Source organism: Haemorhous mexicanus, chromosome 5, assembly GCF_027477595.1.
Source record: "Haemorhous mexicanus isolate bHaeMex1 chromosome 5, bHaeMex1.pri, whole genome shotgun sequence".
Classification (NCBI taxonomy): Eukaryota; Metazoa; Chordata; class Aves; order Passeriformes; family Fringillidae; genus Haemorhous; species Haemorhous mexicanus.
In genome coordinates, this window is record NC_082345.1 from 6,384,219 (window position 1) to 6,505,517 (window position 121,299).

At 43.9% G+C, this 121,299-nt stretch overlaps 3 protein-coding genes across 5 annotated transcripts; 2 read left to right on the plus strand and 1 right to left on the minus strand.

Moving 5' to 3' along the window:
• Window positions 1-1,401: 1,401 nt before the first annotated feature.
• On the minus strand, window positions 1,402-18,412 carry CCDC77 (coiled-coil domain containing 77). Of its 2 annotated transcripts, none has more exons than XM_059845708.1 (11): window positions 18,278-18,412; window positions 12,618-12,834; window positions 11,291-11,433; window positions 8,648-8,744; window positions 7,294-7,351; window positions 6,454-6,545; window positions 5,382-5,530; window positions 4,790-5,030; window positions 3,809-3,934; window positions 3,571-3,723; window positions 1,402-1,788 (listed from the first exon to the last, which is right to left on the minus strand). In XM_059845708.1, exons 1-11 carry the CDS (start codon window positions 18,307-18,309, stop codon window positions 1,642-1,644), a joined length of 1,455 nt encoding a protein of 484 aa, XP_059701691.1. In that variant the 5' UTR covers window positions 18,310-18,412; the 3' UTR covers window positions 1,402-1,641. The 2 variants fall into 2 exon arrangements, with proteins under 2 accessions (XP_059701691.1, XP_059701690.1); XM_059845707.1 differs by lacking the exon at window positions 18,278-18,412 and adding an exon at window positions 14,208-14,456.
• An 881-nt stretch (window positions 18,413-19,293) lies between these two features.
• KDM5A (lysine demethylase 5A) lies at window positions 19,294-70,538 on the plus strand. 2 transcript variants are annotated; one of them, XM_059845711.1, is made up of 28 exons: window positions 19,294-19,673; window positions 21,506-21,583; window positions 23,162-23,284; window positions 25,481-25,651; window positions 26,125-26,259; window positions 31,313-31,418; window positions 31,978-32,066; window positions 35,441-35,599; window positions 37,951-38,070; window positions 39,169-39,327; window positions 40,896-41,077; window positions 42,771-42,933; window positions 43,748-43,867; window positions 45,450-45,644; window positions 45,738-45,919; window positions 46,890-47,014; window positions 47,195-47,345; window positions 50,152-50,266; window positions 53,036-53,391; window positions 53,938-54,076; window positions 54,966-55,145; window positions 56,968-57,129; window positions 58,128-58,679; window positions 59,560-59,703; window positions 62,548-62,707; window positions 63,216-63,436; window positions 65,519-65,929; window positions 67,455-70,538. In XM_059845711.1, the coding sequence occupies exons 1-28, from the start codon at window positions 19,509-19,511 to the stop codon at window positions 67,665-67,667; spliced, it is 5,076 nt and encodes a 1,691-aa protein (XP_059701694.1). In that variant the 5' UTR covers window positions 19,294-19,508; the 3' UTR covers window positions 67,668-70,538. The 2 variants fall into 2 exon arrangements, with proteins under 2 accessions (XP_059701694.1, XP_059701692.1); XM_059845709.1 differs by having other exon boundaries at window positions 19,295-19,673; window positions 50,149-50,266.
• A 10,859-nt stretch (window positions 70,539-81,397) lies between these two features.
• Window positions 81,398-114,003, plus strand: SLC6A13 (solute carrier family 6 member 13). Its single transcript, XM_059845712.1, has 16 exons — window positions 81,398-81,578; window positions 81,686-81,746; window positions 83,124-83,345; window positions 88,095-88,229; window positions 89,235-89,375; window positions 89,926-90,010; window positions 92,137-92,269; window positions 96,578-96,712; window positions 105,513-105,616; window positions 108,296-108,420; window positions 108,961-109,073; window positions 109,220-109,357; window positions 110,425-110,527; window positions 111,158-111,258; window positions 112,214-112,384; window positions 113,522-114,003. Exons 3-16 carry the CDS (start codon window positions 83,129-83,131, stop codon window positions 113,639-113,641), a joined length of 1,821 nt encoding a protein of 606 aa, XP_059701695.1. The 5' UTR covers window positions 81,398-81,578; window positions 81,686-81,746; window positions 83,124-83,128; the 3' UTR covers window positions 113,642-114,003.
• The last annotated feature ends 7,296 nt before the right edge of the window (window positions 114,004-121,299 follow it).

The following is a 121,299-nucleotide window of genomic DNA, read 5'->3' on the forward strand; positions in this document are numbered from 1 at the left end:
TTAAATGTCCACATCACATCAGCACCCAAGTTGTTCATGAATCAGTTTCTGAACATTTCAGCATTTTCAGCTCAGCTGATCAGTGCAACATCCTTTAAAACAGCCCCTTGCAAGCTGCAGAGTAGTTGAGCACTCAAGGACTGTCAGAACACTCAGGTCTGATCAATTGCCCTCAAGAACACATAGAGAATAAAGCCACAGTACAGGACCATAAGGGACAGCAAGCTTGTCACAAAAAGGTTAAGACAACTGATGTGGATATGGGTGTCTTAAGGGCATTTCCCCTCCTGCATTGCTTTAGCTGATGCTATAAAAACAACTCTTCCTTCTCCAAACCTTCACATCCATCTCTTCCATATCTACCTACGAAACACTAAATGAGGATCTGCATGGACACTTCCACACCTAAAAGAAACTGCCTGCTTTCACACACTAAGTTCTGCTCAAAGGGGAAGTAGTGCTGGTAGCCTTTATGATGTATACTTCAGAACCAAGGTGAAAAAAGGTAAAGTAGGAAACAGAGGTGTTGAAATCCCTTCTCTGCTACAGATCTGCTCTCAGGCTGCAAGGTGGACAAGATTTGCAGATGCTACAGTAAAAGCATGAGTACCTGGGCTGGAGCCACATGGTAACCCTTGTCATGATTTCATCTGTTTTCTAGAATCCTCATGTCTTGTATGAAGAAAATCACCATATACAGCTACAGTTACAGATCTCATCTAGCAACTGTGCACCTGCTCTTCCACCCCAGTTTGTTGCAGTTCAGTAGCAACAACTGCTGTAGCAAAAGCTGGCCAGATTTCTCTGCACATAACCGTGATCTTGTTTAGAGCTACAAAGATAATATGGTGGTTAAGAAAGATACTAGGTCCCCTTTATTATGGGCTTCCTTTGCATGTTAAAAAAACATGTGAGGAAGGGGAAGATGACTTCCAGTTGTGTAGTACCTCCCTCCCCACACCAAGCATTCAGAACTCATGTGAATGCTGCTCATCCTTGCAGAAGAGTTCTATAATGGGTTATCTTTCCCCACCATATTAAATCAGTTAGGTTTATTCCAATTAGGTTAAAACCAAGCAAATGGGAGCCATTTAAAAATAGTTATCCTGTCCAGGAGTCAAATATAAGACAAGTTAGTACAGACTTTCTATATGAGAATTTACAGTTACATCCTGAGGTGTTAAGCACCAAAACAGGAATCATGTGAACTATTTTAAAAGCTGCTTCTCACATAGGAAAATGTCAGCCAAAATTCAGATCTTCAACTAGATCCTTCTATGATTAATAATTTCATTATAACCATGTATGTGATTTACAAAATGCTCCAAATAAAGGCAAAGGACAGTATACACTGATCCCTACCACAGATATGAAGATATAGTCACACACACACTCCTGATATATCAGTCATCATGTACTTTTAAAGTCAGTTTTATCAGGTGACATCTCTCAGCTCAAACAGCAATATAATCTGGTACATTAGGAATGGCTCATGTACACTTATGACATTAACAGCAGATTTCTTCAACTTCTGTTGATGGATGCCAGGAAACAAACAAGCAGGAGCTGTTCCTTCATATGACTATTCAAGTCTAGCAATGTCCTATTCCTAAAATTAGGATGCCAGCTAATAATTCAGCTTCAGCAGTGCCGTAGCTCATCCTCTAAGATGTAGATTTTTGTTTTTAAGTCTTTTAGTTCTCCTTGAATTTTACGTGTTAGTTTGTTTCCTTGGCGGATTTCACGGAGAATTGCAAGATCCTGGTCTGGTCCCAGATTCAAAGCCACCTAAAAACAAAAACAGATTAAGAAAAACAAAGCTGCACAGAATACAATTTATGAAGTATTATGGTAAGTATATGAGGGAGAGAATTCTAAAGGAGACCCTTTGTAGCCAGCAAAGAGGATGTGTAAGTTAATAGCACTAGGATAATGCACATCACCAATAGGATGGTGCTTCAGAACCAAAAATAAAGAACAAAGCTTTCATAACATGATATTGTTGTATTATAGTACTAGCAAGGAAGAAATCTTAATAGAACATAACCATGTTGACTCAGCCTGTTGACTCCTTCCTAGTTCCTGTATTATTTAGAGAGACACAAAAAGGGGCAAGTTAAAGTATTTATCAAGGAACTCATATCTAGTTCTAAGTACCTCAGAAGATAAAATGTCATCTTATCTCTTGCTATTTCAGCTAGAGGTGTTCTAACTGCTGTGGCTGACCTGCTGCCCTCTGAACTGCACAGCATTCCAGAGCAGTTCAAGTCCAAAGCCTTGACTCAGGCAGTGCCTCTACTGAGCTGAATAAAGGCTGCTGGATAATCAGAACTCCTGATGGCAAGCTGGCCAGGGCTGACATTTCCTGTCACCCTGCAACTGAATAGAGCATGCCAGCCCAGCCACTTTCAAGGACACAGCATTGGAAGCTGCTAAAAAATCCTTCTCTCTTGACCCACTATGGTTTCTTATTGTGTCATCATGTAGTTCTCAGTCAAAAATGTTAATATGCAAATCAGGAAATTTAGTCACCTCTAGTCATTTTGACCTCAAGCAACGAGAAGGATTGAATGATGACTCTGGAGACTTCTTGCAAGTGTTTTGTTACCCTGCCCTCTTGTGGTTAACAGTGTTAAGAAATTGAGAATACAATGAAGAGCACACCCACAGATATAAAACATACAAGTCTCCAGTAAAGGCATCATACACACTTCTCCCCTTGTTCATATAATGCTGTTAGTCCTTAAAGAATAAAGTTGAAAAATTCACAGGCCATTAAAAAAAAAAAACCCACAGCCAAAAAGCCCCAAACAAATTGAAGCCTTTAATCAAAATAGATGTATTTAGTCTGCATAAACTGAACCGTGCATCAAAAGTACAGGAAAAGAATGAATCAGTAGCACTGCCAGACTCCTGCAGTTGAGCCTAAGCCATACCAAGATCATCCTCTCAAGCATATTATAGATAAATGTCTCATCCTTAACTCCAAGCAACATCAAGGCTGTGCCTTTCCCTCTAAGCTGTTCTGATGTTCATCTACACACCTGGAAGTTACTACAGAAAACAACTTCCAGCCACTGCTTCTGCACTGATTTTTGCAAAGCCACAAATGACATACTAAAGTAATAAACAGAGTATTCAAAATACTTAAGACAATGATCAACCTCTTACTGGAACATAACCAAACACTATGGCTCTCACAAAGAAAATAAACAATAATTTTCTTAGTTCCTTTGCAGGATAAATTTGTGAATCAAACCACTGCCTTGCAATTTTGAGATAGCTAAGTAAGCTACAGGTATCACACAAGAACTTTTGAGAGGGGAAACAAAAATACACAGCTAATGTATAGCAGGGACAGTTCTTGGTAAGCTTGATGCCTAATTGATAAACAACGAAATCTTTTTTGCTTTGTAAAATACAGAGGCAAATTTTGTCAGATACTGATATTTAAAGGCACACTTAGAAAATGAATTATTTCCTTTACCCTAGGGGAATACTACATTAAATACTGAGAATACATCTCTATAGGATAAGCAGACAACAGTCTGCCTCAGGCTTAGCTGTTACCTTATAAATCTTCTTCTCTACATCTTTCAGTTTCTGCTGAAGCTGTTTGATGTCATTCTTGAAGCCCTCTACTTCCAGGTTACGACGTTTTTCCAAGGCTTCACATCGCTGAGTCATCAGTTTCAGGCGCTTCCCCATCTTCTCTGAGCGTTCCTGTGGAGATGAAAACTCAGTAGGTCATACAAAATAAATGTTGGAAGGTCATCACCCAGCCAGCAGATGATTACAGACTAATTACCTGAAAGAGTTCTTTGCCAGCATCTCTCTCCTCACGGATCCTAGCCACCTCCCCTTCCAGGGAGACACACTGCTCTCTGTACATGTGTGACAGGTGTTTCTCCTGCACTAGCTTGTCTTGCAGTAACTAGGACATAGGAAAAACAGAAAAAATTAACTCAAGACTATGCTTACAAAACTTCCCCTGCCCTGGACAAGCAAGTGTGATATCACTGCCAATATGACAGGAAAATAAAAATTATCTGGAACTAGAGCTCATAAGTATGTGAAGAGAATATTCTAACTTCAGTCCCATTACCAAAACCTTCGAATTGTCTGCTGATCATTAAAATGTCTGCTCATCATTAAAAATAACATTCAACTAATGCTCAAACTCCCCTTTCACAGCTGATTGCCCCATACTGCATTTCAGAGGCATCTACATTTAGGGCTAGATGGAAACAATTCCCTATTGCCTGTTTACTTTCCAATTCCTTATTTGATCTCCCAGCTTCCCACTGGAATTGTAGTGGAAGAACAAGAAAAATTCAGACTGCTAGAGAAGAGCTGGAAGACATCAATTGAGAGGGCTTATTCTCCCCCTGACAGCATCAAGGAAGATCCAGACACTGCATTCTAAGACCATTAGGTCAGAGCCCTTACAGGAACAGAGAGCCACGTGCAGTCAGTTAAAAACTGTTGGCCCCACTTAATCACACAGTTTACAGAATTTGGGATTTTTTCTGAGAATGAAAGAAATTGACAGTGACATGCTACCATAAATCCTAACAAATTTCAGATAAATGTATAGAAGGTGATGCTGATTTTGAAGCAGGAGGGGTTTTTTACTTAGATTACTGCAAACAACAGTGTAACTTAAGGCAACCCAGCACAATTTTGAAACTGCTGCTCGTGACTGTGTATTGTGCAAAGCCAAGGTGCTTGCAATTTTCTAATCAAAAACTGTTCAAGAGTGCTCTATCAAAGGAAAAAAAAAAATTACCTTTATTTCTTTGCTGTGGAGTTTTGAAGCTCCATCACTTCCTTGAAGCATCTTCTTCAGCTCCGTCTGCTTCTTTTGTCCTGACTCTGTGCTGAAAGCAAGTTGATCCAGATCTTTGCTAAGTTTCCTCAACAGACTGTCCTTCTCTGCCATCCATGCTTTCTCATTGGCTCTGGCATCAAACTTGAGCTGGAGAAAGTCCCGGGTACTCTCATATAACAGATTTTGGGTCTTATGGAGCCTGCAAAAACGGATCCCAGTGGAGTTAACTTCTTTCCTAGAAGTTCATCTTGCAGTGATGACTTAATGTCATCAGTCATCACTGCAAGTTGGAAGAAGCATGGGAGAAGACACGTGGTCTAAATGTGAGTTTAACTCTTCACATCTAATGAAAGAAGTGCTCTTCTTCCAATGTGAGAGGGGATTTTTAATAAGCAGATTATTCCACTCATCTTCCACACACACTACCAGATGGCTGCGCAATTTGCTTTTCTGCCTGCTGCAGAAAGCAACACACTGAAAGTCATAACATTTCTATTGCTCCCTCTCTTCTCATCTCATGACTACATCATGGTTATGCTCCCACACTCACTTTTCTGTTATAGCTTTGATCTTGTCCTGGTCCTTCTGATGCCGGACCTCAGCTTCCTCCATCTGAATCCGCCTGTCCTCGAGCAGAGCCTCAACCTGTTCCTTGGTTAATCGTGTCTGTTCTTCTATCTGAGCTTGTAGGGCCTTCACCTGCACAGGCAAACAAAGACATTACAGAACAAGACCTCACACCAGCTCTGTTCCTGTTAAATTCCAAGATTTAAATCAAAAACTGTACCTGGTAACACCTTTGGCAGTTCTAATTTCTCAATCTTTTGTTTTGTTTAAATGCTGAGTATTTCAAACAACTAAAGCATTTAAAAGAAAATCATACTGTAGGCAAGAGAGGCATACTATAAGGAGCAACAGTAGATGGTCAATATTTTTGCATTGTTAAGATTTAAATTGCACACATCTAACAAATCCTGTGGAATATGCAGAAACACTTCTGTACCTTTGCTTGAACAAATAATAATAAAACCAACCACCATCACTGTCTGCTGTACAAGTTCAACCATTATTTGCTTGATTCATCCTTCCTCATACTTTGCATACAGCTTCTGGCATCTTCCCCAGTTCGTGCTTCTGCACATTATATCTTTCATTCTGTCATGCTACCTATACCTAAACTTTTATGGAAGTCTAGAAAAGGAAACAGTTCATTGTATCAGTGCACCTTATGGGGCTGCCTAATACTGTCACAAACACATTGCTTTTGTCAAGCTTGCACAAAACACTCAACCCTGCACATCTTCAGTGAGTTTAATGTAAATTCATATCTGCTATCAAATTATGGGAGATAACATCAATTACACATTCTATACTTAAGGACAACATATTTCAGTTGACATTACTGGAACATCTGCTTACATAAAGCTTCCAGAATCAGTTCTTAAATTTACATTCACAGCAAAGAAACAGCTAAGTAAACTGACAAAGTGTGAATCCGTAGTAAGATGCAGGGATTTACACAACTGGTACATCTACATCTTATCTTAAGCAGACAGAATATTTTTTAATCATAATTTTCTGCAAGCCAGCAAGTATGTCCATCAGATAGCAGATGTTTTTACCTGTAGTAGAAGTGTGTCATCTTTTTGATCTCTCTCACAACTTCTTAATTTGTCTCCTTTTGCTGTTGGTTTTGAAGCACTCTTGTCTGTACCTATCGAAGAAATTTAACTGAAGTAGGAAAGGGTTTTCCAATGTACTTGCAGTACCTTTCCAAGCATGACATATTTGTGTTGTGGTGGGCCTACAGGAACAGCAGAAAGATTTCCACTGCTACAGTCACAAGGACTTCTAGGAGGGTCAGCTGAAAGAAAAAAATTCTAGAACTTGGGTGATCACTCTCCTTTATCCCTTCTATCATACTGCAGTATTTAGGCACCCTCCTAATTTTGCTGGCATATATAGAAAGAAAATTTGACATGTTTTCTTAAAATAAGTGATGAATAGACAGATGCCACAGCTGCACAAACATCATTCAATGTTTGAATGAGTTCTGAGCTTGATGGCTAATTTCAGTCAATTTGATGAAACAATTATTTCAAAAGAGAAAATTAGTATGTAGGCATGGGGAGCCACACTACTGTCTGCATGAAAGGCAAGCAGAACCTGACAGCTTGGAGTGGCTGTGGTAAAGGTGCCTGCACAGTTCCAGAACAGCCACATGAGGGTCACACAGCCTCCTCCTTAGCTGAGCACATCAGGGACATGAGAGCCAGCTAAGGCTGTTTTAAAGGATGTTGAAGGGAAGCCAGGAGTACTGCATGGATATGTACAGCCACATTTAGGGAACTTAATGGAGATTTACCAAAGCATTCACAGACAGATTTTTTTTTTGGCATACAGGAGAAAGACACACAAAAAAAGCAATAGGTGAGTTGCTGGTACTCAGCTTGGTGTGGTACCTGTGCTGGATACATCATCCTGTTCTTGGGTCTCTGGTGGCCTTTGCAGAACAGTAACCTACAGAAAAAAGACAAATGCACTGAGCACCTACTTCCCCAAAGGTGCAATGGTCAAGAACAAACCTTAAAACAAGATATCGAAAAGAACAGGATTACCTTACTTCTACCACAAGACAAGGAAGACATTACATTTCACAAGTGTAATGCCCATGTTGAAAGGTTTCCTTTATCATGGATAAGTTTTGCCATTACTGCCTCTATATTTTCCGTCAGAAAAAGTGGAAAGTAATTCTGCCTCTGATGGCTTCATTAGGATGAAAATCAGCACCCTCAGCAGGAAAAAGAGCATTTTGGAGACAGAGAGAAGAGGAAGGTAAAGATGATGTTATTTCCTTTTTTTTATACTCCTTCTTGTCTCAGCAAGACAGAGAAACATGAAGCTTCATTTATCAGCACATTCATTCATGATACTGAACAAGCCTGAGAAAGAAGCTAAGTGATAAAAATACTGAAACTCAACTATTGAACTGAAACCCACCTAAAAAAAGGAGGCCATGAAAGAGCAGGTTATAACCCCAATGCTTATCTTTAGGTTGATATTACATAATAGGCTTAATTTTAGAGCTACCCTAAACCAGGAATTTTAAAGCTTTTGCAAGAGTTTTGAAGAGCTTGAGCACTGCAGAGCAACCATGAACAATGCAGCATATTTCAGCCTTTTTCTGCACTTTATTCCAGAAGAAATCCTATATTCCTGTCATAGTCTCTGTAAATCCAAATCACTCATTACTTTCCTGATTAGGTTCAGCTACATTGCACATCATACGTGCTGCCATTTAAACAATTCAACATCACTTCTGAAATATGCAACACAATGTTGTCTAGAGTAGATGGTTCTTCAGCAACCTTGAGCCCAGGAAACTGCTGCAGCAACCTTGACACATTCTTCCTGACTGAAGCTCTAAGAGACAGGCATTCTGAGACAGCTGAGATTCAAACACTGTGCCTGGCCATTTTCTGCACTTTTTCCCCCCCTTTTGTTGTGTTCTTGATATCTTCTTGACAACCATTTGCCAGATGACTTCAGACTCCCAACTGACATTTCAGAGGCCAAGCTGGAGGTTTGTTTTGAAGGCAGGAGGAGGCTGATGCTAAGAGGATCTACTTGCAGTGTGCTTGTTCCTTTATACTACAGCATTTTTACTAAAACCTGATGTTGCTACAGACCCCTCTTGCTTTGGGCTCATTTAGCAGCCTTTGACTTGTGGGACAGATCTGGCCTGTGATCAGACTCTGGCATACAGATACTCACATTAAAATTCAAAGAGGAGATCTACAGAAAAATGGAACTTGCCTTATGTGGAGGCTCCTTATGAAAATATGTAATTTCTCCTTCATCTGCTCCCAGTATAGCCAGGAGTTGTTGGATTTTTTTCCTGTCCTCCAATTCCCTGGAATACAAAAGGAAGTGAAAATAAAAAAATAGACAATAGAAAATATACAAATAGAAGCAGATTTTTTTTTAAAAACACATCATGACATTGTGACACACTGTCCTTTTACTCTACCTGTTGATGCTTGTAAGTTTTCCAACCTGAGAATACTGCTTTAAAAACAAGGTCCCAAAGACATTGCTGATGTTGCCAATACAAGAACAGCACTAATTTTGCTGAGATTGGAGAGCATTTCTCTTTTCAAATATGACAATTCTATGTAGGCTGATACAATAGCACATGGTGAGAAGAATTTGCATTAAGAGTTATGAACTACCTAAAATTCTCTCCGATTGTAAGTGTCCATTGTTTTTAAAGCAAACTACATTAAGGGCTGTATCAGACTTTTTATCACGCTCCTGAGAAGTGTCAAAGCATACCAACACAGGTTTTGACTTAAATTCTTAAATCTTGAATGGAAAAACTCATGCTGGAGCACAGAAAGAGTGAGGAGGAAGAAGTGGCAGAGACAATATGTAATGAATGGACCACAATCCCCATTCCCTCCCCCTCTGTGCTCCTCAGGAGGAGGAAGAGGTAGGAAATTCATGAGTCAAGTTGAGCTGGGAGAAGGGGGAAAGGTGTTTTAAGACCTGGGTTTATTTCTCATTATCCTACTCTGATTTCATAGAATGGTTTGGGTTGGAAGGGACCTTAGAGATCATCTAGCTTCAAGCCCCTTGCCACAGGCTGGGAACCTTCCACTAAACCAGGTTTCTCAGAGATCATCCAACCTGGCCTTGAACACTGGAGGGGATGGAGCATCCACAGCTCCTCTTGGCAGCCTGTTCCAGTGGCTCACCATCCTCATAGTGAAGAATTTCCTGCCAACAACTAATCTAAACCTGCCCTCTTTCAGTTAAAGCCATCCCTCTCATCCTGTCACTACATGCTCCTGTAGTAGTCCCTCTCCAGCTCTCTTGCAGGCCCTCTGTGTGCTAGAAGGGCTCCCTGGAGTCTTCTCTTCTCAAGGCTGAACAGCCTCTACTCTCTCAGCCTGTCTTTGTAAGACAGAGGCTCCAGCCCTCTGGTCATTTAATTGTTAATTCCTCCAGTCAAGTTTGTTTTGCCTGTGATGGTAACTGGTGAATGATCTCTCTGTCCTTATGTTGACCCATGAGTCTTTTCTTGTATTTTCCTTCCCCTGTCCAGCAGAGGAGGTGAGTGACAAAAGATGCCTTGGTCTTGGTGGACACTTGGCATCCAGCCAAGGTCAACCCACCAGAGACAGCTTCAATCAAAACTTCACGTTCAAACTGGTAACACACAATTCAAATCTGAACCAGTGTTCAACTTCTGCTCTTCCTTCTACTACCAGAATAGGAGGAATAATAAGTGGAAACATTTAGCAGCCTAACAGATTGCACTGCACCTTCACTGGTATGGTTTCATAGGAAGTGTGGAATAATTGCTGCTCTGAGGACTCCAGGTCTGGCTGACAATGAATTGCTGCTGGCAGTGCCTCAGCCCCCCACACAAGACAGCCCACTGTCGTGGTGTAGTGGGTCCCAGGATGAGGTGAGAGATGAGAATCTGACTCCAAGTTCTCAGAAGGCTGATGTATTATTTTATGATATTATATTAAAAGAGATGATAAACTAAAACTATATTAAAGAAAGGATACATCAGAAGGCTAGACAAGAATGAATAATAAAAACCCGTGACTGACCAGAGTGTCTGACACCGCTGGACTGGGATTGGTCATTAAGTAAAAACAATTCACATGGAACCAATCAAAGATGCACCTGTTGGTAAGCAACCTCCAGACCATGTGGGAATAAAATCAGAGGGTTTTGGGAAAGCTAAAAAAGGCAGGTCTTAGAGACAGGAGAACTGTGATTAGAGCTAAGCAGTACCTATGAGATAGGTTAGCAGAAAAATTATGTAAAATGTAGAAAAGTAAGGACAAATAGAACAATGGTCTGTGTATTAATGCTTATTTAGAGTAATTCTTCAAGCTACAGAAAAGTTTATCTAACAAGATATTAGGAAGTTTTAAGCTTAATAATAGAGCTTTGTAAGTCTTAAAACACAATGCACAAACAAGTATTGTATTTGAAATAAGTAAGCATTGTTTTAACTAAAGGTACATGTGCTTGTAGTACTTGGATAGAACTACTGTCAATATGCTCTTGCTTTGTGTTAGTAGTCAAAAAACCTATAAAGTAAGTTGTAGCATCAAGTTCTTAGTCTTCTGCCTGAGATGTGAGCTGATGGCACCTTCCCACTGTCATAACCATGCCATGAGACTGATGCTGAAAAATAAAACAGCTCAAAGCACGTTCCTAGCAGCCCTGCCCTGTTCATAACTTGTACACAGACCCCCGACCAGCGATAAGCGGTGCTCCTCTGTGAGGAACTTTGTCAGACTAGAAGACTAAAAAATGCAATAAACCACATTCCAAGCAATCAGATAATTATTGTTTACATTTCTTTTCTGAGGCTTCTCAGGAGAAAAATCCCAGTGAAAGGATTTCTCAGAAAATACCATGGTGACAGCCCACCTGAGTTTCAGACGGTCATTCTCCGAGTAGAGGCGAAGGACCTGCTCCTTCTCCTGGAACAGGTACACCTGCATGTCACTCAAAGCCTTCTGCAGCTCTGCAATCTCCTCCTCCAAGTGCCTGACTTCCCACTGCAGCTGGTGCTGAGTGGAGACAATAAGGGACTTGAAATGGAACAGAGCCTGGACAACACTTACAAACTTCAAACTGCTTGTGCTCTGAGTCTGGAACTGGGATAGAACAGCCAGCTCATGAATTATTTTATTCTCCTATAATATTTGACCAGATGAGGGCAGTATTAGAAAAATTGGAGAAAATATTTTAAAATGTTTCAGCTGGGAGTTCAGAACCCTGAGAATCACTGTCACTACACAACAGTGAAATAAGGCCTCAGCTTGGGTCTCCAGTGGAAACTGGAGTGGTTGCATTTCCACACTGGTGGTCGGAGCAGGTATGGGAAGTCTGACATCAACAAAAACCTAGCAAAGCCTCTAACAGGATTTACTTTTGAAATAAACCAAGAACAAACACTAAAATATCTGTATGGTTTAGCAGTGAGAAATCCAGCTAGTTACAATGTTTCATTGTGTCCACCTAGTATAAGAAGCTGCCAACTACTCCTGTATGAAAAAAAAGCATTATTTTGCACCCTGCCCCTCTTTTTTCTACATGATAGTGAGATGTCCAGTACACACTTCCCCAAGGACTTTCAAGCTGCTTCAAGCATGGCCAGTGCTTGAGGAGGCACCTCAATCACCTTAGAAGTGACAGTTTTATTCCCAAAGAACCATCCACAAAATTACAAAGATGATTGCTAGGCAGATACGTGCTATAGCCTGTATCAGAGCACTGCATATGTTGCAGATATTCTTTAAGATTTCTTCCTCTTAAAAGGCAAATGTTTAGATTTCTACTTAACAGCTTACGGCCAAGCTTATGAAGTCCACTGCATATATATATATTATACCCATAAGTCAAAGCCTATTAAATTTGGACAAAAGAGCATTCCTTCAGTACAAGAAGCAAGGGAAAGAAGCTGGACAACATGGGAAATGAGCATCTAAACTAAGGCCTTAATATTAAAAAGAAAATAAAAAGACAAAATTCTCACTGTGAAGATATAACCAAGCCATAATGACTTTTGAAGAACATCCTACAGGCATATTTCTGTTTGATTTGACAGAGGACAGACAGCTAGATCCTAAAATCAACCACCAAAATCCAAGTTGCTGATAAATCCCAAGACTTCTGTGCTGAGTTTTCAACTGAATAAAAATACTAAGCTTGTGCATGTAGTCCATCATCGGTGAAAAACTCATTTCCTAACCTGTTCATCATAGGTTTGCTTGTATCTCTCCAGCCTTTTTACTAATTCCTCGTGTTCCTCATCGAAGTCAGCGATCTTCTTGCGGTAATAGTCCAGGAGCTCGTGGGAGGGGTTCAGATGGGCCAAGCGCTCCCCGATGGATGGGAGGGGAGGGAAATCCTCCTGACTGGGACACCGGGACTCAGCAGATCTGGAAGAGGCACGGGGCGTTGGCACCCTGGATAGAAACAAGTCTCTGATGACATGTAAGCTTCAGACAGGAAAATTAAAACACTTTCTAAATTAGCTAAAAAGATTTTAAGTTTTTACAGATTAGCTTGACTGTTCTCTGGGTATTAACAGGAGATCACAGCACTTAGGAGAAGCAAGAACTTCGATAAAGAGCAGCTTGCAGGTGTACTGTACTGTGGAGGAGGGCCCAACCCATGGAAAAAGATTAAACAAGATGCTATGGAAGTAAAGCCTCACACATTATTTGTGGAAGATAAGTATGAAGAGGAGAAAAAGAATAGAAGGACAGCACTCAGGGGATAAAAAGTCCATTGCTGTTCAATTAGAAGCAGCAGCCACTGTGAAATAAACAGGAAAACAATCTGTGACAGTCCCTACTGGACACCCAGACAGAAAAACACTTTCTTAAGACAGACCACTGAATGAAGATGATAATTCAGGCTAGCTAATGCACCAGCCCTTATAATTTAAGATGTAGGTCTAGGAATCTATGTGCTTTCCTTTCTGCTGTACTTGATGTTCTCATCCACACAGTCTATCCAACCTCAACACTGAAACAGAAGCTGCCAAGTTCTTGAATCTTATGTTGAAGTGCTACATGGAAAGCAAGTCAATGTTATCAAATCAAGAATATGTCTAATTACATACTGCATTTTCCCTCACCTGTCAAAACAATATTTAGTATGTTTAAACGAGGAGCAAATTCTCAAATACAGATGCAGAATTAAAAAAAAACTTTGGAAAGGGCTCTTTTTATTATTTATATTGATACAACAAGCTTTTTTTCCCCCAAATGATACTATGAATAATAGAAGCTAAGACGCCTCTTGACTAAAGAGCTACTTAACCAGAATCTGGTCCTGGAGAATCAGGAATTTTGATGAAGAACTGATTTGGCAGGTGACACTGAGGCAATGGTGACCTTTGTGGGGCCACTCACCAAAGCTGCTTGGATCAGAACCCCAGTGCACAACCATGAAAACTCTGGGCACTGTAGGAAAGCATTAAATACGCCAAAGTGTAAATACTGTGTGCAAGAACTTGATGTAGGACCAGAAACTCCTTAAAAAACACATTTAGAGAAATAACCCTAGAAAGAAAGAAGTAACCCAGGCACAAGGCGAAGTTTCACGGCCGAAGAGCAGCAGAAACTGAAAGACGGAAGAACGAGGAAGCACAGCAGGCACAGGAGCAGCCCCAGAGGCGCCCTAGGGCAAACCAATCTACCAGAAAGTAAGGAGAGGGCTCCGGGAGCCAGGCTGCCAGGGAGGAAGGAGAGGGCTCCGGGAGCCAGGCTGCCAGGGAGGAAGGAGAGGGCTCCGGGGGTCCAGGCAGCAGCAGCAGCCCCACACTCACTACCTTGGGCAGCGCGGGCTCCCCGCAGCGCGTTCCGCCGCGCTCATCACGGCCCTGCGGAGAGCCTGGCTGTCCATGGGTGGGGGAAGGCGGCTTCGGGCACCCCGGTGGACTGGTGAAGAGGAGGGTGCCCGGCGGGAGCCCCGCTGGAAAAGGCCCGGGAGAAAAGGCCCGGGATAGAGGTCCCGGGATAGGGGTCCCGCCTCCGCCTCCTCACAGCCCCAACGGCCGAGCAACGGCTGTACCGGCCCCGCCGCGACTTAAACGGCGCGACGCCCCGCCCCCTCAGCCTCCTCCAATCACAGACAGGCTTTCATGCGGAGCCAGGAGCTTGCGCCAATCAGCGCTCGCGACAAAGGCAGCAGCGGTTCTGCACCGGCGCGTCTGGGAGTTGTAGTTCATGGGTGGCCGGAGGGCCCATGGTGGAGTATTGGGCCTGTGCTTATCGGCCTGTGTTTGTGAGGGTAGTGATTCGCTACGGGCGAAATAAAAGCAACCTTTATTCACACCAGCAAAACATGCCGTGCAAGGAGCCCCTTCTCCTTTGAAAATGACCTGGCATTCGGAAGCAGCCACAAGAAGTTACTGGCACAAATTCTGGCTGAACTGAATGTGCTCTTTAGGTCATCCAGGTATCTTTTAGTCTCCTCATCCTCCTCATGTATTCCCAGTAGTACCTAAGTGTTGCCATTTATGTACCAAACTATTTCCTAATTTATTAAGTGTGCTGGAGAAAAAAACAATTTGCTCAGTGTGAAAAATGCCAACCACTTGTTTTTAAAATTTTAAAAGTATAATAGTAATAAAATGGTTATAAAAATAGTAATATAATTAGAGTAATAACAATTTGGACAATTAAGACTTAGGACAATACGAGGCAATAAAAACAGAGTTACGGATGGTCCGGGTACCTTTTTCTGGGCAAAATAAGCCCAAAAAAGGAGACATGTTAACAGAGGATTAACCCTTAAAAACAACAGCCTGTTGCATATTCAAACATCTCATACATGATGCATAAATTCCATTCAAACACAGGATTCTGTCTGGTCAGTGTCAGCTTCTTCCTCTTAATCCTGACAGTGTCTTCAGGCTGAGTGAGGTGGGAAGAAGTTCATTTCTTCTGACAAGGGAGCAATAAATTCTTTTTCCCTGAAAGATTTAGGTGTCCTGTGGCTGCTATCTCAGTGGGAGTACCTCATTCCTCTCTTTGAAAAAAGTATCTTACATTGCATAGTTTCTATTTTAACATTATGTTATAACCTAAAACTATATTTAACCCACTACTTAAGAAAATTAATACAGCAAAACTTTCTAACATAACACATAAAATATTCATTTTAATATTTGTGAAAAGCCAATCATAAAATACACATTTTTCACACTCAGCAATAAGCCAGGGTTCTTTATGCCTTAAGATTTTTTTTAAAAGACATGGACTTTCTGTATGACAAGGAAAAAAAAAAAAAAGGCTCATTTATGAAACCACGAGGTTCTTCCTTATCACAATTTGCAGCTTCTTTGTGAGGGGAAGAGGAGGGGCAGGCATTTATCTCTTTTTGGTGACCAGCGACAGGACCTGAAAGAATGGCCTTTTGAAAAACGCCAACCACTTGTGTTAACATTTTAAAAGTTTAATAGTAATAAAATAGTTATAAAAATAATCATAAAAATCAGAGCAATAAGAATTTGGACAATCACAGTTAGGACAATAAAGGACAATAAAAGTAAAGAATTATGGACATCTGGGTGTCTGGCACTCTGCCATGGAAACACACCTTGCTAACAAAGGATTAACTCTTAAAAGCAATAGCCTGTTGCATATTCATGTATCTCATATATGATGCAAATATTCTTTTCAAACAAAGGTGTTTTCTGGTTATTGCCAACTTCCTCCCTCATCTTGTAAATCAATTGTCTTGGTCCCTCGAAGTCTGGCTCTTCCTGATAAGGAGGCAATAATTCTTCTCTTGGGTTTTTTTGTGTGTTGTGTCTGTTATCTCTCCTTGAACTAGTTAGAAAAAGTATCTTACACTCCATACTTTCTGTAGCCTAAAACTATATTCACCACACTACTTAAAAAGATGAGTACAGCACTACAAAAAAGGGATTAATACAGCACAACTTTCCAACATAACATATATAGTATTCATTTTATTATTTGCAAAAAGCCAATAATATAATTTGCATTTTTCACAGCCTGTAGCTGTGCCAGGGCAAGTTTAGGTTGAGTATCAGGAAAAGGTTTTTCCCCCAGAGGGTGGTTGGGCACTGGAACAGCTCCCCAGGGCAGTGGGCACAGCACAGCCTGCCAGAGCCCAAGGAGCATTCGGACAATTCTCTCGGGCACACGGTGTGACTCTTGGGGTGTCCTGTGCAGGGCCAGGAGCTGGACTCTGTGATACCTGAGGGTCCCTTCCAACTCAGAACAATCTGTGACTCTGTGATTCTCCTTCAAATCAATTTCCTCACGAAACAGAGAAAATAGCAGGGTAGATAATTTCTCTTGGCAAAGTCCAGAAGAAAGGCTGCTGTCAGGGACTGGCCCTGATGACACTTGTTGGTTGGTTCCTTCCAGCTCAGGATATTTATGATTCCCTGGGGTTGGACAGGGGGCTGTCCCTATTCCCATAGAGCAGCTGCAGACATTGTATGAGGGGCTGAAGTCTTCTCTCAGGGAAATGATAAATAACCCCAGATAACCAAGGAGAATAAAAACTGACATGGAGTACAAGGTAACTGTCACATTCTCTGGAAAAATCCCTTCGCCCAGGAGTTTTCTCCTGGGAAACTGAGAAGCCACAGAGAAAAGGGAAACAATTATTATTTAATTTGCTTCTCCTGTGTTTTGCTCATGTGGAATGTGTTTGGAGATTGTTTTTTCACAGGTGACTGTTGCATTGGATTCTGGTGTGAATGTTTCCACTCCTTGGCCAATCAGTGCCAAGCTGTGTCAGGACTCTGGAGAGAGTCACAAGTTTTCATTATTATCTTTTTAGCATTCTGTAAATAACCTGTAGGGGGATACAGTATGGGTAAATGAAGGTGGTATAGAAGGTAATCTTATTCCCCAGTGAGTTGCAGCTGGACCAATTACCAAAGATTAGAAGCAGGCCTGATCTTAACAGGCCACACCTGTAGCCAACAAGAACAAGTGGTGTAAAAGAGTGGATTGGTGGGATCTGGAGTTAGATGGCTGCTGCAAGGACTAGGAACAGTTTGTGCTTAGTAGAGCTTGTGGGAAACATTGAGGAGGTATGAAGCTCTGGTGATATGAAATCCTTGCACTATGATGGTGTTAGAACTCATGCTATCTAAGACCACACTACCCTTTCTCTATTCTTTAGTATAATATAGTATCATAAAATAATAAATTAGCCTTCTGAGAACATGGAGTCAGATCATCATTCCATTCTCCCTGCCACAGGGGTCCCTGCAGATACAATATGTGGACAGGTTTTTTTAAAGGCTAACAGCCCCAAAACCAGGGCACGTAATAAAGAAAAGCTTAAATAGTCTTTCGAAAAGGATCTCTTGCAGAACAGATAAGAAAAACGCCCCCTTGGGTTATATAGGATATTTAGGTTTTGCTGCTGCAACATTCCCAGCATTGCCTCCCAGAGACCTCCACTAGTCTAAATATCTTAAGATGAAACCAAAACAATCTTGAAGAGTCTACAGGGAAACCAGCAAAAGACTGAATCTCAAAAAAAAGCTTTTGAGCAGGGAGATTTTTCCTTCTGATATTCCTGGCTAAATCACTGCTTATCTTAGAAATTGGGTAGGTGGTGATTCTGTTGTGGGGAATACAAGACACATGTATTTTCTAAAAAGAATCTGGTACAGCTCATCAGAAGAGAGACACAACTAAATAATAAAAAAAAAGGTGGAAGGAGCTTGTAGAAATATATTTCTAGATACTAGTAAGGAAACATCTGCATCCCACATGCTTATATAGTCCTACATAAAATTATCAAGCATCCATGTCAGAATCCCCCTATGAAATGCAAGAATACTTAGCAACAACACAATAACCTCCATTTTCTCAATGTTTTATAAGATCAGTTTGGTCTTACCTGTAACTTCTGTTAAAATTAGCCATTTGCATTGGACGTGTGTTGGCCACACGTAAAATGTGGGTGGCACCACTTTAATCTGGCTGGGAAGTGACGCAGAGAAACATTTTAATCTTTGTGCAGCAGATCTTGTAAAGCCTCTTGGTAACAGGAGGAGGGAATTAACTTTTTCTGAGGCTGAAATAGAACAGCAGGACGGAGGTTTGAATAACCAGTAAGAATAAAGTGAAATGTGGCATTTGGTAGACAGTGAAGGCACAGTTCTGGTTAAACACGACATACATTTTATTTGGTTAAAAACACCTGCAATTTACTTTGGAAGACTGGGTTGCAATGGATAGGTAAAAGATACAGATCTCTCTGTGACCAGTGACAGGACTCAGGGAATGGCCTGAAGCTGTGCCAGGACAGGTTTAGGTTGGGTATCAGGAAAAGGTTTTTCCCCGAGAGGGTGATTGGGCACTGAACAGCTCCCCAGGGCACTGGGCACAGCACAGCCTGCCAGAGCCCAAGGAGCATTCGGACAACGCTCTCGGGCACACGGTGTGACTCTTGGGGTGCCTGTGCAGGGCCAGGAGCCGGACTCTGTGATATTTGTGGAGCCCTTCCCCATCCCGACTCTTTTCCTTCGGTACCGACCGCTCCTGAGGGGAGGGTAAGGGGCGGGGCCCAGAAGGGGGCGTGGCCTCTAGCAGCGCTCCTGACGTCCGGCACAGACAATGGGCGACGCGGCCCCGCGGAACCGGAAGTGAATGGCTTGGATACCGTCGCACATTCCTCCGCGGCGGAAGTGGCCGTGACCCCGCCCTCCCCGGTCCCCGGTTCCTCCTGCCCCGGCGCAGTGGCTGGAGGGGCGGCGGGCGGGGCGGATTTCTGCTGGAATCTGTCGCGGAAGCGTTCCCGGGAGCGGCAGGAGCGGAAGCTACCTCTCCAGAAGAAGAGCGGCGGAGGGACTACTTTTTAGATCGGAAGGCAATGTGAAAAACTTCCGGGGAGGGATTAGAAAAGGGCGTCACTTCCGGCGGGCCGGGACGCGAGGAGCGGGGCTCGGGCGGGGGCAGCGGTCCCGGCCGGGACGGCGACAGCGGCACTTGGCAGCAGATCCCGCCGCCCGGCCCGGCAGCGCCGCCGGGGGATGCGCCTCGGTCCCTGGCCCAGCCCGTGAGCCCCCCGGCCGTCCCTCTCCGCCCTGCGCTCCCGGCGGCGGCGGCGCCCCCCTCCCCCAGCGGCCATGGCGGGGGGCGGCGGGTCGCGCTATGCGGCCGAGTTCGTGCCGCCGCCCGAGTGCCCCGTGTTCGAACCCAGCTGGGAGGAGTTCAGCGACCCGCTCGGCTTCATCGGCCGCATCCGCGGCCTGGCCGAGAAAACCGGCATCTGCAAGATCCGGCCCCCCAAGGTACCGCTCGCCTCGGCGGCTGCGCCCGAGGGGTCCCCGGGCTGCGCCGGCAGGTCTGAGAGCGGCCGGGCCCTCGGTGGCCGGGCGGAGGACGTGCGGAGCTGGGCAGGCCGTTCCCCCGAGCTCGCTCGGGGTTTCGTGTGTCGCTTTCCATAGGCCGCGGTGTCCGTGCCAGGGACGCCGAGGAACCTGTAGAATCTTTGACCTCCGAGCGGGGCTTTGTAGAGGCTGCTTTGAGCAGCTGAGAAGTGAATAGTGAGTGCATGGCCGTGCCCGGGACTTCGTGTTATTTTTACTTCCAAAACGCCAGCAGTCGACTTGTGAACGCTGGGAAGGCTTTGTAGTTGAAATCGGGCGTTTGTTCCGGGCGGGGAAGAAGGGGAATGAAGGATATTTGTTCGTTATGGATCATTGTTCATAAACACAATTTTTAGACTGGTAAGAGGAGGACCTGTTCGTGTACGGGCATTGTGTTTGTGCACAGCTCCTCAGGAGGCAGCAGCTCAATCTCTCCGACGGCTTGGTCGTTACTTAGGGTCGCCTGCCCAGTGGCCTGGCAGGGCAGGTCATCGCAGGGAGAGCATCAGGCAGCTTGGCAAAAGGCCCTTACTCCACTGAGTTATTAAAGTACAAATAAACTTCAAATGCAGCTGTTAATAAGAGACTTGAAAGCAGTGAGAGAGGTAAAAACCTGGAAAGACAGCGTGTAACTGAGAACAGTGTGGGAATGGGGGTTGCTGATTGGATTTCATGGCTCTCTCCTGACCTGTTTTGGTTCCTGGAATGTGTTCGGTTAGTTTAATGACATGGTGAAAGCTTGACCTCCAAGGGGCTGCCCTTTCTAAAATAAGCTGCATAGCTCAGGTTGAGAGGCCACAAGGAACAGATCCAGATCCTGTTCATTGAGGATAACTGGAACTTTCCTGGCTGTTGGATGCATTGGTGTTCCTCTGAGGCTGCTGAGCTGCTTGCTTTGCAGGGTTTCACAGGTCACACGTGTCGGGTTGATTTGCAACCTGCAATAATTGCTAAGTCACACATTTCATACTGCCCTGACTGATTAATTGCTGTTTCCTAATAATAGAAGTTGTAAATATTTAAGGTTGTGCTCGAGGCCTTTATATGCTGCAGCAGATTGTGTGGCTTGTCCACCTGTAATGGCGTGTCCTTCTTGTGGTGTAGTCACTGCAGGTAGATGATCTGCTGTAACTGAAGCTTTGGTAAAAAGTGCTAAAAAGCTGAATTACTTGTTTTGGTGTTGTAACATGGTTTTGAGAGATGGAGCTGGGAGGCACTGGTTGTTGCACTGACCCCTGACAGTGCTGAGAAAGTCATTATTTAAGGCTCAATTCCTGTTAAAGAGTTGGGCTCCCGACTGGTGGCCTTGTCTTTATTGAAAGGACAAGCAGAAAACCATTAGATGTGTTATGATGTGCCTGATTTAGTCTTTGTTGCTGTTGATACTGGGGATTTTTCAGTGTGCAGGATATATGGATTCTTTATTTAAAGTAAATAAATAACCAACCAGCTACAGAGTGTATCTCGTGTTTAAGCTTAGCATGAGGTAATGCATACTGAAATGCTTTGAATCTTATTTTCTTTGACATTTTTGAATCTGTGAGGATCTTTCTTCAGACTAAAATATGGTGGGAGGAACATTGTTGTATAAGCACAAAAATGTCTTAAAATTGGAAAATGATATCACCAGTTGTTCTTAGAAACTAATTTACTATTGGAAGCTTGTTTACTCAGGCATTATTAGGGTGTTTGGTTTTGTGCATTTTTCAGAGAAGTTTCTGGAAGCAGTAAAATGTGTTTCTGTCTCTGTTTAGGACTGGCAGCCTCCATTTGCATGTGAAGTACAAAGTTTTCGTTTCACTCCACGAATTCAGCGCCTGAATGAACTGGAGGTGAGCTTTTCCACTGTTGATATAATTTTGTGTTTGCACTGAAAGAAAGTGGTCTCCCTACTTGAGATTTGCATCTTGGTAGATTTCTGGATGGGGGACACTTTAGAAGCCCATAGACCATATCATTGTTTTTACTTGGCAGTGGTAGAGTTTGTATAAAATAACTGTCCCTCGCTTTGAGAAAAATCTGGTTTTTATTTTATTACCCAGAATAACCACAGGAGTTTTTCACATTCACCTGGTAGTGTCTAGAATAAATTCCAAATATCATGTGTGTAGTAAGAGCAGCCAGTGTCTTGCCATCAGAGCTCCACAGGCAATGATTTTTTCCTCTTAAAATATTTCCTGCTGCTCTGGTGCCTCTGGTTACATCATACTGTCGTGATAATGTGTTTTAAGCCTTAAAGTTATTTTTTATTGGCTTATTATAGCTGGTTAATTTTATGAATTAAAAACTTATGGGATCTGTCTTGAAAGCAGTATGACCTCCATTCTGTCCTGGTTTTTCCTTTTCTCTGCAACATTTCTCAAAGCCTTGCTTTGTTCACATACCAAAATGTCATTTGGCTTGTAAATGGGTCTCCTTATGGAAAGTGATTTGGGTACTCCAGAGAAGAGGCCCTTTGTGTGGATAAGGCAAATATAAAAACTGGTCATATATAAAAACTGGCATATATAAAAACTTGGTAGTTCTCTCCTCCCCATAAGTAATTGTCCTGTTCGCACCACTGTGTTGAATCTTAACTTCTTTTTGCCAGGGTTGGGATTAAATAAATGCATGGGATGGTATTTCTGTTTGGACTGAGATGTTTATTACTTCTTATCTATGTTACAGTCTCACAAGCCGTCAGTTCTACAGCACTTCTCTCTAACAAACTAAAAAAAATGAAGCCATAGCTCTCTCTCTACAAGGCCTTTTAATCTCTAATTAAGAAATGACACTTAAAATTTTTTACTTTTAACCTAATAACCAACCACCCGTGGCCCGCAATGCGGACTTTATCTGATTACACAAAACCACCCAAGCCCGTGAAGAAGAAGGTAAAGAAGAAGGCCTAGCCTCCACCCTAAAACCTCTGCTTTATGTATATGTATTACTATATTCTTAAACTTTAAGTTTTCTACCATTTGATATTACACACTTCTATTCAAACTGCACATCCATAATCTGTTTTGTCATTCTATTTTGAAAGCCTTCTCCATGGCCTCAGGTCAAATGCAGTGTTCTCTTGGGGGTCACAATTAATAATTGTTCTTTTGTTTCTCCCTGGAATGCTGATTATTTCGTAAGCCTGCATTTTGCTTTCAGACCAAGAAGTTATTTGGTAGGAATTTAATTTATAGTGTCTTAAATGCAGAGAGAAAAGCAAATATAATTTTCTTTTTGTAAAATCTTTCTTTTTAACAATGTTTCTATTTTTAGTTTTTTTTTAACCTGACAAAGAAATACCTCCCGTGCCAAGTTTCATGTTGAAAATGGAAACACTCTAAAAACTTAGCTTGTTTTCTCTCAGGACTGTAGGATTTTGTTACATTTGGTTTTGAACATACATGATTGTCTACCTTTACTGATTCCAGGCAATGACAAGAGTGAAACTGGACTTCTTGGATCAGTTAGCAAAATTTTGGGAACTCCAAGGATCCAATTTAAAAATCCCTGTGGTCGAGAGAAAAATACTGGATCTGTATGGTCTGAGCAAGGTAAGTATTTGTAGGCCTTAGGCAGACAGGGATTCAGTTTTCAGTCAAGCTCAAGAAGCCAAGCAAGAGGAAGGGCTTGTGTTACAGTGCTAGTCTCATTAATCCAGGGATTAAATAAGTGGGAAAAATGCAGTGAAAAAAAACATTTCTAATTTGAATGTTTATGGCAAACATATCACAGTGTAATTAAATTAGTTACCTTTGTTTGGATTGGTTGGATTCCATACAGCAGGTATTTATTACCTTGTATAGCTTGAATGCCCTGATGTCAGCTGGCCTCTTGATTTTTAGTTCTCCATTTTCACATGTGGTGGAGCTGCAGGAGTTTGAGGTGTTCTTTGAGAAGGCAACAGTATGCCTGTGTGCATTTCAGCTCTGATCAACAATTCTGTAATGAATTGTTGCAGTTTCTCCTTCCTCTCTTCCAGCAGAGGTTTATATGAACACATTTCTTTGAAAATATATAATGTCATCTCCAGGAATACTTACTTTAATTTCCAAAACAGACTTGGCTTAAGGCTGGCTAGAAATGAATATTTCCATAGTTATGTATGGTCAACACACCAAACTTCTTTCAAAGTTTATGCACAAGTCTCTGTTGGAATTTGGTTTTGCACTGGCAAAATAAATGTACCATTATAGACTTAGCTGCTAATAAATATAAATAGGTAGATTTCTTCTTGCAGGGAAGAGACCGAAGTTCTGGTAGTTCTAGTGCTTCTAGGTTAGAGCATCAGTTTCCATTCCCCATCAAGATTTGTTTCTCTTAGGTAAGTAAAAATGTAAATGGGTATATTTTCATTTTAAAGAAAGTCAAGTATTTTGCAAAGTCTGGAAGGGCTGATAAAATGCAGAAAAAAGCTGATAAAGTGTCTTCCTGTATTTTTTTTCTTTTTGTGTCTATGGTGGCTTACTGGGATATGCAGAATATCAGAGAGGTACTGAAGAATATCTGAGTCACTGTAGTGAGCTGGAACATTTCAATTGGCTGTAGATTTGCAGCTCTGAGTTGATTTGGTTCATTACTGGCTTCTTTAGCTGTTGTTCATGTATAGATAATTTTAGAAAACAAGTTTTCTTGGAAATTTTAAAGATAAGTTGACATTTAGGATGGGTTTCATTTCAAAAGGTTTTTCTAGAGCTTTTCTGTAAATATGAGGAAAAATAATGATCAATATTATTATTGTTTTATTTAAGTGTAACTCTGTGTGATTATAGGAGAAACCAGAATTCACAAATTTACTTGTCACTGTCACAGTTAGACTTTTCATTTTACCTCAGCCTCACAAGCAAACCATAAATTTCACTCCAGTAATAAAATGTTTTTGCCTTGAGGTTTCTAACAGTATGTGGAACATTAGGCTTAAACTTTAGTCCTCATGTGTGGAGAAATGCAATGCAAAACTACACTGCTGTAAAAATGATACTAGTTTGATATAAATATAAATAATATAAATGGATTTGTAATCCATTTGTGTTTTATGTTGTTTGGCAGTGAAATTAGAAGGAATGGAGGCAGTGGAAATGTGGCCTGTGTGTCAGAGGAAGCAACTCATAAGCTGCTATATTGCTTGCAGGCAAATGGTCTTGTTTTTAATTGTATATACATAGAATTGTAAGCAGTGATAGTTCTGTATGTGAATTACTGGTCTCAAACCAGTTGAAGTCATGTCTAATAACTGGGCTGAGCTGGAAGGTAAATTTACTTTTCCCTCTTTTTATAGTAGTCTCTCTTCCCTTCAGGGTTTTGGGAGAGTTCTGAGCTCCAACACTCCCTTCTGCCTGGGGACTGTTAAAATGGGTTTTATTGCTGGCCAGACTCTGTTTTACTGCAGAGTACAAGTCTGGTGAGGGTTAACTTTTCAGTTTGTTCTTATGGTAGGTTTTGTATCTTTTCCAGCACATGATAAACCTTAACTGTTGGACTCCTCCTGTCACGGACAGTATGCAGTTTACATTTGCTAGTAAATTAAAAATCACATTAAATATATGAAGCAATAAGAATAAGTAAGTTATTACTTATAATAATAACTTAAAATTTGTTATTAAAGAACTAGTCTTTCAGGAAATGAAAGCTAATTTCAGGATTCTGTCACTTTTTGTGGAACCTTTTAACATTTGATTGGTTTAATTGATTCTTGCTTTATGCAAGCTGGTGAGAGCAGCTCAAAACCCTTAACTTTTTATTTATTTCAGATTGTTGCCAACAAAGGAGGCTTTGAAGTAGTGACCAAAGAGAAGAAATGGTCTAAAGTGGCGAGTCGGCTTGGCTACCTGCCAGGGAAGGGCACGGGCTCGTTGCTCAAGTCTCACTATGAACGGATCCTGTATCCCTACGAGCTCTTCCAGTCCGGGGTCAGCCTCATGGTGAGATGCTCGTCTTTCATGTTATGAAGAGGGTACCCAAAAGGCACACAGAGTGCTGTGTTACTGCTCCATGTGAAACTGGGACATGGGGTCAGTGCTGTTAGAAGCTCCAGCTGTGCCAGCAAAGCTAGAACCACCCTCGTAGTTATCTGTGGCAGAATAGTGCTAGAAGTTGGAACGTGACCTTGTGTAGTTATTTTCTGGTATGTCTTTATAGGACTGAAATCAGCCATGTTGGGAAGGAAAACAAGGCAAAAGATTATATGCTTAATTGGAAATGTTTATTTTTCTCTTGATAACCTGCAAGCTGGGATTCAGTTTTCTTATTTGAAGGGTGCATGAATTAATTGGCCTCTTTCCCAAGTGGTCTGTGTGACTTCACTCGTCCTGTTTCTTAGCAAACAGAATGATTCATAGGCTCTGGAATGATTAGCACTGCCTGACCAACAGTGTCCTGTGCTCTGCTCCTCTAGGGCATCCAAAAGCCTAACTTGGATCTTAAGGAAAAAATGGAGGCTGAGGACCTCAGTTCAGATGCCCAAGCTTCCCCAAAGCAGGCTTCAAGAATGAATGTTATGCTGAAGAGAACCAGGCGTGTCAAATCCCAGGTATTTCTGTTGATCAGCTTTTGCAGACTGGGAACTCTTATTTCTCCCACCACTACAGTAGCCTTTGCCTGTGGGAACCTGCTCAGGAGCACCACTGGGAAACAGTCTTCATTTAACTGAAATCCTGAGAAATAACTCTCAGTTTGTAACTCTGAGATCTGGTTTGATACAGCATATGCACTATTTGTGTCAGAACTTCTAAAAGTTGCTTTTTGTTTACTGATAAGTGACCTAAGTACCTTAGTAAGGCATGTATCTGTGAAAACAAGACAGCTGTTTGTGAGTTGATGTTAAAGCTTCTGCTTGTACAAAGTTCTGGAACTTTTAAAAACCTTTTTAAAATATGCCTCTTAATGACATAAATGCAAATACATGTAAGTAATGGTTAATTGTGGAATTGCATGTGGGACTAACTATCTCAAGCTGAGCAGGCAGTTCTTCTGAAGAGCTGAAACAGATGTGTGAGGAGATGATCAATGATGGCTGAAACTACATAGGAGTCCTACAGTTTTTCTGCTGAAAAGCAGTTTCCTTCCTTCTGAATTATAGGTGTTGTAGGAATTTCTGGTATTCTCATAGGTGATATTAACTCCTGGGTGATACCTCTGAGGAAATCTGAGTTCAGACTGAATCACCACCATTTAAAATTGCTGTCTTACTGAAAATAATTGTGGGGTATTGCCCTGATGGCTCTATTGCACTAAATCAGGCCTTCTCCTTCTGACAGAGATACTCCTTGCAGGCAGCATCTGAGGCTTTTCACATGAAGTCTGGTGGCTCCCTGCTGGCTCATCAGCAGAGCGTGGGGGAAAGCTGGATTTAAATGCAACCAGCTTCCTACTTGCTTCACTATTCTAGACTTAGCTCCAGCACCACAAGGTTTTTTCAAATGCTCTTTAACTGCCTTTTTTTTACAATGCACCTTTCTTGTCAAAGAGGTATTTGAGTATCCTTTATAATTTTTTGCCTTCTTCTCTGATGGTTTAGACTGAATTGTCTTTTTTAGTGTGTTTTCTCAGCTTGCTAAAGATGACCTGAAGTTATTTATCATAGCCATATAGCAGTGCGTCACACAAGCAGTCCCAGGCTTGTTGATTTTCCCAGATCTCTCAAACAAAGCAGTTTTGGTGAGCTATCCAGAAAATCTGAGAGTGCTGCAGGAGCTTTAGCAGTCATTTGCTGTGTGAAATTCTACTTTAGATTTGAATGAATCTTATGGTGAAATGTCAGTATGTCCTTTTTCTCACACATGGTGTAAAAGTGTCACTGTTTTATCAAGATCCTGGGGGATCTTTTTTCCTGCTAATTTCAGTAGAATAATAACACTTATAATTTCTCCATTTTGGAAAGATGCTTCTTTGGTGATCCTGGCACTGTAAAGCTGTTTCACTTTGTTTGCAATTCAGAGATAAGAGATAATTTTATTTAGATAATCTGCAAAAAATATATATGTTTAAATGCCTTTTATTAGGCTTGTAGCCATGTTATCTTTTAAGCATTACACTTATTAAAATGGCTGAAGTAAGTTCTTGAATACAGGAAAAACTCATCCTACTTGCATGGACAGGAGAAGTAGGTTTTGGCTCTCTCGGAAGCTGTGTATAACTATCCTAAGTCATCCCTGGAGCAGCATTTAGAGACACATTTTTCCTCAGTATCCAGAAATGGTAGCAGTGTAAATAAATACCTGAGAACATGGAGACATTGTTCCAGATTTCAGTGCACCTTTTTATTGTGGACAGGACTCTGTTTATTGTCTGAAAGGCATACCTGGAATTGGACCAGAGGTTATCTAAACAATCTTTAGAGAGCCAGTAATATGCAAGTAATGTAAAAACCTACTAAATAAATGTCATTCTGCTCTAGCTGAAACATCTGAATGATTTGTGTGTAGTGTGCCAAGTAGTCCAGTGCCTGGTAAGTCAGCAGGGATAATTCCACTGACCTCTGCCGATCCTTGGATCTTTTCCAAGTGCTGGAAGTAGTTTCCAAAGATCCTCTGCATCTTCTGTAGATAACTTACCTTAGAATGGGCAATTAATAATTATGAATATAGTATTCAGAAATTACTGAAATAGAGAAACATCTTCAGCAGTGGAAGGGGGTGAGAGACTTTGAAAAAGCAAATTTCAGGATTTTTCGAGAACATGAAAAATGAAAGAAAATAGGGAATGGGTGTCCTCCTCTGTGAAGCATGGCTTGAGAATATTTGGATACTATAATCAAATGTCAGTTGAAAACATTGTCTCTGAATAGGAAGGGAATAATTAGATGGTGAGTGGTTATGTTCAGAAAATAAACTTCATGCTCTATTCTCTCTTTTCTCTGACGAAAGCTTTCACAAATAAAAGCTGGAGAAAATCAGCTGAGTTCCTAAAGGCTTGTAAAGAAAATTACAATAAAAAGTAAATTAATTCAGATTAGGAAAAGAGAATATCCTTAAGGAAGTCTTAAATTTGGGAGAATACTTTCTTAGGAAAGGGTAGTGGTGTCTTCATAGATGATCTCTTCGGATGTATTTTAGCTGACAAGGGATTTGTCTAATGAGGCTATGTCATGGTGATTTGTGGTAAAGAATTGCAGTACTGGAACAAAAAGTGCTATTTTCTCAAAGGATATTAACTTAATGTCCAGAGAATTTTCTTTAAAACAATGCTAAGTAATATATCTGCTTTCAGCTTTCTTTTTGATTGCAGAATAACGCAGTAAAATAAGCGTCAGGGTTTTTTTGCTTGAAAGATTTCTTTCCATGTCAATAACTGTGAAACACAATAACTCTGGGAGATGCTGACAAATGTCCCAAACATGTAAATATTTTGGTTACTGGTTGTAACCATTGTAGTCTTGTGCGTTGGGGGTGGAGGAGTGGGGTTGCAAATCTTTCAGAATTGTTGAGGGGTGAGACAAGAGAATAGTGAGTGAATCCAGTGTAACTGGATTGTGTTATTAGGCTTGGCCCATATACCAGAAAAGCCCTTGGCTTGTACTTTCAGTTGAGGAGGTAAAAGACACAGTCTGTATCCTTCAGGACAACAAGATAAGAGCAGAATCACTATTTAATTAACTTCATTTCACTTACATAGAGAAAATATAATGCAAAAGTGAGCTGGAGTTTTGTGTTGTTAGCAGTGAGAGAATTGCAAGGAATGCACAATTGCTGCTGCTTCCATGCACTCACAGTTGTGAGTTTGGCTTTTTTTACAGTCTTAAAGGACACAGCAGAAAAATGCTTAGTGGGGCTTCTGAATACTTCTGATACTTTAAGTATCCATACCTGGTCAGTGTTTGTGAGGTTATATAGGAATCTGATTTTCTAAAAACATTCATCTTTCAGTATGCAAACTATTCTTTTTTAAAACTCTGTAGCTCTTTCCACCTGAGCATGAATGGATTTCATCCACTAAGGTTTAGTGGTACCCAAGTAAATCTGAGCCAAGGAGTTATGAAAATATATTTAGGTAATGTATTTTTAAACCAAGACGTAAAACTTTCTTGCTGCATGTTAATGATTTTGCTTTTATGAAATATGATAATAAAATTATTTTTCATATCTCTCTGAGAAAACTATCTTTGGTCACAATAGCAGGAGAAATTGTGGAGATTGTTGTTGAAATGATGTCAGGTGCTATTAGTTGAGGGAATGGTTGAGTTGTTAATGAATTTCAGATGGAAAATGAGGAACTAGAAGTCTCTGGTGTGTTTCCTTATGGTTTGTTAGCCAAAAATTTGCGTGGTTGCACAGTGGACTTACAAAGTTGGTTGCACATATAAAGTGCAAATGATTTAATAGCAACATATAAATGTTCAAAATAAGAATATGAGCAGTAATTAGGTTGGAAAGATGCCTGTTAGCATAATGCATACCCAGTTCAGTGGGAACAGGGACTGTAAATATCACTAAAAATTCCTTAGAGTAATAATGCATAGGGAACTATATCTTCAAATGTCTTCTGGAAGCAAGAAAAACAACTGATTAAGGCAGAAGAGTCATCTTTTTAAGTGTTTATTAGCAGTGTATTAGAACTTACGTTAAACACCATTTTAGAAGTTTTTTTTTTGGTGTTTTTAAATAATTGAATAAAGACTTGAAAGGCATGTCACCCCAAGGGACAGGCATGAGATATCAGGCCCTAACTTTGAAAACTAACAGATGAAGTATTATCAGGAAGCTAACTGAAGAATAACTTCTTTAAAATTACATGCCCACCTTCAAAATTGATAGTCTTGCTGAGATCTTTTAAGATCAGTGAATTTCAGAAGGAAGTTTTTGAACAGTGAGAACTTAGTGGCCTTCTGTACCACATCAGAGAGATTTTTCGAAGAGTAAGGAGGCAGCATAAAGAAAAATGCCAAGGTAATTGTTGCTGATAAAAGCAGAATAATTTCTTCTTTTTGTTGTTAGGTTAGTGGTAGTGGTGTGAGAAAATGAGGTAGGTCAGTAATGGGAAACAGATGTTCATTAGAGCTGAACACTTCAGGAAACATCGCTGGGAGGGCCATGGAGCTGTCACCAAATGGGTATTTTTATTCTGATTTTGAGCTTGCAACATGAGTAGCTGTGATCTAAATTGTACTCACAACATTTCATCACAAATAAGCCCAGAAGCAGCCAAGCTTAAGGAAGTTGGTTGGAACTCATTAGTGTCCTGTGGATGTATCTACTCAGGGAAGCAGATAAGGAAATCCTGTTGAAACTACATTAAAATCCAGGCACTTGACTGAATCATAGTGATTCTGGAAAAAGTTGCTCTGGCAGTCCTATTACCTTTTGCAAAATGTCAAACCTAGTTCTTTTATTTTGTGTAGAGGTCACTTCTTGTAGTTGATTTGGAATATTAGATGGGAAATAATTTGGAAATTTGGGACAAAAATTCTATCTCTTACTCTATTTGCATATGTTCATTGCCTTTAGGAACAGAAAATCATATCTTTTCAGGCCTGCTTCTTCTGATGAGCACGTATTCTGGGAGAGTGGAATAGAAAGAAATTGTGAAGAAACCTGGAGGGGAAGTATTGGTGGTTTATGCTGATGTGGTCTTGTGTTTATTTTTAGGCAGAGGCTGGAGAAATGAGTAGAAACACCGAACTAAAGAAGCTGCAGATCTTTGGAGCTGGACCCAAGATGATGGGACTGGCATTGGGAGCAAAGGATAAAGAGGGTAATTAAATCTTGGGCTCTTAGCTTTCTGTGAGTTCTTTGCTTTCAGTGAGACTGTTAAATCTTCCTGAATGTCTCTAGAGACAGTATTAAAAAGAAGGCAAATGAAAACTGGAAAAAGAAAGCTAAGTATTCTAGGGTTTCATTCACTAGAGATTTACAGAGTGCTTCATATAACTTGGCAGAGTTTCAGCTCTTTATGTATTATATAGTAACAATAACACTTAAGCAGCTGTTCCATGAACTGAGTGACTGAAAGGGGAAGCAGGATTTAAAAGTACTGAAACTGATCCTGCCAGCAAAGTGCACAACTTAGGTGTTTAATTCACTGTTTTTCATGAGGCCATTGGGATCACCTGTGAGGATAAGCAGAAGATGTTTTTCCTAAGCCCTGTTGATTTTAGATTGTCCAGATATAACATGACATTTTGGTTTTCTTTGGACTGTTAAGTAGTTTCTGATCTGAAAGGCAGGGTGCAGGCTGGGTGTCTGTGGTGTTTTTACAAGTGAAGTCTGTCTTGATGTCACGTTAACAGCATTTAACTTCATTTTCCCTCAAGATGAGGTGACGCGAAGGCGCAAGGGAACCCGATCAGAGGCGTTTGGGATGCAGATGAGGCAGCGCAAAGGAACTCTCTCTGTCAACTTCGTAAGTCTGATGCCTTTGCTGTGGTTTCTGATAGAAAGGACTTGGTTGATTTAATAAGATCTTTCTTTTTCCTCTTAAAGAACCCCTATCCCTCCAAACAGATGAATGAATGTGTGCTGCAGCAGATGATACTGTTAGGGGAAGAAAGAACAGTATTTTGAAAAACAATCTGTGCTCAAGGCTTTTGTTTTCATCTTTTGGACAGGAAAGCTGTTGCAGTGTGAAGCTTTTTGCTGATCATACTTGCTACATGCTTGAATGTCTTCAGTGGTTCAGTTTGTTAGAACTCCCCTTACTAGAACAACTATAGTAATGCTGCTTTTCCTTAGAAGAGATTCTGAGGTGCTCCACTACTTCAGGAGTTTGTTTTTAGCAATTCCACATCTTGTCTTATTTTTCCTATTCAAATTCGAAACAGAAAAGACATTTAGTTCTCTGATGTTTGTCCATGGAAAAGCAATGTACAGTGCCTTTCATAGAATGTGACTTCCTACTTTTAAAGTGTCATAACTTAATGTGTGTGTGCAGCCATGAATGAAGAGCTGTGCTTTTATTGTCTAAAGAATTAGAGTCTTCACTTAGAATTCAGCTGTTCCTTTTTTTTCCTCTTAGCCTGAGAACACTTACAAAAGCTTATCTTAAATTTCAGCCATGGAAGGCCAAGGCAACCTAAAGCCTCTAGGAATCACATTTTTCTATGAGGGGGAAAAGTGGAAGAATTTGGATATTTAGAAACCAGATCACTGTGCAATTGCAGATCAGTTAGGATTTGTGCGACTTGAATTTTTTCAGTTGTGCTACTACTTCTGAGTATATGGCTTTCCTAGGCCATGTAAACTTGATAATTTTCACTGTGATTTAATTTTAAAATATTTTGTGTAGTCTTGTGGGGGGTTTTTATGGAGCACTATTGTTTGCTTACTCTTTTGATTTAACCTGTATTTATAAGAGAAAACGAGAACGCTCTGACAACAGAACTATTTTGAAACTGTATTGCTGTAACTCTAATATCTTGGAATTCTTTTGCTTAGTACTATTTGATTCCACACTTTTTTTTTTGATACTTGGACAAGGAAAGCAGTCCTAAACACCCTGGTGATGCGTTTATCTCATATAACATTGGACTGAAAAATATTGTGGTGCACTTTTGTGTATATTTCTCCATCATTTATTTATCTTTTTTTTAAGATGCTAACTATGAAATTGATTTCGTTTGGTGAATTGTTGCAGTAAAGTAGAAAAATCATAAATAAAAGCTTCATAAAATCAAGCCTGCTCTCGTGGAAATCAGTGTCTGGCCTTGTCAGAGCTAGCATTTTGCAAGTTCCCATGTGAAAGCAATCCTGTTGTGAGCCCTTTTTTTTACCCAGGAATAGATTACTATGTTAACAATACGCTGCACCTGCACAAACTGTTTTTGCATTGTTAGATAGAAAAATGAAAATTATCTTTCACAAACAACTGTCCTTGCACATAGACACTGAGAGTTTGAGTGATCAATCAATACAGAGTAACAATTTGTTACTAACCAATTAAAGTAATTGTCAAGAAAACTACAAACCAATTGGAGTCTCACAAGAGGTTTATAGAACTGTGTAAAAAGGAGTTACAACTGTGAATAAAGAATGGCCTTTTTCCTCCATGAAGTAAATGGAGTCCAGTGTAATTCACTCCCATTGTGAATTACTAACTGGGAGATAAAATACACCTTTTAATCTCCTCCTCTCCCCCTGATACATATAATTATATGTCATCTTAATCTTGTGCTGTTTTACTACATGGCTAGCAGGACTTTTTGTGGGTATTGCATAATCACAGGTCTGCTTGTTGTGAATATCCATTTCAATGCAGTTTTTGTATTTGCCACATCATCACTTATGCTAACATAGAGGTTGATATGTTAATAGGAATTTAGAGAGGAGTTACTACCAGTGAGAGGTAGCTAGTGAGGACCACAAAAAAACTTAGGGTTGTCATTTTCATGCATTGCTAAGTTTAGGGAAGGGAATATGAAAGTGCTTGCTGAGGTACCCTCCCTCCCTTCTATGTAGTTGCAACAAAAGCAGCTGTTTTGGTGCTTTGGACAGACATAATGTTCCATGAGGGTGAGTGCATGGATTTCTGTTTTTTAAGGGGAAATGGATATGCCTCTGAGTAGAGCTGCATTATTTTTTAAAATAGTTTCTTAAGAAACCTGAGCAGTCTCCTTAAGAAGTACATTACTGCATAGCTGGGAGGTTGCATACTTAACTAGGCCACTGTAACTGGAGATGAGTTTCTCATTAACTATTTAATCCACCTGAGCCTAATCAGCTGAAGTGCACATGTTTTTGTGACATGTTGATTAAATTAACAGACCCCACCAAACACAGCCCCACCTCTTCTGGTGTTATTTTGAGCTGTGTGAAGGAAATATACACAGCCTGAATTGCCAGGGGCTGGTGGAAGTAGTAGCAGAATTTGGAGTAGGTGTCATTCATGTAGTTCATGCTCTTTGTAAAAATTTTTACTAAAGGTAATTTTTTTTCAAAGATAATGTAATACCCATTCAGAGTTTTAATACCCAGGTTTTTACAATTTAGATTGTTACACTTCTTCAGTATTATATTAAATGCTTCTATTAATTAAAGTTCTTTGCACTCGACAGGATGCTAGAGCAAAGAAAATTTGAAATATCTTCATATGGTTTTCTGTGGCCCCAGGGAATGTCTCACAGTCATTGTTGTTCTTCTTGAGAGACTCTCTTGAGCAACTTTCAAAAACTGTTTGCTGTTGTATATTAATACTTCTCTCTTATCATTCAGAGTTTTTATTCTTTGCTTTGGAAAAAATGGGAAAGAAGTAGGTACTTTTACATGTTGCTTCCTTCATGAATTTATGGATTGAAATCTGTAGGTTTGTGGATTTTATGATCTCTTTTTCATTGCAACGATACCACTGTACTGTTGCAAGTGATGATGTGAGTATTTCTGAAATACCTTTTTGAGATTTTCCTTAGCCATGCAGTCTTTGTAGAGATTGAGTTTAAATTGTTTTCCATGATAGGAGGGCTGAAGAGAGGGAGTTCTGAAAACTGTAACTTACTCTTTTGCCTTAGAATAGAGTGCCTTAGAGCGAGATGCTACCTGAGTTAGATAGCAAAAGATAGTCCAACTGAACTGGATAATTATTTTGCAGCACCCAAAGTCCTCCTGCCCCCTGCACAAAGTGCTGCTTTGGGAATGAAGCAGAAGCTATCCTTATCAATACTTCTCAAAAACCAGGGTTGATGCTCATGTATTGGACTTGAGAATATCATCCTTTGTTCCTTAGCTTGAGTAAGGCAGGATTAAAAACTTCTTGTAACCTTTTTCTTTTTTTTCCCCCCTTCACAGGTTGATCTCTATGTTTGCTTATTTTGTGGTAGAGGAAACAACGAGGATAAACTGCTACTGTGTGATGGATGTGATGACAGCTATCACACTTTCTGCTTGATTCCTCCTCTTCCTGATGTACCCAAGGGTGACTGGAGGTGTCCAAAGTGTGTTGCTGAGGTACAATTCAAGAACTACTGAAGCTTTGTAGTGTACTTGTGTACCTGGAAAGATCAGAAGAAGAGCAGTTCCATCCATGTAGAATGCATAGTTTGTTTTGGAATATTGCCAAGATGAGCCTTGCATTTTGGTTGATGAGCCATAAGGAGAGAGAGCTCCTTCTAGAGCTTGGGCATAAGCTTTGTTTATGATGTGGCTGTGACAGGTAAAAATTTGACATTGGTATATTAAAAGCTGAAACTCAGTTTGGTAATCTGGAAGTGTGAAATTAGTGGTGAAAACTGGGGTTATAATGGATGTTTCCACATAATGATGACACAATTTGTAAACTATGAAGTAAATAAACTATGAAATTTAGGCATAACAGGGAGCTTTGATTATGAAAGACATTATGGCATTGTTCAGAATGGCCTGTAGCAGAAAGTGAAAAAACTAACTTCAAGTTCTATTGTAGCTATATTAGATCTGGTTTAGTCTAAAAAAGGAACTGCTCAGGCTCTGGAAGTGGAAGCTAATTGAATTTCATTACTCAGAAAAGAAGAACTACCCATTTCTAAGAGATGATTGATCAACAGACAGCAAAGGTCACTTGATTGCTTTGGTGTTTGTCTTAAGGAAACAAATTTTGCAAGCTCAGAAAGTTGGTAGATGGAGGATTCAGAGGAAGAAGCTTACTGTTTGTAACTCTGTGATTACAAGAGTGGCTTTCACTCTTGGGGCTGTGTTGTTTCCAAAACCAGCAGCTGTGCACACACGTTTCTAGGCCCACTTCCCCCCTGTGCCCTTCCACAGTGCTGGCTGCTGATGGTTCCTTTCTGGTGGTGTTTTCAGAGTTGTGCAGCCACAGGAGCTGGAGCAGCTCGCTCCTCTAACCCTTCACTGGGAGATGAGGTTGTCAGATAAACTCAGGCAAATGCTGCTTAAAGAAAGGTGGAAATTCATAGCTACAGGCAAGGGGAGAAATGAAATGTTTCATTTGAGCTGCTGCTCAGAGAGTGGATTAACCTACTTCTTTATTTTCTCTAAAGATGGAGCAATAAAGAAGAATTAGGAAACTGCAGCAATCTAATATGGAGTTAATTTAGAGACTATAGTAGTATATAGAGTGGCTACAACAGTTCAAGAATGTGGAAACTCAAGAAATTTCAGTATTGCTAGTAAAAACAGGAATAGCTGTTACTCAAGAGAAAAAATGCAGGCAGAGACAAACCCAGGGAAGATAAGGTGTCGTAATTTTTTACTAGCAAATGATACAGAAAATCTTTGAAAAGTTTTGGAAAGGCATTGGAAGTAAGAGGTAGGAGAAAACACATTGCTATAATGTGTACTGGAAAGAAACAAGTAACATCAAAAAGATGTTTGAAGTATTCACTAGTACTTTTAGCCTCAGTTTTTACTTTAGATGTTAATTGTGCACAGATCCTTAATGTAATTTTACAGCAGGGTACTGGAACCGAAGCTGGGAAGAATTGGGTAAGGGCTCTTTATATGTATTTAGGTCAACACTGCTGGACAGTGTTCACAGATGTTGTAGATTCTCTGTCACAGGCTCCATTTAACAACCACTTTGATTCATGTTGGGAATAGTCTAAGGATAGTTCCTGTTGAAAAAAACCCTAATTACTGGTGAATTCATTTCCAGTACAGTTTCTTTGACTGAAAAGCTGACTATTAGATATATTGAACACAAAGATGATGTAAAACTGTCTTGTCTATATAAACGTGGTGTCAGTTCCAAAGGAGCTGAGAAGACACATTAAAAATGAGTGGGGAGAGGAGCTGAAATGTGCACCTGTATTTTTTCATTTTCAGGATGAATGGGGATAGAACCGGGAAGGACTTGGAGATTTTCTGTCAGATGGGCCATGTCTGTTGTTGGCTGTGTTGCCCTGTTCTAATTTCCTTTTTCCTCTTCCCTATTATATATTTTCATGGTGTCAAATCTATTGATGATTTGCTGACTTGATAAGACTGAAACACTTGGGGGGTTTGTTCCTGTGCAGTTATTCTGCAGGTGCTTGAATCCAGTGTGTCTACAGAAATGTCCTGTGGCTGTCTAAGCATCTTGTGCACAGTCTTGCTTTGTGGCTGGCAGCAGTAGGTGATGAAATGTAGCTTTGGGGAGGAAAGCAGAAGTGTGGAGCCCTGGGGTTACAGTGTTAGATTAGCTTCTGTGCCGTTAATTCTGGCCTGTTTCCGTTGTGGTGTGACTGCCTGGGCTGGAAAAGTCTCAAAACTGGTAGCTCATTGTGCTGCTTAAGAACTCAGATGGACGCTAGGGCTTCTTACTAAAAATGTAACTGTGTCAGAGTCTCCTGCAGGGAACAATATTTCTGTGTTCTGTCTCCTAGGAATGCAACAAACCCCGAGAGGCCTTTGGATTTGAACAAGCTGTCAGGGAATATACTCTCCAGAGCTTTGGTGAAATGGCTGATAACTTCAAGTCTGATTATTTCAACATGCCGGTCCATGTGAGTTTCAGCTTTTGGTGGGATTCCTTGTAAGGGAAAAAGAGAAGAAGTTTCAGCTGGTCTTGGATTTTTGCTAAGACATCTTAGCCTCGTTTCAAGAGGCACCATAAGCTTCAAACATGTAAACAAATTATTTAGCTTGCTGACATCTGGTCTCATTTCAACTTCATTTCACCCTTTCTCTGCAGTGGGCAGACATTTTTGTTGCTTGTGTTAGAGTATACTGTACTGGGCACACTCTAGTTAATGTTCTTGCCCTTTTTGATAAACTGGACTAAGTATCTTGCTCATTTGGCATAGGGGTCCTTTTTCTGCCCTCCCTATGCCTTTTGTCTTGGTTTAGTTTGTCCAGAGGATAAATCTTTGTTTTTCTTTGTCTTACAGTATTTTCTTGTAGACAAGTCAATAGACTGAATCTGTCTGATTATCACAGGTTTTGGGGTTTTTTTGGGCTTTTTGGTTTTTTTTGTTATGCATCACAGCAGCATTTTTCAAACGAGAATTTCTTCTTTGGCACAGTTCCACTGTCCTGTGGACTGTATGCAGCACCGAGGTCTTCCTCCCCTCATGGTTCTTTGGCAATTTATGGACATTCTTGCTAAAACCTCTACCTTTTAAGGATTCCAGTTTGAGACAACTTTGGGACATGGAGCAAAGCTTATTTTAAGAATAAGCTTCATAAATGAATACATGTAAGAGTAATTATGAGTTATATGAAGATCAAAACCAGATCCTGAACACAGTTTTATATCTGAATTTCCTTTCTGTTGTTCAGAAATCCTGGTCATTATCCTCTGAAATAGTTTGGAATTTGCATGCTGGTTTCTTCTTTGCTGTTTGATTTCTGCTGGCTGTCTCCTCTTCCCCCTGTGTTTTGCTGGATGTCTGGTGATTCCATCTTCTTTTGTTTATTCCTTCTCTCTGAAACATTCCAGCCACTATGGAGGAATACAGACTCTAACTATGACTTTGAAGAGATGGAGGGGAGAGGGGGAGTGACCTTGGTGTATGAAAATTCACGGGGAGTTAATAGTGATTTATTGCTTGAATGGTAATTTTTGTTATCTGCACATACCATAACCTCTCTTCTGCTTTCAGATGGTTCCCACTGAGCTGGTAGAAAAAGAATTCTGGAGATTAGTGAGCAGCATAGAAGAAGATGTTATTGTGGAATATGGGGCTGATATCTCATCCAAGGACTTTGGAAGTGGCTTCCCCGTGAAGGATGGCCGACGAAAGCTGATGCCAGAGGAGGAGGTGAGGAGCAGGATGTGCAAACTGACCCCATTCTTTGCTCTGTGTAAGATTTCACATAAGGACTTTAGGTCAGAAATCAGTGTGGATTTTTTAATGAAGAAATTGTTCAGGCTTTTACATTCCTTTTGAGCAGGGCATTAATCTGATACTTGAGGTTGTTTTACAGATCTGGTTGCTGATAACCAAGGTCTGTTTCATGATTTAAGTCACACCTGTTTTCTGTCACTTAATCTTAGCAGGCAAAGATGTGCAAGCTGTTGCAGTTTGAGTATGAGAAGACTGTTTAATATTTTTTCTTTGTTGTTCCAAACCTTTTCATTACAGAGTTAGTTACAGAAACGTAATTCTGTCCTCCTTAGGATGTTCTTAATGGGTGAAACAAACTAATTGTATTTAGCTTGTTTCTCTGTGTGTACTGTAATAATGTAGATACAGCATTCAGTTATAAAAAATTCTATCAAGATCATCTGGTAAGTGTATTACCTATTTTCCCTCAGACCTTACTGTAGCAAAGCAATTTTCTTGCTGCTTGTATGCTGAAATTCAGACATAGTGAAGGTGTGGTTTCCTGATTTCACAGGCCCAAATCAATTTATACTCCTCACTGGAAGATGTAATCCTGTTCACTATCATTTTCCACCTCTTCCTGCACCTTCCTTTGTGTTCCTTTGTTGGCTATGCTATGACTGTGTAGCTGCTTAGTGAGTCAGCACTGATACTTCTATTTGCATGAAGGTAGTCACTTAAAAAATTTCTTAACGAGATCACTTAAATCTGACTCACTGCAATGTCTTTGTAGTGTCAGAGCAGAGGAAACAGCAGCAACGTTTGGCTGAGCTGAGGGTCTGACCAGTCCTTTCAGCAGCTATGGGATATATATGTAAAATTGTAATCAATCTGTGCTTACAGCTTTTTAAAAGTGGAAAGTAGATGAATGCTAAAGCACAGTAGTGGGCTTTTAAGGCTGTCTCGATTATAGTTTTTTTGAACAAATTGTGTGTATTTGAAAGTAAAGGTGAGAGTGCTTAACAGGTAATGCTGTCCTCTCAGAAATGAGTGTGTAGGAATTTCTTCCCTAGAGAAAACTTGCTACAGTAATCTGTACAGTAGATAACATAAAGTGCAGCATGGTAAAATGGATGTTAAAAAAAGCTGAAATAGTAACATGAGATGCACTGCATTGTTTACAATTTTAAGTTGTCCTGTATTACTGAAAACTTTTACTTTTAGTCCTTCTGCTGGCATTGCTGGTATTTTGTTCCACCAGAAAAGCTCAAAACCTGCAGTCTTATGATGGGGAAGAGACCAAAACCTAAGTGTATAAGCCTTGATCCAAAGAAGATGGGCTATGTTGAAATACTAGGACTGTTACTAAAATCTTAGTGTGATTATTTGATGACTAGGGTATTTAAGGAATTATATCTGGGTTTGATGTTCCATTGTTGCAGGAAATAGCCCATTATCTACTATAGAAATTGATAGGTTGATGTTTTCATTTGTACTTTCTTTTTCTGGTCTTGGTGTCCTTAATGTTCTTCTGATTTGTTGAAATTTTATTCCTTTGGCAGGATTATGCTCTCTCTGGTTGGAACTTGAACAACATGCCCATTCTTGAACAGTCAGTCCTTGCTCACATCAATGCAGACATCTCTGGCATGAAGGTGCCCTGGCTGTATGTAGGGATGTGCTTCTCCTCCTTCTGCTGGCATATTGAAGACCACTGGAGCTATTCCATCAACTATCTGCACTGGTATGGGGTGTCCTTTGTGCATCTACCTTACACTGCCCTGTTGGCTTTAGGAAGTTTGTAGTTCTACTTCAAAGTGCCTCTGCACACTGAGGACATTTGTAAATGAAAAGCTGAATGTGCAGAGTGGTCCCTGTTCTTAGCTGTGGCTGGTTGAAGGTGAATACAAATGCTTTTCAAAGCATTGTAGTAGGTTCAAGGCAAGGCATTCAATTAAGGCAAACCCAGGACTAGCATATTAGTGCTTTTCATTAACTGACGAAATATTCTTGTGTGGCCAACACAGTGTTACCATAAAATTGTGCTTTACAGGATCTTATCTTTTTTACGGAAGTTTTTTCATTCAGAACTGAGTTAAGAGTTCACTGGTTGCCTCCTTTATGATTTAAAGTTGGGATGTCTGTGTGCTAGAAGTGGAGTCTGTTGTCTCATGGCTTCTAGAGGCATCAGAGTTGACTGTTCAGCAGCAGATCCATGTATAGATGGAAATACTCCTTATAAAGAGAAATCAGGAAGTAATTCTGCCTTTTGGAACAGTCCTGGAAGTGTTGTGCTGTTCAACTTTTGTGTCTGAATAGAAGACTCGTGACAGATTAACTTTGGGAATTGCAGTGTTCCCAGTTCATCAGACATTGTCACAGTGAGTGGAGCAGGGGGGAAGATGGGGAGGGAGCTGTGGGAAGCTTTCATAAGGTTGCAGGACATCTGGGAGAGACGAGCTGATGGCCTTCAAATCATCAGCTCAGAAAAGCTGCACATCTTTGAAGAAGCACTTTTGCTAGCCAGCTCTGATCAGCACTCTCGGGAAGGGCATTACTGTTGCTCACGGTCTGTTGAGCGGCTCCGTGTGTCGGTCCGTGTGTCCGTCCGTCCGTCTGTGCCTGCTGCAGGAGCGGGCATTGCCGGCTGCTGCCAGCAGGGGGCACCGCAGCCCGCCGGGAGTGCTGCTCCCGCCTCTGGGATAATACACATCCATAGGGCTGTGTAAGCAGATTCCTGCTTGTACTTGCTAAAATCGATTAAAGCAGATTTTAAAAAGAAATCTCAGCACTGTAGATGCTAGAGGTGGCAGTTAGTTTTGGTTAAGAAAGGACTGGAGTAGTGCTTGATTGATTGTTTGGTTAGTTTTGGTCCTGTTAATCTTTTTGTTCCCTCGTACTTTGATAATCCAGGTTATTTGGCATTTTTCATCTTAATGGTCCAGTGGATCCCAGGTTTTAGTAATTAGTTAGGAATTAGAGAGATTGCATGTATTTTACTCCACTGGCTGTTGTGTTGGTTGTAGGAATATGACTTCAAGCTTAATTGAGTGGAGGAGTACCATGATCTTTCTTAGACTGTAGGTGTGACAGCCAAGGTTTTGTTTATTAAACCTAATTCCTTCTTCCTGAAGGAAAATAATTGCCCGTTTTACCCCTTTGGGGAGCATGGTACATGACAGTTATCTTCCATGTTAAGCTTGTCAAGGCAAATCTACTGCCACCTATGTTGAGAATTGTGTTGGAGTGTAACTGATTTTTCAGATTAGAGTCATACATCCTGAAGAAGATGCTTGTTGATTAAAGACATTTTTTTTAATCTAGGTGTAAAATGGCTCACGAGGACAGTGCTGCTGGCTGTGAGGTGTGCTTTACAGCTGGGTGGCACCATCAGGTCCCTCCCACTTGTGTTCATTCCTGTGCTTGTGTTTTGGCAGGGGAGAGCCGAAGACATGGTATGGTGTGCCCTCTCATGCAGCAGAGCAGCTGGAAGATGTGATGAAGGAACTGGCTCCTGAGCTGTTTGAATCCCAGCCTGATCTCCTGCATCAGCTGGTCACTATTATGAACCCCAACGTGCTGATGGAACATGGTGTACCAGTGAGTAACACACGAGCATTTTTTACATAAGTACTTCTATGGGCTCTCTTTTTTTCATTCTCTGCCAGATTTGTATAACAATGGTTTGGCATAACTGAAGAATTTTTATGGTAGGCATTTGCATATTCATTACTTATAGAGTGTTTTTTAAAGCTGTATTTTGGACTCTTCCCTAGACTAACCAGGCAATTTAAATTTTCTTGTAACAGAAGTGAGTGTGCCAAGCTTCCTACATAAAATACCTTCCAGAACAAGCATGTGCTGTGTATTACAGTTAATTTTTACTAAAAAAATCCCCTCCCTTGTGTAACAGCAAGTTTGTTTGAAATGCCTTTAAAAGCTTTTCACAGTAAAATACTTGTCTTATGTTCAGTAGAAATCTCAGCATTACAAAATGCTTTTCTGACCAAACACAATTGACTGCAGACCTCTAAGCAGCAGTCACTATCATTTGCTTTTGCCTTAGAATAAATTGCTTCCCTGGCAAATACCCCAAAAAAGCAAACCATAAACTTTTTTGCAGAAGCTTTTGCACTTTGTGGTACAATGGATTAAATGATGATAGGGAAACATCCCTTTTGGGATTCATAAAGAGAGTTTTCAACTGTTGCTTATATATTCAGCTCTTTTTGAAAAAGGCTGTAAATTGAGTATTCGTGTTCAGAAGGCAAAAACAATCCTTACCACCACTGGGATAGCTGTTGCCTGGGTGATCTATGGGTACAGAAAGTGGTGTTCAAACATCTTGTACTTTTGTGTCTTAAGCTGTTGCATGTTACGTATTTTTCTCTTTCCTTTGTCCTCCCTTTTTTAGGTTTTCAGGACGAATCAGTGTGCTGGCGAGTTTGTTGTGACCTTTCCTCGTGCCTATCACTCTGGATTTAACCAGGGATATAACTTTGCTGAAGCTGTGAACTTCTGCACTGCTGACTGGGTCTGTTCTTTTGTATATATTTGCTGTGTGACTTCTGCAAGTGGTGTGTTAGTACCTTAACTACCTGAACTCTCTTTTCAGTTAAATAGTGTGTTTTATGTTTATAGTTCTTGGGACAGCAGTTAGAAATGGAGGGAAGTTTCATTATTTAAACTAATTCTAATTTTAGGCCACTTCAGACTGAAACTTTGGGCACATGTTCTTCCTTTTTAATTACTGGTTAACCAAAAAGTGGCATCTCACAGTACCTTTAGCTAGTATTTCTGTGATGCCACTTTCTGAATTTGATACAGGTCTGGGTCCTGTCTTGAAGTACTGTTGTCATTTGAATGTTGGAGATAGGCTTATAACAGTCTTTGTTCCTCCTTTGTGCCAGCTCCTTGTGCCTTTTAATCACATCAGTGCATAGCTCTTGTGGATTGTTCAGGAAATTGTCAAAGGAGTGTTCTGTTACTATCCAGGGTTTACACTTGGAAGTTAGGATCTCATCTCTAGTTTATCTATCTCTAGCTTTGTTTTTTAAACTACAAATGGAAATTGTAGCCCTTTTTCAGGGACTTTTATTCTTTTATCAGAAAAATTGTCTGCAGGCCTGGCAGTGTGTCAGGGCTCTTTTCTTTCCTTCAGCACTCAGGATGGAATATGAGTGTGGCCTCTGTGAAAAACTGCTTAACTTGCACCAGCCATATGGAATTTCTTTTGCTTATGTAAAATGTAGCCAGAAATATGTGCAGCAAATTCATTTAGCATCTTTTTGCTTTAAAAGGCACAAAATGAGTGATTACAATTTTGGTTAACTGTAGGAATCTTAAGGTTAAATGGCTATATGATATCCAGAGGGCAATGTGTTCACCTTAGTGTAGACCAGATGACTTCTCTTTGGTGCCAGTTTCTTGCCACTGGAAGTAAAAAGAGCGCAGGACAACTCTTAAACTTTTGTCTCTACACCAGGTGCATAAGGTGTGGAAGATGCCCCTGCCCCTCCCCAGCACTGGTACCCTCTTTGTCCTTGTCTGTGACATGATTTAGGGTTGTTAGAATCTTCTTGAATACAGGGAAATGACTGGCATCTGACTGCATTGATTCAGAATGCTGAACAATTGCTTTATTAAACTGTATTATATTACATTATACTATATTATATTAAAGAATACTGAAAGGATACTATATTATACTATACAAAGATACATACTAAAGAAAAGCCTGTGACTGTCTTCAGACAGCCAGGACACAGCTTTGACCCAATTAGCCAATTAATATAAACAACCATCACCAGAATCCAATTAAGAACTCCCTTCAAATAGACAATCTTCCTAACACATTCCACATGTGCAAAAACAACAGGAGTAGCAAGTAGAGATAAGAGTTGTTTTCTCTTCTCTCTGTGCTTCTCCAGGAAAAACCTGAGAGAGAAGAATTCTCTCTCTCTGTTCAGAGAATGTGAATGCCACAGCATTTTCTCTGTCCCATCAAAGACAACTCTTGGTTTGTCTTTTCCTGGTTTTTGACCAAGGAAGGAGAATGGGAGCTGAGAGATGATTTTTTTTTGCCCTGAATGATGATGATGATGTGATTTCTGTAGCTCCCCATTGGACGCCAGTGTGTGAGTCACTACCGGAGGCTGGGACGTCACTGTGTTTTCTCCCACGAAGAGCTGATCTTCAAGATGGCTGCAGATCCAGAGTGCCTGGATGTTGGGCTGGCTGCCATGGTCTGCAAGGAGATGACTCTATTGATAGAGGAGGAGACACGCCTGAGGGAGTCTGTTGTACAGATGGTGAGTAATAAGTGCTTGCAAAAGAACTTTATGCTTCCCTCTCCCCCTGCTTGCATTAGAATTTTTGAGCAAGTGGCTAATTCTTCTCATCAGGGAGTGTTGATGTCTGAGGAAGAGGTGTTTGAGCTGGTTCCAGATGATGAACGTCAGTGCACAGCTTGCAGAACCACGTGCTTCTTGTCAGCTCTGACGTGCTCCTGCAATCCCGAGCGCCTGGTGTGCTTATACCATCCTTCTGACTTGTGTCCCTGTCCCATGCAGAAGAAGTGTCTAAGGTACACAGGATTTTTTTGTCCCTGCTTTTCTTCCATGTCTAATAGTTTGCTGTAGCCCAGTGGCCAAATGCATTTGGTCACACTTTTTTTCTCCTTCATTTAAGGAGTATTTTTATCCTCCTTGTTTCTTGGTTCCTAGGTGAACAGGTGTTGTACATGTGTGGTATTTTTGGTGTTCCCCGTTGTGGGGAGTAAAGATCAATCTGACTCTATGTTCTTAGAAGGCTAATTTATTATTTTATGATATTATATTATATTGAAGAATACTATACTAAAGAATAGAGAAAGGATACTTACAGAAGGCTAGAAGATAATAATTAAAAACTTGTGACTCTCTCCTCAGAGTCTGACACAGCCTGACCTTGATTGGTCATTAAGTCAAAACAATCCACATGTTGGATAAACAATGTCCTACCACATTCCAAAGCAGCAAAACACAGGAAAAGCAAATGAGATAATATTGTTTTCCTTTTTCCCTGAGGCTTCTCAGCTTCCCAGGAGAAGAATCTGTAGGAGAACAGAATATAAGAACATACAGATGTGTAGAAAGGAATCTTACCCCTAAGGAGTCACAGCTGGGCCAATTAACAAAGATTAGGAGCAGGCCTGATTTTAAGGCTACAGGTGTAACCAATGAGAAGAAGAGTGCTATAAAAGAGTGGGGTGCCTGGTTAGGAAGGGAACTGGAGTCAGTTGGCTGCTGTGTGGGAAGAAAGAGTCAGTGCTCTGAGGAGCTGCCCATAAGAAACACCAAGAAGGTATGAGACTTTTGTGATAAGGAGACAGCAGTATGGAACCCCTGGAATAAGATCACAACAAGACTCCTGGGCAAAGGATTTTTCAGAAAATATGATAGTGACATACATGTTCTGTTTTTCTGGCCTTGCTGTAGCTGGAAAAACTCAATATTATCAATATCCTGGCTTTCATGTGGGCATTAATACTTTGTCTGTTTTTTCCTTACCTTCAGGTACCGGTACCCACTGGAAGACCTTCCTTCTTTGTTGTATGGAGTGAAGGTTAGAGCACAGTCTTACGACACTTGGGTCAGTAGAGTTACAGAGGCTCTGTCTGCCAATCTCAACCACAAGAAAGGTCAGACTTCTGTCATTCTTAATAGGATGTCCTGAAACTCCTACATGTGTTCTGTCCTCTCATTAGCATTGTGCATTTCAAATTGAACTGTGCTGTTGGAACCTTGATTGAAGGCCATTGAAGCCATCTAAAATCTCTCTATTTTTTTGCATACAAACTATTTATGTGCTCTTATTACAGATGTGATTGAGCTGAGAGTAATGTTGGAAGATGCTGAAGACAGGAAATACCCGGAGAATGATCTTTTCCGCCGGCTCCGGGATGCTGTGAAAGAAGCAGAGACTTGTGCTTCAGTAGCACAGCTGCTTCTGAGTAAAAAGCAAAAGCACAGGTAGGACAGACAGTTTTTCAGTACTTTCCATCTGCCTCTCTGTTACTTCATTGGACTTGGAAGAGTTAAAAACCCTGAGGTCTTAGTGTGTGCAAGCTTCTTTCAGTGTTTCCTTTCCTTAGTGCTGTGACTCACTGGGAGGTAGAGAGGGGTGGAAGTAGATACAGTGGCACAAAGGGCCCAGAGGTGGGCTTAGTTGGAATGTTATAAACATTCTGCTTTCAGCTGACTTATGTACTGAAATGTCACATCCTTTGGAGAAGTTGTATTTGATTGCTGATGAAGTATTTTGCTGAATGTGTGGGAGAGTTGTATGGAGAGACAGCTGGAGGTAACAATGCATTGAAAGTAAGTTTTGACTTCGGGTGTTTGTGACAAAAGGATCTGGGGGAGCAAAACCAGTACAGAGAACAAAACCAGTCCCTAGTTCGAGCCAATCTGGTACTTTTTGGGAAGGACCATGGGGGGCAGTGATGTGTGGCTGAAAAGCAGTGCCTTTCAGTGACTTGGGGCAATGTAGCTCCCTTGGTTCTCTGTGTTGCCTGCCTTGCCTGTGGCTGCCTCAGCATTACTCTGTCTGCTGGCCCTGCCTCAGCAATCTGCTGGATGTGTTCCTTGTTCTGCTCTCATGAACTTTCAGGAGCATGTTCTTCCTTCTCTCCTGTATGTTATGTGCACTGAATAATAAGTCCCATAGAAAATAGCTCAGTGAGGTGACTGTAATTCTTGTTGCAGCAGTTGTACAGTAAATTTATGTAGCTTGTAGTTTCTCTGTGGAGGATAAGATTTGGTTTTGTAGTTGGTTGTATTTTTTGCCTGTGTGATTTTTGTGTATTACTTAAGACATTTTGAGAGAGTAAAAAGCAAATACCTTGTTAATTATAATGCCCATCTTTGCTACACAGAACACAATCCATATATCATAATGGCTTGAATCTGAACACTAAAATCTTAGCTGCCCCACAGATCCAAGTGTAACAATCTGTTCTAACTGGTAAACTGTTACACAATAGATAAGCCTTTTTTCCTGTACTTGGAGGCTAAAGAAGGCTCTCCTGATTGTTTTTTATTGCTTGTAGAACCTCACTGCCACAGAAGTATTACTCACTTAGAACTCTGATCCAGGTGAGGGAAACAGCATGACAGGGGTTGCATTGACCTGTTCTTGTGAAGTAGAATTATTTTGATAGCTGCCAGGTGTTCCTGGTCTGGTGCTGCTTCCTCCTCTTCCTCCTGCTGTTGGAGTATGACAGCCCTCTCTCAACAGTCCTTCAGTTGCTGAGATACTTCTTCTTACATATATATAGTTATGTATATATATTCATGTCTGATCCAAAGATAAAAGAATTTTATGAGGCCAAAAAAGGACTTGTATATACATTTGAGGGCTGTTGTATGCTAACTAAAAATATTTTACAAAATTGAGGTTTGAGGAAGATCTTGAAACGTCTTTGAACAGTGCTAGGCAGTGTAATTATAAAGGTCACATTCAGCTGCTTCTGTAACATTTATGTTCATATTTAACACCTGGAGAAAGGATCACATTTACAGAAAGGATAAGGTTATTAAGAAAGCAAGTTAAGAACAAGTGCTCAAACAGAGCAATTTGGCAGGGGTTAATGCAGCAATAAACTCATGGTCAAATATAGCAGAAGAAAATCTATGCCTTATCCATCTCTTTTTGAATAAACCTCAAAAATGGATAATGTGTAGCTGTGAAGTTCTGTCCAGTATTCTAATCCTAGATCTTTACCTTCTCCTGGAAGTTGAAAGTTTCCACAGGCAGGAATAATTGTACCATTTTGTGCAGCATCTTGTGCTGTGGCAGTCTGTGGTTGGACTAAGGCCAGAATGCCAGTGTGACACTGCTGAGTGTCCCCTCCCTCAGTTTTGTCCCTTGGAGCCCTCTACCCTTTTGTCCTCACTCAGGGATTTTGGGGGCACAGCAGGTCTGCTGCAGCCACTGCTCCTCATCACTGTCTGTTGGAGCAAATCAAAACCTGCAGGATTCTTTATTCCCCTCTGAGGTTTAGCTGGTGTGTAATTATATTTGATCATTAATCTAAATTTTACATTTACAACATTATGTAAGTCCATAGTATAAGATAGAATTTCTTTTCTTTACTATTTCTGTAGTATTCAAATGTAGATTCATTTACCAGGGAACAGCTCTTCAGTGTTTGAAATCTGCTGTACTTGGGAAGTTGTGCCTGCCAGTGATCTGTACACCAAGTATTTAATTCATGCAGTGTGCCACTTTTAAGTCTCTTTCTCCATTCACTGGGCTTGTTACACTTGCTTTGAGGGATATTTAATGGAAATGTCTTTGCAGAGCCTGTCCCACTGAATATCAGTCCTCTGTTGCAAGGTCGTTTTCAGGAGTTCTCTGGCTACAAGAGAGAAAGCACTGGATAATAAGACTTGTGTTCAGGGCTTGATGCTGTTACAGATTTCAGTCTTCTTGTCAGTGCCTGGCACATGAGACAACTTGCTGAGCTGCCTAAAGCAGACTTTATGGGGCTATATTCTTCTGTTTGTAACAAACTCAGTTTGAAACTCACCTAGACTATTGTACCTCTGGAGGGCAGGGTGAATGATCCTGAGGGGGCTTAGGGGAATTGTATTAAATTTTGTTCTCAGGATTTTGGAATTCTTGCTTAGTTTGAGTTACATTTCTTTTTGAGTTCTTGGGTGATGAAATGCTTTTGGTAACTTCTCAGTAACCCTGATAGATAATTTCTGTCACTGAATAGGATCATCATCTTATCTCTCACCTGATATTTAATTATGCCCATTTGTACAGCAGAGTGAGCCAAGACAGTGGAAGGACACGGACCAAGCTGACAATGGAGGAGCTTAAGGCATTTGTGCAGCAGCTGTTCAGCTTGCCCTGTGTCATCAGCCAGGCCCGACAAGTGAAGGTAAGATTGCATCTGCTCCTCTGATCATGTTGTGCCTTTTGCTTTGTTCTGGTTTTGTTGGTAGTATGTTTTTTTTAAACAGATAATTTTGCCTGGTGCAGAGGATGAAAAGCTTCTGATGTAAAACATATGTGCACTTTTCCCAGGTGTCTGGTACAACAGGCGTTGTCAGATGTGGTGGTGCAGCTAAACAAAGATAGAAGATCCCCTTCCCCTGTCACTGTCCAGACAGCCCAGTTCTAAATCTCTGAATCAGTGACTCTTATTTCATCATCATTAATGCTCTCTTTAGAGCTTAAGTTTCTGGCTAAATCCTACCCTTTATGTGTTTTTTTTTTAGTAGAAATCTCTGAGTGTTACCCTGGTGTGCTTTTTCAGGGCAGCAGGAAAGCAGTGCTACATTGTCAGTTATTCCATAAATTCATCTCAGCCTTGCTTTCCAGGCTACAGCCTTCTTCATCTGTATGCATGGCCTGCATTTCTTGCCCTTCGTATCTATCTTTGCACCTGTCTCTGGATGAATCTAGACTAATAAATAATCCAGATCATACTGATTCCCCTGGCTGCTATTACCATTTATCATTCTGGCACTCTGCATCATAGCAAGTGTTTTCAGCAGCAGTCTTAATTTGTTTCTCTGTCACTGGTGATAAAATACTAAGCAGCATTTCACCTACTAACCAACTTGTAGAAAACTCCTTAAGAAAAATATCCTTAATGAAGATTTTTTTGCCTAGAGAAATGCTTCCTGAGATCTATGTTAATAATTTATTAATCTGCATGCTCTGCTTGTACAGTTTTACATGTGTTGTATAGTACTGGATAGAGGGCCTAAAATCCTGTACATTACCCTAGGTGCACCTGCTGCTATGTAGCCAAACATACAGTTTAAAAATAAGTTGTTTTTTTTAGAAGGCCCCTTTTCCATAAGTGTTTGTTAGTGTTTAGGTCCTTCATTCATGAATTTTATATAAAGTGTTTCATGATAGTTCAGTGTTGATAAGAGAGACTTTATATTGGAATTTGTTACATAATATTGGCATTTTGTTTCTGAAAACAATTTCCTTCAGAAAACCGTAGGGCTCTAGTGTGCAGGTTTGCCAGGCTTGTTGATGCTGTCTTTGTCTTTCAGAGGTGTTCTTTAACCAGTTTGCTGGCATCTAATAAAGTGGAAAGTGCTTTTTCATCCTCATATGATAGGATGGTTTTATTTCACTTCTTTACACACACATTAGTATGTAATTACACATACTATTAGTAAAAATATTTACTAATATTTATTAATGAAATGTTATCATCATCTATTAGGTAGACATGTAAGATTGTTCTCAGAAGGGCTTTTTTTTAAATGTATTTAAAACTTGATTCTAATTAAAACATGATTCATAGATGACAGGGCTGCAGGCATATAATTAACTCCGAACAGTTTTAGCTTATATTTTTGTCTAATGCCTTCTCCCAGCTAGTCCATCTTCCCCCACCCCTCAGCATTAGGAAGGAATCTGGCTCTAGTTCAAATACTCTGTCTGTGCATGTGCATGCTCTTGAAGCCTCAGCATAATCACTAGTCAATAAATAAATAATTATCATTTTTCAGATTACAAACTGTAGTCTTTTCATTTCTGAATGAAGTCAGATAATGATCATTTATGCCTAAGCACTCACTAGCTTTTAGCATGGCATTTGAATGCAATTATCCATCATGATGAATAGCAAAATAATTGTCATGTTGGATGATGAATATTTTGTAACACAAAAGGCATTGTAATTATTAAACTGTAATAATTTACTCTTGCCACCACGAAGCATTCCCAGTATGTTCCCTAAATCAAAATCTTTTTAATGTCGATCTTGTTCTTTCTTATAAATGCCTTCTGATTTTCAGACAGTCATAAAAAGCAGCATCAGCCAAAAAGGCAGTAAGCTAAGAGTTAGGAAATGCAGGGTTTGCTCCTCGTTGTGCCATTGGCTTGCTGTCAGAAATTCCTGTCTTGTAAGAGACTTGGGGGTGAATCCATGGAGTATGCTGGTTGAATGTCCCTGAATGAGTCTCCTGCAGAGGTTCTTTCTTGTCTGTTTGCTGTCTTTGATTTTTTTTTCATTGCAGTGCCAAAACTTGAGGATGAGGGCAACTGCAGCAGTGCAGTTGGATTTTTATGAAATTGTCTCCTTTAATAAGAAGGTTTTGCATTTTCGTTTCTTTCGTTAGTGCAACAAATCCCCGATGCTTATAAGTGGTAGTCCTGCTTTAGGGAATATTACTTTTAGACTTCACTGTTGTTATTTTTAGGACCTGTGGTATTCATCTTCTCACCCATTTCTGCCTTGTTATTTCTCTTCAGCATTTTTCTGCTTTGTGTTGCTGTCATTACTGTAATGCCCCTGACACTATTGAAATGATGACCTGTTTGCAGAAGTCCCTCTTCTCACCACTATTTTAAAACTAACATTGACTGGGCAATGCTGAATATTCTGTTTTGTTGGGAGCTGTTGTCATTTGCAGTTACAGTATTTTAGGTGCAGAGTTTGATGTAACTAATATACTTAGGGTACGAAACATTAGGCCATCAAATAAGTTTAGATGGTGTGTTATTTAATTTCTGTCAGACTTGATGGCTTGTGACAGCTAGCTGGCATTGTGTGTAGAAGCTCAGACTGATGATGTGATGATCACATACAGATTTACAGCTGGCTGATCCCTCAGCTGCATTTTCTTTTGGATTCTCTGGGTGTTTTTTCCTAATTGATTTGTGCTGTATGTTACTTCAGAATCTGCTTGATGATGTGGAAGAGTTTCATGAGCGTGCTCAGGAAGCCATGGTTGATGAGATCCCAGACTCTTCCAAGCTGCAGGAGTTGATAGACATGGGCTCTGGCCTTTATGTTGAACTTCCTGAACTGCCAAGGTTGAAGCAAGAACTGCAGCAGGCACGGTGGCTCGATGAGGTGAGGTCCACCCTCTTGGATCCCCAGAGAGTCACCCTGGATGTGATGAAGAAGCTGATTGACTCTGGTGTGGGCTTGGCACCACATCACACTGTAGAAAAAGCCATGGCTGAGCTGCAGGAGCTGCTCACAGTCTCAGAGAGGTGGGAGGAGAAGGCCAAGGTCTGCCTGCAGGCCAGGTGAGTGTTCCTTTACAGACTGTTCTTAGAGTCCACACACTTCTGTGTTTCTCTTCCTCTTTTGAGATGTGAGGTGAAAAGTTGTGCCCTTGAAGCTGTAGTTGCCTTTCTTATTTTGTTGATGTTTTTTTTTTAACCTTCCAGCAGTTAGATTGTTCTAGAGTTGGATTTGAGATTGAATTGCAGAAGTGCTGATTCCCCATCCTGTTGCACAGTGGCAGGTGGTTGAGGCTGTGCTTGTTGCTGCTGTCTTTGCTATTCATCCCTCTCCACAAAGAGCTCTGACTAAGCTACCAACAAGAGACAGCTTTCTTGGTGTTTAGGGGTTGTGATGTTGTGCCATTCTGAGCTTGATTGTGCCAAGCCCATCAGCTTTCTCACCTCCTGTTATTTGGTAGCCAGTAGCATCCTCCAAGCATAGAGCCATGGTGTCCTACCCTGCAGTGTAGTGGTGAAGTTGCATCACCAGCCTGTCAATTGTATGGCTTTAGATGACTGGTATTTTGAGAGAAGGCTGGAATTTAATAAGGGTTTTTCTTACTCTAGACCACGCCAAAGTATGATGGCTCTGGAGGGCATCGTGAATGAGGCCAAGAACATCCCTGCTTACCTGCCCAATGTGCTGGCTCTGAAGGAAGCCCTGCAGCGAGCTAGAGACTGGACAGCCAAAGTGGAGGCCATTCAGGTAGGGCTTACAACAGGGTCTAGAATCTTCTGCTTGCACTCTTTTTTATTAGGATGTGACCTTTATTCCTAGCACCTCTCCTCACAAAGGTGGCCTGAAGAGAAGCCTTGTTATGGCTCTTTGGCTCTTAAATACGCTCACCGGCAATCGTGTTGAACTTGATGTTCTTTTTGTGCATTTGTTTCACCACAAGCTATGCAGTTTCTATTTCCCTTCCTTTTATCTATTTCAGAGCAGATATAAAAGCTAGCAAATTCATTATGCTGTGGTATTTGGTTTTGGAACTGTTCAGCATGCTGTCACTGAAAATATTTGGCTGCAGCAGAGGGTGCTCTCAGGTTTTCAGTTTTGGATCTGCCTGTGGAAATTTTGTTTTTTATGGAAATTTTTTTGATTTTTTCCCTAAAATGTTACAAGGTTAATGGCAATAGTGGCCAGAATTTTCTGAAAGAGATTAATTAGTTCAGTAACCTCCCCTTCTACTGGTCTACCCACATAACTTGGTCCCAAGTTCTGTGATATTTGTGGGTGCTGATTGCTGAACTGCTTATCCCAGTATTCCAGGTATTGTTGGGAGTTGAAATGAGAATCCCAATAGATTTCACATCAGCCCTTATATAGCTCTTGCTGTTAAACAGACAGCATTTAGACAACTGGAAATGGAATGTTGTCTTACTCCCTAAGCCAGCTGGCCATATCAAAATGACTGTTAAAATAAAAGCTGTATGAGAGGATTGTCTGAAATAACAGTAGATTGAAACACTGCCCTCCTTTCCTTTCCTATGGAACTCTGTTTTAGGCAGCAACAAAGTAGTGTATGGCTTGAAATTAGGCTGGCAGCTGATATAATGATGGAATTGTTGGCTTAGAAAAATTTGTTTCACTCCAGAATGGGAGCAACTATGCATACCTGGAGCAGCTGGAGAGCTTGTCTGCCAAGGGCCGCCCCATCCCGGTGCGCCTGGATGCCCTGCCCCAGCTGGAGTCCCAGGTGGCTGCAGCTCGTGCCTGGAGGGAGCGCACAGGAAGGACCTTCCTCAAGAAGAATTCCAGCTACAACCTGCTACAGGTGAGCAGCACGTACTTCCCTGTCAGAAGAACACATTTCTGTGTCAGAAATTGGTCATGATGGCCCTCAGTTGTCTGGAGGGAAGAGCTGATTCATTTATACTGGGTTACAGTTCCTTTTCAGAATAGAATATCATTTCAGCTGTTCTTGGGTGAAGAGAAAGAAAAAGGCAGAAAGTCTGTTTGGTTAGTCCTGTTTTATGTATAGACATCCTCGTCTCTTACTTGTGAAAGAAGAGGGAAAGTAAAGAATTTTTTTTTGTCATTGAAGAAATGTAGGCCTCAAATGGACAAAGACCTGACTCAAATTGATAATGTTTTCACTTGCCTCACTGTTGACATGCTAAGAAAATAGATTAGATATTTTATAAACCGTTTAAGAAAAAATTAGACAGATACTGTTTATTTCACTTCAGTGGATGTAGTGACTTCCTTGTTTTAGTAAAAATCAATCATGTGTTTGAAGATCTGTCATATCTACTTGACAGACTTCCCTTTTGTGAGGAAAACAGTTCCAGTTCAACTGCCTTCTCAGAGGCTGTATTTTTCATTCTCTTATGTTGTTGTTAATTCTCTGAGCTTTGTCTTCACTTTTAGTGAGATGTCCAAATCCAGACAGGATCCCCACTCTAACCTTCCCTGGTGCTGTGTGAAGTGCAGTAGTTACATTTGTGTCTCAGAGGGGGTACTGATGTTTAATGTTTTCCAGTGGGATTTTCCCTATTGCAACCACATCACACTCATTTTTGTTCACTTTGTGATACATTCTAGATACAGCTGTTTCTCTATATTCTTCGGCTTAACTAGTTATTTAATATGTTCTGGTTTTTCATTTTCCTAAATGTAGCAATTTGAGCTTTCCTATATTGAATATAATTTGCTAGATTTTATATTTAAGTGTGCATTCCAGCTAGTCATGATGACTTAAAGCTTTATTCTTGTCCTTAAAAGTACTTTTTAGCTTCTCATATTGATATTGAAAGGCTTATAGTGTACTTTTAGGAGTTTTTCAGGCGCCAAATTGCTGATGTAAATATGGAATAATTTTTAAGAGTTGATTTATGGAGGCCCCTTATTATATTTGTGTGGATGCCCCAATGAAGGAAGGAAGGAAAGATGAATCTGACTCCATGTTCTCAGAAGGCTAATTTATTACTTTATGATATTATATTAAAGAATGCTATACTAAACTATACTATACTAAAGAATGCAGAAAAGGGTACTTACACAATGCTAAAAAGATAGTAAAGAAAACTTGTGACTCCTTCCAGAATCCTCACACAGCTTGGCCCTGATTGGCCATTGAGTCAAAACAATTCACACCAGAAACCAATGAAAGAGTCACCTGTTGGTAAACAACTCCAAACACATTCCACATGTCAGCATGACACAGGAGAAGCAAATGAGATAATATTTGTTTTCCTTTTGCTCTGAGGCTTCTCAGCCTCCCAGGAGAAAAATCTTGGGCAAAGGGATTTTTCAGGAAGTGTGAATGCCACAGCCCCTGAAGGGAATGTTGAAGTATGGATGTCTAACTGCATGTTGGTGTGTTGGTATATGCATGATAGTGTAATCTGAATAAATTCTGTAATTAATCAGAGAACACAGTGGCTTTCAGTTTGACCTGCCATGTCACTGGTTGCTGATCACATTCCAGTTCCATAACTGTAAGATACTTCTCTCCTTATCTGATTATTCTCTTTTTCCTGTCATTAGTTGATAGGTATCAAAGGGGTTAGATTCTGAGTAGTTCTTGTTCCCTGGTGCCACTGTTGCCATTCCTTGATGAGCTGGTCTGACAGGATCAGTTTCCTTGGTTCCAGGTTCTGAGCCCACGGACTGATATCGGTGTTTATGGGAGCAGTAAGAACAGGCGGAAGAGGGCGAAGGAGTTGATGGAGAAGGAAAAGGAGAAAGATCTTGACTTGGAATCCCTGAGTGAACTGGAGGATGGGCTGGAGGAGGCCAGGGATGCTGCAGCTGTGGTAAGGAGCAGTGAAAGGTGGTGTCTCCTGCTTTTGTGGGCTTAAGTCATCTCTAATCTGTAAAAATTCCTGGGAAGAACTGATAAATGAATTTCACTGAAAGAGATACCTCATAATCTGGTGACTGACACAAGAATGTAGTTCAACCTTAATTGCAGTGAAAGTAGAGTTCAGAGTGTAACTGCTGGTATTTAATACCATTGGGTATGTGTAAGACTTAAATGCTCTTGTGTTAGTATCTGTTGCTGCTCTTCTAATATTAACATTTATTGAAATCATGTGGAAATAATGAGGGGCAGCTTTGCCTTAACCAGGACCAACACATATTTGGTTAGGTCAATTTTGTTATCAGCCTGCAAATGCTTGGTGATGGACACTGGGCCGGAGGGAATGTTTTATTTGGTTCCTCTTTTTTGGAGGATACTCATGCTGCTTATCAGAATAATTTGCTGACATCTGGCTGCCCTTCCCTGGTAACAAAGAAAATATATGCAGAGTCATTAATATGGCTTATACACAATCTATTTTACTGTAGTTTGTTTGATTATAGTTACCTGAATGGAAACATTAAGGAACAGGAAGTTGCTTCAGGAGATATATGGTCACTCAGATGCTTCTGCAACAATGCTCAGCTCCATTCTCATTAACAGTTGAATGGAACAGATCCTGACTTCTTCTCTGGAGTCAAAACCTCTTCTTCTGTTGGCCTTAGGACAGATTTAATTACAAACTTCAGAAACTTTGTAGATATTGAGAAGGTTATCTAAAGTTTACATAGCATCTCTACCAGAAGGACTCTAGGGAGTAATAAGCAACTGAGGAGGAGGTATCTGAGATCAAGTTTTAATTAGATCATGTAGTTCCTAAATTTTGGGCTAGGTTTAGATCGCTTGATCTGTTTGAGTTGGCTGGATTTTTTTCCTTTTCTTGTGTTGTTAATAAAATTAAATCTTTCTTAGCTGTGAAGATCATGACACGTTTTTGTCCTTGCTGGGCAGGTGGCTGTATTCAAGGAGCGGGAACAGAAGGAAATTGAAGCCATGCATGCTCTCAGGGCAGCCAACTTGGCCAAGATGACCATGGTGGACCGAATCGAAGAAGTCAAGTTCTGCATCTGCCGCAAGACAGCCAGTGGCTTCATGCTGCAGTGTGAGCTGTGCAAGGACTGGTTTCACAGTGGCTGCGTGCCCCTGCCCAAAACCAGCTCTCAGAAGAAGGGCTCCAGCTGGCAGGCCAAGGAGGTGAAGTTCCTGTGTCCCCTGTGCATGCGCTCGCGCCGGCCGCGCCTGGAGACCATCCTGTCGCTGCTGGTGTCCCTGCAGAAGCTGCCGGTGCGGCTGCCCGAGGGGGAGGCCCTGCAGTGCCTGACAGAGCGAGCCATGAGCTGGCAGGACCGAGCACGGCAGGCCCTGGCCACCGACGAGCTGTCCTCTGCTTTGGCCAAGCTCTCCGTGCTCAGCCAGCGCATGGTGGAGCAGGCGGCTCGCGAGAAAACCGAGAAAATCATCAGCGCGGAGCTGCAGAAGGCAGCAGCTAACCCCGACCTGCAGGTAGGGATGGGAAGGTCTTGCTGTTCCCTCTGCTTGCCCTAATTTAGTGTGTCAAAATGCCTTGTTTTCCTTGGAGAAGGGTGAGGGGAGTGCAGTGAAAAGCTGAGGACTACATATGGTAGAACTTCTTACTTAGTTCAGTGCTCTGCTGGTTTTGGCTGGCTTCTGTTTTGTACATGGCTGCTCCAGAAACAGGTCTGTTGCACTGTACTCACTGTCAACAGCAACTGCTGAAGTTGCTCAGAATTTAATTATTTCTATACTGTTGACTTTTAAGAGTTGGGCTTTTTTCAGTTTTTGATACATAGATGTGTTCCAGTGTGTTTAAAAAAAGATACAGGTCATTATGCATCGTGTATGTAAGAAGCGTCAGGTCAGCTGTAACAGCTGGGTACAGGCCTCAAGATGTGTAAAACAGTTGCCACTGTGGTGTCCAAATTCCATTTTCCTCTTTACAGAATCCAAACTCTCAGTATTTATAACTTCTCATAGATTGTCGTTCAAAGGCGTTTGGTGTCTTGTTAGTAAATTTCAGCAAGGAATGTAGTCAAAAACTCATAATTCCATAGCTGACCTCTTCACCTTGAGAGTGAGGTCAGGTCATGTTGTGGTGAAGAAGCTGTAATTTGTAGCACTGAAGAACAGTATCTAGATCTTTCCAGTCACTATTATTAAAAAAAAGGTAATCAGAAACTAAGGAAACCTTTTACTTGGATATTTCCCTTTTTTTCCACATCTTGCTGTAACTGGTCTCTTTTGTGATGTTCAGGCAGTTATCCTCAGGCCAAAAGAACCACTGTTTTCTTTGTTAGTAACTCCTTAGGTTTTACAGGTTTTTCCTGGAAATTTTATAGTTTCATTTCCATATTCCATTTTTTAGGGACACTTGACAAGTTTTCAGCAGTCAGCCTTTAACAGAGTGATAGGAAGTGTGTCCTCATCCCCACGGCAGACTTTGGATTATGATGATGAGGAGACAGACTCTGATGAAGACATCAGGGAGACATATGGCTATGACATAAAGGTAAGTCATCCAGAGTGGTTTGTTTGCATGGAATAAATACAGAACACCTGTCTTTTATTAATCTATTTTTTCCAGAATATTTATTGCATCTGAAGCTGTCTCTCTATATTCTGCCCTAGTGCCTGTGGCAGAAGAGGAACTTCTTGATTTTTATATGAGTGTCCCCATTCTCTGAACTAGTTTTGTAATGTTTTTATGCAAAATTTCCAAAGTCCTTTCCATCTTTTGAATTTCAAGAGGTGCCTTTTAATGCTGAAGAAAAAGATACAAATCCCTTTGTAAGTGTATTTATAACACCCTGGAGGATGAACATTGTCTTCAAGCCCCATTCAGAGATACCATGAGTCATAAATATAAGAATCTATATGAAGAGCTCTTGGAAAGTTTTTGCTACAGCAGAAAGATTAGCCTTCAAAAACTGCATGCTGTGTAAGAAGTTTCCTGATGCCAGAGCTTTGTTCATGTTTTCATACCTTTCTCTTCATTCAGCCCTTGTATAAAGGAAGTACATTTGTTCCATTTTGGGGTCTGAAATTTTTTTGAGACAAGATGTCTGGATCATGTTGTAAAATTAGTGTCTGGATTCAGTACAGAAATTGTAACTGCAGTTAAATTTCTGAAGTGTTTTATCTGTAGAAAAACTTCCATGAGAAAAGGCAGTTGTGGAGAAAACCATGTGTTTTCAAGGTATTGAAATGTCTTTTTGAAATATGTAGAGACAAAGGCAATGCCACAATTTCTTCTTGAGCAGTGTTTTCTTTTTAGTGATAGCATCTTTAAAGGCAGAGATGACACTATCTTAAGAGACATGTAAATTCTTCTAAGGCAGATGTTCTGGTTTATAGAGGGGCAGCACATTCTCCAGGTATGATATGCTGTAATCTCCTATTTTTAAGTGTTTTGTTTCTCAGCAGCCTGGTGCAAATACACAGGTTTGTCTAACAGTCCCCTGTGAAATGCCAACAAGAATACGTTACTGTTGGGTGCTACAGCTTTTAATTAATTTAGTTTTATATATAAAAGTAATTCCCAAAACTTTTCTTTGCGTCTGGGGTCTTAATAAGGCATTTCTGAAGGATGTGGCATTTTCTGAGGCTGTGATAAAACATGTGGCAAGAAAGATGGCATATGCTTGCCAGGATCTCAGGCTTTTACAGGAGCATAATTTCATTTGTTTAATGATTCTACTATCATAATTTAGAAATCTCACACTTAACCCTTTTGATTTGGATGTTCACCATAAAAAAAATGTTTAAGCAAAGCTGATAGATACCAGAAATGTGTTCTGTTAGGTCCACTAAGATGGTTGGAATAGAAGACAGATTTTCAGGCATCCAATCAAATTCTTCAGGTATAAACTAGGAGACACAAGATTTAAAAAAACCCAAGCCTAAAGTTGCTCAGAATTTAATTGTTTCTATACTGTTGAGTTTTAAGGGTTTGGTTTTTTTCAGTTTTTGATACATAGATGTGTTCCAGTGTGTTTAAAAAAAGATACAGATCATTATGCATTGTGTATGAATTTGCTCTTGTTGTGGATCCTGTAGAAATAATCCTGAATTCCTAAGGGTCTATAGGATTGTATTTTGAAAGCCACAGTCTGTGGCTTCTCAAATGCACAGTTGTTACAGAAGTAGATATGGAAGTATGATCTGTTTGATTATATTATATATCTCTTAATTAAAACATGGTTCTTACCAGTAAATCTTCATTAGGAGTGCAGTAGCTAGATTTTTTGGAAGGTTTGTTCCAAGCAGACACATTCACTGGTCAAATCACCTATAATTTGTTTTCATTTTTTGTCTTGTATTTTTTCCTCATCTCTTTGGTTTCTTTGCACTGGTATTGCCTATGGCTGCTAATGATGATTTAAAAAAAAAATTAAAAATTTAAAAATTTACATGTTAGCCCTGAACTTCCTTTCATGTAGTACATAAGATACCCATAACAAGATACTGTTTAAGATATACATTCCTTACTGTGTAGGGAGAAATAGCTTCCTCTTTCTGACTGTATTTATTTTACCTTTTCACCTGGGCAATTTAAGTTTGAATTTCCCACTTGTAGTTCTGTACAGAAATCATTAGTTTGTATATCACTTTCTTTTAAACATACATCTGAAGGCCACAGAGAGAGAGAGATATTACCCTTCTTAAACTCCCTTTTTATGTCAGGAAATGACAGTGTCTTGCCCAATACCTTGAACTGTTCAGTGTCTTACTCAACACACTGAGCTGAGCACAGGCCAGTGCCATCATTACTCTGTTCATGGAAATATTCATGACAACCCTCTTTTTTCAGTGTTTGGTCCTAATTTAAACTGATTTAGCACTCCCATAAAAGTACTGATCTCAGGGCAGCATTTGATTGCCATTATTTGATATTTCTCGCTGTGCTGGAATGCCTTTTTTTCCCCATACCTCTAAAATCTTAATTTCTTTCTGTAGTCGCTGTAATTTAGTCAGCATGCTTCTTTATGGAAGATAAAGTCTTCATGGGCTTGCAGTCAGACTTTTCAAGCAAAATAATAAATTATGTAGGCTAAGAAAAAGCCTCTTTTCATCGTGTTGACTTCTGAAAACCATACTTAAGGTGCTGAGTGAGGAAACTTGTCAAGTGTTTTTCATGCATTAGCTGTAAGTAAACTGACCTATCTCCATAGTTCCTGTATTCATCCACCATGTAAGTAGGAATATAATTTTTACCTTTGATCTTTGTTTCTCTGATGGAGTGCTTCAGAGGAGGGCTTTAGGAGCAGCAGACTGCTCAGCCTTAGTAGAATTGACTTAGAAGTAGGTATTTTCTGGATTCAGATGTTGCATGTTTTCTGTGTGTCTTTTTCAGGACAATGCCAGTGTGAAATCTTCCAGCAGCTTGGAGCCCAATTTGTTCTGTGATGAGGAAATCCCCATTAAATCAGAGGAGGTGGTGACACACATGTGGACTGCTCCCTCCTTCTGTGCTGAACACGCCTATTCCTCTGCTTCTAAAAGCTGCTCTCAGGGTATTTGCTTTTGTGTACATTGAGATAAAATTAAGTAGATAACTGGGATGAGCAGTCAGTGAGGAGTGGAAGTGCTCTGTTATCCATACTGGCTGTACAGGATATGTTGTCTGGAGGAATGTACAGCAGAGTTACATTGTAGTTAGTTTCTTGATACTTGATCTATAAACCTGTGCCAGTGGGTTGTGGTTGGTACTGTTTTCTGCCTTAAAATGTTGTAAAAAATATGTAAATTCTTTTGGGTTTGATCTCTTCCTTTCATCTTTATGTGGCTTTGCCTGGGGAGGTTTAGATTGGATATTAGGAAAAATTTTCTCACTGAAAGGATGCTCAGGCATTGGAACAGGCTGCCTGGGGAAGTGGTGGAGTCATGTCCATGGAAATGTCCAAAAGCCATGTGGGTGTGGCACCTGGGGACATGGTTTAGTGGTGGGATTGGCACAGACTCAGTAATCTTAGGGGTCTTCTCCAGCCTTAAGGATTCTGTGTCTTGGCTCCTGTCTGAAAGGTTCTAGCACTCCAAGGAAGCAGCCTCGGAAGAGCCCGCTGGTACCTCGCAGCTTGGAGCCCCCTGTGTTGGAGCTGTCCCCTGGAGCAAAAGCTCAGCTGGAAGATCTGATGATGGTAGGAGATCTACTGGAGGTATCTCTGGATGAAACTCAGCACATCTGGCGGATTTTACAGGCCACTCATCCGCCCTCTGAAGACAGGTTTCTTCATGTCATGGAGGTAGGGAACTCAAAGAAATACTGTGGTGTGAAACATAAATCCCACCACATTCTCTGGTGGATTTATATAAATATGATCTTGAATAGTTGAGTGCTCAGCTTGTCATGTTTGTATTTCACCTGGAGAGAGTAGTAGATTACAGAAAATGACAGAATTAGTGATCCAGAAATTCAGTTCTTGATCACTCATGCCACAGCACTGTCCTCCACAGTTAACCATATTTAGAACAGTTTTCTCAAGTAGTTCCATATGCAAACCTTGTTTTAGAAGGTAACAGGTTAAGGGAGGAAACGCTCCTCTTGATAGTGCCTGGAAATGGAAGTGATCTGCAAAAGAGTTACAGGAAACATTTAGGAAGATGAAAAGTTACACCTGGCTTATATAACATGATACTTGTATGGTAATGAGCTTTGTTACTGGGGAAAACATGTTTTGGTAATGCAGACAATGAGATTCATATTCTTCCTCAGAATAACATAGACATAGCAATTTTTTATTGATACACTGTGAAGATGTCCTGATTGCTTTGCTGAGCTGCCAGTGGATCAGGCAGGTTTATCTGCTGATTCTGAGGTCTGCTCAGAATCACTTTGCTACATTGATGAAGAGGGCAAGGAATGTGTGCTAGAAGGGAAGCCTCTTTCGAAGTTTCAAGTTAAGCTGCAGGTTTGAAGAGCCAGAGTGGAACCCCTTTTTCACCCTCTGTCGGCTGCAGTTAGGGGTCAGTTTGACCAAATGGATTATTAGATGGCTTGTTGGGTTACTGAGCTGTACAAGAAGAACACAAGATGCTGGTTCTTTCTTGGCTTTTTGGTGGTGTGCAGCAATACAAGATGGAATGAACAATGAGGTGTCTCGTTTTCTGTGTGCAATCCATACACAGTGGGTGAGTTCAAGTGTTGCCAGACTGCATCACTTAGAAGTGTGGAGTATAAAACTGCCCCTGCCTCCCTATTCTGCTTTACCACCTTTCAGCCTGAGTACTATATAAGCTGAATGTTCTTTCAGTGTAATGGTTTTGGCAGGAAATTGATTGAAAAGCAGTTTAAATGCCAGCAAATAGCAATTTATAAATAATATGCTGGACTGTTATATTAATAGTTGAGCAAAGCTTTTTTCCAGGGGAGTGGGGTGAGGAGTGTAGAGTGTGTGTGCAGTACAACTTTTTCTGGTTAACCTTTATGAATACTTGCTTGACCAGAGCTGCTCATTTTGAATTGAATATATTCTCTGTCTGTTTACATACAAAATAAGTAGACTTCTGTGAAATAATCTGGAGAGAATTTGGTTTTGGGTGGAGTAGCTATATTAAGTAATGTACAGCAAACAGTCTCTTTTCTGGTTTATAGTATGTTCTTAATCTATTAATAATTAAGGTTAAAGTGTATAGCTGCATTGACTGAAATCAAGTCAGTCCCATTTGTACAAAGGACTACACAAGTGAATCTTTCAGATATAAATGGGACTTGTCACTGTGAATGTTACCTGCAGGGACAGAGCTGGCCAGTTTTAAGCCCCACTTGTGATCTCAATCTGTTATTTAAGAGCTCTTGATGACACCAGGATATTTACAATATCTGCCAGCTTGGAAGCCATTCAAATAATGGATGTTGCTTTCTCTTCTTGCTTGAGTTGATGATACCTTTTAAGAATTCACCAATTACTCTTTCTTAATCTCCAAAACAGCAGTTGCTTTCTCTCGAAAATAATTACAGGCAAGACTGACCTCGGCTGAAAAATAAGCATCTAAAAAATAATTAATCTTCTCAATTTCTATTAAAAAACAGTGTGAGGAGGGAGTTGTAATTATTGCTTACTTTGCCTTCTTATCCTTGCTAATAGTTTACTTTTCCCACTGGGTATTTTTGGCTGATTGGTACAGTTGATAACACTTAGGAATTTTTTATAGTATGGTGAAAATGAAGTGAAGTGTTTTTTTTTGTTTAGAATTTGTGATAGTATGTTGTTGACTAGATTTCTTCATGCCATATCAGGTTAAAAGTAGAGGTAAGTACATTTGTCAGACCTCAGGTTTGCAGGAAATTTGTCTTGGAGTAATATATATAATCTTTTTCTATGAAGGATGACAGCATGGATGAAAAACCACTGAAAATGAGAGGGAGGGACTCTTCTGAGAGGAAGAGGAAACGAAAACTGGAGAGAGCAGAGCAGTTCTTTGGAGATATGAAGCAAAAATCTAAAGAGCTGAAAAAACTGGAAAAACCCAAGAAGAAGAAGCTAAAACTCACTATGGATAAGACCAAGGAGCTGAACAAGCTGGCCAAGAAACTGGCTAAGGAAGAGGAGCGGAAGAAGAAGCGAGAGAAGGCAGTTGTGGCAAAGGTAGAACTGACAAAGGAGAGCACAGAGAAAAAAAGAGAGAAGAAGGTTCTGGATATTCCTTCCAAGTATGACTGGTCAGGAGCAGAAGAATCAGATGATGAGAATGCTGTGTGTGCTGCTCAGAACTGCCAAAGGCCCTGCAAGGACAAAGTGAGTTGCCCCTTAGTTCTCTCACAGGCAATTCTGTGCTAAGTCAGAACCCCTGTGCCAGGTAACATTTAAGTTGAGCAGCATGAGAAACCAAAATGGTGTGGATAGAAATGAGAGATGATTGAGTAGTACTTGGTAGGTACATGGATTTAGCAGATTCAACTGTAGGACTTCCTTATTCTCTTAGGTACTTCCAAAGAGAAGATGGAAAATTAGAATCTGGAAAAGGTATTCTGTTTTGGTTGGGAAGTTTAACTTCTTCAAGCTGTGGAATTTTCTGTTGACTGTGTGCAACATGCATTGGCTGATTCAAAGGATTAATTCTTTGATTCAGAAAGGAATGTTCCTAGCTTTACTGTGTTCCTGAGCAGGAGTGGGATGTGTGAGTTCCTAAATGAAATAGATTTTCTGTATTTCTTGCATACACTCTGTGAACAGTGATGTTACAGGCTAAGTGATCTACAAACTTCAGTGGTTCATTTTGCTTGTTGGAGATAAATAATCAATTATTTTAGACCTGATTGGATTATTACAAAAGAAACTTGATCTGCCTCTCTCTATGGTACTGCCTGTCATGATTGTCAGCTTTTAACACAGACTGATGATCAAAAATGTTTTCAAAATGTTTTATTCTGTCCTTTTCTACTTTCAACAGGGGAATGCCATACTGGTCAAAAAATGGCAGATAGAGGAATGTAATGACTGAAGCTGCAGCTGTTGATATCCATTACTAATCACTTTGGGAAATTTGTTCACGCTACAAACTAAAGTAACATCTGTATGATGATAATGTTTCTTCATTTTAAATAGGTTGCTACTACTGTTGTTTTTCTGATACAGTTTTACATTCCCCTGTAAGTGGAAAACAGAACTACAGCAGTAACAAGTTTTAACAACCATTTTAACAACAAATTTTAACAACCAGTGGATGCCACTAAAAGGGAGAATCTGTTTCTTACCCTGCAAATGGGAATTTCTGCCCACTGACTCCAATTAACATGTGCTTTTATTCAAAGAATTATAGAAATCAAATAATTAATCTTTTTTCCTTTCTACGTTCTAACTCATTTTTGTCTTTTCCAAGTTGTTCTACAGCAGGTTCAGCTCAGTTTTATTGTAGTTTAAATGTTCTGACACTTAGGACTTGTATTTACAAAAGCTGCAGTTTGATAATGCAGTCTAAGAGGGTGTGTTTGGAGACTCTCACCTGTGCTGAAATAACCATCCTGAGCATTTTAAATGTGTTTTAGCTTATCTGAGGAGAGCTGAGTCATCTTCCTCAGTAGTAGTAGATGTTATTGTGTTGCTGGAGTGTAAGGATGCAAGAGGGGGCAAGGTTTGTTGGAAGAGTTCGTTTTCATTAAATTGAAGTAGCTTGTTTAAACAAGCTCTATTGGGGCATTAATTTTTGCCCCAGAGCTTTTATATTCTTGGTAGCTCTGGTAGGTTTAACAGAAGGTGTTTTCTTCACAGAAGCTGTGCCTGTGTGTCCTTCCTTGTAACAGGCTGTGTTGCTCTCTTGCAGGTGGACTGGGTGCAGTGTGACGGGGGCTGTGATGAGTGGTTCCATCAGGTCTGTGTTGGTGTCTCTCCAGAGATGGCTGAGAATGAGGATTACATCTGTATAAACTGTGCAAAGAAACCCCTGCAGGGACCCAGCAGCCCTGCCCACGCCTCACCTCCTCCCTTCTTGCTGAGCTACAAACTACCAATGGAAGATCTCAAGGAGACGAGTTAGCAACTGCTCCATGCCCAGAACTTGTTGGGAAATGGACCACTGGAACCCTTCAGAACGAGAGGGGTTTGAGGCTGATGTAGCTCCTGAGCTTCTCTTCCAAGGATGTACAGACGTGCAGCAGAGTTGGTCCCTTGGGTGCTGCTGCCTTCCTTCCTGCAGTGGCACTGTCAGGGCACAGAGGAACCCACTCAGCTATGCACACCCTGCCTGATGAGCAGCTCCAGCCAGTGCTTTCTGACCTGAGTGTTTCCATCTTGGAGTGTGGCTGTTGCTCTCAAGGACTGAGCAAGCTCGAGGCTGTTAGACACTTCAGGGTGTTAGAAGTACATGTTGGCAGTGGAGCTGGCCTGGAGCTGGTGGGCATAGGCTGGAGCTCTTAGACCTACCTGGTTATCCTGAGGAGGTGACTTTGGAAGTTATCTTTCACCTCTCCATGCCAACCCAGTGTGTAGAGCAATGTCTTGGGAGAATGAAATTGCCTCCATATCCAGGCAGCTAACACTACACTATAAGGGTGGGAGCAAGTGGATGAATTTCTTTTGATTTCTCTATTGTAGCTAAAGGGCAGAGGAGCTCATAATGGCAAAAATCAGCAAAAGTTCTGTTTACCAAAAAAGAAACCCAACTCTACTCCACTAGGCAAATTTTTTTTTCCTCAGTGGGAAACAACTGATCTTCCTGTCCTGAGGAGGGCCAGAAGTCATTGATAACGTCTAGCTAGACCAGAACTTGGGAAGAGCAGAGTGCTTCCCTTTCCACAGGGATGTTCTCTCCTGCTCTAGGCTTTGCTTAGAGTTCTGCACTCCTGCACATTGAAGTTGTGTGGCGCAGGGTGGAGCTGGCAAGGAGGTACAGCACCCAGGGCACAGCTTCTGAGATCTGTACCCAGGGATGGGAAGGAAAGAAGACAGCCCACTTACCTCAGAGGTTACACTGACATGTGCTTCTGTGAAAAGTTTCACTCTCAACTTTCCAGTATCACCAGGCTACAGGCATGGCCTCCTGTGATACCAGCAAGCAGTCTGCAGATACTGTTCACAGTGCAAACCCCTCCCTGCTGGCTTTGCTGGATGTGTACCAGTGTACAGTCAGCAGCAGTTCCTGTTTGAGGTTGCCCCTGGCTTTGCCAGAGGACCAGAGGGCTTGGGGTCATCCTGGGTGACAGTTGTTTTAGTAAATCCATTTTTAAAGAAGGACTTGTTTTTACTTTTTTCTAAATGTCTCAGACTACTGACTTGTTCTATAAATAGATTATTTTTCTTTGATTTTTTTATACTTACCACTGTTAACCAGCAGCACAGACAGAGGTTCACAAAGCAAAAACCTGCCCGTGGGCTTGGTTTTTTTTACTCCATTCCTTCCTTGTAGTACAAGGAATTAGCAGTTACCTTCCCCATTCTAGCTTGACCAGCTGCCTGTGTTTAAATAGGTAAATACATTTCATGTGCTACCTTTGTATTTGGGTTTGTTCCTATTAGTGGGGCATCTGGGCCTTAATGACTCCAGTGGATGCTGGCCTTGTGTATGTGAATGTCTGAAGTCAGCCCCTGGGCTGTCTTGTCCCCCTCTCCACTCGCTCCCTATTGTTTCCATTCTTCTGCAGTTCTAGGAGTGTTGTAAGTAGTGTCCAGTCTTACTAGGAGCTGGATTGGGATTTAAAGAAATATTGACAAAAACAAAGGTGTGCTGTCTTGACTGTTCTGTGTCCCTTCTCTTGTTCTCTGATATTTGGAAGTTTATTTATTTGGCAGAATTATCCATCCAAAAAAAACCCAACTCAGCTCAGGTAGACAGAACTTTATTGTTTTCTTCTTTGTGTGCCTGCTACCTGGGAAGAGGGAAGTGTGCAAAAGGAAAAGAAATAAGATGGAGCGCAGAAGATCCAGAGTCTTGGGAGCTTTGAGTGCAAATTGGACACAGACTTCTAATTCCTGCTCCCCAAAGACTTAATGTGATGTAAAAAGCAAAAGCGAGCTGTGGTCAAGCATGTGGCTGAACGGGCACCCTAGCAAATTTAAGAGTATTATTTGTTTACTTATTTATGAAGGAGTCTATGCTTTAGATAGACATACCCTCTTTTTGCCTCCAATTACTTTTTTTTTCTTCTCAATGTACACTTAGTTTTGGTAAATTGATTTAAACAGTTGTTACTTTTCCTTCAAGCTTTAACTGACGGTACTACATAAATGTTTCCCCATATGGAGTGGATAAACTATCTGTCACAGATGTTTAATCGTTCCAGAAGTAGACTAGTACAAGATTTCTTAAAGAATCCCAGTGTTCTGTATTCTTTCCTGGCTCCTAGAATTTGTGACACAGCAGGGGAAATATGGTTAGCATCTCCTGTTAGCCACTGAGCATATCCTGGTAACCATTCCTGCGTTCTCTGTTGCGATGAAGTCGTTGTATGTAATTACCATCAACTGGAAAAGAGATCTTTGAGTAAACCTGCATTGCATGTTCCTGTTTCTCTGTGTAGAAGGTGTGGTGGAGAGTGTTGACAGAAGCACTAGTTACAGCAAGATGGAAGCAAACAGCTCTACAATGCAACTGTGGTCATTCTGCTTGTAACAAGCACAGGAAAGAGCAAACAACAGAAAGAAATGTGCAAATCATATGCAAAAGTCACGTTTTTAGTAGCTGTTTTTCATGTAGCCACGTGGAGAGCCTCTGTTCCACTGTTGGAAGGAGGTTGCCACACTTTTTTCTGGTCACAGATGTCTTGTCTGCTTTTGGATAAGGTGTTCATAAACTGAAGACCATTATTAGCTTTACATCTTATTGTTTTAAGCTTGTTTTTTAAGAGCGTAATTCCTATCGAAGGATTGCTGATAGTATGAACTTATGAATAAATGTTAACTTTTGGAAAAACCTGTAGTTTAGTGGTTGAAAAACCCAAAGCTACAGCTGTGGTGTTGTCTCCAGATTCTAGGAGTTTGAATTTTTATAAAAGCATATGCAGAGAAGCCAGCCAAAGCCAAGATAAAAATGTTCTTACTGGTCTGCTGCAGCTGTGGGAAAACTCTCCTGCTTTGGGGACACAAAAAATATTAACTCATGTATCTAGAAATGTGCACATCTTAATGCTGTAGTCTACAAAGGCTACTTGTCACTGCTGCTATTTCCTTTCATGTGTCTGACACAAAAGGTCAAAGAAATTACCTGAGCTGTTGTGAGGAGCTGAAAATGGCCAGGGCTTGATTTGTATAGCTTGTACAAACTACATGCTTTCAGGTTTTTCTTGTAAAAAACAGGGCCTGGAATTTGGCAGCTTTGCTTGCAGAGAGATGAATGTCACTGCTGACCTTCAGTACCATGGCCTTTAGGATTTATGCTTTTGACAGATCTGTAGCTGAATGCTGGTGCAGCGTGGACCATTGGTAATGAAGACCTAAGAGTCTTCAGCAACTTAATATTATTGATTTTATGGGAATTATCTGAAGGGATTGGAACACAGTCACACAGCATAAGGTAACAGACAGTTGTCTGTTATATCAGCCACACTGTGAAACTTGCATTGATCTTTTCAGTTTTTAGAATCATAGAGTAATTTAGGTTGGAGGGCGCTTCTGGAGGTCATCTGGGTCACCCTCCTGATCAGTGCAGTGGTGACTTTAAAAGTAGGTGAAGTTTTTCAGGGTTGTGTCCAATAAAATTTTGAGTATTTCCAGGGATGAGCATTCAACAACTTCTCTGATTTCCCATTTGGTTTTGTAGCATCTTCAGTGCAAAATTCACTTGCTTTAATGTGCCTGTTGCCAGAGTCTGGCTCTGTATTTTCTCTAATCATCCATTAGGTAGTTGGAGACTGCAGGTCCTGCAGCCTTGGTTTCCAAGCTGAACAAATCCAGCTCAGCCTCCTTTGAGCCATGGCATGAGCTGCAGCCTTCTCACAGTCTTGGTGGTCCTTGTTGCTCAATGTTCTGAGGAGCCCAAAACTGGATGAGTTACTCTAAATTAAATTAAATTACTTCCTTTAGCCTGCTGCTCATACTTTTGCTGTGCAGCCTCCTACAGGGCAGGCCTGTATAGCTGCAAATACTGCTCAGTCCTGTTAATTGTGGCTACTGTTAGCCCCAGGCCCTCTGGTTTGTAATTTCTTAGATGCAGGACTTAAACTTTCCATTAGCACATCACTTCAGCCAGGAAAGATCCAATTGAAAGGGAGTTCCCTCCTCCTGTGTTTTGGGCTCTGCTGCTCCAGTCCTCTGCCAGCATTGTTTGATGCCATCTGAGTGTGCTCTACACCACTACCCAGGTGGATAAGAAACACCTGAGCTATGGACTTGCAGCTGTCTCCAAGATTTCAAATTGGTGACTGCTGAAGCCTGAGTATTGAAGTCCACCCCATTTCTTGCTGCCATTCTGGGTTGTCCATCCCCTCCCCCTAAGTGTTTCTGCTGTAAGTCAGGGTGAACACCCACTGCTGTCCCCTTGTCCATAGAGTTCATCACAGAAGGCAGCCAGACTGGGCTAAGGGTATAGTGGTGTTTGTTACCAGTCACCTCATCCCTCCTGGGCCTGGATGTTGGTTTGAGGAGGATTGGTTCCATCCTCTTTCTCCTGTTCATTGAATGGGCATGATGCACAGAGGGTTCATCACAGTCTGGCAGGAAAGTGATCTTCCTTGTTTTCCTAGGGGTGGAAAAAGTTTCTTAATATCACTCCTGAAACAACTGTTAAAATTGCTGTAAGAAGTTGAGTGCTGTGATCTGCTAAAAGCAACGTTTGAGGCTTACTCCAGTTGGATGGAAAGGAAAAGCAGGGAACTCCTTCACATCCTCTCCATCTGTGGTCTCTGTGTTTGGTCAGCCTGAACTCTGCTTGGAGCACCAAGGCACTGGGGAGGTGCAAGAGCTCCAGCCCTGATCAGCATTCCAGCTGGCTTTGGGAGGCTGATAAATGTGTGGAGCAGCTGGGAACTGCACAGCAGGACATGGAGAGCACTGGGCTTTGGGTAATGGCATGGCTGGGCATGAGTGAGTGTTAACTTGTAGGGAAAGGAAATGAAAGTAGCAAGGATTTATTGAAAAATATTTCTAAGGAGCTGTGCTCTGAATGGCTTTGAAACAAAACCTCTGCTGCAGTGAATAGTTTTAATCTGAGGTGGGTGTTTTGTCTTATTTGGCAGCTTTTCAGAGGTCAGGTTTTGGTAGTCTGTGCATCACCCCCATGCTCCCCCAAAAAGGCATTTGGAGTGCCAGAGGGAGCTGCTGGGGGTGTTTATATCCGAGGAGAGCAGCCACCTCTGCACACAAGTCCTGGCATGATGGTTGGTGTCTGGCCAGCCTGGCATCTGCTTTTCCTGGGAGGGTGATGGGCCAGCAGAAGGGAGGCAGCTCCGTGCTCAGCTCAGCCCCGAGCCTTGGGCGTGGCTGCCGCTCCCCAGGGCGAGGAGCTGCTGCTGGGCTGGGACAGCAGCAGTGCAGCCCACACAGGTCTGTGCTGTGAACCTGAGAAACAGCTCAGGCTTTAGTGGGATGTGGAATGGGCACCACATTGGTTACTTCTGTCAGCTAATGATTTAACTTTGCACTTCATACAGCTGGAAATGTAGTTAATCTCGACACTGTCAGTGTGTTGGTAGTGCTACATCCCATTATTTCCTTTCCTGGTAGTCTCTTAGGCAGGAGGTAGATGCTTTAGCTTTGCCTGGAAACATTCCTGGGAGAGACAGTGGCTGCTGAGAACACTTCGTGGAGAAGTGGAATCACAGGCAGCACCTGCCTGATGCTGAAGGACCAGCCCCAGCTGAATGTGATGGTGCTGCTGCTCTCACTGCTGCCAGAAGGGGAGGCTCCACAGGTGTAACCCATTTCCAGGTTTGTATCTCACTGGTGAGGTTTGAACACAGCCCACTTTCTCACTTTCTGGGCCTTACCACCGACCATGGCACTGGTTTCCTCAGGCTTCTGCTACAAATAGTGTTGGAATGGTCAGACTCTGGGATTTAGGGCAGTTAGAGAGTACACAGGCTGAATAAATAAATAATGGAAGAGTGCACAGCCACAGGAAAAGTGTTCATAACTTACAGGGTTTTTTTTTCTTGCTGAGTAATGTGATTGTAGGAAGATGCTGGGTCAGATTGTTGTTTGGAGCAGAAAGTGGGCATGAGCTTTGTGTAACTCCTGTTTACAGAGTGTGCAGCAAGTGCTGCTGGACAAGCAACACCTGCTTGTCTGAGATTTCTGCAAAAAGGAGCTCACTTTGCTTTGCCCTAAGCAGCAGCTGTTCCATGTCCTTGTTTCTCAGCTCTGGTGATCTCAGAAAAAAATTGTTTCTTGTGCTTTTTACTTTTGTCCCCCAGGCCTTTCTCTTACACCTTGGGCAGTCCCTGTTCTCAGGGAAGTGAGGCTAAAAGAAATCAGCACCAACTCCCTTTGCAGACTTTTGTTTTGCTCCTCCCAAACTGCTTTTCCTTTGCAGCAGGGAGGTCTCACCTCCCCTCTTAGGGCTGCCTGGCTCCCTCCACAAGAGCTGTGTGACTGCAGACTGTCCATTGGCATCACCAGGAGCAGATTGGGGCAGCAATAAAACATCTGTTTCCTGGTTTGCTTGTGTGAGTCCACAGGTTCTGTTCTAGCTCTTGGGGGGTGTGCAGGTCAAACTTTGTAGCAGGAACCTTTCAAAGTAAATCAGAATATCTCCTTTGTCCTCTAGATTCCAGTTATGGTGAACACCAAAACTAAAAGTTCCACTGGCTCCATTTGTTTTCAATTAATTCTCCCATGTGACCACATCCCCATGTCTTTTTTAATTCCTGTTTCCTTCCCTGATCATTATGAAAGCTTTTTATTTGGGCTGTGACAGACTTAATGAAACCACATTCTCAGCACTTGTCAGATGATTGGCAAGCAGTGCCTGACCCTCTGTGTTAGCTTGCAGGGATCAGGAATGAAGTGTCCTTGTCCAAAAGAGCTGTGAGCCTGTCTGGCTGAAGGGAAGTAATTGATGTTCATGGTGGAAATACTTGTGTTTGGGTGTATTTCTCCATGTGACCTCTCGATCTGGTCAGCCCCCTGAGCATCACTGTTTGGATTCATGGTGGCAAAAGGGTGACGTGGCCTGGAATTTGACAGTCAAAAATGGCAGAATGAAGCTCAGGAGCCCTTTGGTGGCTCTCAAGCCACCTTTTCTTTTAGTGTGGGTGCAGTGGGTCAGCCCAAGCAGACCAAACCCCTGTGCCTCTGCTAAACCCCCTGTCCCTCGTGCCTGGGCACCCCTTCCCTCCTCCCCTGCCTCACTGCCTCCTCCTCTTGGCTGGAAGGGACAGCTTCTGCAGCCATCAACTGCATCTGTTTTGAAGCTGAACTTTTTCATCTCTGGCACTCATCAACAGAAAAATAAGATTGCCTTAAGCTATAAAAACTGACAGATTACTTTTATTTTTTTTTGGGGGGGGGGGGGGGGGGGAATGAATGAGCCTGAAAGAGACTTGGTGCCATATGTTGCAACTGAGTACCAGAACAGGAATGACTTGTAGACAGGGGATCAGCCATGGTGTGAAGGCTTGTGATTCTTGCTTCAGGCAGAATTCCCTCCACCTGGGGAGCTGAGTGAAGGCTCCAGGTCGTGCTCATGTTGTGTCTCAGAGCCCCACCAGGCTCAGCCAGTGCAGGGGATGAGTGCTGGGGAGTGCAGCCCCTTTTCTCTGCCTGCAGGGACCTCAGCAGGGCAGGTTAGAGAAGAAGCCTGGCAGCACAGGTCCCTCTTCTTCCTCCTCCACTGCCTGGGGCTGCTGGTGACCAGAGGAGCAAAACAAGAGACAAACTGCTGCTGCTGTACAGTGGCCAGGAGCTGGTGGCTCTCTCTCACTCCTTGTGCTCAGACAAGGGCTGCCTGTGATGTTTTTAAGAGAGAACATCTCCTGGCAGTGCAAGGATTTTTTTTTAAATCTGTTGTAATTGGAAGCTGGAAAAACTGAACTCAAATTTTATTTCTTTTTGACCCTTTTTTGAATGCCCAAGTTTTCACTTTCTCAACTTTTGCATAAAAATCTTGTTTTTTGAGAAATTTCTGAAGACCCTCTCACTCTGTCAGCCGATGACTAGCTGAGTATTGGATTCCTCCCTGAATGGAAACTTTGTGTTCTGCGTAGTTACCAGCCCAGTAGCTGTGAATTACCAAGTATCTTTTTTTTTTTTCTTTACTTTTTAGAGTGTTCAAGCAAGTATGAACAGATGCTCTGAGCTCACTGCCCAAATCTTGCTTGTTTAAAAGCAGATTATGATCTTTTGCTCAGGAATCAGTTAAGTACAGCCCTGACTAACTTCTGAGAAAAGTTTTTCCTTTTTCTTGCCAGAACATCTCCCTTGCAGACAGAAAGGATGCAGGGACATGCAAATCCCTGCCCTATCAATGGCTTTGATGTTGTTCCTGCAGGCACGTGCTTTCACACTTACATCTTCACCCCAAAGGAGTAGGATGTGCAGAGCATGAGGAAAGACCAGAAGTGCTCCCAGTACACAGCTCCCTTTCTATCCTCAGTTTACCCTGTACCTAATCAATCTGCTCCTCCCATGCCTCTCACACCACTGCTGGAATCATCATTTCCTTTGGTATATGGTTCTTGATATGGAAAAGTCTTCCACTTGTTTCCTTGGCTGCAACTTCAAACTGGAGAGTTTTAATTTCTTGATGCAACTATCAGCTTTCACATCAGGAGGCCCATGACTAGATTTTGGAAGAGCAGTGACTTCTGCCCTCTCCCTAAAATGTGTTCAGGCTCTATTCCCACAGTTCCTCTGCAAGGGTTTGCTCAGGTTGCTGGTAAAGTGGGAATAGAAAAGAGGCCTGAGAACTGGTGGTACCTGATGGAGTTGAGGGGAAAGCAGGAGATGCTAAAAACAAAAATTGAAGTCTTCAGGCTCAGGAATCTTTGCTTGCTACTCAGCTCTTGCTTATATTACAATGTGTTTTATTATTTTATAAATATACATATAGATATCTATACTTATGTGCTTATAAGGGCATAGCCTTCATTTTGCCTATAAAGAAATTAGGACACTTTTAAATTCTGAGCAGAAAATCCCCTTTTCCTTGCTCATGAGTGCAAAGGGCCAGTGTTTAACAGGGACAGAGTGCTGGGAAGTCAAAGCAGGGGGAAGATGCAGATCTGCCTGCTGCACTGTGATTGTGCATGCAGAACTGTGTGTTCCTGCTTTGGTCTTGGGTTTGGTGCTCCTGACATCCAGGTGCACCCCCAAGGATCACCTGCTGCTTTCATCCTGCTCTGGGGGAAACTGCTGGCTCTGGGCATAGCCAAGGGAGTGGTGACAGCAATCTGCAGCTCTGCTGCTGCTGGGAATTCCTGGAGCAACCACAGCAGCTCCAGGGGCACTGTTCTTGGGTGCCAGCTGATCTCCTCTGCTCTGCCCTGCTCATAGAGAGGGACAAACCAGCACACTGTCACCCACACACCAAGCACTGTAAGCACTGCCCCTGGCTCCTGCCTGCAGAGGAGCAGGGGCTGTGGCAGTGATATCCTCAGGAGAAGGTTTTCCAGCACTCTGAGCAGTCCCTGAGCTCTGGCTCACGCAGAATGTCACCTGCTTATCTCCAGTGTGCAGAGCAGTGTCCACACAGGGGATCTCCCACACAAACGTGGGCACAGAAGTGAGGCCTCTGCTGCTCTGCAGCTGCCCAGTGAGGACAGGCTTCTCCCAGCCTCAGGATTCTGGTTCTTCAAGCCATTATTTGGAAGCAGTTATTCACTAGGGAGGCTGTCTCTGAATGAGGTTGTTTGAAAGCCTGCTGCAGGATCTTCTGTCACGCAGGAACTGCAGGCCCTGGATTTTTGCTTCTGCTGCTGTAGTTTCAAAATGTGTGTGCCTTTCTGGGACAGAGCTTAGTGGCTCCAGCAGGAGTCAATCCTTTGTGCTTACCTGGGCTTCTTTCTCTGCTGAGCAGTCTCCAGGTTCCTGTAACGTGCCAGCCAGTGTCAGCCTCCAATTATCCCCTTTCTGTGCATGTTTGTGACAATTTTTCTCACTACAGCCATGGTTGCTTTAAGCTAAACAACATTTTCAGGCTGAACAGGCCAGTAGCAGGGTGGTTATCAGATGGAGGAAATGCATCCTATTTGCTCTGGCCTTTGGTTCCCAGATGATAAAATGGCAAATTGTGTTCCTGGAAGCTGGGAGGTGGCTCACAAGATTGCAGTGCCTCAACACACATGGGGGCAGTTTGTCCTGAGTGACAGAGGAGCAGAGGGGGCACAGTTGCTCTCAGTGCTCAGCCAAGACCAGATGGGGCTGATGGTTTTTGTGTTGAATGCAAAGCAGCAGCAGCAGCTGTGCCCAGGCCACTCTCCTGAAAAGACTTTGGTGGCTTGGGCCATAATTAATTTTAAAGTAGCTGCTACTTGCACAGCAGCAAGAGGTTGTGCTTGTCTCCCTGTAAACATTTCCCTCCTCTTTTCTCCTCCTCATTCCTCTAAGTAGGTGCCTTTTGAAACCCTCCTCTTTTTAGGTCTGAACTACTTTCCAGGTGGCTGGAGGTGGCTTGGTGCTTTGGAGGAGAGAAATCCAACACCTGTTCCCTGCTCAGCTGGACATAAATGTGAAGCAAGACCAGACCTGGGAGGAGGTTCTGTAGCTGTTACCAGAGCATGAAGTATCAGCAGTCCTGGGGTGGGCTGGGGCCAGTTCTCATGCACATCTATCCCAGACAAAGTCAAAGGACCATTTTATCTCTAGAGGCTTTTGTTCCACATTTGCTTTCTTTGGGCTGTAGGCACTTCCCTGCTAGCACAGCCACAGCTGCTGCTGGAAGACTGGGATCAAGCTGAAGGCAGAAATCTTGGCAAATGTTCAAAGGTAAAGAGAAAGATGGGAGCAAAATGCAGCATGGATCAGTAGCCTTTAGGGTTTTCCAGCTCTTTTCCTGGCTGAGGTGTAAGGCACTCTGACAGTGACCCCCCTGGTGCAGAGCTCTTGCTCTTCTCCAAAATGGGTGTTGGGGAGAAGTGTCTAAGCCAGCTGTGCCACAGCTGTACAGCTGCTCAGTGCTTGGCAGCTTGCCAGGATCTGGAGGCTGCTGCAGGACCTGCTCTGGAGGCTTTGCTCCAGCAGGGACTGTCCCAATAAAAGGTGGGTGACAGCCAGGCTGCCTGGGAGGGGGCTGGAGGAGTGTGGCTGCTCTGGCTGCTGCCATCACCAGCCCTGAGCTCAGAGGAGATTACTGAACAGGGTCATCTATTTCCCACCTTTTCAGGGGATGCTACACACAAAGCACCACCTGTGCCATCCCAAGGGTTGCCGTGAGAGTGGTGCTTGTGGGACAGGTGCCACCATCAGTGCTGCCACTTGCCAACACTTGTGGCACTGGAAGGTGCCTGCAGCTGCCCAGGAGGGTTCAGCTTGCATGATTCCAGGTGGCACACACTGCTTCAAGAGCTCTTACCTGGTGTTCTCCTTATTCATATATGTGTGTATCTATCCAAATAATTTTGGATGGTGTTATCTTGGTAGCTCTCTGGATGAAGTTGTTTTCCTGTTACTACAGCATGCATATTACCTAGGTTTGTTAATTTTTAATATTTTTTTTTAAGATCCACATTTTTCCATTTCTCTTATTTTTTTCTTGCAAACCTGTTTGGTAAAGCTTTGTTTCTGGCTGTCCCTATGCTTTCCCTTGCCTTAGATACAATTACACTCAAAATCTTAGACACTGAGATTTCATCCTTAGCATTTTTCCCTTTAAATTTTTCATTGCCTTTAATGGCCTGATTAAAGTCCCTCTCAATTTCTTTCCCTTCTACCATTTCAAAAATATGTCTTGAAAGTACATTTTATTTTCTGTAGTCTTAACTGATCCTTTGTGGCATTGTTGGTTTTTTTCTCTATTTGCTGTAAAAAATTTTTTAAAAAAGCAGTCTTTCAAGTAACATCTCCCAGAACCATATGGACTTTTTCTTAGTTCACTCCAGAACATGTGTAAAGTGATGCTTTACTTTAAACATGCTTTGCTCAGGATTTTCCAGCTTGCTTTTGCACTTGTAGATTTCATATCTCCCCTCGCTGCTTATGTTTACACTGAACATTTGTTTTCATTTTCTGGTTATTGTTGTGTTCAGTGCAGCCTTATCACATGGGGTGCAAGTCAAATAGCCTGTAATTGACTGCACATTTTCCTATCACAGTCTATTAGCTCCTGCCAATTAACTTGTTGTCTTGTTGGTAGGATTATTGCTATCTGGATGCTGCAGTAATTGTGCTTACTGAGGGATATTCATGCAGTGGTGCTGATGACTGCAATAGTTTGAAATTCAAAATTTAGTTTGAAAATCTATAGAAATATTTCCTTAATCTCCTCTCTCCTTACACCAATCTGTTGCACAAGGCAAGATATTATTTGTCTTTACTGTTGCTTTTAATCCCTGCATTCTTACCCTATTTAACAGCTGCACTATTCCCTGTGAAATGGTTTCTGCACAAAATGGGATGTTTTCTGTTTCTCACCATATTGCATGAGTTCTCTTCTGGAAGAGGAATTATGGGAAAACCATCTTTGCTGGTTTTCAAGAATCACTGATTTGAGGAGTGGAGATGTTTTATTTGGACCACCATGTTTAATTGCTGCAGAAGAGGAGCAGCTCTGTGTGGATTTGCCTGTTTTCTTTCCAAACAATATTCTGGGGTAATGGCCATGGGTACCATGTTTAATTAATCATGCTCAATGGGAGAAAAAAAAAAATTAAATTTATTTTAAATCTGGATTTTTCATCAAATGACATTAGTTGTTACATTGTGAGATGTAGTGCATAACATATTCATCTTCTCTGTCCTCCTTTTTCCTGGACCTTTGTTGTCACCTTCTTTTCAACCAAGGCATCTGTTCCTGAAATGAGGAGTTGATCACTCCTTGGCTGAATTAATTCCTTACCTCTCCCTGCCTCTCTTCCATTTCTGTTTCTGCTGCAGGAGGTCTGGTGCTGTGAGGATTTATCACAGATTCATGTGGTGAAACCACAGTGCTTGCTGGGTCTTTCTCGTTGTTCTCCTTCTGCCTTCTCACACTGCCTGTACACATTTTGCTGCCACTTTACACACCTCACACAAGGAACTGACCCCAAAAGCGTTATTGTCTTCCCTGTTCTCTCTTGCCTCAGATATTTATCAACAGATGTAATAAAAATATTTTAAAACCTTGCCTCATGTACATCCTTGGAGCGTCACAGAGGTAACATACCCGCCGTGAGTAATATCCTGTTCTGTTTGCCTCTTTTATGGAGCCTAATGTCATCACTACCTGCTGTAATCCCAAGACCTCCTTCTGGAGCAAGAACAGCTCCTTTCACAGCCCAGTGCTGGGTGTGCATAACTGGGGCTGGTTGTCTCCTTGCTATGAAACTTTTCATCTACTGCTTGACTGTCTGTTCCCATTGCAGCTTCCAGAGCGGTGTCCTGCGATGGGGCAGTGCTGCTTCTGGGCGAGACCAGTGGCAAAGATCCCTGTGTGGGAGGGAAGAGAGTTTGCAACCTGCCAGATTTCTGAAGGGGGCTGTTTTGGGCCCTGAGTAAGAAGCAGCAGAGCGCTTAGCTGAGTTCATTCCCAGCTTTGCTGCCTGCCACTGCTCCTGGCCACAGCACAGTCCTGGCAATTGCGGGTCAGGCTGCGATGCAGGACCTTGCCCCGTGCCCGTGACCTCACTGCTAAGGAGCAGCGACAGCAGGGATTTCACTGGGAATTCGTGTTTTGTCTCTTACCTCTTCCCGGCAGGTCTCGACTCCCCCAGGCAGCGCTGCAGAAGCACCTGTGAGCGGTGGTGTCCCGTTCTGGAGGGGCAGAGCGGCGGAGCGGAGCCGAGCCCAGCGGTGCCGGCCCGGGACGGAGCCCGGCGGGGCAGCGAGAGCCCTCCTCGGGCGGGGGGAACGAGCCCCTTCGCACTGGCCATGAAATCAGTCATGTGTAGGTTTTTGTCCAACCCTGGGGGGTGGGGGAAGGAATGTGGGTTGGGCGAAGTCTAGGATTACACCACCGCTGAATTTTTTTCTTTCCACACTTTAAATAACCAGCACCTTTCGGTCCTGCCTTCGCCTCTCCCGTCGCCCTCGCCCCGACAGCGCCGTCCGCAAGGTAACAGCTCTGCCCCCGTCCGCTCCTGCCCTGCTCCCCCTGTGCCCCTCACCCTGCCGGGGCTCAGAGGTCACGGAGCATTTTCTGCCTGTTTAATAATTTTCTAGCGTGGCGGGGTCCTCCCAGTCCTTCCTTTCGGCCCCTGTCAAACGCTTGCCAGTGTTTCTCAGCCCTCTTCATGTCCCCAGGTGTTTCATAGAGGGACTAAGCAGGGGGAGGGGAGAGGTTGAAAGTGCTGATTTGCCTTTTTTTAGCTCTCCTCGGATAGGGGAGAGTGTCATTCGCTGCCAGCGCCTTTTCTTGCCCTCCTGGCGAGGGAGGGATGAATAAATGTCAGCGTAAGGCTGGGACTGGGGGAGCACACTCTGCAGGGCATGGAGTAGGCTTGAGGGCTGGCACCGTGCAGGGGAAGGTGCCCTCCTAGGCACAGGGTCCTCAGCAATCGAGCTTTGACACTGGGGATTGGTAAAACCACAATCCTCACCCTTTCTGCTGTAGAACTTGGCAGCCAGCGGGGCATCCTGCCTGGAAGGAACAGGCTCAACCTTCCGTGATCCTTCCAAATGGTGTCCTCTTGGAGGTACCTGGGGGAACATGGGGCAGTGAAGTGGTGCCCACTTGTTCTCTGCTGATCTTCTCTTAGCACAGGTGTATTTAGAGATGGTGCCAAAGGATCTGAGAGCAATACTGTGGGAAGCTTTGCAGGAAATGGGCAGATGTTTGGAAGGGCAGACCTTGAGAAAGGCAAGATCCCAGATGCCAATGATTTATCCTGCACGCTTTATCCTGCTGTTAGAAGGATAGCACCATTCTGAAAATCACCTTTTCATGTAGCCTTGAAGATTGTCAGCAACAGTTGCTGCCATCAACTGCTTTCCTATCATTTCAGTTTGTTCTCTTCCTGTGTCTAGGACTTCTGTGATTTGTGGCATCCATCACATGGTCTGTAAAACCAGGCTAAGGCAAGAGAAGAGAAACCCTTATAAAATACCTTGTCAAGTATTTGATCCTGCTGTCATGCCCCTCCAGCCCTAAGTCTGTGTCCCACACCTGACACAGTGGGAGCTCCAACCTGAGCTGCTGGGTCTTCTGTGTAACACTGGGCTTAGAGGATGGGCTTCCAGAGATGGGACTGTTTTGAGATGCAGCAATTTAAAATAATGAAACTAATAGTGGCTTTCAAGGAGTAGTTTTGGAGTCACTAGTGAAAATGCATGTGCACTCTTAGCACCAGCAGGAATCTGTATGAGGGGAAAGGGAGGAATGGTTTGAGATGTGTGTGTGCTTGTCCTTGCCCCTCTCTTGCCTCCTGTGGTCCAAATTTCTGCATCTTTGCATGGCTCGTGCTGAATGTAATGAAGGAAACTCTTTTTGCAGGTGGGATGGATTACAGTGTCCCTGGTGCTGTCAGCAATGGTGAAATGGTGCCCACACACCCTGGCATGGAAAAGGAGAAGGAGGAAGAAGAGGAGGAGGACCAGACCCTGGAGCGTGGTCAATGGAACAACAAGCTGGAGTATGTGCTGTCTGTGGCTGGGGAGATCATTGGCCTGGGAAATGTCTGGCGCTTCCCCTACCTCTGCTACAAGAACGGTGGAGGTAAGAGCAGCCAGGGCCACCTGGTCACCAGCACCACTCCACAATCCCTCCCAGCTCCTCAGCTGTGCCCATGAGTCTGAAGGGAAGGAGCCAACCTGCCAACATGGTACTGCCACCTGGGCCCCGACCAGGGGCTTGTTTTGAACCCAGTGGGACATGGATAGCAGTGGGGATATCGCAGGGTTTCTGATGGCTGGAGCTGTGTTTCCCTGAGATGAATGGAGCTCTGCTCCTGCTGCTGAAGTGGGTGGCTATATGCAGAGGGAAGGCTGGAAGAGCAGGGAGGGAACTCAGCTTTCTGAGCCCTGTGTCTCACTTCAGGTATCGCTTCCTTGAGGAGCACCAGGCATCCTGTGCCAATGGGATGGTGGGTCCTGGTGGGAGGGCAGGCAGTGCTGTGAGAGGCCCCAGGGGCTTTGCTGGCTCTGTGAGTGGGAACTCAGGGGACTCCCAGGAGCTCTTGAACACAGGTCTTGCTCCTGTGTGTGTCCTTGGAAGGCTGTCCCCTGGGTCCCAGAGGCAGGTGGCAGGGACAGGGCAGAGAGAAGGGGTTTCTCCTGCCTTGGGGTAGAAGGACAACACCACTCCCGCCCCACTCCCTTGGCATCTACCAGAGCTGTAAGGTGTGGGAGAGGGGAGCCCTGCCTCTGATCCCCAAGGAAGGGCTGTGGGAGTGTGGGTGGATGTGGCTGATGCAGGGGCAGGGAAGCAGGGTGCTGGCACTGAGGTGTGAGCACTGCAGTGCTGCTCAGGCTGTGCTCAGCCATCCACCCCGCGGCAGCCTGCACTGTGCCTTGGCAGCAGAGCTGGAATCGCTGTGCAGGTGGAGGGTTGCTGCAGGCTTCCACAGTTTGTGGCTGCCTTTTAAAGGACAAAACTTTAAAAAATGTGAAAACATAAAGTTTTTCTCAACTTTGGCTCAGAGACATGTAGAGAGAGGGAGCTGCTCTGTGATTAGTTCCTATTTGGGCCCTCCAGAAGGGGAGAGGGGAAGTGGTGCTTGGCTGGGAGCTGGCAGGGAGTGAGCACTGAGGACCTGGGGCTGAAATCCCCTGGCTTGAGCTTGCAGTGGTCTCATGGGCCTCACTAAACTGCTTTCATCCCAGTGGCATAAAAGAGGATTAAACACTGTTTAGCTACTTTCACGCTGTGCTTTCTTCAGTGCTTGTTTCTTTTCACCAGATGATCAGGCAGTCTCTTTCCCTTTCGAAAAAGGAGAATTTTTCCACTTTTTTTTTTTTTTCTGTGGGAAATGCTTCTTGGCTGCTGATTGAGCTATGTCTGGTCCCACTGCTGCAACTTTCCCTGGGTACTATTCCATTGATGGGAGCAGGACCTGGAATCCTGTCCAGGCACCCCTTGCCCTGGGTACCAGGGGAGAGCTCTGGGGAGAGGGGAGCTCTTGTGTGAGCAGCAGAGGCAAGACTCAAAGGGATTTCTCAGCCTTTTTTCCCTGGAGAAATGGGCCTGAAGCAAAGTCCAGTGAAGCACTAGAGGCTGTGAGGAATTTGTAGTCCCAGGCAGATTTTTCATCTCCAGCCCCCTTTCCATGAGGTTAGAGCAAGGATGGTGCACAAGACTCTTGCATGGTGAGGAGACAGTTTCTGTAAGGTTTCTCCTGGGGCAGAGCAGTGGGATGAGGTGGTGCAGGACACAAAGGTCCCTCCTGCCTCATGGAACCCAGCCTACCACAGACAGCACTGAATCAAAACCCCTGTAACACCTCAAGTTGAATTTTAAAAGTTCCCAGAGGTTTTGCCTTATGCACCCTTAGAAATGCTGGTCCAGGCTCTTGCTTCTCCCATTCTTCTATAAAGGTGCAGGGCCTTTATCTAATTTCCAGCCCCAGGTCAATCACAGCCAGCTTACAGCCATTAACTCTTGTGCCAGCACTCCCATCAGTCTGAGGCAGTTCTGCCCTGCTGGATGACTCTCTCCCTTCTGAACTGTGTGCAGGCAGTGGTGATCACTGCTGGCAGCTCTTGCTTTGCCTAAATATGAGCCTCCTCAAGAAATGGTATCTGCAAAATCTGAGTTATTGAAAGAGCCACTCATCCTTTCTTTGGGGATATTTTCACATAACAAAGCAAGAGTAGTCCCTTACATATTTAATGCTCAATGCATGATACCAAAGCCCTACGTAGTAGAGAAAAACAACAAAAAATTGTTCTTTTTGCACTTGTTTGCTCTTGCTTTCACCTGCAGTGGCAGGGGCAGGCCCTCCCTGGGCAGGGCGGCCCCTCTGATGGGGAAATACCAGGGAAGCCTGTCTGGTGGTGTGGCTGCCAGCACTGCACCCCCTCCCCAGCTCCCACACCTGCCAGTCCCAAGGCCCCCCACTGCTGAAAATGAGATGGGGAGGGCACTGGGATGGTTACAGACTAATTTCTGCCTGTGTCCCCTGCTCTGCCAATTGATGGGGGTAGTTTAAAGACCACAGACACCAACAGAAAGAATGGTCTTCTTTGACTATGAATACAAAGGCAACACAAAAGTGAAATGGTACATTCAATAAAACTACACACTCAGCTTTAGCAACAAGCAACAGGAAGCAAAGTAATGCACCTTATCATTACTAGATGAGAGACAGGGTAGGGATTGAGAGAGGTACATCACCAATTGCCTGAACACTTGTGCAACCATCCAGAGTCCACAGGCACTGGGGAGCCCTGTTTTGTAGTGAGGACCTGGAGAACCCTTCCCAGCAACTGGGAAAATCCTACACAGTGTGTCCACCTGTAGCTGAGGTCTCCAAATCTGCCCCAAAAGTGGGTTCAGTGTATATAGGCCCAAATCAGTAAGTCAAAGTGACTTGATAATGTTTTTAGCACAGAAACACCTGGATCTGATGGCACACAGTCTGACCAGCAGGGCCAGGGTTTGGCCAGAGCTCAGGCCTCAGCTGGGAGAGTTTTCCCCTAAAATACCCTCCAAACAAGCCTCTCTTCCTGGCAGTTGGGAAAGTTGCTTAAAATGGTACATTTCTTGCAGATAACTACAGAAGGTTATACAGAGCTAGCATAAGTGTTTTCATCATATATTTTTAGCTAAATAATACTGATGGTGTTAATCACACAGTGCCCAGGATACATCCTCTAGGTCAGCTCTCACTGAGGTCTGTTGCTCAGCACACCAATATCCCCACTTGGGATGTGAGGGGATTTGGGCAGATTGCAGAGACACATCTCTACAAAATTTTCCTTCTCTCCACCAGAATTCTGTGCTATTTCACAGGCTACACATCAGGATCCTCCTGAAACCTTCCCGAAACTAGAGATAACCACAGGTTAGGGGACAGGCCAGGCTGCAGGCTGCAAATAAGGGAAAACTGGGCTGGAAAACTTGACTTGCTGCCTCAGAGACCTCTCCTGGAGTTTAGTTAAATACAAACTTTTGTATGACAACAACCTTTCTTGGAAACAGGCTGCTTTTCATGATGCTATGATTTTGTGCAAGCTGGGAGTTGAGAGGGCAGTGTTAAGACAACCATTTCCCCTGCCATTTGCCTTCACCAATTTTTGTTTACACATATGGGCAGATGGGCATTGTTCCTGCAGGGCTGCCAGGTATCACAGAATCACTGAGATTAGAAAAGGCCTCTAAGATCATGGATTCAAACCATTAAGCCAGCATCCCTTTCAGCTCCTCTTTGTCCACAGGGAGCTGCCAAGGTGCCTTCCCTGTCTGTTTTGCTCACACTTTTTTTTTTTGCAAGAAGTGGGGGCTGTGGCTCTGCACCTGGCTGAGATGAGCACAGGGTGGGAATCCCAGCCAGTCCCCAAAGTGCCCCTTCCTTTTCCCAGCCCCTGCATGCTAGCTAAGCTTCTTAATGAAATCTCCTGGGTTCTGAGTTCTCTCATGCACCAGGACTGTGATTTCCCATACACCCCCACCGAGCTGAGCCCAAAGGCAGATAGCATCTCACAGGCAGGGAAAAGACCTGTGCAGGGAAACCACAATTAGTGCCTGCCTGGGCTGCCACCTCTGGCCCTGCATGCCCTCTGAGCCCACCACAGCCAAGATGCTGCTCTCTGCTTGAGCCTACCCCTCTCCTGACCTGTGTCCCTGCCTTTCAGCACAGCTTGAGCAGCTCCAGTGGCACATGATGTGCATGCACCATCTTGTGGGGCTGTCTCCTGTGCTCTGTGGGATAAAGGCCATTGCTGCAATTAACATTAGCCTGCGGTAATCAAAAGCCTGATGCATTTAATCTCTTCCTGCCTGTTCCATGACAGGGCTGGAACAGGAGGGCAGCCCTGGCTGCTGCTGTGAGGTGCATACTTTGCTGCACTACTTGCTCTTCCTCTGCATGTCTGTTGCTTTTTGACAAGCAAATGACTGAGCAACCCCTCAAACTGGGCAAAAGTGTCAGTCTCCACGTGCTCCTCAGAGCCTTGGTACTGACATCCATGGGTTTGTCAGCTCTTTCAGTCACAGCAATCAATGTGAAAGGAGCCACCAACCTGATTAAAAGTTGGAATGTCTTTATAGCAGACTGTTCTTCTGTATTTCCATGAAGCTATTCACAACTTTCTTCTCTATTCTTTGTACATTTGAATTATTCATGTAATCACATCACTCCAGAGGATAAAATGTGAGGAAAAGTTTTCCCCCTGGCATCCTGTCTGTGATCTTCCAATCTCCAGGCTGTCCCACTCAGGAGGAACCTGCCTGGCGACTGGCTAGAGACAGCCTGACCTCAGTCCCCACATAGGGCTTATTTTTCTATCTGCCACTTGAATCTGCCAGGTGCCTTCTTCATCCCCTACCTCATCTTCCTCTTCACCTGTGGGATCCCAGTGTTCCTGCTGGAGACGGCGCTGGGGCAGTACACGAGCCAGGGAGGGGTGACGGCCTGGCGCAGGATCTGCCCCCTCTTTGAAGGTGACTGGGGGGAGCTGGGAGGGCATGGGGAGGTGGGGACACCCTGGGACCCTGAGGGCACGAGCAGAGGCATGTTTCCCACAGCCTGGATTGTTATGCACCTCCACACATCCCCTGCCCAGCTGCCTGAGAGGGCCACTGGCTGCCCCCTTTGGGTCACCTTCACCCAACAGTTCTCACTGTTATATTCCATCCCAGTGTCCTTCTTCATGGAAAGGAGCTTTGGCAAGGAGCTTTGTGCCCAATCAAGGTTGTCCTCTAAGAGGTAAATGGGAAAAATGCTTCTGGTGGTTAAGAAGAACCTAAAGCATGCTGCTGTTTTTTTTTTTTTTAAGTTGATGCTCTGTCATCTCTGTGAGTTTGCAGGTTGTGTAAAACCTTACTGGTGAAGGTGTCAGCTCTCTTAATGAATTGTCAGTAGTCAGATCCTCTGTTTCTAGCACAGTTTCATCACAGTTATCCAGCCCCAAGCCACTTTCTTTGATTTCTCTGAAAGTCACAGTTGCCTCCTCCTCATGTGCCAAAACCTTTAGATGCTTCTCTGACACCTCCCAGAGAAGGTGTGCAGAGTTAATAAAAGAGCTTCCAAAACAAAAATGAAAAGGAAACGTGAAAATTATTAAAAAAATGAATTTTGTTAGAAGAGGTGTGACTCAGTAGCTGCCACACCACTGTCTGTTTCTGCCCCTTTGGGTGGTGTTCCAACCATAGTCTGCCCACCCCCTGCCCAGTGTCCCTCCCAGTGCCACCCTTTCACCAGGGAAGGCTGTGGCAGGGCAGCAGGAACAGGGGTGCCTGGGGGCCCCTGACTGGATGCCCACTGATGTGGCACAGTGGAATTTGGGGAGGGGATGGTGGCTCTGGTGACACCCCCACTGACAGATCTGGCAGAGCACTCAAAATGCAGAGCAGCAGGCACAAGCACTGGGTGAGCAGGTCCCAAAGGGAATCCTGTTCCTGTCCCCTGGCACGTGGGTCACCTGCCTTGGGGCTCACTTTCTGCAGGAATTGGCTACGCCTCACAGGTCATCGTCGTACTGCTGAACTTCTACTACATCATTGTCCTGGCCTGGGCCTTGTTTTATCTCTTCAGTTCCTTCACCATTGATCTCCCCTGGGGCAGCTGTGACCACGAGTGGAACACAGGTGGGTGTGGAGCCCTCTCCCTCTTCTCCAGCAGATCCCACTGAGGGAAACCTGCTACTGCCCAGGGCCAAGCCTCAGGAGAGTGTCTTGCTCCTGTGTGGGTGGGATACAGGTTTGGGATGCTGGGTCACTGCAGTGCTGTTGGCACTTTTGTTGGGAGAGGCTTTGCTGATCTCAGTTTTTCCTAGAGAAGCGCCAGTGCTGTGCAGTGGTGACCTCCCTGGTGACTCCTGCTCTGGGCTCCAGCAAACATGGGTGCCCTCCTTCCTGGCATCATCTTGTTCTGTATGTTAACCACAGACCCAGTGCTGATCAGGACTGTGCCCACTGGAAGGAAAAGTTAAATGCTATCATCTTAAGTGTCCTAGATTTCTTGCCAGCCTTTCCATGGAAGGGATTTCTTTTTGTGCATCCTTGGGACTATAACTTGTCCCAGAGTCAATGTCAGGGAGTGTCAACACTGTGGATGGACAGGGAGGGATTTTTCAGATCCTCTGGTACTCCAGGCGCTGCTGCTTACAGTTCTTGTTTCCCTGGGCCTTTCCCACAGAGAACTGCATGGAGCTTCAGAAGGCAAACTCGACCTTCAACGTGACCAGTGAAAACGCCACGTCCCCAGTCATCGAGTTCTGGGAGTAAGTAAAGGACAGGCCTGAACACCCTTCCCTGGGCAAGGGACAAACTGTGCAGTAGCACATCCTATAAACCCACCCTTGCCAGAAGAGGACACAAAGGGGGGAGCTGAGCAGGTCAGAGTGAAGGCTCTCAGGGGCAGCCCTGTCAGTCAAGGTTAACTTCACTGCACCCATGGTGTTGCTTTGGAGCTGTGCTGGCATGCCTCAGAGCCACCTGATTTTGTCCTTCTCTGATGCTGTGTTCCTGTCCCTCTGGACCTTTTGGCCTTTTTGGTCTCACTGACCTTTTTCCTTTGAATCCATGCTGCTGCATGATACCAGCGTGTTCCCAAGAGGCTCTGGCATGGTGGGCAATGACTTTTGTATGTGCACTGGTCTTATCTCAAAAATAAAAAAAGGAGTGATGTCCTCAGTATAGGGTGACCAATATGCAATTTAAGCTGAGGAGAGAAACTCACCAAAATCAAAACAAAACGCCAGGGTCAGATAACTGCACACTGAAATTTGTCCCTCGTGTTCATTGTTTTATCTCCTTGTGTTAGTTATCCTGGGGTACAGAGTAGCTTTATGTCTGTCACAAAGGCATAGCTCTGTTAGGATCCCTGATGATCCTCAGCAGGCCCAGCTAAGCACTGAGCCCTGGCTGAATGATTGCAGGTACCCCCTGTGCTGCCACCGTGCATTTCCCTTGTGTGTTTGGATGGATGGAGGGCTCTGTCCCTGCCTACCCTCAGGGGGGGATGGAGCACACACACAGCACCCCCAGGGCTTCCTCAGCTCAGCACAGGGACACTGCTTTTCAACTCCAAAGTTTAAAAATTATTTTTTGTCTCCTGTGCACTCCCTCTGCCTGATGCTCACAGGTGATGAGACAGCAGCCTGCCTTAGGCTGCTTTTCCTGAGGCTGAACACTGGAAAATTCATTGTTTCTACCACTGCTGTAGCCATCCCTATGTTACTGGGGAACAAGCAGCATGGCACTGGAAATTTCCACTGTTCATTGTTTCTGTTCCTTCTGTTTCCACTGTCTGCAGCATCTGTTCCTGCTGTCCCTGGGCAGGGAGGTAGGAGGCCAGCACTTCTTTGAGGAGCTCTGACCTGCCAGTGGGGTGATCACACACTCCACAGGTCTCTTCTGGCTGCAGTACAGCACCCAGTTAGTTCCAGTCCAGTGGCACCCTTTGCACTGGTTAGAGTCCACATCCTTAGAAGCAGGCAAAGAGCAGCATGACAAAGCTTATCTGAGAGTGCACTGTGATTTTTCCAACCCTTCTCTCACCCCCTCAATCTGCTGCAAGGCTGTGGGGCACTGAGGGCAGCAGTGTGCCTTAGACAAGGGTTCTCCAGCAGCACCTTTATTTTGGGGTAATTGCTGTCTTTTGCAGCAGGGTGGACACTGCTGGTTGCTGGGCTCCAGTGCTGTGCAAGTCCTTCTTTGCCTGTCTCAGGCTTGGGTTTCTGGGACTGTACCCTGGGGTTTCACACTCAGGTTCAACTGTGTGGTGTAGGAGATAGAGGAGGATGAGTCCTTACTTTTATAAGTGATGAGGAAGATTTGACACACACATGACATGGAAAGGCTGTTATTATCTGACCTCATTTGTACCAAGGTCCACATAGCCCAGGATTTTATCTCCACACTGGCTGTGAGAGGATGCTCTAGGTGGCCTCTCTGACTGTGCAGTGGGGATGATGGTGGTTGTGGTTGGGTCTTAGTCACAGAATGGGATGCTGTGCTGCTCTGTGTCCTGAGGTCAATTATGTGGCTGCCTCAAAAGAGAAAAGTGTGCTATGGAGAAGGGGTTGGACAGCATTGTTTCTTGCGTGATCCTGATGGATTCTGCCTGGTAAGTGCAGTGTACCCCTGACTGAGGATTGCAGCGTGTCAGAAAAGTAGGTGAACTTTGTGTGTCCATGTGTGACCTGCCAGGCTGGCAGTATTTTTCAGAGAAAGGCACTGCTTAATTTCTCTGAGGCTTTCAGCTCAGACCTGAACATTGTTAGCAAAACATCTTTTCTCCCCAAAGCCATCAGGCACTGAGGGGATGAGAACCAGCATGGTGTTGGGAATATCAGTGGCCAGCATCAGTGACCCTTGCATGTTTCTTTGCTTCCCCCCAATGCAGGAGGCGAGTGCTAAAGATTTCTGATGGCATCCAGCACCTGGGTGGTCTCCGCTGGGAGCTGGCTCTGTGTCTCTTGCTGGCTTGGATCATCTGTTACTTCTGCATTTGGAAAGGGGTCAAGTCCACGGGCAAGGTGAGTCCTTGGTTCTGGCCAAGCCTCTTCCCTTGGTCACAGCACTGGTTCTACTCACCTTTTACAGGTTCAGAGAGGTCCTTGAGGTCTCCTGGGAACCACTGTCTGCATAAGCTGGTGGGAACCTGTAGGGCTCAATGTGCAGCAGGAATGTGAGCCAGGCTCTGTGGTTTTGGGTAGGAAAGGATGGGAGCACTGAGGCATCTCAGAGCATTAACTTCCAAGGTATATATGCCCATTCACAAGCTGAGGAGACTGCAGTATTTCTCTGTCTGGGGTGGTTGCATGTTCCCTTCCTTCCCACCACAGCATGAGCAAGCAGCATGTTCTTGCCTCTGCTGGCAAGTGCAGCTGGAAAATCTTCAAAATCATTAGATATAAAAAAAGGTAACCATGATGGCCCCAAAGCCCTCTCTGTCTCAGTACCATAGGAGTTATCTTTTTATGCTTTCTGTTTGTCCCAACTCTTCCTACAGTTGCTCATGTTCTCCAGCAGTGAAGGTCTCATTTTTCTATCCCCACACTAGTCACCAGAGTTATTTCTTTTAATGTTTTTGGGAAAAACTGGTGCTGCTGTCCAGCTCCATTCCATGCTGTCTGTTACAGAATGTGCCACTCTGATTTGCACTGACCCCATTACTTATTTTCTGCTACTGCCTTCTGACCCCATTTCCTGCTAGCTTTGTCTGGAGCCAGTAAGAACAGATGGAAATGAAAAGTTTAGTGTATTTCCTAAATGGTGTCTTCTCTGCATGTCTTGAACAAGCCATCATGTGTGATGGGGTGTAAACTTTAGCTGCACCCATTTCTATCAAGTTGATGGCATGGATGTTAGGAGTTTCTCTTGCTTCCAGAATGGTCTGGGATTATGAAACATGACAGGGAAATCAAGCAGCTTGCAGGGATGATCTTTTCTGGTTTCCATGGAGTAAAATTAGAAGAAAAGAGCAACTGCTTGCTGTGGTGGCCTGGTAAAAGAAAACAGAGGCAGTCTAATAACAGCAAATATGATATGAAGATACAGCAAATGTAGTGTGGGAAGTCCTGAGAACAAATTCCATCTATTTTAGATACAAGTGCTCAGTCAAATGCAAGTGATTTTTAGCAAAAAGTACTAGTGATGGAGAGATCTTGAAACCTTCTTTCAGTGAAGCAACAGTGTCCATAGGTTTATCAACCCTCCATGTATTTCATAACCTGTCTAAAGTGATGGCTGTAGGAATATAACCCCACTGGGAAAGAAATATTCCTTATTCTGAGGATTTGCCTGTGGAGGGTCAACACCCTGAGCTGAAATCACCCTACTCAGACCAGCAGTGGTTCTCATCCTCCTGCACAGGGACTGCCTGACCCCAGGAGCACTCCCACAAGCAGGAGGTTGTCACAGATGGAACCACTTTGCTGAGGCATGTGGATCAGATTCAAATAAAACCCTGGATGTTGTTGACCAGCATGTGACAGAATGATCACACTGATCCCGGCAAGGTTCCTAGTGATGTAAGTGCTAACAATGCCCAAAAAATAAAAAATATTGGGTCTGAGCCAAACACTGAGTAATATCTCATTGGATCCAGATGTTCCTATTGTTAGAAGTTTGGCAATATTAATCCAGGAAAGCATTCTCCAAATTCAGGTCTCGGTGGAGGTGTGAGTGACAAGCCTAACACACTAATTCACATAGGCTGTAAGCACATAGGATGTTACCAAAATATGAATCCAAATCATATGCCAGAAAACTACCAGTTTGTACCCTGAGCTCCTAAAACTGGCGTTATTTAGAGATTAAGCCAATGTGTAACCTGGCATCCTGGAAGAATGTGCACTAAGGTTCAAAGACAATGAGTTGTTTTTATGATTTTGGTTTTTGATCTTGCTTTCACGGCTGAGAAAGCTTAGACTTGCATCCCATTATTTCCTGAAGGAAGACTTTGGTTGTGTGGTAAACACAGTGATGATGGTTAAACTTGCAGGACCTGCAGATTTGATTTATTGTCACTGTACAGCTCTAAAACATATGCTCCTTGAAAATTTGAGACTATGGGGAATTTACTTGCTGAAGGATCCTGTCCTTGGTTTCTACAGTGTTCAGGATGCAGATTCAGAGGGACTGGGATGAACCTGCTCCAGATATCTCAGGCAATCCAGAGCCTCAGCAAGGAGGTATTTTTCACTGATCTCTGTGTCAGTGTTATCCAAGACTGCTGAGACACATGGAGCAGGGCTCATGAAACGCATAGAAAACCTGGAGCTGCAGACAGAGATGACACTCTAATACTGGGTTTTTTCAAGGACGGGATATCTTTCAAATCCTGTCCTACTACACAAAACCAAATGACTGGAAGGTGTGTGTCCTGAATTAGAGGAGGACTTACAGAATCAGGGGCCTTGGACATTGCTTTATTCAGATGGAGTCTATCAGAGTGGATCCAGAAAACAAAATCTTGTTTTGAATTACTGCTCAGATCATACAGATTGCCCAGGGGCAGAGCAGAAGTGGTCCAGGAAAATCATATGCCTGTTCTCTGTAGGATGTCCCCTAATGCAGACATCACCAAAGATGAGTCACAGCCTGTGACTCCCACTAAGAGATGGTGGGCTTTGGGATTTTAAAGCATCTTATTCTGGATGGATGGGCAGGTGTGAGAGACGGGTTACTTCACATCATTACATTTTGCACTTTCTCCAGAGATGAGCTCTCCAGTGCACAACTGCCAGAGCTGAGAAAAGAGCTGAGAAAAGAGCTGCAGGGTAGCATTCAGGTGAAGCATGCTGATGCAAGTCCTTGCTCAGCATGTCTACACAGGAAAAATCCCGAAGAAGAAACATTTATTTTTTTGTCCTAGCATGATAATGAACAACCTCTTCTCAAGGTGGCCAATATTTCTTTAAGGTGTGGAAGCAATGCAAAAGGATTAATCACATTACTTGAATTGTTGAGGAGGTTGCACGAACTCTCAATATCAGTTTGTGTGGGAAACAGACTGCAATGTGGTGTCATTGTGGCATGCTGCAGCAGTTAGCCTGAACAGTCCTGAAAGTACCCTGGTAGACCCCAAACTGAGTGTCCCATTTACCAGAGGTGAAGTCCCTGAAAGGAATATCTGATACTGGTTTCCAGCTTTCCCCCAAGGTTTGTAGCTCCTTTGCTAGAGGAAAGGGATTTTAATCCTACCTGAGTGTGTTTGCAATGCTCATGGGGCTAGTGACACAAAAAGCAAGGGGACATGTGTTCAAGTATCATTTCAGGCTACATCAAGGCAGGGAATAAAGAGCCTTGATTCCATGATTCAGAAGGCTGAACAAATGCTGTATTAAGCAACATTATATTACACTATACTAAACTAAACTGTATAATATGCTGTATTAAGCTATATTATATTACACTAAACTAAAACTACACTAAAGAAAAACCTGTGACCCTTTCAGACAGTCACAACACAGCTTTGACCTAATTGGTCAATCAGTCCAAACAACCATCAGCAGAGTCCAATTAACAAATCCCTTTCAGTAAACAATCTCCATGACACATTCCACATGTGCCAAACAGCAGGAGCAGCAAGTAGAGATAAGAATTGTTTTCTCTTCTCTCTCTGAGATTTCTCACTGCCTTCCCCAGGAAAAATCCTGGGTGAGAGAATTATGTCTCTCTGTTCAAAGAGTATGTGAATACCACATTCAAGGTCCTGTTTGGATCTGCATGCTTAGTGGCAATTCTGAGACTTGCAGCCCTGCTCTGCCTGAAATGCCCATGATGAGGTCACTGCAGTGGGAAGGGCTGGGCACACCCCCTTTGCCAGCCCCAGCTCTGAGTTGGGGACCCCCAGCATTGTCCCTGGTGGTCCTCCAGTGGCAATCATGTGTCAAGGCGTTACCTGCACACCCTTCACCCTTGCCACTAAATGCTGTGGAGAAGGGACTGCGTCACTCAGACTCTGTTGGGAGTAGGGATGTGAAGATGGATACTGGGGGGCAGCTCCTTCCCTGATGCATGCCCATATTACACCACGGGCTTCAGAAGACCCACTCTGAGTCCAGCCTGCTGACAGCCTGGCTCAGGGTCTGGATTGCTCTAGGACTAGGAGGATTTTCTCTGGCTCCAGACATGCAATGGCATGTCATACATTTCCTGAGTAAATTTTCAAACTTGTTTCTTTCTACTGCAGGAGACAGCAGGGTGCTCAGCAAAGCAGCCTGACCTGTTGCCTGCCCACCTCTCCCAGCCCAGGGATCAGTGCTGTGCTACTGGCTGGCACTGTGTGTTCTGGCCCATGCTGCTCTCCCACACTTGTCTCTTCCTGCTTTTCCCAGGTGGTATATTTCACTGCCACGTTCCCATACGTCATGCTGATTGTTCTGCTGATCAGGGGAGTCTCCTTACCTGGGGCAGCCCAGGGAATCCTCTTTTACCTTTATCCAGACATCAGTCGCCTTGGAGACCCTCAGGTAAGGTGGATGGGGGGAAATGAATGGCTAAGCTGTGCTTACATGGATTCCTCTAGCAGCCCTCACTCTCTCCTTTTGGTTTTCCTACTCTCTTTCTTCCCATTTCTACTTTCTAACCTCTCTTTGCCCCTCTTTGGCAATAAGGCAGAGCTGTGATATTGGTGTCTTTTCTGAAAGTCCCTGCTCTCTTGCCCTCCAGGGCTGCTTTCCTCTCTGAGTTGAGTCTGAATTGCTCAGGGGTATGGGCTGTAGGATTTAATCCTTTTTTGTGAGTAGTGCAAGGTATCCCTCCCTTTCCTGGGGAGGCTTCTCTGCTGTGGAGCCAGACAGTGCATGGGGCACCCCTTTGCATTGTGCTGGCAACTTGCGAGGATGAGCCCTGCTCCTGGCACATTTGCTCCATCTTCCTTGGGAAGCATGCCAAGTGCATGGATGGTGGGAGCCATGGCGTGCTGCAGCAGCAGTCCCTGGGACCTGGCTGCCTTTCTCTCCTTCCCATCCCTGGTGAGAAATTCCTGCTTGTTTGACAGGCGGGTCAGTGCCCGACTGCTGCTTTTAATCTCTTTGGGACAAGTTCTTCCACGTTAAATCCTGGCTCCAGCTGAGCTACTGTACCAGCCTTTGTGTGAAGGTGTTTCCAAAGGAGATTAAAGGGTGCCTGCCTGGAAAATAGGCCAGCAAAACCCTTGGTAACCCTATTAACTCTTTCTGGTCTAGCACCAATCCTGTCTTGTATATTACTTTTGCAAATGGGAACATAAGCTGGTGGATGTATGGCAGGAGGTGGGTAGGACAGCTGCTCCAGCAGCATGGAGGTCCAGAAAACATGGCAGGGTAAGAACAGGTCTGTGTTTGCTGTGACTGTGTCTCTGTTTGCACTGATAAGGTACAGGAGGCTTCTGAAATGAAATAATATTTTTGAGTGGTGCTCCTCTTATGAAAAGTCCTGTTGTTACTGTGGCTGTGCTGCCCAGGGGACTGAACTAACACACCTCAGGCGTGACATGGCTGGTTCTAGCTGTGTCCTCATTAGTTCTGTCCTGGCAAACTTTTTCAATTGCAGCCTGTGCTTTAGAAGCAGATCTTCCTTCTAGCCTAGAAAATGCTGGTGGAAAGGCAGAGTAACCCTTCAAGGTAAGAGGATGACTCTGAACAAGGGGAGGAAAAATCTGCTGAACCAAGGGAGGAAAACTTGCTTCTCCCTCCTCACTCTACATTCCCTGATGAATGTTTAACATCGTTTACTTTGGCAATGATGGTTGCCTTCCTCTAGCATGTTTTAACCATCCTACTGAACTGTGTAGCAGGGCTGGAGTCTTCTCTTGTGTCTTCCCACCAGAGAGGGAAGGGTTTGTGCCCCAAGCCCCACATATGTGTCGTTGTACCCCCTTGTCTCTGTGCAGGGACTGTGGTGTGAGTCCTGCCAGCACATGGGGACCAAGTTGATTATAATTAATTTGTGCTCAAAGGACAGTGAGCTGTAATTGTTTACCAGCAAGTCTTGAAAAATGGAATATTCTTTAGTGCTTTGGAAGGGATTTTGGAAATTAAAAAAAAAAACAAACTGACCTCTCCAATTTAAGCCTTATGAGAAGGCATCTCAGGGGGAGGTTTAAACAAAGGGCAAACAATGTGCAAGGGGACAAAATCAAAGTTCCTCTAAAGTATATGAAAAGCTATGTGAAAAGAGGGGATGAATTATTTATCAGATTCTACCAGGGGAGCAGCAACAGCTGAGATGTGATTAAATGTCAGAATATCAGGCTGGTGTGTGGAAATCATTGCTTTTCACCTGCCAAGTGACCTTGGACAGAACTGGGAAATCCTGTCTATATGAGCTCAGTCAAGCTGATTGGTAATGGTCTCTTCTGGCTCTGAAGTGCCCTAAATCTTCCTGCATCTTCATCTCCTCAATCTCTGAAATGCCTATAATTAAAATGGTAAATGAATTGCAGTTGATAGGTAGATCAGACCATACAGAGAACTGCCAAACCAAGATGTTGAATAAGGAAGGCCAGTTATGCTCAAATATGAGCAGATAACAGCAAAACCACCAAAGAGATTATCTATTTTGAACTGCATGTCCCCAAATCAAAAAAAAGTCTAAAAAATGATCTCATAGCTCATTTTTTTAATATGTAGATTATTTAATATTGTGATGTTAGCATGTCAGTCATAACTAGGCCCAAAGTCTTTTCTCACTCCTTGACTGTATTGCTGTGCTCCAGATGCATCCTGTGTGTTTCACAGTGTGGACCAACAGAGGGTCTTGGGGTCATCCTCCATTTGTATTTTTGATCACTTCACCCTTTGCATTTATTGGTTTTATCAATTGTTTTATTCAGCAGGAAATGCTGGAAAGTTATGAATGTGATTAAGGAGAGGGATGCATAGTGGAATACACCAGTGAGAAGATGAAATGAGAGGAATTCAGAGTAGAACTAAGATTTAAGTGCGTAAAACTTGTCATTAAAAAAAATTTTTCAGGTGCTGTCAAGCTTTCTGTTGATTGAAGCTTTCATATCACTGCCAGTCACTGTTTTAGACAGACAGATATAAAGAGAGGACGAGTGGGGCTGATGCAGAAAGGACTGTCTTGTGTGTTTGGTTTGCTTTAAAGAGAAGAAATGTAATAGTCTCCTTTCACTCTGGTATCAAGTCTTAGCTAAATTTCCTTAGGTTTAATGCTGAGTGAGAATGGAGAAGTGATGCTCAGAGGCTGCTGTTGTGCTCAGAGTTTATGTCTCTCTGGAAAAGTAGCAAATGTTTCTCAAAGCCTCCCACTCTTATTTTCCTCTTGAAATTTCCAGAAAACACCCACCAAGCTGTATTTGCTTGTACTTTATCCAGTCTTTATATAAAGAAAGAAGCTTCTGTGATAAGTTGCTTTCCACCCATCCCAGATGTGCTGAAGGCCCCTGAATTTGGAGGCTGTATCCCAGTCCTGGGCTAGGGAAGCACAGGAGGCGCCAATAGTCAGCAGAGTTGAGTGTTTATCTCTGAATATCCTTCCCTACATCCCCCTCATTTTCTTTTGCCTATTTCCCTGATGATTGGTTTTTGGAGTGTTTGCCCCTGCAGATTTCCCTCGTGGCTCTTGTTTCCCAACAGACAGGACAGAAAGGGAAGGCAAGAGAAGATGCCCCCAATTTTTCTGCCTGTGGCTGCAGAGGGAGAATGCTGAGGTGATGGTTTGGACCAGGGCAGCTCTCACACTCAGTGCTGACCTGAGGATAAGCCTCTCCAGCCACCACAGGGAGGATGAGAGATATGTGAATCTTGCAGGGCCAGGACCCGCTGGGTTAACCGTGGGCCTCTGAAGCCATGCTGGGAAGGGGTCAGAGCCCCAAATCCAGACCCTTCCTGCTGCTGCTCTGTGGCCAGCAAACGCTGCTGCTTCCCTGTGAGCGGGGAGGGCGACCACAGGCCTCCTAAATATTATTTGTTCCCCGTATTTATTGTTTTCCCAGCAGGGCCGTGTCTTGACCCAGCGTGCTGGGTTTGCACAGCTTTCCCCTTCGGCAGGCGGGTGTTTGTTCGGTGCGGAGCCGCTCCCGCTGTGCCCGTGTGCGCACACGTGTACCGGCATGGCTCCACTCGTCCCCACCGCCCTGGCAGAGGGGCTGCGAGCCGGGCACTGCTCCCACATCGCCCTGGGCACAGAGGGCAGGCACCGGGCAGCAGGCAGGGAGAGCTTGGTGCTCGCACAGCGTGCCAGAGGGGCTTGGCTCATCCTGTGCTCTGCCTTGCTGGAGCAGCGCATCCCCGCCGGGCGAAGCGCAGCTGCGTGCTTGTCTCCGCCTCCCTGCCCCATGCCTGTTCCCAGCCCTGCTGCCACGGGACCCGGCCGTGCAGCCCTGCTGAGCCTGATCTCAGCGCTGACATAGCAGGAAGGAATGAAGCTGTCTGTCTGTCTGTCTGTCTGCCCGCAAGCAGCAGGGCGGGGAGGACCATAAAGCCCGGCTTCCCAGGCAGCAAGGAGCGTCCCTCGGAGCACGGCTCTCCCCTTTGCACCCCCCGGGGCAGGCAGCTGCGTTCCTCGGGACGAACCACAAACCTGTTTGTTTTCTTGTGGTGTTTAAAGTAACCTCAGTGGTGGGAGGGCCCTCCTGGGTACAAAATGTCCTTCCAGGCCCTCAGGTGTCCTGAGGTGTGAGGATAACATGAGGTCAGTGTTCTCAGGCAGGGCATTGTGGGGGCCTTGAGTGCTAGTAGAGGGAGATTAACTGGGGAACAAAGCCGCTGTTCCTCACTCCCGAGGAGTATTTTCCAAGCAGATGGGGCTCTGGGATTGGGAACGTGATGCTGGGCAGATGGAACAGGAACACTTCACAAATGCCAGTGCCCCATTCCCTGTCTCCTGTCTGCTGGGATGAATGGGGATGGGGGGAAGTATTGCTCTGGGCTGTGTGGCAGTGCCTCAGCTCTGTGCTGGTGCAGCACGGTGGGGCGTGGGCTGCATCTTTGGGCTGGGGCCTGTGGGCCAGTCCTGAGTGAAGGGGAATGTCAGTGTGTTGGAAATCGAGCCCTGGGAGTCTTGCAGTAAAACCTTAGGAGTCACCATCTCCCTTTTCAAGGCAGGGATGTGTTTGTGTGGTGCAGTGGGTGGCTGGTGGGTGGTGCCAGTGCCCCAGGCTGATTTGTGAGCTGTGATGTTGTGAGCAAAAGAAATGCTGCTTGAATTGTAGCTCAAGATTTGGCTGGTTTTTGCACTCTGCTATGCATTACACCAAGTGTGACTCTCCACACAGCATGTACCCACTCTGTGCTGTGCTGTCTCTGCTTGCTGACGGGGACAGTTCAGTGCTTCTCAGCATGCCACCTATATTTGATGTATAGCATCCACTAGGGTTCAATAACATTTTGCTTGAAAGTGGTTTTGCTGTTATTATGTAAGTGCTTTGAGAACTTCCCAAGGAAGGACCTGTTTCAGTACTGGGAGCTATTAAATTCCAGTACATGTAATAAAGTGAATATTGCTGAGAAAATTAAGAGACAGAGGAATGGCCATAACCATCTTGAATAACTGCAGCTCAGGTGTAAAGGTTTTGGCTAAAAACAGAATAAGAGGCTATTGCAAACTGGACCAAATGACATGTTCAAAGAATTTGAATTATGAATTAAATAAACTGGATGGCTTAGGAAAATGCAGACAATAATTAAATCAAAATACCGTGCTGCCAATATGCCAGCAAAATCTGAACAGGATAAACTTTACCAGTCTCTTTGGGAGCAGTGGCCAGAGAACAGCAGGATGCTTTTATCTGCAGTGGAAAGAGAGCACTGCCTGACCCTGTGAGGTCTTTTAGTCAGACTGGTCTGGGAACAGCTGAAAAAACCATTTCTCTGAGTCACTACAGGGAGAGAAATGAGCACAGGCAGCAGGTTGGGGAGAAAAGGTTTGAGCTGCTGTTTGCTGAAGTGAAAGGTCTGTGTAGCCCCCATGAGCCCTGTGGGGCTGGATGGGCAGTGGTGCTGCTGGAGGAGGCTCCCAGTGACCCCACAGTCCTGGGACTTGCTGCTGCTGCTTGACCCCATCACCAGTGGGTCAAGAGCACACATGGCATCAGTTCTATGGCAGTCCTTTGACTCCCCAAGAAATCTGGGGGAAGCAGTCAGGAATTGCAAGGAACTGGGAAGGTTGTACATGTCTCTTGTCTTTGGCCCAAGAGCTGCAGTAACCTTTTAACGACTGAAATAATGTGCAGGCAGCCTGAGCTGGTGTTCACAGTCATGCTGAGTAGGATCATAAGCTCTGCAAGTCAAGCTTAGCTTTATTTAAGGTTTCAGCCACGGGCTGCCTTGCTTCAAACAGGAGCCTATGCTAAGGCTGTATTCCCAAAAGATATCCCTTTGGGGCTGGACTCCCACACAGCCAGGTGTGCACCCCAAAGGTATGAGATTGGGCTGAGCAGGCAGTGAAGTGAGGAGCCCACAGACCCCATGCTTGTCTCTGCTACACAAGTCAGGGTTATCACTGGATTTTAGAAATGAGCCGTGTCGTAAACCACAGAGCTAATGAAGCTTGGCCTCTTGATATTTGGCTTCCACCATGGCTGGTAAAGCACCAGTTCTTTGCTTGCCTGAGGGGTATTTCTCCTTTGCTTGTGTGATTTATGTGATATTTAACACTGGTTGACTCTTCTTCCCTGTAGCTTTCTGCTCAGTGGGGACCCTGAGTTCCTGTCTTTTTCCCATTCCCTAACTGTTGTGCAATTCATAGGTAATTGATATCCTTGAGCTTTCTGACAACTGTTAAATCTGGTAGAAAAGCATCAACTGAGTCTAATGTTATGACAGGCGTGGGGTAGGCAGTTTAATGGCAAAAGTCTTGTTATCTTGACAAATTGAGCTACAAGAGCTACAAACCCCACGAGAGCATGTGTTTTGAGCTCAAATTTGATGGAAAACAAGAGCTCTATCAATGAGCAGCAAAATAAAAAGCAAAGTAACAAAGCATTTGATTCCAGTCTGTGCAAAGATGTTTAAATTATTGATGCAGAGGTGTCTGCTTGTCCCGCTCACCTTACTACCTTGCTGTGCCTAAAATGTAGCTATAAAATGAAAGCTGTGCCCGTACTGCCCAAGAGCATACTGATGCTTTAGGAATCAATTATAAAAAGGGCTTTGATCTTTTTCTAATGTCTTTGAACTAAAAAAAATTAATACCTTGCTCTTTAAACCCATCTTCCCATTCATCTCCAAAAAGAGTAAAATACACTGAGGTCAATTACTTTTTTGGCTTCCCAGTGCCTCGAATTAGTTGATCCAGTCCCATCTCATCATCTCTCCCTTGCCATTCTACAAATCAGAGATGGGATATCACTCCCTCTTTGGTCTGAAACTCAGAGTCCAGGGTTTCCATGAACTTAATCAATGTTGTGGGGTTGAATGTTAGGCAAGTGGTTTGCAGAACAGTCAGGAAGAGCAGTTTCACCAAACCTAGCCCTAGCAGCAATTTGCCTTCTTTCCCTGCTGGGGTTTACAGCAGTGGGTGGGGAGAGGATTTATTCTGTGCCTCTGTGCCCTGAACTAAATCCAGAATTTCTTCTGGGAAAATGGTAGTTAATGAGATTGTAGCATGCCTTCATAAGGCTCATCAGCCCAGGAAGGAGAAGACGTAACTAAAACAAAACCTGTCACCACATGATTGTACTTTGGCCAGTAGGAAAGAGAAAAGGCAGAACTGTGCATTAGTAAGGGTGGCCAGAGCAGGTGCTGCCCAGCCAACAATTGCTTCAGGACATGAAGTCTTGGCTGACAGATACAGGTGTGATTTGAAGGCATCAAAACCTCTGGAAAGCACTGTGGTGCTTTCCATTGGCTCCTGTTCTTCTCAGAGGGGCTCTGGGGAAAGGTTGCTGTTTGAGGGCTGACTGGCACTGCCACTCTGGGAAAGTATAGTTAAATGGAGACTTTTCTCATAAAATTGTCCCAGCAATATTTTATTTCTGCTTTTTTTTAGTCTTGAAAATGTGGCTATGCTTCTGCATTGTTGAATGATTGTCTTATCTCTGTTTTATAAAACTCCTAGGAAAAAAAAAAAGATCTTAGAGAACAGAGGTTTATTTAAAAATCTCTGTCATTGCTTCATTCCCCACCATTGGTTCCTGCTTTTGGGGTAGTCTGCAGTAGGCAGTGACAGTGCCTGAAATTGGTGTCTGCACACAGCTAGGCTTTCAGATGAAATTTGGCATTGACAAATGTCAGCCTTAGAGCCCTGGGATGTGTTATTGACAGTGAGAGCAAAGGGCCTCATGGGAATAACAGTGTTTTTGTATGTTCTTTTAGGAGCTGTCTTTTGCAATCAACTCTGTTTATTTCTAGTATTCCTCCCTAGTTGAATTTCATTTAAATTTTGGAGTATTTACATCAGGTCTTGGAGGGAGGGGCCACCACCACAAGCTGTATGTACCTGTGCTGGCCAGTTGGAGACTAGGCTTGTCCAAATCAAGTACCCTTCCTCTGGTGGCAGAGGGCTCCTTCAGCTCTCATGGGAAGTGTTCATCTGGTCTCTTCTTGCTAGAAGGCTCTTGAATGTCACAGGGTGCTAATGTCACAGTAAATGCAGGTCCACTGACAAAAGAAGAAATGATGAGGAGGATTTTATCTTATCAGAAGGCTAATTTATTACTTTATTATACTATATTATATTAAAGAATACTATACTATACTAAGGAATACAGAAAAGAAACTTACTGAATGCTAAAAAAAAAATAATGAAAACTTGTGACTCTTTCCAGAGTCCCAACACAGCTTGGCCCTGATTGGCCAATGAGTCAAAACACCTCACAGCAGAGTTCAATCAAGCAATCATGTGTGGGTAAACAATCTCCAAACACATTCCACATGAGCACAACACAGGAGAAGCAAATGAGATCAGAACTGTTTTTCTTTTCTCTGAGGCTTCTCTCACTGTCTTTTAGCTTCCCAGGAGAAAAACCCTGGGCAAAGGAATCATGTTCAGGGAATGTGAATGCCACAGGGTGCTGCAGATTTGTCAAAGAAAGAAAGGTGGTGATGAAGAGCTATATGTGATTTGGGTGGATGAGGCTCCTGATGTATCCCTTCCCTTTGGCATGCCTAGCCCTGCTGGGTGCCTCGCTGAGCACTGTAATTCCCTGGCACTGCACTGCACAACCTGCCTCTAGAAAAGGCTTCTTTCAATGCAAAGTCCTGCTGGCCTTCTGATCCCTGGCCTTTCTGGTGCTTACAGCAGCCTTGGGGCTCTGCTTCTTCTCATCTGTGTAGTGTCTGTGCTGACCTTGTCTTCTCACCTGTGTTTGCATCTCCCTTGCAGGTCTGGATGGATGCAGGCACTCAAATCTTCTTTTCGTATGCAATTTGTCTGGGATGCCTAACAGCTCTGGGCAGCTATAACAAATACCATAACAACTGCTACAGGTAACTGCTGCCTTGAGCCTTCCCCTCCCTGAACATGAGGGATCTGCTGGAGCCTGCTGGCCTTTGGAAGTGTCATCACTTTTGTTTCTACTCAAGGCATAGGAAAACTCTTTCCAGGTGTTTTCTTCTCACATCCAATTCTCTGTGCTTTATACCTAAGGGAGTTGTCTGTCTGTCCCTTCTTCCACGCTCTGCAAAATTAGATATCTTCTTCACTAGCTTTGCGAGCCCAGCCCACACTACAGCCTCCATTATTACCTGTGTGCACCAGCAGCTACAGGGAAAGCAGAACTGTGAAATCTAGTGGCTCTCAATTGGAGTCCTTCCCCCTTGTGATTTATCCTTTAGTGGTTCATTTGGTCCCAGTGACTGGCGCAGCTGTCAGTGCTCTGGGTTCCTGCGTGCTGTCTCCTATAGTTACATATGAGCCTGCAGATGTGACTTCTGTTTATTGCATGCTGGACTGCAGGAGCAGGAATGGACCAGGTTGCCAGATAGAATCAGGCTGCTGAGTTGAAATGGTCCAGTGAAAATAAACTCATTTTGCTGTAAGTGTATCCATCCCCAGGGTTAAAAGGCTTGTGTGAGAAGAGGCCACTTCTCTTCCCACACTTTCTCTGCTGATTGGGTTGCTCCTGGCACTGACTTCTCCCCTCATATTTTAAATTCAAAATTGTGGTTGTTGCCATCAACAAAGGTTCAGGGACACCACTGGCTACATGATCCTTGCTTGGCATCTTTCTTCACTTTTGGAGTTAATTTGGGCTACCTCTCCAACAACAGGGCTAGGTTGCTTGTTTCTTTTTATGTCCCTTCTCCCCCATTCAGTTTTGAGAGAAAAAGCTGTAGGAAAAGAAGAGATAATGGATCTATTTCTGGCCTTCAACATGTCCTTGGACATTAGCCCTTTGCATCCCCAGTGTGCATATCTAACCTGGAGGTGATGACAGGGGCTGCTCAGCACAAGGGCTGTAAAGACCTTCTGTAACTGCAGCTGGGAGTTGCTGTAGAAAGGGGAGAGACCTCTGTCTGCACATGGTGCTATGCTTTTACCCTGTATGCTGTTTGGCTCTTCTAGGAACACTGATCTTAGTTTTGGTGTCAAAACTTTGACTAGCCTTTCCCAGGCATGAATCCAGTTTTAATTAGTCAGTCTTGTGCTCTACATGCTTAGTTTGGATAAGAAGACAGAACCAGGATTTAGCAGGGGAGAGGGACATCAGCATGGTACCCCACTTTGTTATACCAGGCCAGGTACTTTGTTTTTCCAGGTCACCTATTCCAGGTGACCTGGAAAAGGATGTGGGCAGTAGAAACCGTTGTTCATATGGCAGTGGTCCAAGATGGCATCAAACAGCCTTGACCATTTCTTGTTTCCTGTCACGGCAAGGGAATTCTTCAGGTCTTCCTGGTTCCACTTCAGGTGTAAATCTGCAGAGATCTCTTTGATCTGGCAATCCCCTCATTTTACTCTCTACCATGACACCCCTTCCCACCTTCCAGATAATGAGAGAACACCTTTCAGCCCATGCCTTTCCAAGGAGGGTTTGACCTGTCATGGATACATCCAGGGGAAAGAGGGAGAAACACCAGGAGGGACGAGGAACTATTTGAAACATGTGAGAATTTGTATCAAATTACTGAGAATATAATTTGAGTGGAGAGCAGGCACATTATAGCAACTGGAAAAATGAGGTTTGGGCTTGGGTTTCCCATTGTGTAGCTGGGATTGGTGGAATGTGGCCTTCCTTTCCAGCTGGGAGATTCATTGAGCCTTAGAAACCAAATGCAAAGACAGAGCAATGGTGCTGGGTGCTGTGCAGTCCTTGACAGTGCAAAGAACTGTGCTTTGGAAGGAGTGATTTGAATTTGTATGGTGCAGGGGCTCTGACCTAGTTAACATGCAAGCAGGAGCACAAAGCCCCAAAAATGCTATACAGCTGAAGACTGATACAGAAAAATCACACTGGATTTGCAGAGTAACATTTAATAAAGTCAGAGCAGGCCATGAAATGCCCAAAGGGGTGCATTCAGTTTGGTTCAGAATATCTCAGAATGATGCTGCAAATGTTATTGTTGTCCCCAGGGTTGCAGTCACAAGAGGACTAGGGAGAATCAAGCGTAAAAAGGAATTGGATAGATAAGAGATGTTCAGTTTAAAGTGTTGATGGATGAGAATGAGATGAAACAGAGACAAAAGGGAATAGATCAGAGAAAATAAATTGGATGGCTGTGATAATCTTTTTCTCATAATGCAAAGACCAGGAGATAACTAGTAGTGCTGAGACCCCAGAAGATTGTAACTGGTCTGCGAAATCTATAAAAGAAAAAAAAACGTTCCCTTCTCAGACAAAAATAAACTGTTACATGCTGCTACAGGAGGGACCAGGGGAGAGAGAGGGGAAAAAAATCCCTGGCATTTAGATGTGTGGGAAGACTATCTCACAAGCAAGAAGGTTAGGTGAGCAAAGCATCTTTATGTTGCCCTTGGACAAGGCTTCCCTTGCGGGAGTCCTGCTATGTTGTCCAGCCTGGGGCATCTTTCTGCAGCTCCTGCTGCTGAGTCAAGCTGCAGGTGTGTTGGGAGAGACACAGTGGCTGGGGCAGAAAAGCAGGTGCTGTCCTGGGGGGCTGCCATGAGTTGTGGGTCATAGCTGATGCTTTTCTCCCTTCTCCCAGGGACTGTGTGGCCCTGTGCTTCCTCAACAGCGGCACCAGCTTTGTGGCTGGCTTTGCCATCTTCTCCATCCTGGGCTTCATGGCAGAGGAGCAGGGTGTGCCCATCGCCAATGTGGCTGAGTCAGGTGAGTGAAGACCCTGGTGGGATGGGGCTGTGGGGGTGCTGCTACTTGAGCCCCCAGCCACCGGGGGATGTCTGCAGCTGCATCCCTTGCTCTCTGCCTTCAAAAAGCAGGGAGAAATGAGTGCAAATGAGTGCACACTCATGAAGTACTGAGATGCAGTAGATTTGAGCCCAGTAAAAGCTGCCTCTAAAAGTGAGGGCTGGGGCTAGGCAGCTGCTGTCTCTTGTGGGTAGGGTGCTGAGGTGACTGCATGGCATATCCCCAGGCTTGTGCTGTGCTCCCTGGGCTCAGAGGCTTCCCCTGGCTCCCAGCCCTTGCAACAGTGAAGCAGCCAGAGGTTGCTGTGTCCCCTTACCTCCCTTCCTGCTTTTCCTTCACTGCTTCAGGAGCCTGAGTTTCATGCACAGCACAGATATTACCAGAGTGAGAGGCTGCATGGCCACAAGCTGTGTCTTGTCTGGGTGGCTGCCTCGGGCAGGTCTGAACCAGCTGTGCTGTGCTGCTGCTGTGCCATTGCTCTGAAAGCCCTTCTCCCTGCAGGGCCTGGCCTAGCATTCATCGCCTACCCTCGGGCTGTGGTCATGCTGCCCTTCTCCCCACTCTGGGCGTGCTTCTTCTTCCTGATGGTTGTCTTGCTGGGACTGGACAGCCAGGTAAAGCTGCAGGAGCAGAGTGACTCCCTACCAGACAAAAGCCACTGTCTCTTCAGGACAGGCTTCAGCTTGGCTGAGGGGGAGCCAATGGGGCTGGGAAGCTGGTCAGGATGGGCTGACTGTGGTGGGATCTCTGCTTTTTGCAGTTTGTCTGCGTGGAGAGTCTTGTGACAGCTCTTGTGGACATGTACCCCACCATCTTCCGCAAGAAGAACCGCCGGGAGACCCTCATCCTGGTGGTCTCCATCCTCTCATATCTGGTTGGCTTGGTGATGCTCACAGAGGTATTTTAGGCTCAGACCCACCTGCATGGTACTTGACAGGACAGAGTGGGACCTGGTGGGTGGTGAGGTCTTACACTGAGGCCAAGAGCTTGCTGCCGAGTCCCATCCTACTGCCCTGTGCCTGCAGGAGGTTGCCCTGCACTTCTCATGCTGTTCATGCTTTCCCTTCAAGCCCTTACTCCTTGGGCCTGTCACAGTCCTGATACTTCTGCCAAGACTGATAGCTGGAGCTCTGGGCAGCCTATGTTTTGGTTATAAATTTATCTTGACACAGACCAAAACTTTACAGCTGTAGCCTCTTGCATGGGAAGGGGAGTGCCCTTGTACTTCTCTTTCTTCCTGAATGGAGCTACAGGAACACTATATAAGGAAACTTGTCAGGCCTCAGGGCACCCCTTATCTGTTATACTGATATCCTCTGTATTACCCTTGTAATTGCCTGGGAGCTAAGCTGTTCCTGTTTAAAACTTTGAACTCTGCCTAGCAATATGAGTGTGTGGATTGATGCTGCCAGAATGCTCTTGTCACTTTCTGTTTTCATTTGGGCATAACTTTTGGAAAAGCTGTCTCTGATGTTGTTCATGCAACATTGTGCCTGGACTTACCCACAGGCCTGTTTTGTGAGCAGCCCTGCAGACCTGGGCAGTGAAACAGCCAGGCTGCATGCAGTTATTTCCTTCTGCAAATTGGGACTTTAAAGTCAATCAGATGGATTGTGTATCTTAAGGGGGGGTTTCCATCCTCACTTCCAGCTACAAGAGTTGCCTAGGTTTTGTCTTCTCCTAAAACATCCCCACAATCTCTGGCAGTCAGTTGCCATCTGCTGTGTTGCCCTGCATTGAATGAAGGGTTGCAGAGACTCCTGAGAGCAGCAGGGTGGCTGCATGTCTCTGTCAGGCCTTGGGCACAAGGGATGTGCCTTTTCTGTAGGCTAAAACTCTTTCCCAGAGAGGGAGATGCCTCCAGCTCTGGGGGAGATACTGAGTTTATTTTTTGCTCTGGCTCTAGCTCTTTGCCTGATTCTTCTCCCCTCTCTCTCACCTTGCTGCCCGCTTGGGCCTTCCCAGGGTGGGATGTATGTCTTCCAGCTCTTTGATTACTATGCTGCCAGTGGCATGTGCCTGCTCTTTGTGGCCATCTTTGAGACTCTCTGCATCGCCTGGGTCTATGGTGAGTATGAACTAGGGGGGGGTCCACAGCTCTGGCCTGTCACAGTGTCGTCTGGTTCATTCTCAAAATTTTGGTCAGTAGCTTAACTTGGTAGTTGCTTTGTAGTGCAAGGCAGAATCTAAACCTTTGCTTTGGTGCCCCTAGACTTAACTGGCAGGGACTTCCTCACAGGAACACCCTGGGGGATCTGCTTGGCAGACATCCCCTGCATGCTCCTATGTGCTCCTGCTTTTGAGATGCTCCTTCCTTGGGAATTGGAGCTATCTGAAAAATCTTTTCTCAACATGTGTTCATAGGGCTTGAGACTCAAACATTTTGAAAGCCCTCTCTCACAGTCTTGACAGTCTTGACAGTCTCCAGATATGGGCAAAACCAGGGCTGAGGTCCTAGCCTTGGAGATGCTGAGGGGCTGGCCCTGCTGACCTACTGAACTGATCTGGGAGGATAGGAAGTTAGTCCAGGAGAAAGACCAAAGCTGGCCACACTCTTGAGGAGCTCCCTGACCTGACTGTTGGCTATGCTGAAGCTATTGCACCTAAAGAGTGGTGAAGCAGGACCCTGGACACGCAGACCCTGCTGCCTTCCTTCCCTGGTGGCAGTGAGGGATCCCATCCTTGCTGTCTTCTGCAGGTGCTGAGCGTTTCTATGATAACATTGAAGATATGATTGGCTACCGGCCATGGCCCATCATCAAATACTGCTGGCTTTTCATCACCCCTGCAGTTTGCATGGTGAGGACACACAGGAGGAAGAGCTGTGGGGAGGAAGATGGGCAGAGCTGGGTGTCACTGAGATACAGACACCTACATATATACAGAGGAATGTGCATATATATAGGGGGTTATGTGGACTATGGGAGCCTTTTGTTGCTTGTAGCTTTGGGGACCAGGTGTGGGGTTCAACAATGGGGAGAGGCTCAGCTGTGACAGAGGTGTTTGCTGGTGGGACAAGCTCCTTGATGTCATGACCAGTGTTGCCCTTTGGGTTTTTGTTGTTGAAATGGCTCCTGAGGTATTAGAAAGTCTTTTTTCCCAGCTCTGCGACTGAAATTGAGATTCGTCGGTTCTGTTTTTTAAGGTTTATTTTCTCTTATCTATTACATTTTTTCTCTGACCTGCTGAGATCTGTCTAGCAGATCAGTTTGTGGTACACTGACCGCCCTTGGGGTGGGTTTTTATACTAAGAACTACTTGTACTTTATTTATAATAATTTTCTAATACTTATCACTTATGTTAGTCTGTCTCTAGAAGAAGAAGTAAGACAGGACATGCCCAGATTCCTCCATCTTGCCTCTTGAACCCCCATTCTAAATCCCCAAAATTCTACTTTTTCACCCTGTGACAAATTAACTATCATTGTCAAGCTCAAACTCTTGTGGCTTGTAAATCTTCACACAAAGTTGGTAATTGTTTCCATGGGCTAAAATCAAAGGCACAGGTGTTTTTGACTCCATGCCAGGGTCTCAAATCACCCAGGGCAGCCAGAGGAATGTTCTGGGTTCTGACATTTCCCATAGGGGCTGTCCCAGCAAACCCCGTTTAATGATGTTTCCTCTGTTGGTGCCCTGAGGTGCTCCTTTTTACCATGAGTCTCTCTGCAGATGTATACTTACCAGGAAGACCTCTCTTTGCTCATGGTGTTGATTTACTTTCTCTTTTTTTTCTTGGCCTCTTTCACCTTGCCAGGCAACCTTCCTGTTTTCTTTGATCAAATACACCCCGTTGACTTACAACAAGAAGTATGTGTACCCGTGGTGGGGAGACACTCTGGGATGGCTGCTAGCCCTCTCCTCCATGGTGTGCATCCCTCTCTGGGTCATCTACAAACTCTCCACCATCAAAGGCTCGCTCAGAGAGGTGAGGTTGGTGCTCTGGGATCAGGGCATGGGCTGTGCTTCTGTGGTGAACTCCAATCTTGCAGTGCAATTATTTGTGTGTTTCAGGTTGATTAGGAAGGAGCCCAGAATAAATCAATTAAATGAGTTAACTGCTATAACAGACCTGGCTTTTTTAAGTTCTGCCATGCTGGAGGGCTGCTCCAAGCTGGCTGCTGCCTCTTGGTACCCTTTTTTAATTTCTTCTGTCTCTTTGCAAGTGCCACCAGGAAAAAGGTCATTAGATGGAGAGGATAAAAATGATCTCCATGCTGCCCTTGATTGAGGCTTGAAAACTTGCTCTGAGAAAGCTCCAGATTCCCTGAGCATTATAGTCAGCTGAGTTCACCAGTCTGTGCTGAGGCCATAGAGTTGGAATGGTGGGAGTCACTGGGAATTTGGAGTTCCCATCAGTCTTAGTGCTCTGGGTCTGTCCTGCTTCCAGAGTGATGTGTTGCTGGTTGCCCTGTAATACACTGGAGGGGCAGGGAGCTGGAAAACCAGGCCTTGCTCCAGATGAGCTTCCTATCCCTGCCACAGGTCATGGTTTCAGGGTGAGATTTCACAAACAGTCCTGAACTCCCCAGGATCCCTCTCATTTCCTGCCTCCTGCAAGTGTTCAAGAATGGGTTATGACAGCAATGGGCCCCTGACCCCTGTGTCCAGCACACACCGGGAGGAGTGGGAACAGCTGCAGAGGCAAGGCAAGGCTGCACAGCATGATGTGGTATGAGAGTAACCCCTTAATGAACTTGTCCCAGTTAAAGCCAATCCTCTGTGCTGATGGAGGATATGACTTGGAGGTACTTGGTCACCAACCTTCCTTCAGACTGTTTTCTAGCTCTGGCCTGAAGCAAATGGAGGACAGAGCTTTTCTACATTACCCCTGTGTTAGATACCTGATGTGCTCAGTGCTTGCCTTGGGACAAGTGGTTGGAAGATGAGTTTATCCCCTTGGTTTCTGAAGTACTGACTGTCCTTATTTTGGACATCTCTGGCATTTAGTGAGCAGATCTACAGCTGGGCCTGGCTGGCTGAATGAAACCCATGACTGGTAGGGGAGGGCCCAGGTCACTTTTTGTCCTTGCAGCTGTGTTTAGTGCCTGTCTTTGCCTTCCAGAGGTTCCGCCAACTCACCTGCCCACTTGAGGACTTGCCTTCCAGGCCAGGCACTGAGCAGCCCCTTCCCTCTACCAGAGCTGGTCTCCTGATGCTGACAGAGCTCGAATCTCATTGCTAGGACCAGTGTGGCTCTCCCTCCCTCCCCCCAGGATGGTTTCTATACAGCCTTTGACACCTGTTGGATAATGCAAGGATTCATTGCTCACCAAGAAGAGAGGGATTACTGGGCTGAGCTCCCTTCTCTGGAAGATTTGAAAAGCTGATGAAGAGGCTGCCATGGAGATGGTCTGTGTGGAGTTAGCAATGCACCTTAATTCTCTCCTGGAGAGAGCTCTGAAGGAGCACATCAAGCACCAGTGTTCCTACTTCTGGTGGGCAGAAAGGAAGGACTGACCTTGGAGTAAAGTGTCAGAGCTGTGGCTCCAGTGTGGACTTCGGGAGCTTCTCCATTCATTCCATTAAATCTGTTTTTCCTGACTAGTTCTGCTCTGTCTCTATTTTGTCCCACTGGTATTCCTTGCCAAAAGCATGTTAGGTGAGAGATGTGTGTCAGTCGAGCAGTGCTGGGCACCAAAGTCTGGATCTCTGTTGTACTGGCACAGTGATATGGGAAGGTGGCCAGAGGAGAGGAAGCTTGGTTAGGGTAGGAAGGAAAACAGGGAACAGGGGTTCAGAGGCTCCTCTGAGTGGTAGGTCTGGGGTGAAGAGTGCAATGGCACCTTCTGCTGGAGCCACTGCCAGATCTCAGACACAAGTGTCATCTGTCTGATGAGTCACAGGCTGTTCCTGGGGTCTGAGAGCAGCATGTGGATTTGTGTTTTCTTCTTGCAAGTGAGGGATCATGGGAAACTCTCCCTCCCCTCTGCAGATGGGTGTGTTTTTCAGTGCTGACTACCTTCCAGGTGCTCTGGAGCCAGTAATTTTGGTTTTCCTGTGAATGGAAGAAGGGCTGTGTGGTGGAAACAGAATCTGCATATTATGTCAACAAACAGGGCCTCTAGTTTCCAGGCTGTTTGGGTAAAAGAAATAAAACTCAAAGAGCTTGTGTTTTAAGTGCTGTAGCCCCAGCATCCAAGGAGGGCAGCCAGAGGACACGTAACCCTGGGAAGCTGGATGGCTCCCAGGAAACCCTGAGGAAGCTGGAGCCTGGACAGAGCTGAGCCAGCAGCCGGAGGCGCTCAGCTTCCTGAAGCACACATGGACAGTGGTGGGCCCCACGCTACGGCCAAGGCTTCTGCTGCCGCGGGCAGAGGAAGACGCGAATTAAAGCAAATTAAAGCGAATTAGCGCAATCCGCGCCATTAGCCACAAGGTGGCCCCAGGCCCTCAGCCTTCGCGCGGGACGGGGCCCCGCGGGCGGGCGGGCCGCGGCGGCGGCGGCACCCGCCTGAGGGACACTGGGCCCCGGGGTCACGGTGACCCTGCCATCCTCCTCGCCTTTCCTTCCCGCTTCCCTGTGGAGGTTTTTTCTGAGGACATCCGCCTCCCACAGCCAACCGTGATCTCAGAACGGTGCTCCCAGCTGTGGCACGAACGACTTTAGTCCCCTAGGCAATGGCAAGTTCCCGAGTTTGGTTTTCCTGAACTTAGTTTCCCTTAGTTTAGTGTTCTTGGAGCCCGGAAACCTGAGATGGGACACAGGTCTATGTGGAAAGGAGTCACGGACTTCTGCTGCTGGAGGCTGTGAAACTGCGATGAGCGCCACTGCTGAGGGATTTGCTGCTGGGGGCTCTGTAGCCGTGCAGATTTAAGCGCAGGAGGGAGCACCCACTGCGCTGAGCCCTCCGGGGCTGCACTGGCTCTCTCCCAGCGTGGCTGTGGAAACCTCATCTCACTGCCAGCCCGTCTTCCCTTTTCCCAGCCTATTTTCCGCACGGACTGTGAAGTGGATGGGTTCCTTTTACTACCATGGGTTGCTCGCTTTGGTAGGTCTGCACCTCCCAGATCAAAGTCTCAAGTTTCTGCATGTCTCCCTCCCTGCCTCTGGAAAACACCGGGAAGTTGGAGGTTGCCACTGTTTTCATGGGCAACCTCAAAGCATCAGACCTCCAGATTCCCCTGCTACCACTGTACTTCATAGTGCTCATGCATGAGCTAAAGGTAGTAAAGAGCTGAGAAATCCAGGAAAGCCCCTTTTGGAAGAGACACACAACCGTGAGGGAAGATGGAGCCAACCAGCTGCCCTGCCACTTGGAACTGGCTGGTAAAAATTACTTCTAGAAATGAGAGGATTGAGTTCAATACAGAAGTTCTAGCAACAGATATTTTTACTCACATAATGTTAACCTTAAACAGAATTATAATTTCATTTTCCAGTAATATCTATAAGAGGTTTGTCCCACTGGGAAGATATTTCAACCATAATAGAAAACAGTAATTGTTCGCAGCTATCTCTGAAATCTGGGTGATTTAAAAGTCTGCTTGGCTGCATGTAGGCAAAGTGTGAATTTGCTGAAAGGCTTGTGACTTGCTTTGTTTCAAAATAGACTGGCGTCCAGTGAATTGGGCATGTGGTTTATTGATTTGGTTATATATGACCCAGCAGATCTCCCAGGCCTGTGCTCTCACATGACCCAATTGCAGTAAAGCTGTGGATGAGCTAGGTAGGTCAGATAAGCAAGAGAACCAAAGGTTTTGCTGAATACTCTTAAATAAGTGTCTTATTTCTGACATGACTTTAAGCAAAGTATTAGACTTGATGACACCTGGCTTGAAATATGAGTCAAGTATATTCTGTCTTGCTTATTGAAAAGGTTGATGGACTAAATTTGAAATTTCCAGACATGACATTTTTTTTCACAGCACTTTTATGACCCCATGCTTTAAAGGATTTTTTTGGTGAAATTCGGAATATGGCAATTTCAGCATACAGTGTTTGTTTATGATTTGGAACATGGTGAAAGGGATTTTCATTGCCTCCAAGATCAGCCTTGCAGTCTGTGGAATTTGCACCATACTTTTGCCAGCTGGGGAGGTGCTGATCTCCTTTTAGACAAGAGGTGTGTAGTCATTGGGTATTTCTCACCTTCAGAATCCAAAACCTACCAATTAGCCTGAGAATTCAACCCATTACTTACTAGATAATGGGAATGACATTAAAGAGCCTTTTTTTTCATGGGTTGTTTTGTGGTGGTGGTCATGTTTTGTTTCATTGGTTTTGATTTGGGATTTTTTTTTTGTTTGCTTTTGTTGGTTTTGTTGCTTTTTTGGTGTTTTGGTTGGATTTTTTTGGTGTGTTTTGAGTTTTGTTTTGGTTTTTTTTTTTCATGTGGTTTGGTTTTGGTTTTTATTAACCTAAATATAAAGAAGTCCCTGAGGTTCTGCCCCAGGTCATTGGTGCTTGGAAAGGATGTCCATCTGTCTGTCCATGAAAACCAGGCTCTGCTTTTCCCTTTTTGTATCAGTGGTACCTGGGGAGAAAACTCAGCTTTCTTTGTCCATAGATGGAGATGGGCACATAGGACAGTGGAGAGACTTCAGATCTCAGTGACAGACCCATGGATGAGGATGTACCTACTGTCATGGAGAGCATCCCAAATCCTGGGATGTTTGAACACATGCTTGAGAGCTCTTTTCCTTTTGCCTTTTATGGCAACTACAGGGCAGTTGCAGAGTGATGCATTGTGAGTTGTATTGCACATTTTGATGACAAGAAAAGGGGGTGTGTTGGATGCCATGGTGCATAAATGGAAAGAATGGAGTAAGATGAACATGTTCAACTTGTGGAATACATAATCCTGTGAAGCAAAGATTCCCAGATAATCTGTTAAGTGGGTCCTACAGGTGGGTGCAAATGAGCATACCCCACAGAGTGGGGTGTTTGGCTGAGCCCTTGTGTGCTGCTGTGGTTAGCAGCCTGCTGGAGGGGGATTTGCATGGCACAGATAAGGGAAGCATGCATGGGGGAGCCCAAAGGCACACTGAAGGACCTGTTACTTCCAAGAAATTGCCAGTGGTTTTGCTACCCCTGTCTCCATCTGACCTGCCCAGAGTTGCAACACCTTGGGCAGCAGCAACAGGTGCCTCTCTGTGTCTCCATTTGACCTTGTCCTTTGTGTCCATGTGCTGCCCTGTGCATTGGAGGTGTTTGCTGTCACATGTCCCACAACACCAGGCTCAGCTATCCTGAGGGAATAGGGAGGGAAAGCAGGAGCAAACAGGCACACACCCATGTGTCCTCTGCTTGCCTTAGTTCTGTGATCCTCTTGGTCTCTGATCAAGAGTGAGCATTGCTGGGCAGCTCAGAGAGGCTGTTAAGACTACAGATCCCCAGCACTGCCAGTCCTCCCTCCTGACCACCTTTATTGCTGACTCTGGCCTCCTAAGCCATTTGCCCTTGCCTCATCCTCTCCCATACCAGGGATGCTGTGAAACAGGGGATGTCTCACCCTGCCTGTACTTTCACAGATAAAGGCTCCTGGCAGCCTCCTCCTCTGTAGGAGCCTGGCATAGGAGTGGTGCTGTGGCTGCTGGAGCCTGTCAGGATTCTGTGGAGCCTCATTAGCTCTTGTTGCTTTGGTTATGTTCACTTGTGATTAGTTACAGTGAAACTGTGGTCAGAAGTCACAGGCTTACTCAAGCAGAAATTAGCCATAAACATGAAAAATAAATCATACCAATGCCTAGGGGAAAATTCCCTGGAAACATAGTGTTCAGTCAGCAAGGCGTGTTCTCAGATGAAGAAGCAGCAGAACTGTGCCCATGGGGCAATCAGCATTTCACCTATTTTGTTAGCAAAAGTGTTAAAAGATGGGATTAGTCTGGACAAATGGGGGCAGTGGTGGTTTCTCCTGCAGGTGACTCAGTGATGGGGGCAGCCAGGGCTGTAGGCTCCACTGTGTCCAACAACTGTCCCAGCAACTATCTCTGCAGCCTCTAATGTTTATAAAGCACAGTTTGGATTCTCCCATAGGGTGTCATGCTGACAGACCTCTCCCAAAATCTGGGCTAGGGGGAAGATTTGACTCATTTTGGCTTGAAGCCTTGTGTCTTACAGACTCAGGGGCCCAGGACTCACTGCTGCCAGGGAACGTGGCCCTGGCGTGGGCTGAGGTTGGCAGCCTGCTCCTCTGGGTTGTCTTTTCAGGAGGCATGTCAGAGCTGGCTGCTGGGAGGAAAGGGTGGGGACACCCAGATGATGGGAAGAGCCAGCTGTTCTGAGAAAAGAAATGGTAAAAGGAGAGGCAAGAGGGCATTGCCAGCTGGCAGGTGGTAAGCAGGGTGGGGAGGAGGACACCTTTGAGGAGGTGCAGGACAGATCTGAGGTTGGGATCAGCCATCCTTCAGGTCAAAGGCTGAGTCCTGGTCTCCAGCTGCCCTGAGCCTGGCAGGTTTGAGGGAGTCTGGTCCTTTCAAAGAGAGTTTTCCTCCTCTGCTCATGAGAGGGGATGGAAACCCGTGCAGCTGGCTCTGAGCTGGCAACTGCAGAGGGAGTGAGCACCTCTGTGTGGTTGGAGAGCAGTGCTTTCCCAGTTCTCCTGTGCACCCTTGGATGCAGTGATGGGGCTTCCTCAGGATGCACCATGGGAATGCTGTGGAGATCTGAGTGCTGCTGGTGTGTGAGCTGCTCACAGCAGGGGCTCCCAGGGCTGGGATGGGTTAGTGCTCCTTGGGGAGCGGGGTGCTTTGGACATTCCAGGATTTATTGCAAACAGTGCTTCTCTTTTGAGGATGAGTGTTTAAGAGCAACCTCACCCACACTTATGGAGGAGGAGCCCACATCGTGGGGTGACCTGCAGTCAGATTGTCACATCCTTTAGCAAACCTGTCCTACCTACACAGCTGCTCAGCCCAGAGTGCCTGCTCAGGGCTGACTCTGCCAGAGAAGGTGGCACTTTGCTGACACCACCCAAGGTGGCAGCTGGTGGTCAGGGAGTGCATCACTCCTTTCTTTGCTTTTTCCTGGTTTGGGGCTGAGCACAGTTTGTACACCCCCCCTGCCCCTACCTGAGCTGCTCAGAATGTGATTTTTGCTTTTCAGTCTGGGTCATCACACCAGTGAAATCACTCCCATGGAAGCAGGTGTGGTGAGATAAATGTGCCCCTGCCCATAGCAGGATTTAAAAACCCTGAAAATTATTGCGTGGTGGGAAACTCTGAAGTCTGAGTGTAACTTCTGGTACCTCCAGGCTGGCAAACAGAAATAGCCTTTTTTCCCTTCCTAGAGAATGATTTTCACACATTGCTGGATAAAGTTTTCATTTAGGTTGACTTTCTTCTTGTTTTACCTTAATGTCACAGGTCATTTCCCATCTACAGCTTTGCAAAACCCCTGCGATGTTCCTGTGAAACACTTCAGTATAGATAAATCAAGTTTTTAGGTCAGCTCTTCTTACCTAGGCTTATCTTAATCCCCTTTTCATATCTGGATAACCTCTATTGCACCTTTTCCTCAGTTGTGCTGGGTCATGCCAGTCCTCTATGACAGGACAGGCAGTGGCACTGTCCTCCATGAGCAGGGTCAGAGGCAATGCAGAGCCAGCACATGCTCCTTCACCTTGCAGTCTTTCAGGACTTTGGAGACAGCCCCTAATAGGCAGAAGATGGAGCCTGTCCTGTCTGATATTGATGCCAGATCTCAGAAGGGAAGAATCAGTCTGTATTTCTTTGGTTATGGGACCAATCCACTCAACCAGTCTGTGGGGTAGGTGACAGCCAAGAGCTTTGTAAATGTCACACTTGGAAAGTTTAATCCCAAAAAAAGCCCCAAGTAAATTGAGATGTTTTCTCTTACTGCCTCCAGAACTGGCCTCAGTAGTTTATCCTTAAGATGCTACTCAGTCCAGGGTTCATTCCCCTAACACATCTCTCCAGTCTCATTTGTCCCCAGGGCAATCCAGCATGCTCTAATGAGATCTGATTCACTAGGCAGTTCTAGCACCCATGGAGGATTTTGTGGAGACAACTTTATGAATGACCTCTACAGAGTGTGCAGGTAGGTAAACCTAGTTCTTCCCCACACTGTGGCATTGAGGACTTTTGTCAGCTCCTGTCAGCTTCCCACTGAGGGGATGAGAAATGCTCTGCTGGTGAGTGCAGATATAGCCGAGCACGTGCTGGATATGTCCCACGTTCCCTCCTGCATGCCGATCTGGTTTGACCTCATGGGAGCATGAAAAGATCAATAAGAATTTGTCAGGCACATAAGCAGAAAAAGCAAAACACAAAAGAGTGATAGCATTAAACACAACCATTAAAAAAAAGAGAAAAGCTGAGCTGAAGTATCTTGAGAAAAATGGTGTAACTGGAATGCCTGCTACTGGTGTTGGTCATGAGAAGTTCTGGAAAAGCGGATCAAAGCTGAGATGGATACAAAGAAAGCTGCAAGGGCAAAACCACAGAGGGATTGCTCGCTTCTAGTGAGCACCCAGACACTATAAAGACTTCAGTAGTGCCTCTCCTTGCTGACAGAGCTCTGTCCCTGAGCTGTGTTTGTAGTCTCAGCACATGGCACAGGCATGGAGGGGTGTGCGTGACCCCAGAGCAAATGTTCCTTCTTCACCCACACTCTGCCTTTTGCTCCACCTACCTGATGGTGTTGGTGAGACTTCAGCTTGGCCACAGAAAGTTTAATGTAATGCTCTGTGGAGATTCATTCCGCATGTTTGTAGCATGACATTGAGGGATGCCCCTATCCCACTAAAGTGGTGGAGGCTTAGAGCAGTGGGAATATGTGGCAGCCAGCCTGGGCCATGCTGTAGGGTCTGCCAAGGGGGAGTTCCTGCCCTGCAGAGGTCAAGAGGACATGGAGTTACTCTCTGACTGTTGTAGTTGATA

What these genes read in the sequence shown, in the direction of transcription:
- CCDC77 (XM_059845707.1), bottom strand. Translation starts at nt 14,281, where the DNA reads ATGGACAGCCAGGCTCTCCGCAGGGCCGTGATGAGCGCGGCGGAACGC. An exon ending in AGCAAACCTATGATGAACAG is followed by an intron (nt 11,434 to 12,617) that starts GTTAGGAAATGA and finishes GTCTCCACTCAG; the next exon opens with CACCAGCTGCAGTGGGAAGT. An exon ending in ATCAAAGCTATAACAGAAAA is followed by an intron (nt 5,031 to 5,381) that starts GTGAGTGTGGGA and finishes CCGTTTTTGCAG; the next exon opens with GCTCCATAAGACCCAAAATC.
- KDM5A (XM_059845709.1), top strand. Translation starts at nt 19,509, where the DNA reads ATGGCGGGGGGCGGCGGGTCGCGCTATGCGGCCGAGTTCGTGCCGCCG. An exon ending in ATCTGTATGGTCTGAGCAAG is followed by an intron (nt 23,285 to 25,480) that starts GTAAGTATTTGT and finishes TATTTATTTCAG; the next exon opens with ATTGTTGCCAACAAAGGAGG. An exon ending in CCAGCTACAACCTGCTACAG is followed by an intron (nt 55,146 to 56,967) that starts GTGAGCAGCACG and finishes CCTTGGTTCCAG; the next exon opens with GTTCTGAGCCCACGGACTGA.
- SLC6A13 (XM_059845712.1), top strand. Translation starts at nt 83,129, where the DNA reads ATGGATTACAGTGTCCCTGGTGCTGTCAGCAATGGTGAAATGGTGCCC. An exon ending in CTGCTACAAGAACGGTGGAG is followed by an intron (nt 83,346 to 88,094) that starts GTAAGAGCAGCC and finishes TGAATCTGCCAG; the next exon opens with GTGCCTTCTTCATCCCCTAC. An exon ending in GTCGCCTTGGAGACCCTCAG is followed by an intron (nt 96,713 to 105,512) that starts GTAAGGTGGATG and finishes TCTCCCTTGCAG; the next exon opens with GTCTGGATGGATGCAGGCAC.